Source organism: Panthera pardus, unplaced genomic scaffold (assembly GCF_024362965.1).
Source record: "Panthera pardus isolate Hobbes unplaced genomic scaffold, ASM2436296v1 HiC_scaffold_21, whole genome shotgun sequence".
NCBI classification, from domain to species: domain Eukaryota; kingdom Metazoa; phylum Chordata; class Mammalia; order Carnivora; family Felidae; genus Panthera; species Panthera pardus.
In genome coordinates, this window is record NW_026526777.1 from 3,964,210 (window position 1) to 4,074,021 (window position 109,812).

Sequence of the window (109,812 nt, forward strand, 5' to 3'; positions counted from 1 at the left end):
GATATTCATAAATCAGAAGTCATCCCCCACCTATTCAGAAAAAGCTGTTATCACACATAAAGAAACTTCTACCAAAGTGAAAAGTCTTGCCCCCCAGTCCTTATGATACCCTTCTTCAAGTTCCCAGGATACCCCTTCCTCAGAGACTGAGGTAGCTGAAGGCTGGGTGATGTGTGAGTAAGTGGAAGCTTCTAGTTCCCTTGAGCAGTGGAGCTAGCAGGTACCTCTACCTACCCGGCTGACATGAAGCTCCCAGCTAAGGCACAGAGAGAACGGTTGCTCTCTGAGGGACCCCACCTGCACAAAGGTCCAATCTATCCTCTTTCTTGGGGAGCGCAAGTCAATGTCGGCCCCAGATGATGGCTCACCGCCACCCTGGATGTTCTGGACAGGGGCTGACCATTGAGACCCTGACCTTTCCCTACTCTGAAGCCAGGCACGCTTTCCGCACGCCAAGGGGAGACAGAAAGCAAGCCCAGAAGTGACATAGGCTATATATTTGTGCAGAGTCGTACCGTGGACTTTCTCATTCAGTTTGCCATCTGGAGGACACATAAAGCAACCTTGTCACTATAAATCAGCAGTTCAAGTTCAGAGAGGTGTTCTGCAACCAAGATCTTCTAATTCCCAGGTAGGAAATGGAAATGGCTGGTTAACATCATGTTTGGGGGCTGTCCACAGGCTTCAGTCCTCACTGGTATCGAGCCTCACCTGAGGGGCTGGGGCTACATTGCACCCTGATCAAACATTTGAACAAATCTCAATCCAGTGCCCACTTGGGCACACGTCCCCTCCCCGTTTCCACCCCTAAGCCCTCACCCCCACAATTTCATGAAGCCTTTATTCCTAGCAAACCTCTAGAACGGAGCAAGCCTTGGAACCGGCCATAATGCATGTGCACCGTTGCCCCGACTTTGAACAGTGATAGAGCGACAACCTTCCTACTTCTTATGGTGGACCAGCCACGTTCCAACAGAACGATGAAGGGGACCCCGGGTGACATAATATTCTGGACGTGGGTGAAAAAGGTGACATGGGCCCCTTTGCCAAACTCCCTCCCCACCTCATCCCCCACGCAATAATTTTTCCCCTCAGAGCTTAAAGCAAAAATATCTAGGATGAGCAGGGCTAACAATAAAGAAAGACTCCAGAAGGGTCTGCCCAGGAATTTCTGGTCCACACTGGTATCCTCCGAAGGGCACGTCCGTGGGGCTGTTGGAGGTAGTAAATACCTGAGCTGGTGTTCTTCCAAGAGGACTCAGAAGGGTAAAGCCTTGTGGGCTCTTCCTGCGAGAATTCTAAGTTCCTGTAAAGCACTATCCCACTTCAAATGAAGTTCAGGACTTTCAATTTGCTGCAGACGTGCAGGTGTCCTAAAGGCTCCCGTCAGAGTCCTCCTATCTGCCCTATCATCTCCCACCTCTTGGCATGGTTTGGCGGCACCCTGTGTGGACTGGCCCCCTCACCCCGCGCCAGCTTCCTGGAGCCTGAGTGCAGGGCTGCGTCCGCTGGATGCCCGTGCAGAGCCCCACGTAGGAGAGATACTGACTCCCCACCCCAGCAGAGGGAGGAGAGCTGTGTGGTGTGTCTCAGGTTTCCTGGGTTCAGCTGGGGTGGAGGTCACGTCCAAGCACGGGCGGCTCGCTCTAACTAACAGGCTGGAGCTGCAGTACGCCAGGGGGAGAGAGCCCGCCCAGCCCAGAGTAGAAACCCAAGCTCCCAGCCTTGCTGAATGTGGCCATGAGATGAGGCAGGGCGGGAGAGCAGAAGGGAAAGGAGGACGAGGAGGGCTGAGATGTCCTGATGGCGACGGGGAGTTCCGGAAATAACACCCACACGCCACCCTCAGAGTCTGCCCTGCAGACAGAAAAGGCTACCAACCTTTTCCCCAGGCGCGGGACACCTCGGAGTTTCCCGGACAAGTCCATCTGCCACGGATAATCCGTGTGCTGCTGTGCAGTTTACTCCACGAAGACAGAGCGATGACCACATCTCACCTTGTAGACCAGAAAGTGGGTGAAGAGCTTTAGCACGGAAAGCTCCAGGAATGACAATGATGGTGAATAAATTGTCCTGTGCATGACCCCACCTGCCCCCTGAGCCACCCCAGTCAAGGGGACCCTTACCGTCGAGGACAGCTGGACGCTTCCTCAGGGGCATATGGGTCAGTCTGCCTGTTCGAGTTCTCAGACGAGAAGGAGGGAACCGCAGTGGTCCCCGAACCTGTGCCCTGGCACCCTGGTCCCTGCATGCCAGCGGATGGTCCTAGGAGGCAAAGGATTCAACGGCTGTGTCAGTCGGGCCGAGCAGAGAGAAGCAGCAGACATCTGAGCCTCCGCTAGACAATGAAAATCCGTAAGGGAGGAACAGAGAAAGCATGAAGAGGGAGGGAAGGGAAAAGGAGAGGAGGTCCACGATTCCCAAGGAAAGAGGTTTCCTTTCTCTTCCCCAGAGCCTCCAGGGAGAGATAAATGTAATTATCAACCTAGCGTGACAGCACGCAAAATAAAAGAGGCACCTGCCAGGTGACCATCTCTGCCGGGACTCGAACCCGGAACCTCTGGATTAGAAGTCCAGCGCGCTCGTCCATTGCGCCACAGAGACCTCACCACACACACAGCATCAGCACCAGAACTGAAAAAGCACATACCTTCTGCATCACCAGCCATCTCGGGCATCCTGCTCTCTCGAGCGGTGGGGGGGCAGGGACAGCTGGAAAATCTGGAGTGGAGATCCACCCGCAGGCTCCGTCAAAGCTTTTCCCAGTACCGTGGGTCCTGGGTCCTCGGAGGACTGGAGGACCGGGGCGGCAGTCGTTTTCAGTCCCAGAAGCTCTGATGGGGCAGGATGGAGCTGGAGCCTGGGCCCCTTCCTCTCCATCCCCAGGGAGGAGGCAGGAAAGGCTCTCTATTCTCATGCTAATTAGGCAAAGCTCACCCAGCCCAGCCAGGGAACCAGGGACCAGGTCTACCGCCACCCCTCTCCCTCGCTGTGGTTTCATCCCACCCGGATGCTCTCAGACAGGGGCTGGGCAGAGCTGGGGGATCCAGGGAAGCCCTCCTTTCCCGAGACAAAGGACCTGCTCCCGTAAAGAGACAGTGTGAAGGCGGAGGCAGCACCAGGCGGGGAAGCCGGGCTCCGGGACACGGGTCCAGCTCTCAGCCCTCAGAGCCGCACCCGTCAACCCGTCAAGCCGGGGAAGAGATAGCCAGGGTCTGAGGTGCTATGCCTTCAGCATCTCCCCTGGAATTATGGATGAGGAAGAGACGGAAGTGTGGTGAGTGTGTGTGTATGTGTGTGTGTGACAGAGAGAGAGAGGAGGGTGAGAGTGGCAGCTCCCTGATGAAATACAGATGGTCCTCACACAGCCCTCGGCGATCACCTACCTGCTCCCCTCCCCCACCTTCCCTAGCTCCCAGTCTGCCCTCCTCTCTTCCCAGGACCCCCGGATTTAAAGATTGGGGCTTTCTCAGCTGCTGGGCTTGCCAGAGGCATCCGAGGACAATCAAACGGGCCGGCCCTCCGTAACCACACACAAAGACCTCCACACCCAGCCCAGATCCAGGAAAACAGTTCCTAGTTTTAAAAGCCTCCTTGGGAGGCTACAGTTGCTAATCACTGTTGGTCACAGTGTCCCCCCCACCCCGGGGCTGGTTCTTCTGAATGTCTAATCCAAGTCGTTCCCACCTCAGCTTCTGCCCTTTTTCTCTCGTTTGACTGCCAGACACATTCAGGGGACAGTTGCCCTCCGTGCTCCCAATGGCAATGCAATGATTTAAAGACCGACTCGGTGTTCCCCACCCCACTCCCACTTAAAAGGTTACAATACAAGCAGAGAGCTGACTCCCCCACCTTCCCTCTGTGTGTGCGTCTATTTCCAGCACTCGACACCATCGACTGACTCCCATCACAGTCTAAGGCCATTCTTTCTAACCCGCGAGGCCGGCTGATGGTCAAGTGAAGGACGATGTGACAACACAACGTTCTTGGACGGGAAGATCTCGGAGGGCCCTGAGAACTCTAAGACTCACCCTCCCCTGGCCGTTCAGTTCACACAGCCCCAAGGAGGAGACCTGGGCAAGCATGGGACCAAGGTGAGTCAGCCAGGTCAGGGGGCCAGGAGAAGACCAACACCTGGGAAGAGCCAGCCACCCAACCAAGCTTGCCTTCCCCGCCCCCAGGACCTAGAGGCAGAGAACAGGCCTTTCTTAATACACCTACCCTAGACTACTCCAAGAACATGACACGCAGAACTCAAAGCTGGCCAGCTATCACAATACTTGGGTTGACCAGTGACAAGATGCCAGTCAAAGGGCTAGTCAGGAAGCCTCGGGTGCCTGTAGAGGGAAGCTCAACCTCCCAAGCCAGCCAGGAACCACGCGAATGCAAAACAGGTCCTCAGGACATTTCCCATCAGGCTCCACCAAAGTTCTCTTAGGCACAGACCCACACCCCCCACTCTTCATAAAGATGGCGTCCTATACCCTAATCTGCCCGTCCCGAGCTTTGCCCAAAGGTCCGTTGCCTCTGAAGAGGCCACGTGTTCTCCACACCCTGAATGAACAGTCCCAGCTCCCCAGCACTTTCCAAGGGCCTCATTCATTGCGTGCAATGCTCTTGCTTGGTGCTGGGGATACCACGATGAGGGAAAATAATGGCACGGTCCCGCCCTCAAGGACCCTGTGGGCAAATGGCAGCATAGGAACTATTCTGAAAGATGTACAGGAGAAAAGCCAAAATCCGTCTTATGGCCCACTGAATAAGGTGTCAAGTTTTCCAAGATTCAGCTGCAGTAGCAAACTGCAGCTGACTTGCCCCAAATCCCTGTGGAAATGAACTTCACAGCCTTCCACTTCCCCAGGGTAAGTTGGGGGCAATGATAAGTGCCATGGATAAAGATTAGCTGTGACCTCATAGAGCAAGGTGTCGTCCCCTTCCTGCCTCAGTCCCATGAGTCACAAGTCTTGCCTCTGGTGCCTGAGTTGCCTCCTGCCTCTTGAATAACCTTCCTTTATCTTTCTTTCCCTCGCCCCCACAGCAATCTCCCCATTCTAGCAAAACCCCCTTCCCAGGACCCCTTCTCCTCACAATCTGTATCAACAAAAATCCTCTGGACTGTCCAAGGTTTTTCTCAAATAAGGGACATCTCTGACTTATCTAGCTTCACTTTATCATCCATAAATCAGATAAAGCTTCTTGATAAGTGTGAATAATGTCTCCAAACTGGATTTTTAATTTAAAAATGAGGAGGGAAACCATCCAAGAAAGCCGTGCTTGTAACGAGGCAGGAAAGGTGAAGTTAAGTCATTCCCAATGATTGAGGACAGTACGTCTTCTTTTAACCTAGGTACACCATTTGTGTTTATGCAGACCCTTGAGAACATGAGTCCATTCCTTTTCCAAAAAATGTTTCGCACTGATTTAATTCTCCAAAGATCCATGACTCAAACATTACTCACGCCTCTAACTGAATACCACTCTTTGACCCCACAGACACACCGGTGATGCTCATACATTATTTCATTCATAAAGTGTTGCTGGGATACAATACGATAAACGCCAAAAGAAAAAAGAAAAAAATCTCCCATTGGCCCAGGAACAAATACAATTAAATCCTACACCCTACTGTGGTCTTGCTCACAGCTTCCCTAGGGTGCCTGTACCCATCAGCCTGTATTTTAAATGCTAAGGGATTCAGATGGAATGAGACAGTGAAATAGACGTTTGGACCATACAGCCCTTACCCATGACAGCCTCATCTTGCTGTGCCTGCTCTGTCCCAAACCTATTCCTTCACATCCACGGTGGGCACATCCTCTAAAAGTGGTATGTCCCTACTTCAGCAACCTCCCTATTTTAGCCCCCTTCACCCCTCTGCTAAGCACCTTCCAGGGAGGCCGCAAAGGAGCTCTGAGAAGTCAGAGCTTCCTCTAAGAGGGAAGAAGTGCAATGATCCAGGTAATTAGTGGGCCTGAGAATCAAGCCAAAAGAGGACAAATAAGGGCAAATTCTACCTGAATCATCACATCCTAGATTCCAAGTCTAGCCCAGCACAATGGGTTATTCTCAAGACTCCCCAGGGGGAGACCTGGACCCAGGCTGTCCGGACAATGGACTGTACCTCCAGGGACGAGTCAAGGTCAGAGGAGTCCACACAGAGGTCCACCCTCAAGGGAGTCTGAGGAATGGTGAAGAATCCGGAGATGGAATCCAGGAAACCGTAGAGAATTCTAGACAGTGTGTTCCAAGGATATAAATTCTCTCTTCGGTCAAGAAGCACGAGGAAGCCAGCAGCATTTAATGAACAGACAGGCAGCGGGCCATCAGTTCCCACCAGCTCTTTCTGGGAATTTGGAGGGAGACGTTCTCTCTGCTTCGCCCCAATTTCCCAAAGGTGAGTTACTTCCCGGGGCTACCTACCCCTCGTTCCTCCTCTGCTCTCTCTACGCCTGCGGTTCTGACCCTAAGCTACGATTCTCATGTGTTCAGTACCAACTCCCCGGTCCTGTCTTCTTACGGTGTCTTCTTGCTGTCGCCTCCATTTCTCGTCTTCTTCAGGGCACATCACCCTTAGTCACGTCCTGACTTACATGCCCCTCCCACTCTGTCCGTACCTCTGCACACTCCTGTCCATGCCCTTTCTCCCCACTTGCCGTGTGCACTTGGCACTCTCCAATCTTTCCCCCACTGGGTCTACTCTGTGGCGTGCCCCGTTTCTTGGCCACACCCCCACCTGTTCTCATCTGGGGTCCATCTGTTCCAAACACTACTGTCCACACTCCCCACTCCTGGCCTCCAGCACGCTCAGCCCGCTGCTGCTGTCCCTGTTACCCGCGCCACCAGCCACGAGGCTGTCTGCTCCCCAGGCCTCCGATCTCCTCCAATGTCGCACTTGCTCACTGTGCTCTCGTCGCTTGCTCTGAAGTCTTGACATGTTCCCTCCTTCACCATCAGGCCCTCTCTTCCTTTCCTCTAGATTTCGGGCTCCAGGCTTCTTCCCTTTCCCCCACTGCCCAGATCTCTGCCGCTTCCTAAATCTTCGGTCTACGGTACCTGTTCTTCTGAGTCTCCTTACAGCCCATCCATACGGTGCCAGATTCCTGTCCAGAATGACCTGCTGGTCCTTCTCTCCACCATGACCACATCCAGAAGTCCAAGGAGCTCCATGCCGTCCCACACACCTGTGTCTGCTTTACCTGCCTGGGACTCCGTGCTCCATGCGCTACTGGCTTTAAAACTGGGGGCCCCGATTGGGCTTGTTGATCGCCCGGCACTGAGTGGCCACGGGGACGGGCTGGCAACCAGGTTCCTTAATCTTCAGTTACCACAGTGACGTGGTCCCTAAGAGGGCAGATATTCTAGGCCAGAGGCCAAAGAGTCGGAAGATGGCCCCTTAAAGCATCAATGACTCTGGTCACAGGTCCAGGGGCGGGAGAACATCAGTTATGCCCACTGTTAGGAGTAAAGGGGCTTTCTTGGTCTCTGGCCTCTACCACAGCTCCTCTCCCCGTCCAGCCAGGAAGCAGCCTTGAGGGGAACATCAAGTTCACCTTGTAGAGTAGAGCAACTCCACAGCAGCAAGAGAAGAAAGGTGTTCTGCTACCACACATCAGTTTATACCAAACGTGTGACCGTGAGCGTTTCAATCCCAGGGACCAAACCCGCCCTCGCACAGGGGCCTCTGAGAAATCAGGAGGGTCTGCAGCTCGTCCTTACCCAGCAGCTGGTCACTGCCCACCTGCCACGCAGGACTGGCCCTTCTCAGAGCTGTCCCCACACCGAAGACGGGGTTCAGGGGAAGCATTTTGACTTTGAGTAACCCAGTCAGTTGCCCTCAGGCTCCTCCCAAAGGAAATAGTTGGATTCTCACGGTCCTCCCTCCTGCTGTCTGTCAAGAGTCTAAGAAACAGTATTAGCAAGAGGCATAATGATGATAAAAGAATTTTTTTAAATTATTTATCTCATTTTATCATCAGCACTCTCCTAGATTGTGGAAAGAGTGACGACCGTGATCTTCCTTTTACAAAAGAAAAAACCTTGATCAAGGACAGGCCGTGGCTGGCCCAAAGTCATCAGCCGGGAAGTAGCGGGGGCTGGGCTCTGCCACAGGCAGGCAGGTGTCCCCGGATGGTACCTGCTGAGAGACAGGGCACCCACGACACCGGTCTCGGACCTTCCCCGCAAGTCTCTTCCCTACCCTTACGATGGAGGGGAGGTGCCCCAGGGACAGGACAACAAGGAGGATGGGTGGGGGAAGGGCAGCACCCTAGATGGAGGGCAGCACCTAGTGAGGGTGAGCGAGCCCCCCAGCCCGTGGTCTCCCCCCAGTGGCTCATTCTCTCTTGAGTCACCAAAGGTCAAAGCAGAGGAAACCAACGTCTAGATAAATGAGATGCTTTCCCCAAGGACAGCCAGCTGGTCTTCCACAGCGCTGCACCCAGCCCCAGGCTTGCTGACCTCTACTTCAAGGCTCTCCTTTTGCTACCATGGGGTCACCCCAACGGGGGTTTCTATACAGAGTGTGGGGAAGGGGACGGTATGTTTAGCCTTCAGTCGTCCCCGGAAACGGGACAACCAAAAGGATCAAGGAGCCTCGTCCTGGAATCACTGAGTGCTAAAAATGGAAAAAGACTTTTAAATAATTAAGTTTCATTTTTGACCTTATGCCTTAGCTGAATTTTTACCACGCGATCTTATTACTTTTATAAATTAAAAAAAAAAAACTGGTTTGGAGATTAAATTGATAATGCTAAGTGGGTGAATGTTTGCTCTTTATTTTGTGTATTTCTGTAGTCTATAATTTTTGTCAACCCTCTCCATCTGTAATTACATAGATTAGTAAACTCGTGCCCATAGAAATTAAATTACTTATCCAATATTACAAAAATAGACTAACTGCTGTGGTCCACTTGGAAAAACACAGACTTCAAAGGCAGGATTGAGCAAGGTTTGAGTCCCAGTGTGTCAGCTTACTGCGTGGTGAGGAGCACCTAGATGAACCTCTCTGAGACTCGGATTGCCTGTTTATTTCAAAATGTGCACAAGTAATGCCTGCCTTCGGAGGCCACCGCAAGGAATAGATGAGGGGAGGTGGCGAGAACCCCAGGGAGCCTCACGCCTGCAGTCTCCATTTTCACAGAGACCGGGCCGTAGGCTCAAGGTCTCCCTTCCTCGGCGACTTCAGCCTCGCTTGTGCCGAAATATTCTTGCTCAGGTCCCTAACCGCTTCCTGGTCGTCAGGTCAGGTCAGGAGTGTCGCTTCACCTTTCTGCAGCATTTCGGGCCACACCCATCTGTGTTCTCGAGAATATTCACTTCCCTGCTTCCCAAGGGCTCTCCTCCTCTACCTTGGCTCCTCCTTCTCTGTCCCCTCACCGGGCCCTCCCCCTCCTTCTTAAATACCCGTGGCCCTAAGAGCAGAGGTTATCAGACCGCTGGCCCGACTGTCAGCAGCATTTTTATATTATTAAGTAGAAAAGAAGAGAAATGGCAGGACAGGATAGGGCAGAACAGAACAAGAAAGAACAGCAGAACGTATCAGCCTCTAAGAAGAGCGTGCATCATTTCCGGAATGTTCGTTCCAGTTACTCCTACAGGTGTTTGTGTAGACTCTTGTGTTCTAAGTCACAAGAAAATAAATGAATTGATTTCTTCTGTGGGTTGTGGTTGAAGGCACTGCCCTAAAGTATGCGTGGCCTCTCTTCTCTTCTCCTTTCTCCCCAAATGATCTGAAACAGCACTGGCTGTGATGAGCCAAACATGCCCATTTCCACACCTGCGGCCAGACTGGAATATTCTGCTGCCTAGACATAACACTCCCTACATGACTCACGGGCATTTCGACGGTAAAATGTACAAATCTGAACTTACATTTCCTCGTAAATCCTCTGCTCTTTATGACCTCCTAATTTACTTCATGGTAGCACCATCCACCTACTCGCTTATTAATTAATTTATTCTGCAAATCCACGAATGTGTGCTATAGGCCACGACACGTGCTAGGCACTGGGAACGCAAAGACGCAGAAGACGTCACATCTGTCCTCAATAAGGGCACGGTCAGAGACAGAAAACAAACAGAATCCCAAAACAAAGCTGCCCAACTGTGGAGACACGTCCAGCATGCTACAATACTGGACAACGTGGGCCCGAAGGTCTGAGGAGGTTTGCCCGAGCCACGGACGTAAGCTGCACAAAGTCAGAACAGTTGTTCACCGAAGCAAAAGGAGAGGCGGGGCCAGGGCATGTGTGCGAGCATGTGCATACGTGTGTGCGTGTGTGCACACATGTGTGTTGGGGACCCCGAGGAAGAAAGGAGCACCAAGAAGAGAGGACAGCGTGATAAAGCTACACCTCACCCCTCGTTCCTGTGTGAGAAACTACAAGAAATGCGGAGTCACTGAAGCCCGGAGTCCCAGGCAGGGGGTGACAGCCCGTGGCCGGAAGACCAGATCGGAGAGACCTTCGTACGTCATGTTAAAGGACTTCAATTATAATCCCGCAGAAGCCAGAGGCCGTGAAGGGTTTTAAGGAAGCGAGAACTGTGTTTTGGTGTGCATTTCACATAGATCACTCTGGATGCATGTGGTAGGTTATTTCGAGAGGGCCCAGCCAGGAGGCTTCAAGGTAAGTTATCACAGAGGTCTGCACCCCAGCAAGAGAACTGGCTACACACAGTGAACTGAAGGGAGAAGACGAATTTGAGAGGAAACTATGAGGGAGACAGGCTGGTCATCCAGGGCGGGGTCCGCCATGACGCCTTCGCACAAGTGCACGCTCAGGATTTCAGCAGCGGCTGTGATCAGCCTGTTCCCTCTCTGCAGCCCTGAGATGCACACACCCCCACCCCCACACCCCCACTCCCACCCGCACCCCCGTCTCCATTGCTGCTTCTGGCCCACTGCAGACAGCGCATCCTTCGAAGGCAGGGCTATTCGAGTATTTGATTATTTTTTTATTTCTTTAACATTTATTTAAAGACAGAGAGAGAAACAGAGTGCAAGTAGGGTAGGGGGAGAGAGGGGGACACACAGAATCCGAAGCAGGCTCCAGGCTCCGAGCTGTCAGCACAGATTCCAACGCAGGGCTCGAACTCACAGACTTTGAGATCATGACCTGAGCAGAAGCTGGATGCTTAACTGACTGGGCTGCCCAGGCATCCCTGATTTTTAGTTTAATGTTTATTTATTTTTGAGAGAAAGAGACAGAGACAGAGCGTGAGCAGGGGAGGGGCAGAGAGAGAGGGAGACACAGAATCCGAAGCAGGCTCCAGGCTCTGAGCTGTCAGCACAGAGCCCAACGTGGGGCTTGAACTCACGGACCGTGAGATCATGACCTGAGCCAAAGTCGGAAGCTCAACCGACTGAGCCACCCAGGCACCCTAATGTTTTATTTATTTTTGAGAGAGAGAGGGAGACACAGAACCCGAAGCAGGCTCCAGGCTCCGAGCTGTCAGCACAGAGCCCGACTCGGGGCTCGAACCCACGAACTGCGAGATCATGACCTGAGCCAAAGTCAGTTGCTTAACCCACGGAGCCCCCCAGGCGCCCCCATGTGAGTATGTTAATAACCCCTCAGTTTTCTCTCTGCAAGTGGCCCCTTCCCCTTCCACCCATCTGACACATGGCCGACAGAGCAATGGTGATCTTTCTGGAAGGCAAAATCCCTTGATGATCCTCTGGAGCCCCGAGAAGACCCTGACAGCCATCTACAAGTCTGATTCCTGCCCCTCTTTCCAACCTCATTTATTACCATTCCCCACCCACCTCCAGCCTCATGTTGCACAATGCCAAAATACTTATAGTTCCGTAAAATTAAAAACACAAAAACCCCCAAACTGTTCTGGCTCCACACTGATAAGCCCAGGGATGTGCTGTTTCCTCTTTCTGGAATGCCCTTCCCTTCTCCCCACTCTCACATCTGCCTGGGGAGCCGCCCCTCCTCCTTGAAGAACCAGCCCAGTCACTTCCCTTTCTGTCTTCCCCATCTTCCCCGAGGTCCACCACTGCCCTAGCAGACTGGAGTGCACCCATCATCGCACCGTTCCCGCCCTTGCACACGGGGCTCTTAAAGCACGGAGCGCGAGGGGCTGTGTCCTGCCGGGGCAGGCGGGGTGGGGGGCAGGGGGCGGTGAGGAACTCCAGCCCCTTCTATCTTGTCAGTCTGAGCAGCATCTATCTGGCAGGTCCTAGCAGCTCAATATACGTTTGCTGGGGGAAAATAAACAATTGCTAGAACAGGTCTCTGTCCTCCTGGCCCGGAGACTGTTCCAGAATACCACACTTCTTTCTTTTTATAGTGGAAGAATTAGAAGGGAAGTCTTAGAAGGGGACCTGAGAACTTGAGGCTTTTTCTGCTGCTCTGCCTCCGGGTGGTGTTGAAACAGTCCACTTTCTCCAGGGCTCCAGTCTCTACACGCAGGGTCCTGAATATTCCCCACGAGATGGGTCCCAGAAGCTTAACCTCAACACGGCTTCGGCAAAACTAATCTTCCCCTGTCCCCAAACACTGCACCCCATGAAGACTGTCCTTACTCCGCAACTGCTTTCCGCGGTTCAGCCTTTTCCAGGTCAGTCACTCACACCCCCAGACTGAGAGCAGGCCTTGCCCTTTCCCTCTCTCGTTCCCCACAACCAACACCAACCGCGGCACCTCCTTTCTGTCCCAGTGCCGCCAACCCAGCTCAGAGCTGCTGGATTTCGTTCCTGGATTTCTATTGACATCGTTCCACAGATTTCCTTAGAAGAAGCTTCCCAAATAAATTTTTTACAGTGCTGTTTACTTTCGTCATCTTTGCATCCTGCGTGGGGCTCGAACTCGCGACCCTGGGGTCAAGAGTTGCACACTCTTCTGAGTGAGCCAGCCGGGTGAGCCCCTAAAATCTGCTCACCACAGAAGCACACCCTCACTCTTAAAAAGTGAACTACATCACATAAATAATCATAGCCCCCCTCCCGTATGCCTTAAACCTCACGCCCACTGCCGAAATCATAGTTTTCCAAGCTGCATATGTATCTGAATAATAAAATCACTCATCAGATAGCTACCATGTGCCAGGCTCTAGACGAAGCACTTCAAATAGATTCATTTATTTAAGCCTCACATTACACAACCCTAAGGGAAATGTACTATTTTAATCCGCTCTACTCGCCACACACAGAAAATAAAGTACTGAGAGGTTAAGCACCTTGTCCAAAGTCACACAGCCAGTAGGTAGCAATTCATATCCTTAAACACACATTCACGCGTAGATGAAATGGACCAGAGGCACGTAGGTTGCTGTAGGCTTCTTTCCCGTTACACAAAAGGGGTAACAGCACGCGTATTTTCTTGGTATTTTCACCTAACAATACATCTTGGTTATCTTTCCATGTTGGTATGTATAAATTTACCTCATTCTTTTTAACTGTTATGTGTTATTACAGAGTACGGGCACAGTGTAATTTATTTAACCAATTCACTATTGATGGGTACTTAGGATGTTTGCCATTTTTCACTACTGGAAACGATGGCATGATTCACATCCAGGCACATAAATTACGGCGCTCGTGTGTGACTAGACGTACAGCACAGATTTGTGGAAACGACACCGCCAGTATTTTAATTTTTAATTTTGATACATTCTGCCAAAACATCTCCAAGACAACTGTACCAATTTACATTTTCACTGACAATAAATGAATTTGCCTATTTCCCCAAACACTTGCCAACACTGGATATGATCCATCATTTTAATTTTTAACAATCTGACGGGCCTTTGATACTTTTTTAACAATCTCAGATCTCTTTGTTACTTTAACTTGTATTTCTCCAAATCCAAATGCAGCTGACCATTGTTCAGATGTTTACTGGATGACTGTATTTCTTCGGAAAATTCCTACTCATATCCTTTGCTAATTTTCTATTGGATTGTTTGCTTTTTTATGTGTATTTATTAGATACTTTGCATGTTACCACGTAATACTTTGCTGTATGTATTGTAAATGAAATGTTTCCAGTCTGTCATTTACTTTTAAATTTTGTTCATGGTATCTACAATTAATCTTTTTTTTTTTTAAGAAAAACTAAGCAGTAAAACTTGTCAGTCCTTTCTTTTATGGAGTCTGGGTTCTTCGTCTGGCTTGGGCATGTCTTTGCCACTCCGAGAGTAAACATATTTTTCTTGTGTTTAGCAATGTCCTTCGGTTTGGTTTGTTTATAAAATTCAGTACTTCCATCCAGCTGAAATTTATTTTTGTATACGGTGTGAGGGAGGGCTCGACCTACCCCATCCCAACTTGCAAACAGATAACTGATTATTCTAATACCACTCATTAAAACAACCCAACCCTCAGTCATTGATTAGAAGCATAGTATATGATGTACTGTATGATTCTTCATACACTAAATTCCCACATTAGTTTGTGACCATGCTCCCTCTCCTATTCCATCAGACTATTTGTATATTCCTGGGAAATACTTCAATGTTTTCATTGCTGTAATTTTAAAGTCACTTAGCATAGCTGGAAAACCCTCTCCCCAACCTCCCCAACCTCCCCAACCTCCCGAACCCTATGTGTTTAAAAAAAAATTGTGGTTATTCTTGATTTTTCTTTTCTAAAGGAATGTTAGGATCGATGGGGCAAGTCCCATAAAAATAAAATACTGGGACTTAGCATGGGACTGCGCTGAATTTACAGATGACGAGGGAGAAAAAAATCAACACCTTTGTTGTTTTGAATCTGAGGACTAATCTTTAAATACCGACTCAATCACATAACATCCTGCCACAAAATTTTTCTCACTGACATTGGGAGAAAGATAAGACTCTTCGGTATCTGGTATGCAAGTCCTACCCTCTCAAATCTAGTTTAGAGCCAGCTCACCAAATGCATTTCTCCCTTTGGTCTCACCCACAAAGTTTTTCAAACAGAACAGCGCACTTACTGTATCCTGGACCCTCCGTCCCTCTCGCCAGACAAGCTACGCGATTCGAAGGCGGTAGCCCACGGACCCTTTGTTTTCTTGTCTTCACGCCATAGTCCTGGCGCTCTGGGTCTATCCAAGGTCCCCCATTACCCTGGGCAACGCAAGAGTAGTTGTATTTTCCCTCACTGACTTAAAGAGATCCAAATTTAAGGGCAAAAAAGAGGGGAGATCTATGGTTAAACCCCCTCCGGCAACATACTGCTCTCTCAGCACCCGTGGGTCAGAGAACCTGCCGTCGTGCACGGTGACGAGGCCTTGCTGGCACACAAGCCCTCACCGCGGCCCCCCCAGAGCCTCTTACAGATGGGCCGCGTACTCGAAGGGATGTGGAAAGAACCGAGATAACATCACCCGACCACAGAGGGCTGAGATTAGCCTCGGATGTGCTTGATGCGTGTGTCTGAAACACGGAGGGCAGAGGAGCCACTTGGGGCCCAGACGCCGGGAAGAGGCTGCATTACGGCAAAGCGACCACACCGAGGGAGCAGAGGATCGGGAATGGCCGGGGGTCAGGGTGGCCACACGAGGGCAGCAGAGAGCTGGCGAGACAGCCGCGCGGGGCAAGCGCCATCAAGGAATCCGAAAGGGAAAATCCCGCTCCAGGTAGCACTTTGACTGAATCAGTGGGCACCGACCAAGAATGTACGGTCCAGCCAGGCAGGTGGACAAAGCTCCTCACACGTCTGCTCCGGGGTGAAGGGGGCACAGGGAAAGGTAACTTACGTGTACTGAGTTCTTAGGAGCTTCACACGAATGTCCTCCCCCTTCGCCACAAGCCGGCAGGACAGTCCACGGTAGGTCTAACGCTTAGCAAATGAAAACCCTGGTCTCAGAGAAAGGAGGTGCCCGGCTGGTCCACCCTCAAGCACAGGCGAGCCCGGCTTCCAAACCCGTGCTTCTGCCCTTCCTGCACGGTCTCTTCAATGAGCCAGGGACGGCTCCTAGCACTTGCTTAACTCTCCTAGAGCAGGACACGCAGTCACTCCTGGCCCATCGTAGTCTGTCCCAACACTAGCCGGGGCTCCCAGGAACGGAGTGAGAATATACCCTAAGTGCATCTGCCCCCGTTTCTGGCTCAGCCACAGGAGCAGCAGCAGCAGCAGCCGTGGTCAGCCTGACACATGTCCATATGTGCACCAGGGGACAGCCGCCCACAGGGCATCTGGGGGCAAATCTGGTGTCGCCTGGGGAGGCAACACTGCTCTAACCATAGCAAGCTCTGGATTTCGAGGGCTGACCAAGATATTAGGACCAAAAATGGACCACACGTGACCAGGAATGAGCCAAAGAGACAGTCTGAAACCAAGAACAGCAGAAAAAGCTACAAAACAGCTAGGAATAGCCTCTCGTGTTGAAATCGCAGCCATCAGGCATGGCCTCATTCACCTACGGGGACCTGTTCGGAACCCAAGTATCTAAGGAAAAAGGATCAGAGAAGAGGTTCCAATGAAAAAAGAACTGGCAGGAGGTGAGGAGTGAGGCCACGTTCATAGCTGACACCCAGGAGGTTGAGGGGCGGTTGACGGACGGTCTCCGGGCCTCCAGAGGCTGGTGAAGAGGGAGAGATACCTTTTTCTGCGAACCAGAAGGAAACACTTTAAGTGGCAGAGGGAGATCTCTGGGCCGAAGGAAAAAGTTCTTGATTGCAAAACTCAGAGCGTAAAACCAAAGACTCTCAGCGTGATGAGTGAGACCGTTCTCTTCCATGCGTTTAGTCAAGCGTTTCTTAAGCACCTATTATGTGCCAGACATCGTCAAGTGCGATATCCTTTGGCCGCTGGCAACACAACTTTGCTCCAAACTGACAGAGCCTCCTCCCTGCTTGGAGATTCTGTCCACAGAAGAAGCGGCACGGGGGACAGAGACAAACCAAAGATGCATTATTAAGATGGAAACCGAACACAATAGGTGGTCACGAGGCAGCGGGAAGGCCCCTCTGGGGAGGTAACACGGAGGCTAATGTGTGCAAGCAGGAGCAGTTTCGCACGGCACAGAGAGGCAAGGCTCCAGCTCGGGAGGGGGCGGCCAGCGCAGAGGTCGGGGGGTGTTAGAGATAGATACTCCGGCCGGGGGGAACCGGTGCGGCCAGGAGCCTACAGGGGGTCAGAAAGACAGGACAGGGCCAGGACAGGGGCTTTGTAAACACGGTTAGCGATCACTGCAGAGGAAGAGTCAAGAAGACCACTTATTGAAAAACCCAGGTATTTTCTGCTTTTTACACACCTGCATTCTAACGAGCCACTGACACGTAGGGTTCGCTCAAGAGTCAGCGAGGAGACACGGGCTGTGGCGTGTGGTTTCTCGGGGCCGTCGGGGTCTAGGCACCATCTGGGGACACTCGTTAATAGCAAGGCGGGCAATCTTCGTTGTGAAGTTGCAGACCCAGAATCTCCCGGGCCCCTGCGGTATTTTTCACAGGCGGCTATACGGGCTTGCTGGAATGAGCGGGCACTTGGGAGCCACACCTGCATGAAGATCTCAGCTCTACCTGTTAATGTGTGGCTCAAAGGAGGTTACCACATGCCCCGAGCCTCCTCGTTCTCATCTGTAAACTGGGAATCATAACGACCGACAAGTCGTGCGTGCGAACGAAATGATCTAGCACATGCCAAGTGTTGGACACATAGGAAGCACTCCGTGAACGTCGAGTGAACAAGTGTGTGCATGAATATATGAACTCCATGCATGAATTAAAAGCTAAATATACATGTTCGCTCTTTGCAACACTTGCTCTTTTGAGCCTGCAATGTTCTGTACCACCAGCAGAGAGCCCAGGATCTCAGGGAGCGGAGGTGGGGTCCTGGGCAGATACCGGCCTCCACACTCTGCCTCCTACTTAGCCTTTCTTCTCTCTTCTCTGTTCCACTGGCCTAGCTATTCTGAACCACCACTACCCCCGACTCCTTCCCCCCCTCCCCTCCCCTAAAATATAAAATAACTCACTCGGCTTTTCTTCCCCTCCAGTCGGCCCTGAAGATGACCCCCCCCCCCCAGCTGGTTGCTAGGGAGACGGTCCGAGTAACAGGTGCCACTGAGGTTGGTCTGTTGACCAACCCTTCTCAGTTGGTCCAGGACTTTCCCATCTTGACACTGCAAGTTCCGGAAGGCGCCTCAGTCCCTGGCAGGCCAGGCCAGCTGGTCACCGTACTTACCCCTCCCTCTACACAACCGCAAGCTGCTGTGCTTCAGGGCACTGTCCACACAGCGTACGGACGGCTGGGTCCTACAGTAGTGTCCTGGGTGTTATCTCCAGCCTGCCCACAGCATCAGACAAGCCCACACTCAGCGGGTCCTACTCAATGTCACGGTGCTGTATCTGTGGTGCCCACAAGGGTCAGGCTTCTGAGCCCAACGATGTGCACCCTCCAGTCCATCCATCCACCACTGCCAGAGTTATCGCTCTAAAATGCAAATCTGGCGCTGACATTTCCCCGCTGAAAACCCTCCGATGGCTCCTCGTCTGCAGAATTAGGAACACTCTCTGGCATAAATTCCTTGAACGATCCAGCGACAGAGGGCCGTGCTGCTTCTGGCTTTCCTGCTTTCGCATCCACCGCCCCCTCTTTTGCTAATGCCTCCGTCCTTTTTATACCTGGTCGACTCCTCGCCCTTCCTTAAGGTTTCCCACAGATGTACTCTCTGCCTCTCCTGGGGTTCTGCTGGGCCACATATGGAACGGCACCATAGTATTCATCCCAGGGTGTAGCAAGTATGTGTTTACACGCCGATCTTCCCTACTGGACTCTGAGTTCCTTAAAGGTTAGCTTCATACTTGCTCATCTCAAGAGCCCAGCACCGAACACTGACATTTTGTTATAGCATTTTTTAACATTCACTCCTATCTTATGATTCTAAAAAGCAAACCATTACTGTCAGACTGGTCTTAATTATCGAGTATTTTGCATCCTTGGATACGCTCCTTTCCCTGACTTTTGCATTTTTCCCCACCGTAAAATGAGGCTCAAAAATTGGGTGGAAATTGGACATGGGGTGAAAACATCTACCGATCATTCTATTTGATGATTGAGAAAAATAAAACCTGGGGGTTTACAGATCTTTTTTTTTTATAGACTGCAGCAAAACAGCTGGGTCAAAACACCCGATTTCAACTAGCATTGCGCGTTGGACGTAAAAAACCCAAGAAACTACAAATGAATGAAGCAAGGAAGGATCAGGGAGTTCTCTCCTTGGACATATGGTTTTTTGTGTTCTTATATCCAAGCACCGCTGTCCACCAGGGGTGAGCAGAAATTGACAACACTCTTGTTTCATTTTGTTTGTATTAACAAATAGACCAGAGAGCCACTACTCAGAAATTTTCTAGAACTCCTGTTTGAGGAAGCAACATATTAGTCAACCTGGAAGTCTGACTTCCCAGCCAAGTCCTGTTTTCGTATTACCCGATGTGAACCTCCACTTATCCATAAGACTTGGATCCTAAGACATTCGGCTATTTTCAAAATTAAAAGCTATCCTCCAAGGATGAAAATTTTCCACAACTGAATATACCCAAAAGGATGAGGCAAGCTCTCAAGTCAATTCCAAGAATTACAAAAATGTATCTTGAAGAAGTGGATGGAAATATGTTGCATGCCTATTAGAATCCTTCACCTTCTTTTGGACACATTGTGTCTTCGTGAACACATACAGAACTGCAGGGGATGTGCCGGCGAAATGTGGTTATATACATGTATACACGCCTGGAAAAAAGATGGTTTATCAAGCCTACGTGTTTATCAATACATCACTTCAGCTAAATTCAGTAGAATCAACAGAGGTTCTACTCTTTTCCTGTTTCTACACTAAGCACTGAGAATAACAAGATTCATGAACTATCATCCCTGCCCTCAAAGAGCTCCCAGTTGGCGAAGGAAAACATACTGACAAACCATGGCAACCCACAACGTAACAGTGGGGGTTGGGACGGGACGGGAGGGGGGTGGCTTATATCGCACATACTGATAGCACCTAGCAAGGAGTGATTATCTCTGGCTAGAAAACTTCACAGAGGTGGTGGCACCTAATCAAAGTTTGGATAGATAAACACCAGCACTTAATGAGATGGGCAATCCAGGTATAGGAAATAGTATGTGCAAAGGCACCGAGGCCTGAAACAGCATAGCGTGTTTGGGAAATTACAAGCCATTTAATATTGCTGGGGCACAGAAAAAAAGGACAAGGAGGCTGAGACATTCGTTGCCGAAGCTGCAGATACCCATGTAACCGAAAATATGTATTTTTGTTCGCAGATGATTCTGTGTGTCTACTGTGTCTCTGAAATATATCAATCAGCCCGTCGCTGAAGCAATAGTGGCACACACATTTACGGCGTGATTTTATTTTGGCCTGAATTTATCACAGAAACCGTCCCCGGTTTCGGCTCCTACTTGCCCAGCCCGATTATGCATACCTTGCACTCATCCCCCTCTGTGTGCCAGTTGTCCTGCCCTGTCTCCGCTTGCACTGCCTCCTCCCAGATCCATCCGAGTCCTCCTACTGTCTCTCGGGTCAGCCTCGTCTCTAATACCAAGCAATGCCTCCTCCTTCCTGCAGGGAGGGAGCTCGCATGACCTCTTCTGAAACAAGCCTCCGGGCTAAGTCCAGGAGCTAAGCACAGAGGCTCTGGAGTAAGACAAATCAGGTTCCGAAACCCGGGTCTCTCAGCCAAGTCTCTGTGCTCTTGGGCCAGTCACTTGGCTTCTCCAGGCTTTATCTCCACCTGAGGCTCAGACACGACTGCACTTGTGCGTTCAGGGTAACGCACGCTGCGCAGAACGTTCAGGAACACCAAAAGGAATACTAAATAGAAAGAAGTTCGTGTAGCACCTGGAGCATGGTTGCCCTTTTAACAGTCGCTGTTAATCATAAATTCAAATTGTCTAGTGATTCTCATGCCTAAGTCATATGCATACACAGGGCGATTTCATGGGTAGGTATTGACCTTGACTTTGTCTGTTCTTCTGATATGCTGTGGGAGGCGGGGCTGCTGGACAAATTCAATGCCAACAATGTCCCCGCCGCCTGAGGTTGTGGGGTGGGGGGTGGAATTCAGCAAGTCTGGGAAGGAAAAGGAGGCTTTTCTTTTCAGTGTGTTTCTTTCTATAGTTTGATTATTTTAACTTTATAAATACACTAATGTTTTAAGTGTTGGTGGGGTTTCTGGGCAGGGAGATTTGGACTTTTTGTTGCTTTATTTGGTTTCCATTTTGTATCGCTAAATACAAAAAAACAAAACAAACAAAACAAACAAGAAAAAAACACCTCAACTAATAATCCAAGAAACGCAGTATTTTAGAAGTCATTTGAGAGGTGCCCAGTGGCTCAGTCAGTCAAGTGTCCGACTTCGGCTCAGGTCATGATCTCACAGTTTGTGGGTCTGAGCCCCGCACGGGGCTCTGTGCTGACAGCTCGGAGCCTGGAGCCTGCTTCGGATTCCGTGTCCCCCTCTCTCTGCCCCTCCCCCACTGGCACTCCGTCTCTCTCAAAGATAAACATTTTAAAAAAGTCTTAAAAAGGAAGTGATTCGAGTCTGATTGTTTAGTCGGGATTTTAGGAAAGGGATGATCAGAACGTATTCGTTGGCAGAAAGGGGAATGAGCACAGGTTTTAAGGGCAAGAGGACCTTAAACAGTGGATTTGGACCCATTGTTAACAAATGACATAATCTCGTTACACCTTTGTTTCCTCATGTGTGTGAGGCAGCTAATAATTCCAACCACACGAGGGTATTTCCAGAACTTCGATCAGCTACTGGGCGTGTAAAGGACCCAGTGCAAACTGTGGCAAACGACGGGTTCTCAAACGGTCCCTGTGATCATTATTATTATGTGCGTGTTGCTGTCCTCATCGCTGGGCTCTTAACAGGTTAGAATAAAGATGCAGGTTCAAATTGACAATTAACTTGGGGTTGGTATTGGGATTAATAGTTAGAGTCTGTAATAGATTAGGGTTAGGATTGAAATTAGAACTCAATTAAGGTTAGAAAGAAAACGTACACTGAGGTTATTATTGAGGATGGGGTTAATTAAAACTGGATAATGGAAGCAGAAAACAGTATGAGGAGCACTGGTTTAGCTGGGTGGAAAATTAAGAAGAAAAGCAACGCGGAAACCCACGTGGAGTTTACGGAAAAAGGAAAAGTCATAGCGACAAGGATTCGCCGAGCAGAACCGAGCCCGGTCTTCCGAGGGGCTTCCCACAGGTGCGGTCACCCCCTCTTGGTGAGTACCTAGTATTCACCCCACTCGGCTGAGGCCCCCTCCCATCCCATAGCAGGAGCACGAGCAGCGAGCAGCGTGGGGAAAGGAATGTCTGGGGCCCACGCAGCTGCGGCCAGCCCAGCACGGGTCCAGCCTCACATTCCACACCCCCAGCTCCCCAGGCCGTTGCTGAGTGGACGGGGCATCCAGGAGCCAGAACCCGCCTTCGCTCCACCCTCCTTCCCTGCTTCTTCCCCCCCCCCCCCGGTGTCCGCTGTATCGACCAGCTCTTTAATCCCACAGACAACCCACTCCACACTTTGCGCAAGTCTCTTAGAAGTGCATGTTGTGTGTCACAGCGTCTCCGAGTGGAAAGTCACCTTACGATCACAGTCCAGCATGGATACTTCGACTTTACCTATTTACGTCACGGGGATCGTCCTGGTAGGTCAGTCTTGCTCTGTGAAACTCTGCTCCTAGTGAAGGGGAGCCTGTGAGCTGCGGGGCTGTGCATTGCACAAAGGACATTAAAATGATTGCAGGCAAGGCGTGGTTCCCAACGGAGACATCCACATCTGCGGGAGAAACTACCCTTCCGCTCAGACGCACGGGACTGAACAACTCCTCAATTCGTACATGGCTCGGAAGGACTGACCATGAGTCTCCTCGTTCCTCCGGCCCCCGAGGGCCCTCTCTGCCTCCTCTGTCCAACATGGGTAGCCCCTTTTCTGCACAGCTGTGTGAATGCAGGAAGTCCCTAAACTTCTCCGGGCCTTCCCTTCCTCATCCGTTCACCAAGGGGCATGAAGTAGGTAATCTGGAAGGTCGCTTACAATTCTCACACTCTTTCATTCTACGATTCCAAAAGCCAATGACTGCTTCGTATTCCCAGGGCCTAAAGTGCTGCCACACTGATACCGATGATGCAGAAAAGGGGGAAAGAGCCAGTAGGAAAAGAGGGTTGCATTCTCATTCGCTACCTCTTCATACCGTCTCCAAAACGGCTCTCTTCCTACCCTTGGTCTTTATCCCACGCGGTTACGGTAGAGGGTGGGGCCAGACCAACAGCCGTTAGAGAATTAAGTGAGGACAGGCAGACGGGGATCGCGGTGGAGAACCAGATGGAAAAGACGATTAGTTGGAGGCGCTTGGGAACTAATCCCCTATCCTGCCGTCCCCATCCCGCACCCCTGTCACTCCTGCGACACTAACCTGTCCTCTCTTAAGCCCAGCCAGATGATCTCTAAGGCTTCTCCTAGCCGCAAAGATAATACTCTTTAGCCATCAAGACCCTTTAACCAGGAAAGCCTGATCCTTCCCTCTGAAGCCCCATTCTCTCTGAAAACACAGCCACTCTTTCTTTCTCTCTACGACTCAACTCATGCCAACCTGGTCCCACCACCATCTGAAAGGCCAGGCTCCCTTTCTGGCCTCTCCTCCTCTTGCATTCTGGTCTGCACAGGCTTCAACCACACTACTCTCTCCGTCGTCATCTCACAGAGACTTTTAAGATGTCAGGGAGTCACTGAAATAGGAAAGCAAGCAAGTCAGACAGCCCGTGATAGCCCCAAACTTCTGCAAGTAAGTCTAACTAACTCAGGAAGCACGCAAGAGGCAGGCACAGCTCTTCCCCCAGATCACAGAGAGATTCTAGAAACAGAAAAACAGTGGGGCAGCGTTCTGACCACCTTGAAGGAGCTTCCCAGAGAATATGCACTGGCCTCTCTATCATCGGCTAACATTTATATGGAGCTTTACCAGTTACAAAGCACTTCCCACATCCTTGTCCTTGAATTACTAGGTGACAGACATCTAAGTCCATCACAGAGGGCTGGGAATGCCCATCTGAGAGGAGGAAAGATTACCCAAACATTAAGGATTAGCATGGTGAGGCACAGTGACCAGTGCAGAAAAGGGACTGACATCGGAGTTAGGAGACATGTACTCATGGTCTCACGGGACCAGAAGACGCTTCAGAGATCCTATCGCCCCTTAACCTAACCACCACTGTGTTTCCTACTGATGACTGGCAGTATAGCTTTGGGAGGGTAGTTAATCCACCTTGGACCTCAGCTGCACCTGTACAAGAAGGGGTTGGACCAAATATTTTTACAGAACCCTAATATATCTAAAACTCTTTGATTCGGAGAGTCTAAAATTTAGGAATATCCCCAACGCTAAGGCTGAGCAACGCTGACTTCGAGGGGCCTCTCTCTGAGATGCACCAAGACCCTTCCAGAGACACTCAGGTCACAAAGAATACGGCCAACCCCAGAGACGTGGGACTCTCTTCACCAAGCATGAACCCCCTGCCTCTCCCACCCATTCTATATATTGGCCTCAGGGACAAGAGCCACACTAGCCACTGAGGCATTGCTCCTGAAGGGGGCATCTTCCTGAGGGTCTGCAGATCAGACCATTCACCCAGGAACCTGACTGACTAAAACTTGAGAAGGAAGGGCACGGTCCTCTGAAAGATTAAGAAAAAAGAACAAATATTGGGAGGAAGGGGAGGACAGAGAGGATGAAGCGGGGCGGGGAGGGGGGACCCTCCGGAGTTGCTTTGTAGATGGCTTGGTTGGGCAAGAGTCTGAAGTGAAATCAGGTGTCAGAGGGGGAGTCACTTCCTGGACAGGGGACTGAGGGACTGCTGATCCCCGTGGCCTGGAGGTTTGCAGGAAGAAGCCTTTCAAGGGAAATTGCCCGGGGCCGCACACTGTTGCTGGACAGAGGACTAGGGGCTCTCGGGTCAGACGAACTAGGGACGTGTGTGTGTGTTTGGGAGAACGGTCAGGGTAACTGGCCACCCAAAGGGAGATGTCGCTGGGCACGCTGTTGATAGGGGATCCCCGGTCGCCAAAAGAGGGAGGGCGGGGCGGGAGGATCTCGGGCCGGTGGGCACGCCCTTGCCCGGGCCTGCAGTGGCCGCTCTCGCCAGCTGGCCCAAGGCCCTGCCCGGCTCCCCTCCCTCCGCCCCAAGCCTAAGAGGGGCGCGCGCAGGGTCCCACTGCTGAGCCAGCTCCCTCCCCAGGCTCCCCACCCGCGCCGGGCTGGCGGAGCTCCCGGGGGAGAAGGTGGAAGGCACCACGAGGGCGCGGAGGGGGTGCGGGAGGCGGGGGGAGTGGGGAATGCGGCAGCTTGGCCCCCCCGCGACCGGCCCAGCCCCCCGCCGCCCCCCCTCCACCTCCAACCGAATGGTTCGCTCCGAGCGCCCTATTTAATCCCCGCGACTGCAGCAGCGCCCGGCTCCCTCCCGGTCCCCGCCTCGGCCCCGGGCTCCGAAGCGGCTCGGGGGCGCCCGGTCGGCCAGCGTCGTCGCCCACCGCCTGCCCAGCCCCCCGCCCCCGGGGACCCAGGCTCGCCAGCGCGCGCAGCGGGGAGCCGGCCGGGACGCGCCATGGGGGGCCCCTCCGCCCTGCCCCTGCTACTGCTCCTCGCCAGCTGCGGGGCGCCCGGCGGGGCCAACCTCTCCCAGGACGGTGAGTTGGGGGTGGGGGCGCCGGGGCGGGGGCTCCGATCGCGGCGGGGCGGGGGCGGGGGGGGGGGGGGCGGGGGCCGCCTGTGGGCTTTGTCTGGAAGCGGGGGTTCGGGTCGCCGCCGCCGCCGCCGCCGTTGTAGCCGGGCGGGTCCGTCCGGGCATCCGTGCCGCTGTGCACCTGCCATCCGCCTCGCGTGTGCGTGTGCACCGGGCCCGGGCGGCTCGCGGCCGCCCCGGGTCTGGCCGTGCGGCTGTCCGTGTGCGTGTGTCTGGGTGTGCGCGTCTGTGTTGGTGTCTGCCTGTGCGTTTGTGTGTCAGTATCTGTGTGTATGTCTGTGTCAGTGTGTGTTGGGGGCGGAGTGAGATCTGTCGCCGTTTCGGTCCGGGCGTGTGTCGGGGTTTGTGTATGTCTGGAGGGGCTGGGGAGCCGGTGCAGCCCCCCCCCCCAACTGCTGTATGCAAACATCGCTGCCCCCCCCCCCAGCCCGCCCCCACCCAAGGCGCAGCTCCGAGTGGGCAGGGAAGGGTCCTGGGTGAGGCTGCCGAGGGGGGCGTGGGCAAGGAAGGGGGGGGGGGGCTTCTCCTTGGAGCAAAACAACAACACAGGGCGGGGGGGTGGGGGGGGGGGGGTGCCAGGATGGCAGTGTCCCTAGCGGTGGCAGCAGCTGGGAAAAGAAGCCCAGACAGGAGCGGAGGAGGTGGGGGAAGGTTGGGCAAAAGGAAGCATCAAGATATTTGGGAAGGAGGATGCCCAGAAAACCCAAGGCTGTCCTGGGCTAAGCATGGATTTTCCCAGATTTGGGGTGGGGTAGCTCGCCCAGCCCACTTTGCCCCAGGTGGGAACTCCAGCCTGCTCGGGTTTGTAAGGGTAAGAGACAAGGGAGAGAGTGGGGGGGAGCAGGGAGGCGGGGCCAGGGTGAGGGGACTTGGGGAAGAGCCCCTCCCGCCCAGGACCCGGCTATGTAGGTCAGCGCTGTGGGGGCCCCCTCAGCTTTCTTAAAGGCTGCTGACGGCTCATGGGGTGGCAGGGGACAGTTTGTGGGGAGCCCAGGAAGGGAGCCACGGCTCACAGCCTCAGGTCCCCGGAGGTGGGAGGGCAGGCAGTGGAGGGACTAACGGAATGCATCCTCAGACCAGTCAGAGGAGGGCTGGGCTGCGGTAGGGGGGAGAGGGGACGGGACCTCTGCGGAGCACAGGGATGTGGGGAGAGTGAGGGGGAGGGTGGTGGCTATGCCCGGCCAGATGCCAACGAAAAACAGAAAGAACCGCAGGGGAGGAGAAAGGGGAGGCGGCTCCTGGGCTGTGGACCCAGTGGCCAGCAGGGATGGGCACAGGGCCAGGGCGGGGCGGGGGTGGAGAGGGGAGGGGTTGAAGCCGGGGAGGATGATGTAAAGAATTTCATCTGAAGAAAACAGGCGAGCAGCCTGGGTGCTGGAGGAATCACTCCGTCTCCCCTGACCTCCGCTCTCAGGCCTGTCTGGGTCATGATAAAGGAGCTTCGGCCGGCGTGAGCACCCTGGGGGTCCATTCCCTAGGGCTGGCTGACTCCTTCCACCAGGTACCCATCAACAGCCTGAAGGGAGTCACCACTGAGACAGCAGCCCCTCCTCTGGGCAGAATCCCCCTTCCCCAGAGGACCACACTGAGGACCCTACTGGCTGAGGAGGTGAGGGGGGTGGTCCCAAGGGCCAGCCGGGTGCACGGCAAGGACAGGCTTCCGGGTGTATGTGCCCCAAGAAGGATCCTCTTCTAGGCCTTGACTGCCAGCTGCAGCCCCCGCCTTTTCATCTCGCTAGCTGCGTTCACCATAGACTGTGTGACCCAAACTGCACCTGCTGGGCAGTGGGGACTGACAGCCCCAGGCTGGGACCTAAACAGAAAGGAGTCACCCCAGAAAGCTGGGAGCACTCCAGCTCTGGATGTAAACACTGGAGAACAGAGTAAATCTATATCCTAGCCAAGTCTTTCTTCACCAACCACACGATTTCGTCTTGGCCCTCAATTTGGGGGCCCAGCCCTCACCCAGATGTAAGGTTGAGAGGAAGAGAAATCCTCTGTCCTCGTATTTATAAACACTTCCTAGCAGTGCTTGAGGGGGAAGAGGGGAAGGCACTAACTTTAGAATGGAGAATTTCCAGAGGAGAGGTTGGGAAGTCAGGGATGGGTGGGGAGGGAGGTCTGTTCCCGAGGCACAGTCAGATCGAGCCTCATTTTCCTCGTAGAGCATTATCTGTCTCGATAATGGACATCTGTTTGATGTGCAATGTCTCAGGACTTACTGATGTGGAAGACACACAGCCACACACGATCTTTATCTAAATGAATTCCACCTCTTAGTTTCCAGACCTAAGAAGGGCCTAAGAAGCTCTGATGTGGGAGGTGGGAGTACAGATTTGATGCCCATGGATGGTGGTCTGGATGGCCATTCTGACCAGGGTCACGCCAAAGATGTGCCCAGTGCCCCTGATGTGGCCTGGGTCCCCTGGCAGGGAGCCAGGCAGTACATAGCTTCCCGGATAATGTTTGCCCCAAACAAGGAGATGCGGTGTGAAAGTTTAAGGACAAGATACCCTAATACACTAATGTCTGAGTAGTCAAGGGTGTGTGTGGAGTGGCTCTTTCTATGCAGAAAGAAAACAGACCTCATGTGCGGCTGGGGTATATAGCTCCCTAGGGTACAGCATCAGGTTTTTAGGGTTCCTAAAGCTGAACAGGGACTGAGAGGCTACAGAAGGGCAGCAGACGATCTCTGAACCTGACCGTGCATGCTGTGGCTAGAGGCCCAGGGCCACTTTGGACATTCGGTTTCCCACCTGCTCCTTCCTTCTCACATTCCTCCACTAGCACTGGTAGAGGCTGGCAATTCCAGGTTTGCTGGATACGACACCTGTGAACTTCATGTGTCCTGTGCTGAGCTCTGGTAAGCTCAACATTCAACACTGTGCACAGCCTTCCTTGGGTTCTTCCTTGTCAACTTATTTCCAGCACCCTGTGGGTTGACCTAGCACAGAGCCGATGGGTGGACAGCCTGCTTTGCTTCAGCTCATAGCAATTCAACCTTGTCCCGCACTGCCCCATACATGAATATCTTTCCCTTTCCAATGACCTTCCGTCCACTGCCATCCATTCTTCGGCCCCCTGGCCAGGTGCCCAGCGGAGAGCTCATGCCCAATGTGCCAAGAAGTCCAGCAGGCGTTCACTCTAGAGCTGCCCACGGGTCTGCCTGGCAGGCCTGTACCATCCTGCTTCTTCCTTCTTGCAGCTGTAACCGTTCTGTCCCCATGCTCTTCCTGGTTGCAACTCTAGCCCTCGGGAAGGACAGATGTGCTCTTCCCAGCACAGAGAAGTTGAGGCCTTCAGAGAGACCCCGGTACAGCAGAACTTAGCTAACTCCACGCAGAACCAGTCTGTCTGACCAGGGCCCCAAGCTGTGGCTCACTCACTGGCTACCCAGAGCCACACCCAGAACTCTGCCCTGAGCCTGAGCTCTCTCTGGGGCCAAGCAGCACTACTGTTTTACGGGGTTCCTTCCAGGACAGTGGTTTGCTCACTTTTATTTTTAAAGATGTGAAATTCCTTCATCACACAAGTAAAACAGACCAAAGGAGAATTACTCTTGCTGAAAGACAGAAGACAAACCTGTAGCCCTTTCACCCTTCTCCCTGCACCCGCCCCCCCCCCCCACGAACACTGCCTAAAATCCCTATGCCCTGGGGCTCTGCCACACCCAGCCTGGGGTCCTCCGCTCTAACCTGACAGCAAGGGAGCCAGCTCGCTGGCCTCAGGCTCTCTCTCTCCCTCCCTCTCTCTCTCTCTCTCCTTCCTCTCCCAACTGAGGAAGACTGGAGACCCAAGTCTAATTTCAAGAGTGCCTTGTTGGAGATATTCCCTGCTCAGTTGGAGAGTGACTCACAGTTCTGCAGCCATAAAATTCCACAGATGGCATCTTTTTGGTGTTCTGGTCACTTTGAAACAGCAGACTGGGTAGCTGTGTGATTGCTCTGTAAACCCCTAGATTTGATTTGGGGACTCCTTGCTCATACACCTTGCTTGGAGTCCACATGATATGCAGAACGGGACCAAAGGCTGCCTGTCCTTCCTTAAGTCATATGCTAGGAATAATATCTTCATAGTCATCGCCAGAGAGCCCTGGGGGGCTGTGAGTAGTCACATTCTTTGTTGTTTCCTGCTCCGGTAGACTGCACCCTGGCTCTACAATCTCTGTTTTGTCATCTGCTTCTGAGTAACAGAATATCACCCAAGGACAGTAACCTGGGTTCCAGATTCTCCAGGAAAGCAACTGGTGGCCTGGACTACCTCCTTACTGACTACTGAGTGAAAAATCCCCAGGGCGTTAGAAAGTTTGGGTAATTGTATCTTCGCCTTCCATCCCTCATGTTAAAATTTAGCATTTCCTGATTCACCATTGGCTATAGGCCCATATACTGGAACATTTTGTTTCCTGGATGAAGTCATGTCCTAAAGGTCTATCCATAAACTCTGACAATAGCAATCCCCATGGGAATGCTTATGAGCGATCAAGAGAAACAGACCATCAGAAAAAGAGCCTGGAGAGGCAAGCCATCAGAGAAAGATTCGGGTCTCTAAAAACTCCATCAAATTCACAATAAACACTCCATATGTAACTGTAAAGCAAAAAAAAGAATAAGTCTCAGAGCCAAAGGCCAGCCCCCTCCTCTAGGATCAGCAGTAGTGATGAGTCTTTACAAAGTCAGAACCAGCTGATGTTCAGGGTTCCTATAACCCGAGAAAAACCCAACCCAATCCTGTTATAACTAGCCCTGAGAAACCAAGATTTCCAGAGTCTTGAACACATGAAACCGTTGAGATTTTTGCAAAATAGAGGCTTAGTAAAGCTACATATTCTTCATTGAAGGAACAAGTACTGAAGAGAGAACCATTTGCCCCTTTACCAAAATTCCTCTAAGTGTGAAGAGACTGACCAAATGTCCCAACTAATGTCCCAAAGACAAATGCCTTCTTAAGAGGACTGATCCACCCCTCTTTTCCATGCACGATGAAGACTGGACTATTCACAGCAATTGTGGGTGCTTCAAGGCACACTGACTTTGATACACCTCATACCCCATCTGGTGATAAGCACACTTTGATTTTCTCATGCCCTAGTGTCTCTGAGGAGACACAGATTTTGTGGCACTATTTCCCTAATTAGAAGAGATACTGGTTAAGGCAAATGAAAACCCCCTCCACCACCACTAATACCTACGTAATTGTCGTAATTACTAAGGTACATGTTGACAAACTCAGTCTCGTGGCAGTCTTCACTGTTTATATAATTTTGGGTGTATATGTGACAGGTTCAAACAAAGCACTTAAGGAGGCCTTTTAGAGCAAGTGATGGGTATAGCATGATCCTAACAGTAGTCCTGATGTCTGTTCTTTCAGTTTGACTCCTGGAGAGCTAGTGCCTTAACCCATGATCCCTGTTCCCCTGCTCTTTGCAGAACAAACTGGAGCTTTGAGCTCTCCATGGTGCTAACCCCCCACAAGCCACCCCAGGCCCTTCTTGCTGCTCTCCGTGGTCCTGCTCTCCCTCCACCCATCATGATCTCCACTCTCTAAGGTGCAGCTCCTTCCCTCCCCCACCAGGAGCACACACGTGAACCTGGCTATGATCCCTGACCTGCTCGACTAGAAAGAGGGGAACAAGCCTTGAGATATAGATATGAAAGGTCCTCACAACCATTTATACAGCTGTAGGAAGGGGACAGAACGAGCAAGTAATACTGAGGTTGAGAAGATGTGCTGTTTGAAATGCTCAGGAGACCAGGGCCTACAGTGACCTCAGATGGCCTCCGAAGAACTGGATGTTCCACCATAAATGGAGTCACAAATTAAAAACAGAACTACACATAGTTATGTTTGAGATTGACATGGTATTGCTCATAATCTGGTGTACCACATATACCCTATAAATGTGGAATGCAAAATGAGCCCTACTCAATTTGTTAAGTACGCCCTTCTTAGCCTGATGACCAACACAAACTGTCCTTTCATGGTGCTAATTTTCTCTTTTCCTTCAACCTTAGCAGTAAATATAAAGATAATACACACTCATGGGTTATCTGAGTAGATAACAGAGGACTTTAATATATGAGACACATCGGAAACAAATATCAAAACCCTGACTCACGCCCCCCATCTTTACAACCATCTTGTACAGAACTAAATGGCTTTAAATACAACCATCCTACCCCAGAGTCCAAGTCCTTGGCCGAATCTCAGGAAGCACATCTTTAAACTGGACTCTGCTACTCTTTTCGGGTATCTGCCAATAAGCTGATGACGTCAAATGCGGCAAGGAGCCGAGAATGCTCAGCCCCTGCCAGTCTGAGACTAGATAGCCTGTAACATCAGAACTACACACGCTGATCTTCCCCTAAATGTTGATTTCCCCGTATCAATTTCTTAGTCATAGTTCGTATAAGAGTTAACACTTGTGAATGACCTCCAGCAGAATCCAGTTGGGGGGCAGGCTTCCAAGATGAATCTCCAGGGCCCTTCTTCCATTTCCTCCTGTGAAACAAGGAGAAACTTCATTCCTCAAGGACAGGTAATGGAAGTGATTTATCTCCATGAGCGAGCCTTCAGGAAGACAGACTTTGGGTTACAGTAACAGCTGGAGTATCTCCTATCTACTCTTCTCCCTGAGCCCCCTGTTCTCATGAACAGCAGACGTGTTTCAGAAAGGATTCTAACGCAGGTCTTCCAACATTTTGTTTCAAAATGCGTATCATTCTTCTACGTGAGCTCTTACCTCTGGGATTCCTTAACCCTCTCATCTCTCTGTCTCCTGGAGATCTCCAGGAGAATGATAAGAAGCTAAATAATACAAGGAACTAAAACGTAGTCTTCTCTAAGGGTTTATTTTCCCTTACCCCAGCTAGACCTGCACTAATTGTGTATTGATTGCTAATTATAAGCACCTTTGGCTCATCTACTTCCAGTTCAGGGTCAGAAGGGTCAGAAGCATCACCTTGCCCTAGGGAAAAAAAGAAAAAGAAATGAAGGCTGCTATCTCAGCCATTCATCTCCAAGCTAACCACTACCTAGCTCTGTACTTCCTTCATGTAATCCCGGATATTAGCAAGGCAGGCTGGAGAACGAGTACTTCCAATGCCAGATTTCCTTGTGAATATGCAGATCCTAGCTTCCTACATTTATTTGTCTTCTTCTGTTGCCCAGATTCTTTGCTTCCAATCCTGACTCTAGAATTCCAGCCAAACCCTCAGACAGGGTACAAAAGCTCCAGAGGGTGAACAGGTTTCTTGAGTCTCTGACTTAAATACCTGAGACTTCTTAGAAACCCAGCAAGACTCTAATAAATACATCGGTGACAAGTAACCTGAGACTTAGCATGGCCTAGATCAACCTCTGAAGAGCCCAGGGCCAAGTTCTCCTGTTATTATGAAACGATGGGCCAGTTTGGCCATCTGCTCCTAATCATTTGTCCTTCGGCAAATGCAAAAATGACAGGACAATTGTACTCATTCTTACTCTTACTCTAATTCCTCAAGATGATGAAATCTTTCCAAAGATGTATTATATGTTTTCTCCTCTCATCCCTATCCTATCATCTCAAACAAATATAAAAACCACCACCACTAAGCCCCTGGGCCTCACATATTCTCATTTATCCTCCACGGCTGCTTCATGCCAACTCTCTTCTGGTTTCCAAGCCCTGGAGTCCAGTGTCAGTGACAGATGGCCTGAGCCTCAGCCCTGGGGAGAAAAGGATTCTGTCCCTCTCCTGGGGAGTCTGAGCAGAAGAGGGAGCTTGAATTCTGCTTTGGGGAGAATCTCTGAGTTTAAGCCATATGGTTTTCTGGAAGTCAGGGGTTCTGACTAATAATGGGCTTGTGAAAAGGGCTCTGTATCTGGGTCATAAGAAAGGCTGTGTATTTGTGTCAGAAAAAAAAAATAAAAACAGATATGAATAGTGAAAGCTGTAGCCTGTCATGTGTGTTGAGGGGCACAGGCTGAATGAGAAAGAGGGTAACTAGGTTGGGATGTATACACATCTTGGAGAACAAAGTTGAGTACATACCCTCGTCAGAGAGAAGATACTCAGTGAAGGCTTAAGAAAAGAACAGGAGATCGGTGGGTCCCCATTCTGGGGACTGTGAGGTCTGCAGACTCAGAAGAACGTGTCTGTTTCACAGAAGTGTTAGAATCCCCCAGGAAGGCACAAAGTAAGGCTAATCGGACAATGTGCCACCCTCTGGAAAATACATTTTTTAGGTGAGAAACGGGAAAGGGAAGAGACTAAATCTGTTAGGATGAGGGAGGGGGCTGGAGCGGTGTAGGCGTGTGGTGCAGAGCATGGTTTTCTTTATGTCACGCTCCTCACCGCTGCCCTGAACCTGCCATCCACACCTCGACTCTGATCACCCCGTGAAGGGAAACGGTAAAAACAAGTCCGTAAAACCAGATCCAGCAGAGATGAATCCTTTCTTGCCTGACTTCTAACAAATTAAACTTTTTCACAGCATTGTTTCCCCCCACACACACCAAGCCATCAGCCTGAAATATCTAAAGTAGGACATAACGAGCAAAGCAGATAAGTTGAGCCTGTTGAGAAAGGGGGTCCATCCACGCCCTTGAGCAGGCACGGAGGGTCTGCGGCCGGGACTGCGGTCTCTCCTCCCCAGGGCGCCCACTCTGTTTCTCCCCCACGCCCCTGCCCTACTTTGCCCCTTCCCAGTTTACGGGAAAGCCCCTTACCTTCCCGTAAACATATTTTCCCATGAGCTAGACAGGATTCTGCCTTCACTTACCCCACACTGCCTCTGTTACATTTCCTTTCCCAAGCATTTTCTAAGATGGGAGAATGTTTCCCAGTTCTACGCCAGCAAGGTAAATTTAGGGAAGGAGCGTGAAGTGTCTGCGCTTGGTTCAGGGGGGACGTGTAAGAGTTCAGACCAAGTCCGGCTTCCTGACTGCTGCATTAGCATGCAGACCCCGGGTCGCACCTGTCCTGATGTCTGTGTGTGTGAGCGGGAATGAGGAGGTGGGGTCAAAGGGCGCTCCGAAAACGGCTCAGAGCTACCATCCACGGGAATGATGTCATGCCCCGCCTTCCGAGCTGCACAGACCCCGGCCCCCTGCACAGACCCCGGCCACTCTCCCCCGAGCTCTTCCTGAGACATCCTCTTTGCTCTGCCCCATCCCCTCCCAGCCTCTTAGTGCAGAACACTAGACGCTTGTCCAGAGAACACAGCCTAGTCCCGGAAGGACGAGAGCTAAGGCTGGGAAGGGGCTCTTTGGGGATCAGATCCCCTTCCTCTCTGTCTCCCAACTGCAGTTCTTGCTACAACACAGTATTGGCTACAGAGGGGCTTGTTTTGGTTGGGGGCCAGCCCAGGGCTCCCTCCCAGTGCTAATGCACCGAGAACACTGACTCAATAGCAAATCAAAGCAACAGCTGTCCCCACCTCCTTCTCTGCCACCCACTTCTCAGTCTCCGCTCCTCGGAATCTTAACTAAGCCTCTGAGGGGCCCCCTCAGCCTACCACAAGCCCACTTCTGCCTCCAGATTATTCTCTCTCCTCAGCTCCAGAATAGGACACGCTCCTCTGCTTTCTCCTCTCTTGGAGCCGGTTCCCTCCGCACGGTCAGCTCAGCATCCCGCAGCCGGCCCCACCAGATGCCAGCACACGCATGCGCACACAGCCTGTCCTCAGTCAGCCTTTTTAACAGCTCCGGGCATGGCAGTGCCTTCTGCCCCTTGCTGTCCTCTTTTGTGAGAGCCGGAAGCGGCCAGTCAGGCCCTGAGTCTGTGAAGACGCCCTTCTTCACAGCTGCAGGAGCCCCCACCCCACCTCACTCCTCCTCTAACCTGCCTGGTACTTAGGAGCATTTCCCTCCCTTGAGGTCTGGGGTCCTGGGGCACCTCACTGCAATACACAGAGCCCTGGGGAGCGGGGGGTGCGGGGTATATGTCACTGAAAGTAAAATCATACTAGCTGACAACTTAACCTCTGAATTCATTGGCCCACAAGGCTGCTATCAAATGACAGGAACCACGGGAGATGGGCTTCTAACCACGGCTCCCAGACACTGCCTGTGTGACCTTGCACGAGTTCCATAACCTCTCTGAGCCGTGGTTTTCCTTCTTTATTTCTTTTTAAGTTTATTTATTTATTTTGAGAGAGAGAGGGTGGGGGAAGAGCAGAGAGAGGAGGACAGAGAGAAAGAATCCCAAGCAGGCTCCCCGCTGTCAGGGCAGATTTCAACGTGGGGCTGGGTCTCACATACCGTGAGATCATGACCTGAGCCGAAATCAAGAGTCAGACGCTCAACCCATTGAAGTGTCCCTGATTTTTCTTCTTTAAAATGAGATTTGCGGGGCACCTGGGTGGCTCAGTCAGTTAAGTATCTGACTTCAGCTCAGATCATGATCTCACAGTTCGTGGGTTCAAGCCCCACATCGGGCTCTCTGCTGTCAGTGTCGAGCTCTCTTGGGATCTTCTGTCTCCTTCTCTTTGCCCCTCCCTTGCTTTCTCTCCCTCCCTCTCTCTCTTTCTCTCTCTGAAAAATAAATAGACATTTAAAAAATGAGATTTGCCCTGGATGCTACCTCGCATTCTTATCGGCTATAAAAGTCTATGCTTCTAAGAATGATAGAGGGGAAATATTTGGGGGAAAATTAGGCATAACAGAAGGAGGAGAGGAATAACTGAAGTGTGGCAGTAGGGAATCAGAAGGGATATCAGTTCCGTCCTCCGTCTGATGGAATCAAAAAGATCTTAGGATTACCCACCTCTGGCCATTAGGGGTCAGTAGAAAATGACCAGACATGCAAATTGATGGCTGGGTTTTCGGAAATAGACAAAATATATTTATTCATGACATATCGAAGCTCGCTACTTTTTTTCTAACATTCGGATACAGCAAAACATTTGGAATAACTAAATTTGTTTGGGGTGGGGTTTTGTTTGTTTCTTTTGGGGGGCTTTTTTGGTTTTAGTGAAAAGAGGGTTAACACACAGATAAGCTTTTTGTTTTAACCCCACCCTTACGCCCACCGCAGGCCAGCTAGCCAACTAACCCAAAGATTCCCTCCTCCTCATTCAGCCTGGAAAAGCTTAGCCACACACCATTCCAAGCCCAGGAAACAAAAGCCTTTCATTTTCAACGACCTGGTTAGGAATGAACCAAAAGGCATCTATCTGCCAACATTCAGCAATAAACCTACTGGAGCCTGGATCAGCCCCTTCCAAGCCCGAATCTCTTGGATTATCCAATAGTGCAGGATTCCTGGTTCTGTATGTCTGAACCTCGTGGCCACGCTTCACCAAGCCACGGGGCAAATCAGCCCGACAGGCCCCACTTCTAGTGAAGGCTCTGTTCCCCACCTCTAGTTACCATCTATTTTCACACAGATCCCGCGTGCCTCCCGGGACAGTAAAGCAAAGCTGAGAGAATAGTGCCTTCCAGGCCCGGGAGGCTGCCAGGAGCCAGAGGGAACGGAGATAAACAAGGCTCCAGGAGGAAAAGCCAGACAGCAACAGAAAGTACGGAGGGAGGCAACAAGGAGAGAGGTCCCAGGGGCCCAGCCAGAGAGAGGGTGGAGGGAAGGCCTAGGTGAGGGAGGCCGCGGGTCGCTGCAGCGGGGCCGAGCTCTGAAGCTCTGAAGCAAGCCTGAGCTCCAGCACATGTGAGCTGAGCTGGGACACCCCTCAGGAGATCCTGCAGCCTGTGAGGGGCCAGAGGCCCCTCCCCAAGGAGCAACAGAACGAGCAGGAAATACACCTGGAAAGACAGACAGTCCCAATTGACAGAGTAACTCCCACCGCTTGCGGCCCCAGCTTCTGCCCGACTGCGCCGTGGCACGCTCGTGGCACACTCGGGGCACACTCGGGGCAGGACAGTTAGAAAGGGGTGGAAGGCAGAAGCGAGAGAGCAGAATCCCCAGCAGCCGCGAGAGCAACTCGCGAGTCGAGTAAAAGTTAAGAACGAAAAGAGTGCCTTGTCTGATCAGGGTATCGTGTTCCAAAGTGACGCTCCCCAGATCTTGGAGTGAGCACCTAAGTCAGGGCTCCGCCGGGATTGGCCCACCGTCCTCCCAGTGCAGAATCAGACGCTCACAGTTAAGGAAAACGTGGCTCTGGGCAAAGAGAAAAGCTCCAGGGGCCGAGTTCCGTGATTTGGCCACGCCCGTTCTCTTCTGCGTGTGAACCAAATGTACACAGGGATTCACCACGTAGCTCAGGTCAGGGACGAATGAGAGCAAGATCACCCGGCCCGGGGGGGAGGAGGGGGCGGTGGGGGGCAGCGAAGGGTGTAGGAAAACGATCCTAAAAGTGGGTCCCCTCAGTATTTTGGGCCACAGCCCCCAGCGTGTTTTTCCCTTGGAGATAACACTCCTCCACCCACCTGTCATGGTAGTCGTGAGGAATAACAAGTAGGCTGGGACGCAGAGTATTTTTAACTCTGGAGTTACAGAAATGCTGAGTCACCATCACCATCATCATCACCATCACCATCATCAACTCCTACTCGGGGAGCTGGCTTTCTCTCATCAGGGAAGTGGAGCTCTGGACCCAGGCACCAGCAAGGCCAGCAGCGGTCACACGAGAGAGCTCCGTCCCTGTCCCAGCACCCCGCACGTGCACCTGTGACCATGTCACAGGCCAAAGGGCAATGCACCGTAGGTTCCCACAGCAGACGTGCAGGGGAGACATGAACCAAGCAATCAGGGGGTAGCTACGCTGGCACCTTTTCAAAGACTTCCCTCCCAGCATCACTTAGAGTGGAGACACGCTACGTTCTCATTCATTCGTGTCGCTCGTCTATTTATTCAACAAATATTTCTTGAGCACTTACTATATGCGAGGCATGTGCTATGAGCACAACACGAGTCACGGGTGTTTTCAAGGGCATATCAGTAAGTCTCCAACAGCCGCCTCGGCGGCTCTTAATGGGAACAATCAATCAGAAGGACATGGAGGGGGGGATGAAAGGGCTACTTTGTCCTTTAAAATACCACGAGTCCTAAAGATACTGGAACGCTTGGGTAAATAAACCAAGAATTAAGGAACCCCCAAGGCAACTGAGGGCAAACAAGACACTCTTTTTGTCTTCAGCCCAGACATCAGACTGCTAGGAAAACGTGAGGGGATTCCGTTAGCTTTAACTAAACACATCTGCTGCTGGGTTAACTGAGAAGTCCCCCGTTGTAAGGCTCTTAGGGGTGAATGAAGGATCCCCCAGAGGTATAGATGAAGACACGTGAAGAAACCCGATTAACAATGACATTCAGTGGGCACAAATCATCCTATCACCACACAAGCGTCCGTGCCCATCTCGCTACACTTATTCTGCTCGATCGCAGGCGAGCAGTGTGAATACTGCTTAGGTGACCCGCCCCTGGCCAGCGATGGCAGAAAGGAACCTTGACCCCATAACTCCTGCACCACCAGGACCACACACGCGAAATGCACGCTTCTGCAGAGGGCGGTGGTGCAGCAAAGCTGTGCAGAGAGTCTGGGCTTTGCAGTCGGAGGGGTCTAAGGTGGACAGCCATCCCATCCCCACGCTCTCCGGCTCCATCATATGGACGAGTTACTGAACTTTTCGAGTCTTAGTCAACTCATCCTTCACATGTGCATAATAACACCTGTTAAAAGGGTTGTTCTGGATAATGAATATAGAGCCCTAACTTGGATCTTGAAACACACAAGGTGATCAGTAAATATCGATTCGCACCAGAGCACAACATTAAAGTTTTCTAGGGCTTCAGCCTCTGGATGATCCACCCTCTTCCTTGTCCTGTTTCTTCCTATCCTGTTTGGTTTTTCTGTTTCCTCTCCACTGGCAGATGCTGAGCCTAGTTCTTACAATAGAAGATGCCAATCACCTCTGATTCATTTAGTAACGATGTATTTATTAAGCACCTTCTATGTGCAGCATGCTGCATTAGGGGCAGTTCTGAGCGCAGAGACGAACGGATGTCAACCCTACCTGCAGAATCTTTATCACTTAAGAGGGAAGCCAAACTTGGAGCACAACACAGAGTGATGCATAATTTAAGACGAGTACATAAAGTGTTGTAAGTCAGAGGAACCAGAAAGTGTTTCCATCTGGGACAATCAGGGAAGACTTCTCAAAGGAGATGCCACACAGAGTAGGTTTTAAGCACGGGAAGAGCTTAACGCAAGGAAGGGTGGGGAGCATTAGCAGCAGGGCTATGGCAAGAAAGGAATGTAGGCAGGAAAGCCAAGGGTTTCTAGAAAGACCTCAGAATGGCATCATGTCTGGGATACGGGTGGGGTAAAGGAAAGACAAAGCTGAAGGGCATGGTCACATCAGACTGTCCAGGATCTTGAAGGCCAGGCTAACACATCTGGATGCGACCTGCAGACAACGGGAAGGCTTGTAAGCAGGAAAACAATAAGGCACATTTGGCTGGAATTCTCCTCACTGCTTTTCCCTGCGAGGAGCCTGGGCGCCCCTCACTGGTGGCTCTGCGGTCCAGGGTCTGCATTTCCTTCCAATGACCCTGCCTGAGCAGAACGTTCGCAAATTCCACTGCAAAGGCCATGCCACCCTTTCAGAGCGCTCCAGAGTTCTGCCTTCCAGTCGGGAGTCCATTGGAGGAATTTATGCTGATGTCATAAATGGCCGGCACAGTCTGAACCCAGAGGCCCAAGACTTGCGCAGCCCAGGTCGTAACTTCTGCCAGTGACCCATGTTTCTGTTAATAGCATTGCAATCGCTCGTCCACCGCCGGGAGAGTGGCCATTCAGAATTTATCATTACAGGTGTACAATCTTATAAACCCAGTGAGAAAACTTTCAGGCATACCACCCGATAGGTTTCAAGAGGAGACGTGAGATCATAAGTCCCTTTCAGAATTAGAGGGAGAAATATCATCCCAGCAGGGAAAGAAAAGAAAAAAGAAAAAAGAAAAGAAAAGAAAAGACAAAACACCTAAAACAGCTCTCTCTTCATCAAGTTCTTAAAACACGCTACAAACCAGACTGGAGTGAATTCCACGGACATCTGGATGATAGATGCCATTTATCGGAGACTATTCCTTTTAGTGATCAGTCCCCTCACCTGAACAATGGAGTCTGCTCTGAATGCCCCACCTGACCACTTCAGGTGTTCATCCTATACAGGGGAGAAGATGCCGGCAAAATGTAGGAGGAGGGGAGAGATGAGAAAAATATATGCAGGGAGAAAAGCAACTGAGGAGAAGGCAGCCAGAGAGTACAGACGAAAGAAGGAATGCGGAGTGGGGACTGAGTCCACACTGTGGGCAGCCCCTCCTCTGCCTGAGGGGGAACAGCGGAGCACAGCCCCAGGAGTGACAGATGAGCCACCAGGCCAGAGCCCATCGAAGGCGCTGAGAGGCCTAAGGTCACTAAGAGCTGAAGACACAAAGGTGAATAAGGTCGGTGGGTCGGTGGGTCGGGCCCCAGCTGTTAACCAGCTGGAAGTTTAGACCAGGTTTAGCCTGATAGGTAAACAAGTGACGGCAACACAATGGGTGGAAATGCCACACGAAGAAAAGAGAGCTGTTGAAAAGGCTTTGAGAGCCCCAAGGGAGGCAGAGCATTCTTGAGGGGTGTGCTGATCCAGTCCCCGGATCCCTCAAGACCTCCTCTCTACGAAGCGATTCTGTCGAGTTGCCTGGGCCTCAGGGTTGTTTTGACATTAAATGAACTCGGGGCTGAAGACCCATCCTGCAGACTGAAGGTCCTGTGCCAAAGTAGGAGATGCCTATGCGCCCCCCGCCCCCCCCCCCCCCCCCCCCCCCGCCGCCCCTGCCACCGTTCACGTGCGCAGAGGCCTGGCTAGCGCTTCCTTTGTGCCCAGAGAACCGGTCCTGGGGGGCTGAGCACTGAGCGCTCCCCGGCTTCTCCCAATCCACTCCACCATCCCAAGCTTTAGTGCAGCCAGTCTGGCTCTCCACCGTGTGTCCACGCGCCCCCAAACACGCAACCTGGAAAATAAAGAGGCAACACTCACCAGCGTCAGGGTGCCTGCAGCCTCGATGTCCACGCAAGGCGGCGGAGTCGCTGCTGCTTCTCAGGGCCCCTGAGCGGCCACCTCTCCTTCGGGCACCCTCAGCCTTCTAGCCTCTCTTCACCAGCACTTCGCGCGCCCCCTTTGCTGCCTGCTTCTCGCTAAGGGTCCCCGGTTTCCTGTCTTCTGTACTTCCCCCTCCCAATCCTGAACGCTTCCCCTGCTGGAGGAGAGTCTTTTCTCAAATCTCCTGGAGGATGTGTGTGGCGGTGGGGGAGGCCGGCGGTGACCCTCTGAAGCTCTCTCTCGGGGTCCTAGCCCAGTTTCTCCCCCTAGCCTCCCCTTCCCTCCCCTCCCCTCCCCTCCTCCTCCTCCCGCCCCAGTCCCTTCTCCCCTTTCCTTCGGACCTCGCAGTTCCCCACCTCGTCCTGTCCCCTTTCTTCAGGCCTCTTTCTCGGGCTGGGCCCCCACCCCCGCCCCGCATCCCCGGGCTGCGGTGCCCCGTCTGGTGGCCGGGCGCCCGCGCCGCCCGAGAAGTTCCCGCGACTCCCGGCCCGGGACGCGCCGCCGCTCCCGACTCTGCTCGGCAGCCGATGACGTCACCGCGCTTTGCGTCCCTGATTGGCTGCTTGTGGCTTGTGGCGGGAGACTCGGGCCGGTTCGCGTGGCGGGTTCCTTTGTCCCTCCGCCTCTTCAGGCGGCGCCGGGGACGCAGGCCCCGCGGGCTCTGTGCAGCGCTCGTGCGGCGGGTCCAAGGGCCGCCGGCCGGGAAGAGAGGCGGTGACTCGGGCCCTGGGGTTTGTGCCGGGGCGGGCAGGGAGCAGGGTCCGGGAGACCCAGCGGGCAGGGGGCGGGGCGGGAGGAACACCGCGAGGGGCGCCCCTGATACCGCAGGTGGCGGCCTCCAGCCCAGCGCGGCCCCGTCTGCACTGGGAGGGGCCTCAGCTGGAAAGTAACCGAGCTTTGGGCTTGGGATCCGGCATTTCATTTCCAGTCTGCGTCCTTCGGCTCGTGTGACCTTGGGCAAATCACTGCCCTCTGCGTCCGCGCTGCGTTACAGGAATGATAAGACCAGCGGGTGTGTTTCACAGGTTTATTAAAAGGATGAAGGGTGAAAGTATTTCCTGATTATTAAACCTGCTGTTATTTTAGTACATGACATGGTGTAGCAGAAAGAATCCTGGCTAAGGAAGGAACAGACTTTCATTTGCTGGCATGGCCCTCACCGAGTGACTTTTCACCGCTGTAGGCTCCATTGCCCTCACCTGCAGAGTGGGAGAACCGGACCAGAGGATCTTTCAGATCTCCTTGGGCTCTGACATTATATGGCTGACTGGTGACCCTTAGCACCCTCCTTGCAAGTGCCCCGCCTCCCGGAGGAAGACCTCACTGGCTTCCTCAGAAGGGATCCCGGGAGAGCCCGCTTTCCAGAGGGGCCTGTCCTCTCCCCGCCCCCAGCAACCAAAGTGTCCCGAGGGCAGCAGCCAGTATGTAGGGCTCATCCTTGATGGAGATTCTCTCCCCAGGCTACTGGCAGGAGCAGGATTTGGAGCTGGGAACTCTGGCTCCACTCGGCGAGGCAATCAGCTCCACAGTCTGGAGCAGCCCTGACCTGCTGGCCAGTCAAGGTGAGAATCCAGGCCCCTCGTGACGATGTCCCTCGGTTCCCCCCACCACATCCTCACATCATCTCCCACTCATGCTGCCTCTGCCCTCTGTCCCCACTCCCCTCATTACGGCACAGCGCCTTCTCCCCTCCATCTGACATTTTAGCTCTAGTTCCACACCACCGACCCCTCTCGCGCCTACGCCTCTTCCCTGACTCCAGTACAGAGACCTCTGCATCTCTACACCTTTTTCCAGAAATAAAATGACGCCAGGAGGCGTGTATTACTCAGGACAAACAGGTTCTGGAAGACACAACTGAGGTAGAATTCTTCAAAGGGACCCAGGGAGAACAGGATTACACGTCAACACTTGGTATATGGCTGGCAGTAAATGAAAGGTCTCCCAGCCCTTTTCGTTCAGATATTTCAGGGATAAATCACGTCCCAGTTTACTCCGCCAGCTCCGTCTCTGGCTCACTAATCTTAAAAATCGTAGTTTTAAGATTCAAGTTAGGTGGTTACCGGAGGAGCATTCCAACGGAAAGGCCACCTGCACTGAGAGAGTCAGACCGAGTTCCAGTCCCACCTGGAATCACTGATTCTAGAACGATCGTAGGCAATCACCCCACCTCCATTGCCTCATTGTCTACATCCGTAAAATGAGGGAATCGGATTCCGTGATCCCGTAAGATCCCCCTCAGTCCCGCTATGATTCCAAACACGAAAACCAGCGGCCAGACTTTGTGCTCCCGTGTGTAGACAGCCCCCCCTGGAGCAGGATTCCTGTTGTCAACCCCAGCACAGGCCACCTGGACTCCTCAGGGGCCCCTTCTCTGCGAGGAGCATTCATTATGCATTTCTTGGAAATGGAGCTCCGGTAGCCAAAAAAGAAAGGAATACCAGACAGGGCAGGGGTAAGGTCAGCGCCGTAGGGAACATGGGGATTGTTTAAAATTACTCAGTTAGGGATTGGAGAAAGTAAGTCTCTTGGCCTCCTAGTCAGAGAAGAATGGTGCTGGTTCACTAGGTGAGTGCCACAGAGGAGATGCTACAGAGGCTTGGGAATCAGAGCTGGAAGGCGTTGTTTATTTTAGTTCTGTGGGGGTCACTGCCATGGGGGGTCACAGAAAGTCCCGGAGACGAGGGAATCGACCCTGGGAGCAGAATCCACGCCGAGGGAAATACGGAACCACGGTGGGTGGAGGAGGAAGCGAGTGTCACGCGGGAAGGGGGCCCGGCTAAGCCAACTGGAAGGCACATTTGGGAGTCAAATGGCCCATCCATCCGATACCTTATTCGTCCTTTCTGTTGTTGTTTAATTTGACTAGAGAGGGGTGAGAAAGCGTTGCCATCGCACGGAAGGGAAAATCTTAATCCTTTACTCTTTAAAATAACACGGGGTGGGGGGTGATTCGGGTTTGTGTGTTGAGAGGCGGGTTGTCCTGATCCTGGAAGAAATGTGAGTTACCGATGCAAGGAAGCTACCGTGGGAGGAGTGGCAAAGTCTGTGCCAAAATGTTTCGGTTCTTCTGTTTTGTCGAATCTTTCTTGTTACTTCTTGCACAGTTTTCTCAGCTCCCTCTTATGTCAACGAATGGGGGACCCGAGGCTGGCTTGGCCCCTCCTCACTTTTAGTTTCGGGGTTATTCGTCCCAAGCGCCTCTCCTGTCCTCGCTCTCACCTGCAGCCGGAGGCAGGAAGGGAGAGCCTGGAAGGCAGGTGCGTGTGCGTGCTTTCAAAGTGCCGTCTCTCAGGAAAGAGACGCGCACAGTGCTATGTGTAGATTTGGGCGCCTCTATTCCTCTAAATGCCGTGGCCCTGTCCGTTCACTCAGCAAACATCCGACAGGTGACTGTTTCTCTGTGGATTGCAAGCAAGAGGAAATAAGGTCTGTCTCCCCTTCCCCGCCACCTCTGTTCCTTCCCCCCCGCCCCAAAACGACGCCTTCAGAGAACGCAGACGCCTGGGCCTTGGACGGTCTGGGTTAGAGGAGGTGGTACTTTGGCCCAGAAGTGGGTGGCGGGGCAGGGCTTCCCCACGAGGCTAACCCTCTGGTGCTCCTGCAGATAGCCAGCCCTGGACGTCCGATGAGACAGTGGTGGCTGGTGGCACCGTCGTGCTCAAGTGCCAAGTAAAGGATCATGAGGACTCATCCCTGCAGTGGTCTAACCCGGCCCAGCAGACTCTCTACTTTGGGGAGAAGAGAGGTAGTGTCCCAAGTTTCCTGTCTCCGGGGAAGGCGGGGTGGGGGAGGAGGGGGGGGGAGGGGTACTGTGGGCTGGGGCAGGTGCACCTGCGGTCCGGAGGCTGAGCACCAGGAAAGCACACTGGGCTCTTCAACTGACTCCAGAGAAATCTCGGCGTCCCAGCTCTGACCTGAGCCGTGCACGGTCCTACAGGGTCCCGGCGTGCCTACACCCCAGAGGAGCCCTAAGATTTAGCCTGTGTCAGTGTTGCCCCCACGGACTTGACGAGGAAGCCCACAAGATCCAAGTCTACTGTTCTGAGCGTCCCTGAGGCCGCTGTCCCCGGCGGCTCAGCAAAGTGGCTGGGACAAAAAGGCGGCTCCGTCTCTGGAGCCGTGTCCCCTGCCCTCGACCACACTAGACCCCTTCTCCCCGAGACGCTAGCCTGGGACTGGGAGGTGAGCATGACAGGTGCCGGTGAAAGCCCCGCCCCCCTTTCTGCCAATTTCCCCAGCCCTTCGTGACAATCGGATCCAGCTGGTCAGATCTACTCCGCACGAGCTCAGCATCAGCATCAGCAACGTGGCGCTGGCGGATGAGGGCGAGTACACCTGCTCCATCTTTACCATGCCCGTGAGGACCGCCAAGTCCCTCGTCACCGTGCTCGGTGAGGCTCCCCACCCCAGGGGCTCCGCAGCACGCTGCCTGGCAAACCCAGCTCCTAGGTGAGCCCCTGAGGCAGCCAGGGGCCAGGCCAGGTCTCCAAGCATCGGGGAGAAGTTCAGTCCGTGCTTCCTTTGCCACGGAAGGAAATGCAAAGCGCTCTGGGTTCTATCTAACCCTTTTTCCTCTACTTACTGTTTGCTCTGGGGGAAACCCCTTACCCTCTCTGAGCCTGAATCTCCTAACCTACGACAGACAGATGCTAACATCCATTCCACGTGCCTCCCAAGACCGGAGGAGGGAAACAGGGGAAGTGCTTGCTGCGCGTGACTATAATGTCCAAGTAACCGCAGCTGCTTACGTGCTCTTCTCCGGGTCCTATATTTCCATCTCCTTCTCTCCCCCCTGGAGCTTCCCACCAATTCTTTAGCCACCCAGCCGCGCGGTGGAGTGTCAGGTCACGCATCGGACCTTCCCTACTGGTCCTTAGGGAGGAGGTCAAAGACAAAGATGATTTCTCTAGTCTTCTACCCACTCTAAACCAAAGCAGGACCCAGGTATCCTGACCCTCAGAGAGGCCATCTCTGCAGGGAGAGCTGAGGTCACCTGAGGGGGCCTCTCCTTCCTATCTTGGCCATCCCCCCCCCCTCCCGCTCCATGGCAGGAATCCCGCAGAAGCCCATAATCTCTGGCTATAAGTCATCATTACGGGAAAAAGAAACAACCACCCTAAACTGTCAGTCTTCTGGAAGCAAGCCTGCAGCCCAGCTGACCTGGAGGAAAGGTGACCAAGAGCTCCATGGTAAGACCCCCCTGCTTTGGGGTTCAGGAGGAGGTGGCCGGGTGGGGGAGGAAGAGAGGCGGGCGTGTCTCCGTGTCTGTGTATGTGCACGTCCTCAGAAGGAGAAGGACAGATATTCCGTGCACACTCGTGTGTGTGTGTGTGTGTGTGTGTTAGGGCTACGTTCTCCCTGTGTGTCCATAACCATTTCACAACTCTCTAAGTGTGTCTAAGTTGAGACTCACCATCCGTACGTCTGCCGTGGGGCCCACACTGTATCTGTGCGTTAGGGCTCACTCTGCGTGCGCGTGTGCGTGTCTGTTCTGCACTCCAGGGGAACCAACCCGCGTCCAGGAGGATCCCAACGGTAAAACCTTCACCGTGAGCAGCTCAGTGACCTTCCAGGTTTCCCGGGACGATGACGGGGCCGACATCGTATGCTCTGTGAACCATGAATCTCTAAAGGGGGCTGACAGATCCACCTCTCAGCGCATCGAGGTTCTATGTATGTTGTGGGCTTGTGGGTGGAGCGGGGTCAGGTGTGAGCTGGGGGCGGGGAAAGGAAAGTGAGGTGGGCACAGGTAAGTGAGGAGGTGACAGCACGAGGTGACAGCACGAGGCCAAGGGCGGGCAAGCTGTCCCGTAAAGGGCCCAAGAGCAAACATGTTAGGCTCTGGGGGCCGCGCGGTCTTAACTAATTCACTCTGCCGTTGCTGCAGGAAAACAGCCGTAAATGGTATGTAAACAAATTAGCGTGGGTGTGTTCCAATAAAACTTTATTTACAAAAACACGGAGCTGGCAGGATTTGGCCCAAAGGGCAAGTTTGCCAAGCCCCGATCTAGGCCAGGCGTATGCAGCCAGATTGTAAACTGTGGTGTACGTGTGACAAGTCAGGAGTCAGAAGATGCAGGTTCTAGTCTGCCCTCCCCCACTTACAGGTCATGGGGGTTGAGGAAATAGCCTTACCCCATTGAGCTTGACTCTTTATTTGTAACATGAGAAAATGAACATGGCGGTCACTGAGGCCCCTTCTGAGACCAACATACTGTGATTTCCCAGATTTTCCTGGCGGTCCTTCCCGTCTGCCCCAGCTGTGGTGTTCTTGGGATTCACAGTCACTACCCTGAGCCTTTCCAAGGGTCCCCGTCTCTCTGTGGAATCTGCCTTGAGTACGGACGGGGCACATCCACCCTCACCTCAGGAGATTTGGAACTTTTCCGAGTGGGAGGAACTAAGATGAAAGAAAGTACAAAAGCAGAAGATAGTTACTCTTGTCCTAGGCATTTCTTGTCCTAACTTATCTAGAGGCGGGCCATTTTCCTAAAATAATCCCAGTGCTTCATCTTTTTTATGGAAGATCCAGGACCGACATCGGTGCTCTTCAAACTAATTGCTAGACCCATTGCTGAAGCCCATTGCTGAACGTGAGGCAGGTTTGGGGTGACGTCACTTCCGTTGGGCAGACTCGCAAGCTGGAGGCAGCTGGCCCGGATCCCAGCTGTGGTGCCACCAGTGACTAGCTGTGTGTCTTTCACCAAAGCTCGCCACCTCTCAGTGGCTTTTCCCCTTACTTCACGGAATTAACGTGAGGATCGAGGGGAAAATATATGAAAGAACTTTGTGAACTTCTATATCGCTGTAAGGTGCCTCTCTGCTCATTAGTTATGAGCGTGGGGACCCCTGGCCTTGGGGTCGTTTCCCCCAGGCCCTGGTCTCTGTCCAGGGCTCCGAGGGCCCTCCCCTGTCTGAACCCCAAAGACTTCTCTATTAGGTAGCAGACCATCTGGCCTCTAGGCCCAACTGCGATCAGCAGTCAGTCAACAAATGCTATACCCCAGGCACTGTGCTAGACTTTTCTGTGGTTGTGGGACCCTGGAACCCCCATTCTCTCATCTGGCCTGATTCTTTTTGTCCTGTTTGATCTGATGGAAACACGTCCATTAACTGGGTGTTAAGATTGGCTCTGTCCTCAGGGGAAGCTTGGCCTCTTTATCTGTTGTTCTAAACCAGCATCTGGTTGCATTGTTCTGTGAGGCCATCTGGACCTAGCATGCTAGCAGCCCGATGGTGCCAGTGGCAGATGCCATTATTCCGTCACAGAGCCCATCTATATCGTGTCAGTGCCTTTTTGCAGCCAAAATATGACCCCTGTCTCTTGTTGTTGCAAAGCTCTTCCTTCACTTTTGGGCTGACCACTAAAAATGATGCTCTGTGTGCAAGTGTCACTCCCGGCTTAAACTCCCGTGCAGAGCAGAGAGGATTGAGCGATTGTGAGCTCAATAAATGATCAAGTTCAAGTTCACTGGTTCTGTCAGAAATGTGGATTACGTCCCATTTATGTGCTGGGCACAGGTGCACCCGTGAACCCTCCTCAGCTCCCTGTTAGGATGCCCCTTCGGGTCCCACCAAGCACAGACCTTCAGAAATCCTACCTCTATGAGTTTGCAGTGCGAATCTCACACACGTTCAGTAGCGACAGTGGACTTGGCTTGCAAGAGGCAAAGGGCGGAGGCCCCGTCCCTGGTCCCGTAGGCGCCTGAGGGGTAAAGCCTGTAATACACGGCTTGGTGACGGTGACATGGCGGCCCTCTCCTGGACGCTGGGACAGTTTTGCCCTGACATCACTTCCTTCTCCACAGACACACCAACGGCGAAGATTAGGCCAGACCCTCCGCATCCCCGCGAGGGCCAGAAGCTGTTGCTTCACTGTGAGGGTCGCGGAAATCCCGTGTAAGAAGATCCACTTTCTTCCTGCCCCTGCCACCCCTCTGTACCTCAGACTGTGATCTGCCCTTAGAGCGTCCCCGTCTCCCTCCTACCGTTGCTCCCCTGTCCAGCACCATCCATCCTCTGACTGTTTCTCTTACAAAGCAGCAGAAAAGGTCACCCCCTGGCTGTCCCCGAGGTCCCCAGGGGCACCAAGCCACAGTCAGACACAAGTTAGAAAATCTCCTTCATCCTCAAATCGAACCCTCCCTCCGAGCAGCTCGTGTCTGTGGCTCCTGTAACTCCTTGAGCCTTCGTCAAACTGTCCTTGACTTCCTTTGCCCAGTTATTGTTTTTGTTCCCCTTCTGTCCCCCCGGCCTGCTCTCCCCCTAACACGTGTGATTTCTCTGCCTCCACAGCCCCCAGCAGTACCTGTGGGAGAAGGAAGGCAGTGTGCCCCCGCTAAAGATGACCCAGGAGAGTGCCCTGATCTTCCCCTTCCTCAACAAGAGCGACAGCGGGACCTACGGCTGCACGGCCACCAGCAACATGGGCAGCTACAAGGCCTACTACACGCTCAACGTGAACGGTGAGCCCCCCTCCGTCCACCCCGCACTCTGCCTCTCCATCTCCTGAGAGCGCCCCTCGCCATGCACGGGGCCAAGTGAGTGGACAGGAGCCCGCCATGGGAGGGCCTGGGCCTCGGCCTCTGGGTCCACTCTGGAATGTGTAATACGGGACGATCAACACAATAGTGGGCTCTGGTCTGCCTCTGGTTAGCACTGGCGGCCCACATGATGCCGTCATTGCACCCCTGCACTCCCCCTCCCCGCACCCCTACACCCACTCTGGCAGAGGCCCCAGAGTCTCTCCGGGGCAGCTGTGGGGGTTTCCCTGTCCAGTGGGCTGCCTCTCCCGTGACCAGGATGGGAGGCGTGCCGCTGCACTCCTTCCTGCCTTCCTTGGCCACAGCAGAGTGGGTCGAGGCAGAACACAGAGATCTGCTTGTACTCGGCTGAGGCACAGGGCATTTCCTCTGACGCCCTGTCTTCCCGAGACGCTAGTGACGCTTCTTCTCTGAAGTTCTCCCCGAAGGTGTGACCACAAAACCCAGCTTCAGGAGGAGTGACAGGCTAGCATGGAGGTCCCTTTACTGGAGAGTTGGCAGAAGTCTGGAAGAACCCGATGGCAGTGGGGTCCCGCCAGAAAACCTCACAAGCCTTTCCTGAGAATAGGGGAGATCCGCTGTCGGGGGAACAGCAGGGACTCCCTTATTGGAAATGCCCGTTAAATCAGCGAGGTGATGGCAGTTGAGGCTCCCATAGATAAGAGACCTGAGACCTTGGGACGAGGATGTTTGTGTAGATGGGGTGATTCTGGCTCCACGGGCAGACCTCAGCATGTGGGAGCTGCCTCCGCACGACAGAGCTCTTGTAGGATGCCAGCAGCAAGGCTGAGGTCCAGTGTTGGCCCCCAGAGCTCCCGCGGCCAACTCTGATGGCACTGGCAGTGAGAGAAAGTTCTGGCGCCCCTGTGGTTGGTCTCCTGCCGGTCCCACCCCCACCAGCGGTCGGTCTGACATGACTGCTTCGGTGCTGACACCTGGTGGTAGGAGGGGGTCCTGCATTTTCCTCCAGGAGGATCCTAAGCAGTCCTGACGCCACCAGCCTGGAAGGAAGAAATGGAGTTCTACCTAGAGACAGGGATCCGTAACTGATGGCCGTGGGAAGCTGTGTTTTTCTAAGAGATTTCCACTTCCATAGCCCCTGGAACAATGATCCAGGATTATTTTTTTTTTTAATGTGGACCGTATCACCTACTGCTTGGGAGAAAGACGGGGGTAACCTCCCTCCTTTTCTTCCGCTTTAACACCCTCACACCCACCCCATCATGTCATGAATTCCCAAGGCCCATCCTCTCCCTCCCTCCCAAGCAGAGCAGAAAAAAAACACCAAAAAACCAGAGCGTAAATGTGTTCTTTTCAAATTAGGCGTAGACAGGCAAGGAACCAAAAAGCTGCCCAGTCAAGCCTAAGGAGACAGGGTAGGAAAGACAAAATATATAAGGAGTCAGTGAGGCCTCAAGACTCCAGCAGAGTCTGTGGGAAAACAGTGGCTCTCCCATGGGTGGAGGAGTTATATCTACGGCTAATGCAATTTTGGACACATCCAGCCTATGCCCTGGGCCTGGGCGCCGTCTCCTCAGATATTTGGGACTTGGACTAAGCTGGTGCTGTCCTTGGCATGCCTGTGGCCCAGGCTGTGCTCTGAGGATCTGTCCCCTGTAAATGCTGCAGTGGAGGGCGGTTTCTCTAATCTGATGGCGGAGACATGGGCCACCGTGGGAGGAAAGCACCGGGGCCATCCATGAAGGAAGTCTCTTTGCCTTTCCCATAAGCCTCTGGATGCTGGGATGTCCCAGATCTCCCAGATGAGACACGCTGCAGGACTGGGATGTAGCTGGAACCCTGAACTTCTCCCTCTGCAAAGAGGGAGCACTGGTTATTACACAGCATCGCCTTCTGTAAGGTGCTGCCAGAGTTCCCAATTCTTGGCTTTGTCCACCAGACAGACCTCCTCGATCTGGTCTCAGGGCAATAGGTGAACAGACTGGGAAGCCCCCCGACAGAAGCCAGGTCTGGACATCAAGCAGGCAGGAGGGAAAGAGGGCATGATGACAGGGAAGGAATACTCTGATACCCGCTGAAAGTCGAAGCAAGAGAGAGAACAAGAAATGATGGAAATCTTAAAGCTACTTGGACCAAAGCTTCGGTGCCACGGACACAATTTAAAGGGTTGAGTGTGAGCAGATTCATCAGCTTATTCGTGAAGACATAATCTGTTTTATAATTACTGCGTTCCAGACAAGGGTACAAAATAAGGCTTATCCCCTCTGCCGTGTGACGCGCTCCATTCTCCTGATGTCGGCCCGCGTCCTGTGCTGTGTACGATACCCATGGCCGGAGATGCTCTAAGACAAGGGCTCTTCCCAGGTCTGACTGTGTGCGTCCCCTCCCTGCAGACCCCAGCCCAGTGCCCTCGTCGTCCAGCACCTACCACGCCATCATTGGTGGGATCGTGGCTTTCATCGTCTTCCTGCTTCTCATCCTGCTTATCTTCCTGGGCCACTACTTGATCCGGCACAAAGGTCAGAGGCAGCAGGGGGCTGGGGGGCAGGTGGGGAGGCAGCCGGGGGGCTGGGGGCAGGCCTTTGGAGACTCAGTGGCCCCTTGGAGTGTGAGAGGAAGAAAGGAGGCAGCCAGCCCTGCGATGACTGAGCGCCACGAACCCCGCAGTAGAGCCCGATCCCTCGGTGATCTTCCCACTCAGCCAGCTGCTGCTCCCACGCCGCTCTGCCTCCAGGGTCTCCTGCTTGAAGGCAGAGACCAGCCCGAACTGCCTCTCTGTCCCATCCTGTCCTGCACTTTCTTGCCTTCTCATCTACCTGTCCTCTGATTCCCTGGCCCTTTGTCCCCACACCATCTCTTCCCGCCTCCCCTTATCCGTGCCCGCAGACCCTCCTCTCAGGCGCTCCCCGCTGCAACTGCTTTAGCCAGCAGCCCAGTGCTTGGGCGGACCCGGATCTCGGCTGCCTGCTGAGGGGTTGAGCTGCAGTTTCCCTGTCCCCATCTAGGGTGTGTGTGTGCACACACGTGTCCTCACAGGTACACACATACACATGCACATATACACATACAGGTACACATTCCACATGCAGGTGCACACACACATATACACACAGGTACACACATACACATGCACACAGGATGTGCACACATACATGCTTATGCACACATGTGCGCGCGCGCACATGCGCACACACACACATGCGCACATACACATACAGGTACACGTTCCACATGAAGGTGCACACACACATATACACAGGTACACACATACACATGCACACAGGATGTGCACACATACATGATTGTGCACACATGCAGACACACACATACAGGTACACGTTCCACATGCAGATGCACGCACACACATACACACAGGTACACACACACATGCACACAGGATGTGCACATATACATGATTATGCACACATGTGCAGACACATGCACACATACACATACAGGTACGCATTCCACATGCAGGTACACACACGCATATACACACAGGTACACACATACACATGCACACAGGATGTGCACACATACATGATTGTGCACACATGCAGACACACACATACAGGTACACGTTCCACATGCTGGTGCACACACACACATATACACACAGGTACACACACATGCACACAGGATGTGCACACATACATGATTATGCACACATGCAGACACACACATACAGGTACACGTTCCACATGCAGGTGCACACACACATGCACACAGGATGTGCACACATACATGCTTATGCACACATGTGCATACACACACATGCACACATACACATACAGGTACATATTCCACACGCAGGTGCACACACATGCACACATACACACAGGTACACAATACACATGCGGGTGCACACACACACATGTACACATACACATACACAGGCACGCACGTGTACATACATGCATACTCATATACACAGGTGCATGCACGCTTGAGCACACATGTGCAGACAGGCATGCACATGCATACACGCATACACACGTGCACACATATACTCGCGTGCACACGCATGCATGCAGGCACACATACACACGCACCTATACACACACGTACTCACATGCGCGCACACGCATGTGTACATACGTACACGTACATGCACTAACACGCACGCTTTTTTGCCTGTATTATAAATGAGATTCTAATTAAGGTTAGCATTCGTTAATTCGTGGGGGCGTGGTCAGGTGATGGATGTTGACAGCAAGATGCAAACTGGGTCGGGCGGGGAAGAAGGCTCTAGGAGCAGGTGCGGTGGGTGGGCGAGGCCGGGGCAGGGGGCTTCAGAGGTGTGGAAACTGCCTCTCCCCAGGAACCTACCTGACACACGAGGCCAAAGGCTCGGATGACGCCCCAGATGCAGACACAGCCATCATCAACGCAGAAGGCGGGCAGTCGGGCGGGGATGACAAGAAGGAGTATTTCATCTAGAGGCGCCCAGCCACCTCCTACGCCCCCAGGGGCCCCGCGGGGACTGCCGGGGCCACCGCCAACCTGGACTTGTACAGAGCGACCCCAGGGCCGCCCCTCCCGCTTGCTCCCCGGCCCCCCCACCCCCCTGTACAGAATGTCTGCTTTGGGTGCGGTTTTGTACTCGGTTTGGAATGGGGAGGGAGGAGGGCGGGGGGGAGGGAGGGTTGCCCTCAGCCCTTTCCGTGGCTTCTCTGCGTTTGGGTTATTATTATTTTTATAACAATCCCAAATCAAATCCGTCTCCAGGCTGGAGGGGCAGGGGCCCCGGGGTGAGGAAAGCTAAAGCCCCTGGAGTGTTAGGAGGAGGGCGAAGGCGCAGGGGTCAGGACAGGGCTCTGAGCCGGGCTGGTGGGGGGGCGGGTGCCCTCTCCAGCCCCGCGTCCTCCACCTGGCTTTCTCCGGGGAGGGGATGGGGAGGTGGTGGGCGGAAGCCGCAGGGGCCCTCCCTCTGCTGGCCGGCCGCACACCTCGAGCTGGGGACAGGGAAGCAGGCGCCGCCCCCCGTCGTCACCCCCCTCCCCCACCACCGTCACCCCCCTCCCCCACCACCGCGGGAGAGGGGCGAGCGGGGGGGTCCCGAGGAGGCGTGACCTGCAGGTGGCAGGCAGCCAGGCAGGGACCCGGGGCCTCGACACGGGGAGGATGCAGGCCCCCGCGAGGAGGCGTGGGTCCTGGCAGAGGACCTCGCAGAGGCAGAGGAAGGATCGCAGAGATGGCGGTGGACCCCTGGGCCCCCTCCACGGCCAGGGAAGCCGGGCCCCTCGGGGGCGGCGCAGAGGAAGGCTGTCCCCTCCCGGCTCCGGCAGCTGTGGGAGCGGCGCTGCTCCGGGCCCCTCGCTCTGACCCGAGCCCCGAGCCCCGACTGTCGCTCGGCAACCACTCCTCCATGGCATCGCTCGGCAACCACTCCTCCCCGTCTTGTGCCGCCTGCACCCCTTCCCGTTCCCTCAGCAGCCAGGCAGACATAACAACAAAAATACTAAAAGGAGCTTCACTGCACTGAGCTGTTTCCTGCCCAGACGAGGGGAGTAATGTGAACTCTGCGGGTGTGTGGTTGTCGTGTCTGTGCTTGTGTCTGTGTGTGCACGTGTGTGTGTGTGTGTGTGTGTGGTGCGCGCGCGCATGTGAAAGAAAGAGAGAGGGCCCCGGGGCAGGTGGGCAGGTGGGAGGCGGCAGGACGCGCGAAGGAAGGGCTTCGGGGGCAGGGGAGCCCTGGTCGGGCTGTGTCCCTCGCCTGGGCTGCCGCTGCACCCCCGCACGTCCCAGGCCACCCTCGGCGCCCGCCCGTCGCGGAGAGAACAGTCCCAGAATGTGTTTTGCTCAGCTGTCCGTCTCGTCTCTCCCTCAGACACAGAGCATCCAAACCCTGCCTCGATTTCCCTTCTCAGAGCCATGGAGTCAGTGCCACAGCCTCTGCTATGCAGCCCGCAGGCCTGTCCCCGGCACTGACCCTGGAATGACCACGGTCACTTCTCTCCCCGCCCCGTGCGTAGTCGCTACCCTGCTCAGCGGGCGCTGGGGCTGAAGCCCGTCTCCTTCCCATCTCCACCCCTGCCTTCGATTTTCTGTCTTCCTCTGTTGCCGTGGAGATGAGGTTGCTCGCCCTCCCTGTCCTGCTGGGGGCGCCCTGCCTCAGAGCCAGAGCCCCTTGGCCCCGCTCCCCGCTCCAGCACGTCCTCCCTGAGGCCTGCCCACACCCCCCTCAGTTCAGGTAACGCCCTCGCGAATCTTCCAGCCGCTGGTCAGGGCCCTCGGGCACCACAGCCACCCCCGCCTGAGCCAGGGCGCCCCCGACCTCACAGCAGCAAGGCGGCCCGGTGCCCCAGGCCCGTGGGCTCCCCGTCTCCCAGCACCCGCTTTTGGGAAAATGACCTTTCCTCTTTGAGCTGAACCACTCTGTCCATATTACACAGAAGCCATATTTGTACGGGGGGGCGGGGGGAGGGGCCGTCGTGCTGTGTGTGTCTGTCTGTGGGGTGGGGGGACGGGAGCAGGGAGGGGATCGTGTATCTTTATAATCTTTCTAACTCTCCTGTGCTGATCTCAGAGGGGCCACCCTCAATATATCTGGATTATCCGTGTCGTCCGGCTGCCTCCTTCTTCCTGCCCTTGCCCCCGTGGGGATATGTGCGTGTAAGGGCTTCTGCCGGTGTCCCCTGCACCTGCCGGGCCGCTCGCCCGAGGGCGTCTCTGATGGAAACAACAGAACTCTCCAAGGGAGAGAAGGGTGTTCACCCCCCTTGGGCTGGGTCCGTGCCTTCCAGAGTGTGCGGGGTGGGGCCCTGGACTGCTCCCCGCTGCCCTCTGCCCGGCGGTGCTGGAGGAGATGGAATCGGAGGCACCGTCAACCCCACTGCAGGGGAGACCCCCCTCGGAGGCACCGTCAACCCCACTGCAGGAGAGACCCCCCTCGGAGGCACCGTCAACCCCACTGCAGGGGAGACCCCCCCCAGCCCCCGCCAGAGCCACTGTCCAACCCGCTCACGTTGAACCTGAACTGAGCTGGCACCCTGGGGGGAACGGGGACCATCTGTGTGAGGGACCCCCCCCCGTGTGTCTTTGCTTCCCCCCTCTGGCTGCACGCACCCCAATATAGATGAGAAAGAGCTACCCGGTGAAACCGAGTAAAAACATCCCATGCTTTCTTGGAATGAAATAGTGTCACCTAACGGGCCCCTATCTCATCCTTCTGACTCCGATGCTCCGTGACTCCCCCCTCCCAACGTCCGGGCCCTCTCCCCACCCAAGAGAGAGTAAAATGCAGGGGTGGGGAACGAAAGAGCAGAGACCGTGAGAAGCGGCGGAGGGGAAGGGGCCGCGGAAGAACAGAGGCGTTGGCTCAGGGGGACGCGTCCGCGGGGCGAATGCTTTCCCTCTGCCGGCCCGAGAGCCGTCGAAGCCCCCAGCCCTGTGAGGAACTTCACATTTGGTAGGACGCCAGCCCCGTGTAGCAGCTCCAGAGGCGTTCCGGCCCCCGACAGAAGTATGGACAGAGATTACCCCATAGGCAGCATTTTAAAATCTGCTGTCCCATCCTCCGCCAGGGGCTGCTCTGACTCGTCACACTGTGTGTGGTGCTTGCATGGCGAATGCATTCACCACGCCCACCGGTGGCCAGACAGACACCCCGTCACTCCCCGAAGCAGCTTCATTGTGCAGCCTGGGCAACTGCCCCCCGGCCCTTCCCCTACTCACACCGGACCGGCCAGACGCCTGCCTGACGCCCAGCCCTCAGATCCGCGCGCATGGCACACAGCACGCAGCCACCCACACAGACAGGTGCACGGGCCCCTCAGGCCGCGAACGCCCCCAGGATCCAACCCCAGGCCCCACTGACACCGCCCCCCCCCCCCAAACATGTCGCCTGGATCCAGTTCAAGGGGATGGAGAAGCAGCGAGAGTCATCGACTGTCCTTTCCCTCCACTTTCCCAGCACGCCTCTTATCGCTGTTTTGCGCGTAACCCCTGGCCCTCTCTTCCTTCCTTGTGCGTGAAGGATCCGTCCTGGCTGGAAAGCCCCCTGGCTTCTCAGCCTCCCTTTCCACCTGTGGGAAAATACCCGCTATCTGGTCGCCACCTTTTTCCTTTCCCGAGTGCAGGTCCCACTGGCGGAATCCAGCCTCAAAACAGGAAGTCCTGGGCTGGTGCCCCCCGCGGGCCTGAGGCCGAGACAGGCAATGGGCGTGGGGCAAAGGCTTCCTGACTTTCCCGCTCCCCCCCGCCGCCTGGCCCACGGCCCCTGCCCAGAACTGATGGCCTTCATTAGTCCCTGGCACTTATCTTGGAGCCACAGTCACCGACAGGACGTCCCCGGCCCTTGCCTCTGCCTGCTCTGAGCTCAGCGGCACCATGGGGAACTGTCTGCAGCACCGGGTGAGTGTGGGGCCGGGCCCGCGGCCCCCCACCTCTTGGCCCGTGGTCTTTCTGTCTGCCCCTCGGTGGTCTTCATACGCTTTCCTTCTCTCCTCATCTCTCGCCCTCCCTCTTCTTCCTTTTTCTCCCTCTCACTCTGGTCTCCTGGCCCCCCCTCCCCACCATCATCGTCCTCACTTCCAGCCGGAGGTCGCCGGGCGCCCCGGCCCCTGACATCGTCCGACTCTTACGGTGCTCTCCGGTCCCTCCCCTGCCCCTCCCTCCCAGGCTCCGGGGCTCCTGTGCCGGCCTCTCCCACTGTCCCCCTGCTTCCACTCCACCTGTCCCCCTCTCCCTGCCCTCATTCCCCCGGACTCTTCAGTGGGGTAAGCCGATGATCTGATTGTCCCCTTTTGGGGATGCCCTCCAGGTGGCGGGATGAGGATGCTACAAAGTTCACCTTGGAGAGAAGATATTTGGGATGAGTTTAATGACTCCTATGACATGAACTACAACTACAGCATTGTGGAAGCCGCCGCCCCCTGCCGCTCCTGCCCCCTGCTCGACGACTCCTCTCTGCCCTTCTTCGTCCTCGCCAGCGTCCTGGGCATCCTTGCGGGGGGAGCCGTGCTCTTTGCGCTTCTCAGGCCTCTCTCCATTGGCGGGTCTGCCCTGAGCGGCCGGTCCTCGTACAGCTGGCCGTGGGCAGCACCCTCTTCAGTATCGTGGTGCCCATCCTGGCCCCGGGCCTCAACGGGATCCAGAGCACGGCCCTGTGCCGCCTGGCACACTTGTTCTGGTACGGCTCAGCCTTTGCCCAGGCTCTGCTGATTGGGTGCCACGCCTGCCTGGGCCCCAAACTGGATGTGGGCCACGTCGCGGGCATCACCCTGTGGCTCACTGTGGGACTCTGGGGAGCGGCTCTTCTCCTGGGGCTGCCCGTCACGCTGGCCAGTGACACTTCCCGTGGACTCTGCTCCCTGAGCTTCAACAAGAGCCCCAGGTTTCTGCCGCTTTTGCACGTGGTGGCCAGCTTTACCGCCTTCACCTTGTTGCCACTGGGCTTGTTAGGTACCAAGGCGCTGACGAAAGCGTGGGGCAGGTGGCCAGGTCCCTGCGTTAGTGTCCTGTGGGTCTGGTTTGTTTTCTGGTGGCCTCACGGGCTGGCTCTGGGGTTGGACTTCCTTGTGAGGTCCAAGTCCTTGGTACTGTCGACGTGTCTGGCCCAGCAGGCTCTGGACCTGCTCCTGCACCTGGCAGAGGCCCTGGCGATACTCCACTGTGTGGCCACGCCCCTGCTCCTGGCCTGTTCTACCACCAGACCACCCGCACGCCCCTGCCCTCCCTGCCTCTCTCGGCAAGACGGCCTTCTCATCTGGACCCCCCGGGAGGCAAGTCCCAGCTCCCTTCGCACCTGTCAACCTGAATTAAAGTCTACGCTACTGTTACCGAGCTGCTGGTTTCTCGTTTTATCCGGGGACGCAGAGGAGAGGAAGGAGAATGGAGAGGGAGAGGGAGAGAGGGAGGGATTTCACACCAGACTTCCCGGCCAGCGTCTGTTTCTCTAGCTGGCCTGGGGAGAAAGTGTACAAACACCCTCAGGGCGCACAGATGTTCTCTCTAGAGGCTACCGCTATCTCAAAGGCAAGGAGAAGAGGCACCAGAGAATGAGGGGAGCCGCTGCCCCTGAAAAACTCGAAGAGATGGCTTAGCAGATGAGGAAGGAAGAGAAACTGTTGCGGAAAAGCAGGGATAGAGACCATGGGCCCCAGAGAGAGAAAAACAGAGAAGAGTGAAAACGAGCCAAGAACGGGACTCCCCACCCTGGCTGGCTCGTCCCGCCTTCCTCTCTGCCTTCTATCCGACACCTGTTGGCTTTGCTTAGAGATCAGGGTGGTGGGCAAGGAGGAGAGAAGCATCCTGGGGGACCTCACTTAGTCCGGGAACATTCATTCGAGAGAATTCCCAAAGCCACTTCCCAGGAATCATCTCTCTGAAGTTTATTTCTCGGCAGGACCCTAATCCCCGTGCGTGCGCGCGCATGCATGTGTGTGTGTGTGTGTGTGTGCTCACGTGGGTGTGCATCTGTCTCTATCTGTAGGGACCCATCCATGCTGGGTGCAGGCATGAGATACGACTCGTCCGCGTGCGGCTCGCCTGCCCGTCAGTGTCCGCACCACACACACCTGTGTGCCAGCTCTGACCTCTCTGAGACCCTTCCTTCCACTTTGTCCCCTTCTCCGTCCTGGTTTTCAGGACGTGGAATCAGGATTTATGACTCAGTCCTTGCCCAAATGAGTTTTCTTTCCCCCGGCTTCTGTGCTGAGTCTTTTCTGTGTGGGATGCGTAGCGGGAACGAAACATCAAGAAGTCCAGAAGGTTGAGACACTTCAAAGGGAGGGGCCTGATCTGACTCATCTTCTGCTTAGAATCCCCCAAATTTCCCTTTCAAACCCCGGCTCCTGAAATGAACCTTTCTCGCCCCACAAATCTTTCCCTCCACCTTCTACATCACACCCCGCTGCCCTGGGAGCCTCTCCCCCAGATACCACCCCCCCCCCCCCCCCGCCACTCCCTGGCTGCATGATCCTGACCCTGGGGGCTTTTTCCTCCAAGTTTGGGCCATGGTCGGAAGGCCACTGGATAAGCAGAAGAACAACTTCTGCCACCAACAAATTCACCCTCTACCCAAGATGCCACACACAAAAACGAGTTTCTCCCTCCAAGCCAATTCAAAGCTGGGGAAACTTGAGAGGGTACCTTCCCCACCTGTCTGAATCCGGGTACCGCCTCTCCGCTTCCTAAAGATGCAGGCTAACCCGGTTTTCCCCTACACCGTTTCTGCTGGACTCTCCGGGCTCGGAGATAAATAGGAGAGTGCAGGAGAGGAGCAGGCGGGAGCTAGAACAGCCCAGGCAGGCGGCAGACAGGCTCCGGAATTTTCCTGGTGGGTGCGTGACAAAGCCTCGAAATCCGCCCGCCCCCCACCCCACAACCTCCTGTCTCCTAGCAACCCCCAGGATAGCTGCGGATTGGTACATCCTAAATGGAAAGGCGGGACTTAGGGCCGGTGGAGCCGCGGGAGGCCCGTTCTGAGACAGAAAGGAGAGAGGAGAAAAATGCAGGAAAACCAGAGAATTTACAAACCTAAATTATAATAAGGCCTCCAACCACCGGTCGTGAAGACGTCACAGGCTTTTCTCTCTTACCCCCTTTGAAGCGGCTCCTGGGGACCCGCCAGCCCTGCCTTCTCCCCATCTTCCTGGACATCACCCAGCCCCTCGCGGGGCCCTGGATGCCAGGCTGACCTAGTTGAGAGGCAGGGGAGGGTGTTTGCCTTCGCTGAGCCTTCCAGGGTAATCTGATGCACGTGGAGGCTGTCTTTAAGCCCCCGGGGCTGTGCCCTCCAGCCCCGGCCGGGCCTCTAGACAGAAACCGCTCCCGCTGGGTCTGGCTGGAGAGAAACCCAGACAGGCCCCCCCTATCACATCTCTCACCAAGCAAAGGCGGAGGCAGAAGCCGGTGGCTGATAAGAGGTCTGGGAGGTTGGAGCGGCCTCCCCACACTTATCTCCGGCCCATCCCACCCCAGTCCCTCTGGGCGGCCCTTCCGGTACCGTGTACTGCCCTGGGATACGCCTTCCGTGAGCCTGATCCTGACCTTGGCCATTTCTTCAAGGCTCTCCTGGAGTCCTGCCACCCCAGGCCATTGGACCCACCTCATGCTGCCAACCGCCCCCAAACTGGTCTGAATGTGGCATCTTTTCAGCGACCCCTCAAGCATCCAGATCCTGTTTCCTTAGAACCCTTCAGAATTTAATCTTAGGGTTGGCAGGAACATGAGCTGTGTATGAGTTACTGGGCCCCTGGGCTAAAGGAACAATCCTCTCAGAAATACGAGAGCAGGAGGCAAGCTCTGGGAGCAGGCCAGGCCCTGGGGAGGATCCCTCCGCACTGCCTCAGGAAAGAACACTGAGGAACACTGAGGCCCACGGTTCATACATTCCGGGCTGGGGCCCCTCCCAGAAGATGCAGGAAACAGATACCTGACCTCACACCCTTTTTCCCAACCCCGAACCCCACAGCCCCATCATCATCATCGCCTTCCCCCAGGGGCGGCCCTCGGAGGAATTCTGATGGAAGACTTCCCTGGGATCTCAAACCCAATTCCTCGCCAGCTCTAATTGCCAGGGATTTGCATGAAAACCATCGCATGCTATCTAATTATTCTGACAACAGCAGCCGCCGTCTGGGCACAAGGAGAATCTCAGCTTTAATTAACAACAATGCACCTTGCAGACCAATGTGACTGTTCAGGTTAATTAACAAGTCCAAGTCCTTCCAAATGGAACACGCGCATCTTTGGGGTGATTTGGGGGGGAGGGCTGTGGGGCACGCAGGGGGCGGGGCCGGCTGAGAAAGGAGCTCCCCGCAAAAGTGGGCGTCGCCTCTGGGGCCCGGGGCCTACGTGGACAGAGGGGATCCCCAGGACACAGAGCCCCTTGCAAAACTGGTTTAGGGGAAGTGGGGGCACAGTTGTAGGGGATTTCAGCCGTCTGTGTGGAACACTTAGATTTCGGAGACCTCAGACACGTTTGTATAAACGAGAGGAAGAAGTCCTCACAATTCTTAAGCATGTCTCACTGGCCGCCCAGGTGTTTGGGAACTGGGTTTTGTAGCATGAGAGCCCCAACTGTCCCAACGCCGACGTGTCTCTCCACGTTTCTTTGTTTTTGTTTGTACCGTATTTGGGGGGCACTTAATGTTGCCTACTACTCCCGAAGATTCCCAGAGAACGTTCTGAGCCCTGCAAACTGCGTCTTTCTGAAGGGCCCGAGGCTTGTCTTCTCCCTCGAAGTCGGGTGTTACTAGTGTTTGGGGAAGAGGGAATCATAGGTCTCTTGGGAAATCTGATGAAAGTTACCAAATCTCTCTTTGGGACAACAGAATATTACATCCACAGTTTGTCATGGAGTCCTTCCTCACTGCCCTTGGAGTTTAACTCTGGCCTTTCACACGAGCACGACTTCTGTGATGGATTGTGGCTTCACCTCGCCCTTGCTCCCCAAGCTTGAGGCCCAGTGACCTAAAGAATGTGCTGTTCCTTGGATGGGCAAATCCCATTTCTATTCTGGGCTTTGCACAGGACATCCCTTCTGCCTGGACTGTTCCCTGTGCACTTTATGGGACTGGTCCCTTCTCATCCCTGGGGTCTCGACGCAAATATCTCCTCTTCCCAGGCTGACTTTTCCTGACATGCAGTGTGATGTAGCCCCACCGCCACCCCCACGCACCCAATTATTCTCCACCGATTCGCCAGGAGGTTTCCAGTGTGTATGCATCATACACTGCCATGTCCCTTTTCTTCATTTGTTTGCTACCACTTTACTGCTGATCTGCACCCCCCCCCCCCCCACCCTCACCACCACAGAAAAGCAAGTATCAAGAGTACAGGAGCTTTTTCTCTGTTGTGACTGGAACATAGAGCTCAGCAAATGTGTGCTAAATATGTGAATGAATTAATTTCATATGAATCAAGTGTGGACTCCCACCCTGGAGGGTTTCCAAGCTCCTAGGAAAGAGGAGCAAGTAAACAGCCCCAGAGCCCCCAGCTCCTCTCCAGAAGCCCCCCAGGGTACCTCTCTGGGCCTCCAAGGGCTACACACGGCCAGGGTTGGGGGCTGAAGAGACTGGGGGACTGTCGCACAAGATTTCTGGCCTGGGAACCTGTTTTCTCTGTCAACTTTGGGCCAGGGGCAGCCAGGGGACTCACCACAGTCCCTGAACCTCAGGTTGGAGTGATGCTTGTTTTCCTTCGGGACAGTGCAGCTTTGGACAGCAGGGGCGAGCCAGGAGGACTGTCATCCTTCATATTTACCTAAGGAAAAGGGAGTCCCCAGAGAGGCCCCCAAGTTCAAGGAGACTGTCTTCCACCGGCTCAGAATCAAATTTGGAGCCTGGCCACCTCTTCAGATTTGATCACACTCAGGGAGGGAACCCACACTTTTTGTGGGCCTCAGAGACATTTTGGCCTTCCTGCCATTTGTTCCTTATCATTCCTTCTCCTCAGCTTCAGTTCCAGCCCAGCTCCCCCCACCCCCATTCCCTTCCTGACCTCTGAACTCTGGTTCCTTCTCTCACCTCCGATAGCCCCACCCCCACCCACTGTGGCAATTCATTTTCTTGAAACTCTGGGCATTTAGTCAGGTTAACCCTTTAAGGCACTTAGGGGTGTGTAACTCATTTCATTTCAAAGATGTATTTTTTTTTCAACGTTTTATTTATTTTTGAGAGAGAGAGAGAGAGAGAGTGTGGGCAGAGGAGGGGCAGAGAATGAGGGAGACACAGAATCCAAAGCAGGCTCCAGGCTCCAAGCTGTCAGCACAGAGCCTGACACGGGGCTTGAACCCACTAACCATGAGGTCATGACCTGAGCCGAAGCTGGACGCTTAACCGACTGAGCCACCCAGGCGCCCCTAAAGGATGTATCATTGAGTGCCTACTAAGTTCAGGACCCTGGGACAGGTACCAGCAGACATAGAAATGACTCACACAACTCTAGACATCCACATCTCCCTGGACCCATCTGGTCCCTTCCTGTCCCCTTCCTTCCTTGGTTCTCAGGATTTCCCAGCCCTCTCCTTAATAATCTTAATGGACACACAGAAACCCCACGAGACCTTGGTCACCTTGATTGCTCAGTCCAGGCTTCTATTTCACAACTAAAGACCCTTAACAAATCCCAAAGCCCCTCATCAGCGCGTGGTCCTGCCTCACTGTCACGGCCAGGAATGCTCTTCATGTACAGATGCAGAGAAGATACAAGAATGAAGGGCATTTTCCCCTTATATGCCCGGGGGGTTGGGGGGGGGGCGGTGGATTGTGGAAGGGCAATTACCCAGAGGGGAGGGAACGGGTATGGAGCGGCGGGGGAAGAGAGTGTTTTACAAATCAGTTGCCCTTTCCTGTCAGTGACCTGACGAAGGGGTGAGGAAGAGTGGAAGGTCTGTGCTTGCAGCCCGGAGGCTCCAAAGGCCTTCTCGTGTGCCTCCTCCCTGCATCCACTCCTTCGCTCTCCGGGATGGAGCCGCACACCCCACGTTCCTGACTGACTGACAGAGGGAGATCCCTGGCAGTGTCGGGAGCGCAAGTGGGTCGGAGGGGAGGCCACCGGGATAGCAAAAACTGCAGAGATTAAACACAAGGTAATAGAAATTAAGGCAAAACTGCCTTTTAAAAAAATTACTTGCACAAAAACAGGATGTAAGAGACCTGACTCAACAGAAGTTCTTATATATTTAAAAAAAAAAACAAAAAACAAAAAAAACCTTGCAGGTTTCCTTGGCCACAGGCTTGAGATGATTCAATAGTGTGTGTGGCGGCCAAAAAGCGAATGAGACTCAAGCTGCACTGAGAACCGCAACGTTCAGGACAAGGCAGGGCACCCCAACGTGCCTTCCTGCCCTGCCCAGGCCAGCTTTGCCATGGAGGGCTCAGCTCTGGGGGCCACGCTAACAAATCAGAGCTCTTTAAAGGGGCGTGGGGACGCCTGGGTGGCTCAGCGCATCAAGCGTCCGACTCTTGGTTTCAGCCCGGGTCGTGATCTCGCACTTGGTGGGTTCAAGTGCCGCGTCGGGCTCTGTGCTGGTGGGCTCACTGGTGGTGAGCCTGCTTGGGATCCTCTCTCTCTTCCTCTCTCTCGAAATAAATAAATAAATAAATAAACTTAAAAAAATAAAGGGGAGTGGATAAAATGACAGCAATGTGGAGACAAGGCTACTTCTCCACGGAGGGGCTGAAGGAGCAGGGGAGGTGGGTGGGACCCCCAACTCTGGGAAAATGTCGAAAACACACAGCTACCTTCACGTAACCGGATGGCTGTCCTGCGAAAGGAGCTTGAGGTCAGAGTGCAACTGCAGATGTAGAACTGGGAACACCGGACGGGGAGAAGTAACCCAGACTGCTTTTGACTGAATGTTAAGAAAGGTTTTCCACAAGCGATGACAGCTTACAGGGGTCGGCTGTGGCATTCCTGTTATTGTAAATAATGCACGCGCACACACACACACACACACAGAACTCTGCACCGCTCTGTGCTCTTGTGTTACAGGGGTGAACATATCCGAGCTCCGCTTTGCCCTTGTGGGGTCTGGAGACAAATGGGAGAGGTAGAGATTATGCACCTACACACACACAGATACATCGTGCATGCTGTTCAGTGCTGTTACAGGAAGACAGAGCCGCTACCCTGTGAGAATAAGAGGACAGATCTGATTTGAGTTATGAGCTCACAGTTCCAGAAAGGATTCGGGCTGAGGCCGAACAGGAACGAATCCTCAGACATAGCGGAGGGGTGTCCCATGCACTGGGACAGAGCCAGAACCAGTGCAGCAGCTTTCCTCCAAATGGACAGGGCAACAGGGCTGTCTGGGGAGAGGCGTTCAGTAGTCCTTGACTCGATTCGAGATATTCTGAACCAGAATATTTGGTAGCAGAAGACTCTGTGAGAATCCGTGATGATAGGTTAAATGAGAGAGCTAGACCAGAATCCCTCTTCTTTGATGCCGGTGGCTGTGTTCCCCCCTGGTGATGATTTTAATCTCTATGCTTGGATCCTTGAATTAAAGTCCCCTGGCTCAGAGCTGGGATACTTTGGTCTCTTGCAAACCTGGTCTGTAGAACAATGAAGGGATTCTTAACCAGATATGTGCCTGACCTGAATCTTTCCAAGCGGTGGGTACCATTCCAAGCACTGATTGCTGCAAAAAAAAAAAAACAAAAACAAAAAACAAAAAAAAAAAAAACCCAAAAGCAAAAAAAAAACCTGTAGCTGGTGCCTGGGGTCCCTCTAGTGGTCAGAAGTTGTCACTTCGGCTCCCCTTTCTGTCTAGATCCTGATTTGGCCCTGAATTCTTAGATGGTATCTGCTCTATAAGGTCGAAGGGGCACTTTGAAAGGAAAGCAGAGAAGTTGAAATACAGATTTTAGAAAGCTCTTCCCTAGAATTGGCACTAAGAAATAGAGCTAAGAACAAAGTAGAACTTAGAACTAAGGAAATGCTTACCAATTACTTGCCCCCTGCCCCTTGTTGCCATGTTTGGATGGTCTTTTTTTTTTTTTTTTTTTTTTTATTAAGTTTATTCAGGGGCACCTGGGTGGCTCAGTCGGTTAAGCCTCCAACTTCGGCTCAGGTCATGATCTCACAGTTCATGAGTTCCAGCCCCGCGTCAGCTCTGTGCTGACAGCTCAGAGCCTGGAGCCTGCTTTGGATTGTGTCTCCCTCTCTCTCTGCCCCTCTCCTGCTCGCATGCTCTCTCTCTCTCAATCTCTCTCTCTCTCTCTCAAAAATAAACATTTAAAAAAATTAAGAAAATAAAATAAAGTCTTATTTATTTATTTTGAGAGAGAGAGAGCACAGGCAGAAGAGGGACAAAGATGGAGAGAGAGAATCCCAAGCAGGCTCCACACTGTCAGCGCAGAGCCCGATGCCCAGTTTGAACTCCACGAACCGTGAGATCATGACCTGAGCTGAAGTCAAGAGCCAGACGCTTAATAGACTGAGCCACCCAGATGCTCCTGGATGATCTTAATTTAGGTACCTCCTGGTAACCAGAGTAGACAGCTCCACAGGACGCCCAGCCATCGGCCAGGGATTCCAAGGTCGTCTCTGTTCCCTGAGGAAGTACACGGGGTATGTGTATGAGGACTGGGAGTTTGGACAGAGCACTGGATGGAGCTGGGACAGCTGGGTCGTGGCGTTCTGAGCTCAGCCACTCGGCTTTCTGAGCCTCCGTGTTCCCACTTGAGAAGAAGCAGGTAAGGGCGCCAGTCCTGCCTGGCTCACAGATCTGACTTCAAGATTCAACGAACTGACAGATGCGGAAGCTGTAAAATGAGCCACGGCGAGGAGAAGAGCGCCACGATTAGCATTAAAGGAGAGTCCGTCCCCGCAGGCAGCTGGCAAAGTGTCCACGCCTTCTGGGCCGTCCACTCCCCCCACGTGTAAATTCCGGCAAAGGCAGTGATGCGCCAGCTCCCCGGACGGGCGTCCTCCCTCCAGCTCCGTTCCTGTGTCTCCACTCAGCCCTGGGACCCAAAGGCTAACAGAATGTGCCAGAGACAGAGTAACAGGGAGCTCCAAGGAAGCGCTCCTTTAAAAGAGGCTGGCCCGGGGAGGGTGATAACGGGGGCTGGTGCAGGCATTTTGCTGGCATTTGAACTGGCTTTGGCTGCAGTACAGGATTATTTAGGGCAGAGCCTAAAATGTTCTTGGACTGCCAAAGAGCACCGATGCCTCCGCCATGCTGTTTGTTGTACTGAACCTCGCCCCAGGGACCCTAAAACGACCATATTCCAGCTCTTTTCACAGGGCCACCTAGGGTGTTGGTCCCTCGGAAGACGGCGTCCCTCGGAGGCTCCTTGTGGTGGGAGGCGGAGTGGTGGGGAGAACTTGTCTGCTCGGCAGGCAGGCACTGAGCTTCCCCCAGCCGTTTGGGGACAAATTAACGTCACATAGTCTACACCCTTGCCACTCAAAATATGGGCTACGGATCACAGTACTGGGATGCCCTGGGAGCTCACAGGAAATACAGACTCTCAGGCCCCACCCCAGACCTGCTGCTCCATCAGAAACAGCACTTTAGGGGAGCCTGGGTGGCTCAGTCAGTTGAGCATCCGACTTCGGCTCAGGTCATGATCTCACAATCTGTGGGTTCGAGCCCCGCGTCGGGCTCTGTGCTGACAGCTCAGAGCCTGGAGCCTGTTTCAGATTCTGTGTCTCCCTCTCTCTCTGCCCCTCCCCTGTTCATACTCTCTCTTTGTCTCAAAAATAAATAAATGTTAAAAAAAAAATTAAAAAAAAAAGAAACAGCACTTTGTTTTAATATATTTTTTCAATGTTTATTTATTTTTGAGAGAGAGAGAGAGAGACAGAGCACGAGCAGGGGAGGGGCAGAGAGAGAGGGAGACACAGAATCAGAAGAAGGTTCCAGGCTCTGAGCTGTCAGCACAGAGCCCGACGCGGGGCTCAAACCCACGGACCGTGAGATCGTGACCTGAGCTGGAGTCAGACGCTTAACTGACTGAGCCACCCAGGAGCCCCATGCACTTTATTTTTTTAAAGCTTATTTATTTATTTTAAGAGTGAGAAGAGGAGGGGCAGAGAGGGGGGGAGAGAGAATCCCAAGCAGGTTCCCACGCTGTCAGCGCAGAGCCCGATGTGGGGCTTGGACTCACAAACAGCGAGATCATGACCTGAGCCGCAATCAAGAGTTGGACGCTTACCCGACTGAGCCCCCCAGGTGCCCCCAGGAACTGCACTTTAACAGGATCCCAGGAATTCACTTGAGCACTGAAGTCTGAGAGGCACTGCACAGTCTGGTGGACACCCACCCCGGCGGTCACCCAGGGCCTCCAGCAGCACCCCGCCCCCAGCAGATGAAGCCTGGCTCCCTGAACCTTTCCCTTCTCCAGTCTCCTTGCCTTCCAGACTCTACTTCAACATTCAGGGCTCACCATGCATTGGGGCGGGGTGGGGGGGGTTCCCATGCTTTAGATAAACTGAGAAAACCAAGAACACCACATTCCCGTTCCTTCCCTGGTCCCCTCAGCCCCAGGGGCATAGACCTTCCTCCAGTCTTCTCCCCCAGGGCACAAGCCTGAGGGCAGGGTGATGGGGAACACAACCTTTCTCCCTTTCTGTCCTTCTCTTGCTCGGGCGGAGCGGGGTCCCTAGGAAGGCGGCCGTGGGAAACGGTCAGGAGGTCAGGTGAGAGGCGAACGCAGGACCAGGCACGACTGAGTGTCCAGGGCTTGCCCCGAGCCACAGGAAGGAAACGCATCTCTCCCTCTAGGTAGCAAAGAGATCTCGGAGCAGCACAGGGTACAAGGGTCTCACGCTGTGCACGACACACACGAGGCAGGCGGGCACACTCACGTGCGTGCGTGTGTGTGCACAGCCACACGCAGCGTCCAGCTTCTAGACCCTGTGTCTGGGCCCCGGGTCCTTTACGCAGAGGCCATGGCGCCTTCTTCCCAAGGGCCAGGCCTTGGCTGCGTTTGGCGGCCCAGACCCAACCCCGGCAGCCTGTCTCAGGGCCGCAGGAGGCGACCCCGCCCTGTGGTCCGAGTGCGGGTGGGGGCTGCGGGAAGGCCTGGTAGCCCACTCTCTGCTACCCATCCCCCCCCTCCACAGATTCCTGAAATGCCTGCCATTAGACATCTGCCTCTCGTTGGCAAACATTGCCCTCACCCTGTGTTCCTCTTTTAATACAGAATTCCTCTAAGAGGGGCCATGAATTAAATAACAGACCGTAAGTGCAAGTTCATTTATCAGAGATATTGCTGCAAGGACATCAAGGGTCATAGAAGACAATCAGGCAGCTGAGGAGGAACAAGGAATCAAGTGGGAAAAGGAGCAGAGACGGGAGGGCGGGGGCGGGGGGGGGGGCGGGGGGAGGGCAAGCCAGCCTTTCCCTGCCTCTCTGTGCCGAGGAGTAGTTCTGGCTCACAGCGCAGGCTGTTGGCTGGGATGGCACAGATTCACTTCTCTGGGGCGAGAGGGGGAGCCAGCATTTCCAGCCTCCCGACGGGCCCCTCAGGCTCCAGCCTGGCTCACCCCGAGACAACGCCACCTGCAGCCAGAAAGATTCCGAAAACGTGCCGGTCTGTCCACACCCATCCTCTGAGAGTCACTGGCTTCCCATCATCCCAGAGTAGCATGGCGCATAGGCGCTCCCTACCTTCCCCTGAACCTGCCTCTCCGGCCGTGCCGATCCCGCTCAGTTCCAGACACGATGCGCGACAAGATGTTCCCCAAAGCAAGCCGCCTTCTGTCAGGCCTCCGTCCCTTTGCCTGGGGCGGCTCCGCTGGGCTAGGATGTTCTCAGCACCTGCCCTTCGTCTGGCCGAGGCTTACTTGTTCTCCCAGACTTGGCTCGGGTGTCCCCTCAGCTGCAGGCGTCCCCTGTGTCTCTACCGGGCCGGGTTGCTGAGTTAGAAACACCTGCTCTGTGCCCTTAAAGCATCTTGGGCACAATAGTCGTCGCCCTTGTTATTCTACCTCTGTCCTTGCGTGTCTGGGCTAGATGTCTTCAGGAGCCCAGGGCTTCCTTATCTTTCGGTTGCTAGAACCTAGCCCAGAGCTGGGCACAGAGTTTGCATTTGAAACGTCTGTTGGGTCTATTAACGCACGTATGCAGGACAGAGGTCGAGTACCAAAAGGGAAAAGACGGGGCCCTGTAATCAGAAACGAGGCACTTTGTCCAAGTATGAATTGCTAGGATCCAGCAAAATCTAAGACTTGAACCCAGGCCTGTGTTCCAGAATGACTTCGAAGTGTGCTCTCCCCTCCCTGGCATCCAGCTGGCGGTGAGTCATAGCCGCTCAGCCTTGTGGCTATATTTTCCATCAGAGATTCCAGACATTCAGATCTGAGCTTCTGGGCGGGACCTAGAAGCGAATCGGGCTCGGCCCTCTTGTTTCCCAGCTGGTGGCTGAGCCTCAGGGATGTGGGGGCTTCCCCGGTCCTTGGGTCCTTGTGACCCTCCAGGAATGTGACGGGACCATCGTGTTACCGCCTCACAGACTGGGCTGGGGATGAGGAAGGGGACAGGGAACACAGAGCCCACCTGGTCCAGGTCAGATCCAGCTGACTCAAAGCAACAGATATTTGTTGCACATGAGGCTGCCCCCCAAACTGCAGCTACGGGGCGGGGGGGGGAAGGTGGTCGGCAGCACGAAGATGTTTCTCCAGCCACCCCCTCAGCCCGCAGGGAGAACTGGACAGAATCCAACTCTTGGAGCCCACTGCCTTCTGGCCTCGCCGCAGGGGCCACATCCAGATGGAGAAAGTAGTTAGGAGGGTCGCACATTTACATACATTTGCATGTGTTTGCATAGCCACACAAGAACATGCGGTTCATTCGCAGGCAATTTTCAAGTAGATGTGATTACTGTCACCTTCAGGTTGTCACGGAGACACTTTGCTCTTCTCTCCTGCCTTCTCACCCTCAGCCCACAGGCCCCGAGCCCCGACTCTGCACGCGTGTGTGCGAGTGTCCTGTGGTGTGCAGGGCAGTGTGGCAGCAGCCAGGGGTGGGTGGCGAGAGAGGGGAGGTGAGGGCAGCTCCTGAGCCTCCGGGCCGGCCCCCGCGGGCTGCGTCGTCACGTCTGCGGGGCTCACACCAAGTGACAACCTCGCCGCGGGGACGCTCGGCCCCTGTTGCTGTAGCAGCGCAATACTTCAGCCCCCTGGGCACACAGGACAGTGGCCAGGGATGTGCACTGTGTGCGCAGAAGCTGGGAAGTCAAGCCCAGGGGGTCAGTCCCCCAGAATCTTGCCCTCCCACTTTCTCAGAACTGGTTTTTCCTGTTGTTTGGCTCACGTTACACTACTCCCCCCCTCCCCCACCACTTTTAATGGTGCCAAGGCTCCAAGAGACCCGGGGGTGGGGTGGGGTGGGGGAGCCCATTTGGTCTTTCAGGCTGTAAAACCGTTGGCAGGCCTGGCTGGGTGGATGGAGAACACAGGAAAGAAAGGGCAGGCTGGGTCCTCGCTGTGCTCCCTGGCACCGAGAGGAGTCTGAGAAGCAATAAAACATCAGGACTTCTCTTCTTTGGGTTGTTAAGTCAGAGAAAAGACCGAGTTTGCTGCTGAATCTGAAGACTCGGCATGTAAATTAAACGCAAGTACTGTTCTACCAATCCCACAGATGCATCACTCTCCCGTGCAAATTTGCCGATCAACCGATCGACAAATATCTTCCGGGTGTCTTCTGTTAAGTCCCGAGCTCACTGGCCGACCCAGAGCGGGGGTTCGATGAATACTTGCTGATTCTGTTGATCGCCATGGACGCACCACACTAATGGCTTCCATGGGACTCAGAAATCAATGACGTGCAGACCCTGCCGTCCAGGAACTTGGGGTCTACGGAAACACTTGGGGTATCGTGTGAGTATTTAATAATGGAAGGGGTCCAGTACAGTCGCTGACAGTACAGTTCCTGAAGGCAGAGACCAAAGCTGGATTCCCAGTGGCGTGACCTGGGACAAGCCCCAGAGCGTCTCCAAGTCTCCATTTCCCCTGAAAGCCGACTAGCGAGTACCTGTCACAGAGGGTTATTTGGAGGAGTAGACTGGTTGGCATGTAAAGGACTTAACGTATCGCTTGGCACCGAGTGCACTTTCTAGACGTTTGATGAAACAGAAGAAAGGCGTAATTAGGTGCCGACAAAAGCAATTTGCAGTTGGGCCATTTTTAGAATTAGAAAGAACCTTAAAAACCCCCGAAGCCAGTGTTTCCCAAATAACGGTCTATGGATTCTTGCCAGTTGGTGACACAATTTTTACCAGTCTGTGGTAAAGCGTAAAAGCAAAAGGCAACGTCGTAGCGGACGGTCTTCCGTTGGCGTTGTTTTCTTCTATCCGTGGGCTGATGCCGGGCAGAGGGTAGGGTTGTTCCTCCCACATCAGCCCTCCATGTACTATCATTGTTGCTGTTAGCGTTCTCTTCAGGGTGTGTAAATCCGAAAGCCGTTGCCTATCAGACCAGCCTGGAAGCAGGAGGGTGACGGCACACGACGGTGCCTCCGCTGCACCTGAACATTCCCAGCGTCAGGCGCTGCGTCTGCTGGGACGTCCCGGCCCTGAGCAGAGCCACCAGGACACGTCCGCCTCCTCGTCCGCACCACCGCCCTTCCGATGGTTGAAACAGCAGAGCCCACGGTTCAACTCCGTTCCGGGTCTGGAAGCATGCTGGGTTCTTCCTCCAAACTTCTGTTGGAGAAGCTAGGAGCATCTACTGAGGAACGATGTCATGGGGACAGAGGAAGGTGACCCGTGTGGGGGCGTGAAGTGCCACGTGAATGGCAGTAGCTACAGGGGGGCCTGGCGGCCATCGGGAGACCTTCACAAGGCGTCCACTGAAGACTGGGTCATCCATCAGCTTTTACCCTTCTGGACGTGGGTGGAATAATGGTGGTGAACGCTTCCTGCAAAATTTCATACCCAGAACGTAGCCTGAGGTAACCAACCACGTGGAGTAAAGCGAGACAACAGCAGCACAGGGCAGTCTTCGGGATCTTGCCTTCTGTGTTCTGTGACTGTCCATCTTTGCGCCTCCCGAGGGGGGCACTTTTAGGCTGTAACCACAGCACGAGTGGGTCTGGTTTCCTTTCTGGTCAACTAACATCCCCAGAATCCTAGGACAGCTATTCTTTTGGAGGAACTGGAAGCTTTTCTTTTTCCCCCTTTTTACTCTGGCTTCAATGTTATGGCACGGTTTCATCTACCTTCTCCAACTTAAAAATCTTTTGCTTTGCAGAAAACGGCAACAAAATAAGCATGTAACAGGACTGCCTTTCCTCTGATGTCTGTTCCCACTGTATCACCTCCATTAAGACCATTTTTTTTTCTTTTTTACCCCATTACGTGGAATATCCCCTTTCAAAGCCATACGAAATTACTCCTTTGCCAAAGACCTACGCATCTGGTCCGTTTGCCTGCCCACAGCGTCCTGAGAAATGCTGTGAAGCAGAAGCGGCAAGAGTGAACCCTTGCTCGGGTTGTCATCCCAACTCTGCTCCGTCTTGGTGTTTGACCTTGGGCCAGGGACTTAACCACTTTGTTCCTTAGATTCCTCATCTGTGAAAACAAGATAAAAGTGACACCTACTTCATCCATCAGGTGCTTCTGAGGAATCGGTGACTTAATACACGTAAAGTGCTGAGAACAGCACACAGGAAATCCTCAACAAATATTGGGCATTAATGTTCTTCCTGCCCTTACAGACCATGTGAACTTGTGGACTTGTTAGGCGTCAGGCTTTCCTTCTTACATCTTTTGTGCAGGTCTGTGTTCAATCTGAGCTCATCAAAGAGCTCTTTATGAGGCCCCGTGGGTTTTGTTAGCTGCCTTCTCCCTTTTTTATCAGGATGACTCATGACTATTTTATTTGAATTTCATGCCTTAGGAGTGCCCATCCCATTAATACGAACGGAGCTCCATTACTATTTTGCATCACAGGTCACAAGATCATAATCCTTTGCTCTGAACTTTTAGAAATCTGCTCTCCTGGTGTCTGGGGCACACTGATCTGAATATTTTAATTAATTTATTCATCCATTGCCTGTTTCCCAAAACGAATTGAGGTGGTTGCCATATTTTACTGTAAGAGGCCATCCTTCCACTTATTATTAGTTTTTGGAAATGCCAGTCACTTTCTTCCCAGTTTCCTGTAACAGGCACATCATTATCCACGTCTTCCTTACTGGTCATAATTAAGTCCTGAGTACCCGTTCCCCCTCGTTGCTTTTTCTACCTAAAGAGAGATGGAATTATCAGCAGGGCAAGGCAAGGATTCATCAGATGTTCTGCATGAGACTTTCAGCAGATGTCCTGCTCGTCGAAGTCCCCCATCACCCCTAGATCTTGCCTCTCTGCCAAATTTTTGCCATTCGGAGAAAAGGGATTAGAGCGATATCTATATGCCAATTGCACATGCACCTGCCTCTCTCCTCTGTGAGAATGGAAGCTCCCGACAGGCTCCCTTTTCTTAACCAAACTCCATGCATTCTTTACACACAGCTAGACTTATTTATTTATTTTGTTAAATCGATTCTTTTCTAGACCTTAGGATTTTGCCTCGACGTGGAGCTGCTTTGAAAGGAGCATCTGTTAAACACCCCTTTGGTGTCTGACCCTGCTCTGTGCGTCAGAGTACTTCCCGCCCCTCCACAGCGTGGACCCCATCTGGAACCCTGGAGAGAACGCAAAACACCTGGGCTCCCGCTGGACTTACATAAGCCCGACTCACTGACGCTGGGTCATCACAGATGGCCGTTCAGCTGATCCGAGCTATTAGTTGGTGGTCAGCTAGATATATTTCTGTGTGTCCCCCATCTGCGGAGGAATTCTTGGCGTGTCATCTACCCCTCCTATCGGGAAGGGTCATTATTTAGAGTAGCGATGATTCTGAACGTTAAACGGGGTGGAAGATCGTTGAGGGCAGGGGCCCAGCGCTCTCCTGAATCCCAGGTATCAGACGAGGTCAGTAGACTGCAGTAACACAACAACAATCATTCACTGAACGTCTGCCATGTGTCGGGTGCTGTTGTTGGGGCAAAGAACACCGAAGTGAACGAGGCACAGCCCCTGCTCTCAAAAACTCATAGGCACATTAACAGGCCCTGCAATACAGCGTGGTGAGTGCAGGCACGGGGCTGTTGCTCTGCCAACCACAGGGCACAGAGGAGAGGTGCCCCCCCCCCCGGTGGGGGTTGGGGAGGGGGAGGCTGCTAGTCAGCGGCGCTTCTGGTCAGTGGTGACGCAGAACGAAGTCTTCAAGCTCAGCGAAATGCCCTGTTGTAGATAAGTGTCGTCAACTCCTGTTTAACTAGAGAGCTAGCACTGTGGCACAAAACTCACCGCGTCTTCCCCTCATTGGGAAGATGATCAATCTTTGGGTTTGAAGGCTGGACAGGAGAAATTGCCCAGGAGCTGTGGGTGGCCCAGACCATAACCTCCTTAATAGGCTTTTAGGCAAATGTATGGGCCCTGACGGGCCAACGGCCCTCTGCGTAAGGAGCGTGGAATCAGTCCTGGAGACGTGGAAAAGGCAGGAGGGCCTGAGGGAGACATGAGAGAGAGAGAAGTGCCAGGGCCCCGAGTCCCTGAGAAAGCAGTTTATAGATCCGGGATACGGGGCCAGGAGAGGCCAGGGCTGGGGGACAAAAGTGCAGGCTGCCTAGAAGTAGCACCTATGCTAGAGAACAATTCCAGCAGGGCCTGCTCGGGTCAATCCTCCCGAAGGTCGGTGAGCCAGACCGCATCTGGAACCTCGACCATTCTTGTCATCTGGGGACGCAGAGTCACTGCATGCAATCTGGCCTCTGCCCCTGGCATGCCATCACAATATTTCGGTCAATGCAATGGATTCAGCAATATTGCAGTCTCTAATTTGACTCACCCAGCAAATGCCTCTGGTCACCTAAAAAAGTCACGGAAGGATTGCTTTCACTTTTCTTCTATGACCACCCCTGGGGTAAGGAGCTCAAGACCCTGTACTTGGGATGGACTGAAGGAACCTGGAGGCAGAGCAAAGTGGACCTCTGTTACCAAGGGCAGACAGGCACTGGCCAGGTGAGGGCGAGCTGCTCTGGGCCGAGGGGGGCATGCAGGACCTCGCGGTCTGAGCACAGTGTGGCCAGCAGGTGTGCACTGCATTGGCACAAGGTGACAGGCAGGAGACGGGAGGAAGGGAGGAGTCAGATCACGGAGAAGTTTGCAGCGCGACGTTAGGGAGCGTGCATTTTATCCGGGAGGTGACGCAGACTCGTGGGAAGATTTTAGGCAGAAAAAAAAAAAAATGAGATGATCTGGATTGTTTTTCAGAAGCTGTCGATAAATCACTTTGGAGGTTGTACAGGAAGCTGCTACATCGGCCAGATGAGGAAGACACAGCCTGAACTGGGAACGTGATGGTGGGGGCGGGGAGGAGGAGCCGGATCTGAGGACCACCTATGCGGTGAGACCAGCAGGACGTGATCAGAGCAGGGGGCAGCGGAGGAGGTGAGGCGCTCAAGGAGGATGCCTGGGTCTGCGCTTGCATGAAAAGGCACGTTCACAGAGTCCAGCATGAGACGGGCGTGCGACCAGTGTTTCTGTAAACACAGTTCACGGTCACGACGGCTGCCTTTTCTCTCATTAGTACCCTTACGACAATGCACACTTCATAGGGGGTCAAGAGATTCAGATTCCAGGCTCAGGTCACTTCCTGCCATCTTGAAAAAGTCACACTGTGTCTAATCACGTTAGACCAGATAAATTCTGAAGTCCTTTTCATCTTTGACTTTTCTGGCAAAATACTTTGGCTGAATAATGGGACCAGACCACAATTTATGACAATGTCTCCATAGGTAAATGAACTCCAAGTTTCAAACAACTAACTTAAAATGCATTTTTGGAAGAGCCCTCTAATTCAAGGACTGTCGGTACTCTTCTATCAACTCTCTTTCCCCCCTCAGGTATAATTTCTTCAAGAATACAGGTCTTGCCTGTCCAAAAATTTTTTAAAGACTATAACATATGTTCTGGATCCCTTAAAATATCTGGGACGGTGCCGGGGACATTTTCACCACTCAGAATTGACTTGAGCTGAATTAAGTGTTGTCTCTGTGCAGGGGCCTGATTCTGACCTTAAATATTTCAACACTTCAGGTATGCATCCGTGGATCCATCCATCCATCCATCCATCCATCCAAGCAGCAAATGTTTTACAGTACGTGATGAGGTATGAAGAGAGTAAGACAGTTTACTCAAGGAGCGAACAGTGTAGCTGAGCAGGTTGGACTTGTATGTAGGACTCAGCACTCTGTGTTGGGGGGGTGGTTCACGTTGCCTACTGAAGAGTACAGCTGAAGTGACGTGGCCTCTCTCAAATAAGAGGACAGCGTAAGGGCGGCTGTCTTTGGAGCTACGACCCTGGTTTGTACCCCCCATGACCATAGAGCTCACTAGTGCTGCTTACGGGTTCTTAAGCTGAGAACTTCAAGATAGCTGATAGGATACTGGGGTGTGCTGTCTGGCCGGGGGACAGATTCTGATGGCGTGAAGTTCGTCCAACCTGCCGATGGCCAAAGCCCAGCCCTTGGTTTCACAGGGGAAGCCCGGTGTGCAGAGAGATGGCCCCTGGAAACGAAAATCCTCACCAGCAGACACTCTGGCTTGGGTGATGTCTGGCAATTAGTCTGACTTGTCTTTTCCTCTAGTTCCTGCATCTGAAGGGTCACCGGGAACGTCTGTTTGGTCTCGTGACGATCAATGGACGTGACGATCATGATCAACATGGTAGCTGGCGGTCCCCGAATGCTTAGCACGTGCCGTGTGGCTGTCCGAAGCACTTCAATGTATTAATCCGTTTAATCCTCACAAAGTAGGTAGTCTTGTATTCCCTTTTGCTTGGGGGACACCACAGAGGCACCGCTAACTGTCCCAAGATCATGCGTCAAGGAAGCGGTGAAGCTATCAAATCCAGGCAGTGTGGCTCCCGAGCCCACACCTTTTGATCATTATGCCGTATCGGTGTCTCTTCCAGTACACTATGCAAACAGTAAATGAAATTTATTGTGAGCCATAATATTGTTCTCATGAAGCAGGCGAATCAGTCCAGACTAAAGCAAATAGATGGAGTAGCAACACAGCTGAACAGGAAGAGCTACCCATGGCATGAATCTTAGGAATTAGAACGAATCCTTTCATACCAGCTTTGTAGTGGGTTGCTCTGCTCAGGAGATAACGGTACAAACGATATTAATTTATTCAAACTCTTAACACTTGAAAGTCACATAGGGATGATCTAGCCCAGCCTTTTCACTGAGTATTGAAAGCTAGGTCCAGGGGCGCCTGGGTGGCTCAGTCGGTTAAGGGTCCGACTTCAGCTCAGGATCATGATCTCACAGTTCGTGCGTTCGAGCCCCGCGTCGGGCTCTGTTGCTGACAGCTGAGAGCCTGGAGCCTGCTTTGGATTCTGTGTCTCCCTCTCTCTCTCTCTGCCCCTTGCCCCTGCCTCTCTCTCTCAGAAATAAATTTAAAAAAAACATTAAAAAAATTAAGATAGGTCCAGAATTTAAGTGGCTTGACTAATGTCACACAGTCGGCCAAGCAGAGAACACAAAACCATCTGGTGATTGTAGAATTTAGAAGTAAAAGAGTGAGATGCTCGTCAGAACTAACGCTACAAAGTTTCTGCCGATTGGTGAACTGATACCGTCTTGTCAAGCTGTACGTCTCAGTAATTGAATAAGCGAACTGCTTCTCTAAGCCGATGCTGGAGGCACACATTCTTCGTGCGCAACGCTTCTCGGAGGAGATAACTTGGTAGAGCCTGATTGCTCTCTTTGTATTAGATCACTTGCCTCATGACATAGACAGTCTATGAATTCATCTTCTTTGACAGTGATGGCATTTCAAGGTGGCTACCTCCTCTAAGTGTATGAGAAGAAACTTCATCCACTGTGGGTGGGTTGCTGTTTTCCTGTTACCGCCATTCAATGCATTTGTCTTTTTTCTTGGACTGGGGAAGTTGAGCCCCTTCCGAGCTTTGGCTCTGAGTGGGCTTCACTCTGGGAACCAGGGAGACTCTGCTGACCAGTTTCTAAGGTTCTCCAACTTAGGTTTCTGGTAAGTGACTGAAGCCAGTCTGATAAACTAAGCCGTGTTCCCAGCTGATAACCGCTTTCTGTGTAATTCAGTTGTGCGTCTGTTGAGTGACGACAGACACTCCCACGAAAGGACTTCAGGGTTCTAGGACAGCACCCCAGTAGTTGGGGGGGGGGCATGGGGAATGGGTTGTAAAATAAAAAATAAATGAAAACTAATAACAAAAATGTAAGTGAAATGAAATGCTTTATGAAATGCTTTGCCTGTGGATTCTGAATGGGATTTCCTTAAATGTTCTTTGAGAGAATCAGATAAAGATCAGATGATTTTTTTTCTGAGTTTATTTTCTCTTTTTTTAGGGTGTCTTTAAACGCAACCTGGAGATAAGACTGGATTACATAAGGGCCCGAGCTTTATATATATTATATTCTATTTCCTCAAGGAGTTTGAGTTTGGGAGGAAGGAGGACTTTATCTTTGTGTGTGCCAGGGCAAACATAGTCCTAAATCTTTCTTGCAGAAGCCAAAAATTAAGTTTTGAAGGGATTTTTAAAATTTTTTTTCACGTTTATTTACTTATTTTGAGAGAGAGAGAGAGAGAGGGAGAGAGAGAGAGAGGAGAGAGAAACCCAAGCAGGATCTGCACTGACAACATGGGGCTCGATCTCAGGAACCGTGCGATCATGACCTGAGCCGAAATCAAGAGCCAGATGCTTAACCGACTGAGCCACCCAGGCACCCTTAAGAAGCAATGTTTTCGTTAATTAATCCATCAGTGAATCAACTCTTTGTACAAGTAATGATTGCACACTTAAAGACCCCACGCTCTGAAAAGGGTTTGTTGGGAAGCAGACAGAGCCCCTTTTCTGCCCCAGGGGCCGTCCTGCTCCCTGCCAGGAACCCCGCAGAGCAGGGGAGAGCTCTGGTTCCTCACCAGAGCGGCTGGGCTGTGGGGCTTTTCCACCCAGAAAGCAGAATCAAGGGCACGAAACAATGTTCTCAGCTCAGTGGCCGGGCTCGGGCACCCAGCTACGATGTAGTCAGGACATGACCCTCTGGCTGCTGGTCAGTGCCCACGAGTTCGGGATGTTGGTGCAGAAACAGGTGGCGTCCATCTGGGCTGGAGAGAGCACATGATCTTCCGTGAACATGTGATCAAGCAGGTGCCCAGGGCAGCCCCAAACAGCAGGCTCCGTGGCCACTTTTGCCACTGAGTCCCTTTCCACCGCTGTCACACAAGGGGAAAGGAATGGCCTCTCCAAAGATCACGCCCCAGACCCCGCATCCTTCCCCCTCCACTCCTGCTCCGCCCTTCCCCCACAGCTGTTTTCAGAGGACAAGGACGCTTTGCCACCATGTGCAAAGCTCTCAGGGTACAAACTCTCTCTGGGTGAATAATTATAAGCACAGTTTTATTACTTCAGTTCAGCATTTGCTGACACATAAAGCTGGTCTCTGCTGTCATCTTCAGCCCGCTTTCTGGTGTTAACTTTGTTCTCCCTCCCACCTGCCCCCAGCCCCAAATCCAGAGCTGTTTTCTTTGCTTCCCCGGGTCACAGAGGAGATGGTGTCTTTCCTCTCTTGTCTTCAGGCCCACACCTCATTCTGAAGCCAAAGTCATCACCTTAACTGTTAGATTCCAACCTGGTGAGTCCATCAATTCTACCCCCATATTTCCCTGGAAACGCGGATAAATGGCACGTTAAAAAAGCTGAAGCTATCTGGCAAGCACAATAGCGGTCAACCCCTGATGGGATGAGAGAGATAACCATGCAAAAGGGAGGTGGCCGTCAGTCACCTACCAAACTGGTACATAGGGAGAGGTTAGGGACAGGAACAGCAAGGGGCTGGAGCCTCCTAACGAATTCATTTAAGAACACTGAGTATCTCTATATTAATAACACTAGCAACAGGCATTTTTGAGGGCCTTACTATGTGCTAGTCATTATGCTAAACACTTTCCATGGATTATCTAATTTGATTGAAAAATACTAAGAGTTGGGGCACCCGTGGGCTCAGTTGGTTGAGGGTCTGACTTCGGCTCGGGTCATGATCTTGTGGTCTGTGAGTTCGAGCCCCGCGTCGGGCTCTCTGCAGACAGCTCGGAGCCTGGAGCCTGCTTCGGATTCTGTGTCTCCCTCTCTCTCTGCCCCTCTCCTGCTCATGCTCTGTCTCTCTCTCTCTTTCCAAAATAAATAAACATTGGGGTGCCTGGGTAGCTCAGTCGGTTGAGCGACCGACCTCGGCTCAGGTCATGATCTCAGGGTCTGTGAGTTTGAGCCACGAGTAGGGCTCTGTGCTGACAGCTCGGAGCCTGGAGCTTGCTTTGGATTCTGTGTCTCCCTCTCTCTCTCTGCCCCTCCCTCACTTGTGCTCTGTCTCTCTGTCTCTCAAAAATGAATAGATGTAAAAAAATAAATTAAAAAAATAAACACTAAAAAATTTTTAAAATGCTAAGTGGCAGGAAAGGCAAATATGCGAACTGTTCATTATTTTTTTAACGTTTATTTTCGAGAAAGAGTATGGGCGGGGGAGGGGAAAAGAGAGAGGGAGACAGGGGATCCAAAATGGGCTCTGCGATGACAACAGTGAGCATGATGCAGGGTTCGAACTCATGAACTGCAAGACTGTGACCTGAGCGTAAGCCAGATGCTCAACTGAGCCACTCAAGTACCCCGCAAACTATTCATTAAACCAGCTAGGAAAACATCACTGATCTCCTTGAGAGGAGTGGGGAGACGTGGGGAACAGGGTCATGGAACCATGAGGAGAAGGGCCACTGAGAAATCACTGGATCTAAGGCATCCAAACAAATAATGTTTTTGGGTTTTGTTTTAATTTTTGTTTGGAGACTGAGCGAGGGGAGTGTGGAAGGGGTGGGTTTTGGAGTCAGTGTTTCCAGGCTCCAAATCTTGTCTTGGCTGCCCACTAGCTGTGTGATCTTAGACAAGATGCTCAAACCTTGTGAATAGATGTTTCCATGCTTGTAACCGTGAGAATAACACACATCTCATAGAACTTAATTAAACAGTGGAAGGTCTGATAAATGCTTCCATATATGGGGGGGGGGGGGGAGAGTAAGTCATTGTTAGCTCCATTCACTCTTTTGTTCAACATCACAAACATCTGAATGGGGAAGTCACATCGGAAACGCTATAGTGAAGTACGTGAAGAACAAAATCAGAAGCCAGATGGAAGGAAGGTTGTATATTATTTTGAACACGTTGGTTAGAAATGCAAACATTTAACCTGGGTTAGATAAGAAAAAAAGACAAGAGGGGCACCTGGGTGGCTCAGTCGGTTAAGCGGCCGACTTCGGCTCAGGTCATGATCTCGCGGTCTGTGAGTTCAAGCCCCGCGTCAGGCTCTGTGCTGACAGCTCAGAGCCTGGAGCCTGTTTCAGATTCTGTGTCTCCCTCTCGCTGACCCTCCCCCGTTCATGCTCTGTCTCTCTCTGTCTCAAAAATAAATAAAATGTTAAAAAAAAAATAAAAAAAATAAAAGAAAAAAAGACAAGAGTAAAAGAATGTACTTGATCATATAACTCCAGTAGGTGAGGCTGGGTCCAGGGGCGCAAATGACGTCACCGGTTGTCTTTCTCTTAATCTCTTGACTCTTCATCTTCTGGGTTGGTTTATTCTCGGGTAGGCATTCTCCAGTTGCAGCAAAAACATCTGATGGCGTCTCCAGGCTTACATGGTCCTTAGTGCTTACAATTTTGAAGTAGAGAAATCTCAGAGACCATGTTGACCTCTGAAAAACCCTGTCCCTGCTGGGATCTCATACCCATCTCTGAACTAATCCTCATGTCTGGGGTATAAAAGGCAACTGTGATGGACCAACGTGGATCACACGTCCAGCATGGTTGTGGGATCCCATCTCTCCCAAGACCATCCTGAGCAGATAACCCAGGTTTGCTGATTAGAAAATTCCATCTCCTTGAACACAGCCCAGAGCTGGGGAGGTACAGAGGCTGGAAAAGCAGACTTTTATTACCCAAGCAGAAGAAAACGAAAAAGGGAAAAGAATTACAACCAACGTACACACTGGATAAGGGACTGAAATTCAAGGTGTATAAGGCTGTTGATGTTACAGCTGACAGTGGAGGTAAAGTCAAACGGAGACTACGGCTGCTCGTCTCCTGGTAAAGATGCTCAACTAAATATAAAAGACAACTGCCAGGGTCAGTAACACTTTGATTCTGGCGAAGGGATCCTGCCCAAGGTCCCATGTTTTAGAGGGACTCATATCATGAACACGGCCAAGAGCGAATTTATTAAACAACATACCTGTGCTTCTTCCCTGGGGATCCAGTGTCCAACAACGGCCAAAGGACGGATAATCCCAACATCTGCTCTTGTAACTAACACCTTTTACTCCCCCGGAGAAGCACTTCTCCACATCTCTTGTCCTTTGTCCTCAAAATAAAAAGCGATTGTGTCTAAATACCACTAAGTCGGTAGGTTGCGGGGCTGAGCAATGAATACTTGCAGCGTGAAAAGAGGTTTGAATGGTGGCAGCTCTTAGGACAGAACAAAACAAATTAACTTGTCACGTTAGTGCTCTCCGATAACACGAATGCCACGAGTTCTTGTATAAAAGATGATCATTTCCCCGTAGTGCCAATTGTCCATTTTCTTGCTTCTCTTTGCATTTCAATTTGCAGCTTCCACAGAGACTCACTAACCAGCACAGGTGATGCGTGGCACATGAAAGGTGTTTTGCAATGTTCAATGGTCCACATTACTCTGAAGTTGAGACCTTTGCAGCCACCACGATATTCAAAAAGCACGGCACCGATTCTTGACATTGGCAAGTGAACAGACATTGACTGCTTTGACATCTTTGTTTTTATAAACATACTCAATATGATTCTAATAAAGTTTCAAATATTGACTAAACTTTCAGCTTGAAATGATTTTTAGTTTTATATTTATTAATTATGATTCACATTTGCCTTTTAACACACAGAAATTTTTTTTGAGTGACCAAGCAAACAGTTGTAACTTTTTAAAAAATATAATTTATTGTCAAGTTGGCTAACATATGCTGTATACTGTGTGCTCTTGGTTTTGGGGGGTAGATTCCCACACAGAAATATTTTAGAAGGAAAATAACTTTCTTGAAAACAGAAATTATTTTGTTTGTAAAATCTTTTACATTTACTTTAATTTGAATTTCTAATGAGCATATGTTCAAATTTTATACAGTCTTAAGGAATACATTTTTAAAATTCTTAGGTCAATAAGTCAAGAATATGATAGAAGAAATTAAGAAATTTGCAAGTGTCTGTCAATGGATAAAGAATATGTTGATGTTTGTGCACACACACACACACACACACACACACACACAGAATATTATTCAGCCATAAGAAGAAGGGAATCCTGCCATTTTCAACAACATGGATGAACCTTGAGGTTCAGTGAAATAAGTCACATAGAGAAAGACAAATGCTGTATGATATCACCTATATGTGGAATATTAAAAAAAAAAAAACACCTCAGAAAACAGCTTATTGGTTGCCAGGGGCTGGGGGTGGGGGAAATGGGGAGATATTGGTCCAAGAGTACAAACTTCTAGTTATAATGTTATTCACATTATTAGTTCTGGGGATCTAATGTACAGCATGGTGATTATAGCTAATAATACTGTATTCTATATTTAAAAGTCGCTAATAGAGTAGATCTTAAGTGTTCTCACCACAAAAAAAGAAATGGTAATTATGTGACGGTTGGAGCTGGTTGCTAAAGCTAGGCTGGTGATCATTTTGCAACATGCCAATGCATCAAATCAACATGGTGCACACCTGAAATTTACACAATGTTATATGTCAATTATATCTCAACAAAGCTAGAGGAAAGGGGGAAATTCGAGCTCATAAATAAAAAAGAAAAAGCTGAAAAAAAAGATACTGAACTATTTAGAACCGTAGCCAATGAAGGTGAACACATTTCTGACAGGTGTGACCAACATAAGATTTGTGATTTTGACATTACGTTTCCTAATGAAAGATTGAGTTATTTATGAAAAAACATACATGAGTAAGAGAACTATTTTCATCCAATCTGCAACTTGAACAGGTGAAATGAAAGGCCCACAACTTTATACCCCTTACTAAGTGAAAATCAAATTACTGATAAAAACAATGATAATGAAAAAGAGAATTACTCAAACCTAACAATTTGGAAACATCAAATGTAATTTTGACCTGCCCATCTGAAGAGGAAGGAAATTACATTAATGACATTGGCAAATTTCAGAGCTGAGGAAAAGACTAAACCTCTTGCACTTTATTGGGTGAAGATTTTAGAAGATGGCCATTGCATTATTTTGACCTGCTGGGAATATTTTGAGCAAAACAAAATCCAATTCGAATTCATGTACCTATGATATAATTTTAGGCAGAAATTCAGAAGATTTCCTTGGTGACATACAAATTGCATAGTGTGAATTTGTCGCTGTAAGACATGCACCCAACTGTGCCAAAAGAAATGACATTCTTCGGAACAAATCCAAGATTACATGCAATATTTTCCGGATCTATCAAAAATGAAAGATTTTGACAAAATGCCTAACAAACTGATCTTAAAACCGCCGTGGGACACATGATGGAAATGTTACTAATCATTGTAAAAATAATTACATTCAGGTTAAAGTGAGGACCTGGAAGAATGAAGGGAAACAAAAGAAGATCCTGAAATAAATAGTAAATCCCAAAGTGATATTCCAACAACGTAAAAAAAAAATAGAAAAAGAAAATAAAAGCGTTTCCATAACTCTGACGGAAAAGATATATAAAAAATTCTGCTATTAGTTTCTACAGAGACAATTTTAAGTCCATTAGTGATAATGGTATAGTTTCAACTAAACAGAAATAACTACATATTGCCATTTTTGTTTTTTTAAATAATATTCCAGCACTGACATTTTTGAAAGAACTAAGGACTGTATGGACCTAGCTATTGTTTTAAAGGTTAGCAAAAAAGAAAAAAAATATGGTGTAAGTGATAGTAATTTATATGATAAAATCTAAACATTTGGTAACATACTCTGCAGTAATTTATTATATTTGACCTCATTACAATGTTCAAGCATAATATATAAAATTTATAGTTCATTTCCAGTGAAATACTGCTTTACACATTTTCTTGTCGGTTCCAGCTGCAAATTTTCTACAGGTCAAAATTAATAAAAAGTATCTATGAACACAACAGCTCAAGAAAAATGATCTAATTTGACATTGCTTTGAACAAGACAAATATTATATGAAAATATTGATAAAAGAACATAATTGATGACTTTTCTGAACTAAGGGCAAGACAACGTTTCCTGAAATAAACATATATTTTATTAATTCTGTGTCTTTTTCATTTCTTACCCAGTCTTATACATATTTTTAGTTTTAACAGTATGAATATATGCTTGTGTAGGTAAAAGTTTAGAATATTTTGGGGCACCTGGGGGGCTCAGCTGGTTGAGTGACCGACTCTTGGTTTCAGCTCTGGTCATGATCTCAGGGTTGTGCCATCGAGCCCCGAGATGGGCTCCACACCGGGTATGGAGTCTGCCTGCGATTCTCTCTCTCTCTCTCCTGCCCTTTCCCTGCTCACATGCACACCTGCTCTGTCTCTCTTTCTCTCTCAATTAAAAAAAAAAAAATAGAACATTTTATTTACCATTTTTTCCACTTGATTTATAAGAGATCTATTTAGATTATGTGGACTCCCTCTGTACCTTTCCACAGCTCGCTCACATGTTAGGGTCAGTCATGGATAGGATAATGAAGTTTTTAAACGGGGTCATCCTTGTTTTTAAAAAGTTTTCCCAGCCCCTGATTCATAATTTATGGAAGGTGCGATGCCTGCCCCATCATTGCTGTGAATTCACGGAGGTTTTTGTTCTCATATTTACCTCTGGTCCCCAGTGCGTTGGTTGCGTCTACAGGTGGCTTCCTGTCTACAGCATCCTGCGTCATTCGTGTGCTCACCTTCGTGCGGAATCCCCTTTACTTCCACTCACAGCTCCTCACATACGATGTGTATCAGGCTTTACTGAGAAGCTGGGGACGATGGGGGAGGGCTCTGGTTCACAGAAGTCACCGCACAGATGTGCACCTACACGCAGATGCTGGTCATCCCTGCCCTGAATGTGTCAGCCGTGCCCCCACGGAAAAGAGCGCTCAGGTTTGCGCATTTGTGTGGGTTTCCTGGCTTCTCAGCAACTATTGACTCCCTCTCCCTCCCATCTTCCCGTCTTTTCCTCAGCCACTTCTCCCATATCCACATTGCCTCCTAGGAACTCTGAATTATTTTCCTACAGAATGCAGAACAAAGCTCTCTCTAATATTCACTCTCAAAGTTAGTTCCGGGCGCATATTTCTTGCATCAAAACCCATTAAGGTGCTTGGCAAAGGGGCCGTCTATGACATCGGGGGCACAAAAGACCAGCAGTCCCTGGGATTATTTTTAACAAAATCCATCACCCTCCCAAAGGCAGCTGTTGTTTAAAATAGCAGTACTCTTTCTTTTCCCTTCCTCTCTTTTTTTTTCTTTTTTAGTTCACCAGAAATAATTTCATAATAGCTCAAGAATATACGCCTGTAACCCATCAGGACATAAACACAACAGCATGGGTGCTACTGGTGGGTGTTGTATTCATTCAGAATCACACAGTAATTAGACTGATAGCACAGCGTTATTTTGAGTGAAACCTCCTTGCGGAGAAGAATGAACAAGGTGAAAATCAGATCCAAGATTGTGGATCTGAAAGTCAGCTTTCAAGGATCAGTCCTAATGAGGAATCACCCCAGAATGAGGGCCACTCACTTAAGTGTAGGGATGTCCTGGTCTGGAGAGAGCCATGTGACTCTCGTGTCCTCCCAGGGAGCTGCTAGAGGTTAGAACTTGGGACAGTGGGAAGCTAACTACCTCGGTTTACCAAGTGGTTCTCCATGAAGGAACACCTGCCTGCTGGTGGACAAGAGCATTAGATCTTCCCCGCTCATCCGTACTATCTTTAGAAAAGGCAAGAATTAACTACTTTGGCTTCCATCCTCAACAAGACTCTTACCCGGTCTCCTATTAAAATCCTCCCTTGCTCTTGGTTCCTTGTTTCGATGGATCAAGCAATCCTTGTCCTGATTGCTTCCCACCCTCAAGAACTAGAAGTCAGGGGCTACTCGGCAGAGATGAGGAGGCACAGAATGGCACTGTCTTGTGGGCCTCCGACTCCCCACCCTGAGCGAGCTGCCCGGCCCCCAGAAATGGTGTGCTGAGGCAAACATGACATCGAAAGGCTGGCCAGTCCCCTCTGAGGCTTCATGCAGGAAGTCCTGGGCCTCACCATTCTACTTCCTAAATATTTCTCCCTCCCTTCTGCTCACGTCTGTCTCATCACACCCATCGTCTCTTCCTCAGATGATGGGAAAAGCTCAGTAACTAGTCTCTTTGTGTCAAGCCTGGCCCGGCTTTTTCCAACAGTTAACAGAATGGTATTTCCAAAATGCCATTTGGATTGTGTCATTTTTGTGGCTGAAAGTCGCCAGTGTCTTCCCTCCAGGGGCATTTAGGATAAAGAGTTCACACTTATTGACACGATGAAAGTGTCCTAATAATCTGGCCCTGCGTATCTTTAGGACACTATCTTTTTATATTCCCACCGCATCCTGCCCTGCTCCCCATCCCATCCTCCACTCTGCAGTCATTCTAAACAGCTTTCTGTCTCCCAAACACCCCGGTATTTCCCCAGGTCTTCGTGCACAGTGCCCCCTTTGCCTGTAATAAGGACTCACCACAATCACCCAGCTGGTAAATCACCTCTGCATTTCCTTCTCCCTTTGGGTGGCACTTGCTACAAGAAGGTCTTCTTGACCCCCTCGACTGGAGAAATGCTCCTTCTACGAGCCCCCATGATATGCCCAGGGTCCCCATCACAGCACTCATGGCGCTACAATGACCAGTCTACTTGACCTCTCTGGGCTGTATGTTCTGTGCACAGGAACTGTATGTTTCTTCTCCTTATTATATCCAAAGCCTTGCAGGGTTCCTGGCACACAGAGAGGGCCGAGAGGGTCTTCCTTAAATCAGTCAATCGGTGACACGTATGGACAGAGTAGGAGAAGGGGCCGTCAACCAGAACGTGGGCAGAGAGGGGGAAGCAGAGGTACAGGGCTTGTCCCCACATGGGTGACTGCTCTTGGGTCACTGCCCCTGCTCTGAAATGAACTCATTTCTGGTAATGAGCGATGTGCCAGTCACTTGTGGGGTCTGCCTGTTGGGCTGTTTTGTCCTCTCCTTCTTACCCTCCCATCTATCCTGACAATAAGCCTCTATTAACTGTAGGGACCTGCACATATTTCTGTTCTGGAAGTCTGAAGAAGCCTCACCACCAGCAGAATCGAAGAGAAGTAAGCAACCCCCATGCTGCCCTAAACACTTAATTCAGTATTTCTCATATGCCTAATATACACTTATGGCAGGTACACCTAGGAGTATAACAGTTGCATAAAAGATTATTCCTCCCATAAAAGAGCTGAAGAGGCCGTTCATTGTCCAAAATCAAGCATCACTAAGTAGTATGGAGTTAAGTGCAAATCAATATAAAAAGACAAGAAACAAAGGAATTTAAACTCAGATGAAGGTGAGTTCAGTGTGAGATGAAGGCTTCACAGAGAGCTTCAAGGAAGAGGTGATATTAAGAGAAAACTCCAGCATGATGGTGCTACTTGTAGAGATCTAATATTTCCATCTGGAGTTCAGCCTGAGAATAAGCCAGGGGGTGCCCTTAAGAACAAAATCCAGCCTTTAAAATTAGGTTAGATGCTTCTCCATTCCGACACGAAGAACTTGGAAGTCACTCCCATTCGTGCAACTACAAGAAAGACGAGAGAGACACAACATCAACACATTTTCACGGATGCCTCAAGAAACTCAAGTTGCGGAGTGAAGCGTCCTTGCCACACTGGGGACACGGGTAAATCCAGAGAGCCACGGACACATCTGCTGGAGGGGCTGCTGGAGCCATAAACTGGAACACTTAAAAGATGGCTCTCATGAACTGCTGTAGGCTGAGTGTGGAGTGTCCTGAGAGTGACAAACTCCTGGGGGATGTTGTCTTCAGGGGCCCCCCGTGCCTTCCTGAGTCTTGCCTCGGGATGCCCCCCAGGGCTCTCACGGCGAGGAGACACGAAGGAACCACAGGACTCTGGTAGGGGTGTGGGAAGCGTAGCTGTAGTGAAGTACAATGTGAGTATTCTCCCTAAAAAGACCTCCTCTCGTGGGGCAAGTGTTTACCGAGAGCCTTATCCCACCTGGGAAAGAACATTTCTGTCACTCTGGCCCATTTACCATGGCTCTCTCGCCCAGGAGTGGGGAGGGAGGGTAAGATACACTCGCGAAGGTCACGTCCCATGGACACAGGCCCATTAAAGGACTGAGAATTAATTATAAAATTATAGAATTACCCCTGCCCCTACCACATCAACAGGGCTCCCGCATAATGACCGTGGTTCACAATTAAGAGTTGTAAGATTTAAACTCTCCCTAAGGAGAGAATCCCTAAGTCAATAGACAAGACAAAAACAAGGACACCAGAGGAATTTGAAGTCTCTGGTCCCTGCAGATACAGCAAATATTAAACACAGGCCAACTCCTAGCCAGGTTAATACAAAGCCTCACCTTAAATGCACATTGGCCCCAGTTTTTATTCTAACACAGAGTGTCCAAATTTCAGTGAAAATTACAAAGGACGCAATAAAGCAAGAAAAAAAGCACAATCTGAAAAGACAAAGAATGAAGAGAGAGACACCAGACCGGAACTGTGGACAACTTACAAAAAGTATAATATATGGGTAATTGGAATATGAGAAGAAGAAGGATAAAGAGACAGGGCAGAAGAAATATTTGAAATAAGAATGGAGAGAATTTTTCAAAATTCATGAAAGACAGCAAACCACTGATTCATTAGGTTCAGTGAACCCCAAACAAAATAAATATCAGAAAGTCTACAACCACGTGTATCATCTGAACTCCAGAAAATCAAAGACAAAGACAAAATCTTGAAAAAAAAAAAAAATAGAGAAGGGGAAAAAAGCGCCTTATCTTTAGAGGAGCACTGATCAAAATTAAAGCAGACTACTCATCAGAAACCATGCAAGCAAGAACAAAGTAGAAGTGAAATATTTAAAGCTTTGAAAGAAAAAAGCTACCTACCTAGAATTTTGCATTCAGAAAATTCTCTTCATAGATGAAGGAGAAATACTTTTTTCAAACAAATGAAAACGGAAGGAATTCATTACCAAGAGCTTGGCCTTGCCAGTCATTTTAAGAGATGTTTTTCGGGCATAAGAAAAATGGTATAGGTCAGGATTGGGATCTGCACCAAGAAAGGATGAGTATCAGAGAGGGAATAAAGAAAGCTAAAATAAAATCTTTTATTTTATTATTTTTAAAGTATCTAAAAAATAACTATTTAAAGTAATAATAGTCACAATGTATTGGGTGATTATGGTATACGGAAAACTGAAATAAATGACTCAGAATCATAAGAGATGGGAAGGGGGAGTATACTCAATCATAGGGTACCGTACCACACGTGAAGCAAATAATGTTATTTGCTCACGGACTTCGATGAGGTAAAAGTGTATATTGCAAACTCCATTAGCAAACTCTATTTTTAATAGATATACTAAGAGGAGAGATAAAATAGAACCACACAAAATGCTGTTGAAACCAGAAAAGCTAGACATACAGGGGAAAAAACAGAAACAAAACAAATGCAGTGAGTGGAAAACAGACACAAACATTGTAGATGCAAACTTAACTTTATCATTAATCACTTTAATTGTGAATGGTCTAAATACACCAATGAAAAGACAGAGATTGTCTTTCAATATTGGTAAGATATCAGTTCTTCCCACCTTACTCTACAGATTGATCTCAATCCCAGTCAAAATTCCAGCAGGGCGTTTTGTAGCAGACTGACTTTTGACAAAGGAGCAAAGGCAAATCAAAAGAGAAAGGATAGTCTTTTCAACAAATGGTGCTGGGAATACTGGGCGTCCATAATGACAAAATGAACCTAAGCCAAGACCTTACATCTTTCATCAAAAGTTATTCAAAGTGTATCATGACCTAAATGTAAAATGCAAAACTAGAAAACTTCTAAAAGAAAACATAGGAGAAAACCAACAAGACCCTGGGTTTGGTGATGAGTTTACAGATACAATACCCAAAGCATGACCATTGAAAGAAACAATTGATAAATTGGACTTCATTAACATTAAAAACTGATCTTTGAGAGGCTTTATTACAGGAATAGAGGGAAGAGTCACCGACTGGGAGAAAATATTTGTGAAGAACATGTCTGATAAAAGAATTGTATGCAAAATACACAAAGAATCCTTAAAACTCAAAAATAATTGAAAAAACAACAACACAATTACAAAATGGACAAAAATATCTGAACATATCCTTCACCAAAGGAGGTGGAACATAACTCCCCAGTTGTTAAGTATGGGCTATGCATGGTGACATCCCTCTGAAGGTTAGCATTATAGCACAATGGGTCAAAGGGGAACCTTGCAGTGGAGAAACCTGACGAACGCTCCCTCATCCACGTGGTCAAGGTCAACACCAACAGTAATAGTGTGTACCCTTGATATAATGTGACGAGAAGGGGACTTTTCCTTGGTGGTCTTCCTCTCCAAAACTCACAACCTTAGTCTAAGCATCAGACAAATCCAAATTTAGAGACAGACATGTATTTGTGAAATACATGACCCATAGTCCTCGCAACTGTCAAGGTCATCAAAAACAAGAATCTGAGAACATGTCATAGCCAAAAGGAACCTAAGGAGACATGACATCTAATTACCATGAGGTGTCCTGTATGGGATCCTGGAAAAGAAAAAGGACAGTAGGTAAAATCCAAGGAAATCTGAATGAATATGGCCTTTGTTAATCACAGTGGATCACTATCGGTTCATCAGTTGTGACAAATGTACCATACCAAAGTAGGGTGCTCATAATAGGAGAAACTGGTTTCAGGGTATACGGAAACCCTTTGCACTGTCTTTCCAATTTTTCTGTAAATGTAAAACTGCCCCCAAAATTTTTAATTACTGAAAAAAAAAAGAAAGAAAAAGCAGAAGAACCAGAGTGGCTTTGAGGTTGGGAGTTTATTAGGGTGAAATTTACCATAGTGTTAATTCCATAGGATTAGCTTCATGGTGTGCCTATCACTGGGAAATTTCCGGCTGGCACCAGGGCTCGGGGCCTGGCATTCTTGTGGAGAAGTGGGAACATTAAAAGTCTAAGCAGCCAAACCTGCAGATAAGATCAAGCCATTTGAGGCCCATCTTAGACAAGTCTCTCTGGAAATACCTATGCTATTGAAAAATCTCACAATTAATATTATGGCCCTCGTTTTCTCAGAAATCTCTGCATGGAGCCCTTTAAGTTTGGCTGGTGTCTCTCAATTGTGCTGAGAAAGGTATGGGGAGAGTCATGGCCGGAAAATAATGGTGTCAGCCAACCTTGTCCAGCTCCCTGTACATCCCAATCCAAGAAGAAACCCTCCCCTGATCCTTTATGTTTGGAATCAGATCCAGCCAACCTCAACTCCTCAATGAAGTTCTGGATTTCTTAGTCCTATTTTTCCCGGTTCGCTGCCCTCTAAAGCTCTTGCTAGAATATTCCAACAAGGTAATTATATCAGTTTTCTAAATCTGTTGTAATAAATTACCACAATCTTGGTGGCTTAAAACAACAGAGAGTCTGAAATCAACGTGTCTGCAATGCCACGTTCCACAGAAGGCTCTGGCTTCTGGTGGCTCTGGGTATTCCTTGATTTGTGGCTGCATAAATCTCACTTTTGTCCTCATATGGCCTTCTGCTTCTATGCCTATGACTTCTCCTTTCCTGTCTCTTGTAAGGACACTTGTCATTAGATTTAGAGCCTGCCTTAATGTAGGATAAATCTCATTCTGAGATCCTTACCTTAATTATATCTGCAAAAACCTTTATTCCAAATAAGGCACATTCTGAAGTTCGGGGTGGACATATTTTTTTGGGTGAACACCATTCAGCCCTCTAGTTCTGGCTCTGACATAGTATCCAAAGGTTGTGCCTGGTGAAGACCAATACATTGTTTCCTGTATCTTAAATGTCCTACAAAAATTGTTGCTTTACCTTCTGTAAGGTAGTATAGGTTAACCACATGCCAACTTTTGTTGCTTTTGCTTGAATTACTTCAATTAACTTTGGTAGCACTTGTTCTGAAGCCTTTGAATTTCAGAAGTCTTTTTTTTTTTTTTTTAATGAGAATGTGAGTTATTTAGGAAACACAATTCATGTGGCAAAAAAACCCAAAACCTTGAAAAAATATGCAGGTCTAGCAGTAAATAATAAAAAGGGCTCCTTCCAAAGGTAATAAACTTAAGGTCCTAATCTGATAAGCATGCTATCTGTATTACATGACCAGCACTTAATGCCTGACTATTTATAAGCATGCTGTCTATAGTATACTCTTCTGATAAGCATTAATTAACGTATTCTTCTTATAAGCATGCTACCGATATTATATTCTTCTGGTAATTCTTCTGATAAGCATGCTATATTATACTGCCAACACTTAGTATCTAACTCTTTTGATCAATACAAACAAAGAGAAGGGAACTCCCACTAAAATAAAACCAGTCAACTCACACAATTGAAACTGCTCTATCTTAACAGCACTGGAAAATGTTTGTTTCATCAACACTTCCTGTGGGTTTTGTTCTAACAGATAGGAAGCCATCAGTGGTGTGTATGCCAGCCTCCACCAACCTCATTTTGAAGAGCTCCTGATCTCTACCCCCTCAAAAGCCAATAAACGCATCTGGAATGGAAAAAGAAAATGGTGGGAGTTTCTGGACAATCGAGAGAAGTAGTTATCTCTGAAGTTTGGGATGACTCTGCCAGTAGGAGTTAGTGGCAACAGGCATCACTGATTGGGACTTAATTAGGGTGAAGAATCAGGAAGAAAGACTCTGAAGAATGACTATCCTGTCTGGATAGAGGGGAAAGTCATACTAAGGAGAATTCCTTAGGGGAAGGGAAAAAAGGCAATACGTTGTGAATGACCCTGGAAACCCAGGGTATTAGGTGTAGTCATAGCTATCATCAAAAGCATTCGCTGATGACTGAGGGAATAGGCCACCTGCCCAAAGCAAGATGAAACCAAACTGGGCATCTCGTAAGAAAGAGAACTTGGAAGATTCAGTCCTAAAACACTGATCTGCGTTTGAGAGACAGTGGTTTGAACGGCTGGTGTGTAAAGAAATTAAAAAGTGACCCGTTAGCCCAGAGTCACGGAGAAGTCACTGCGGAGGTGGCCCGTGAACCCACAGCTGTGAGTACGGCATGCCCTCCACTGCCCATTCTGTTTCTTCATTCTGCAGGTCTGCTTCTGTCTTTCTCAAGGGGACAACCAATTGGAGGCACACACGGATTAAGGCTTACAATCTCCCCCTCCCACTAATGGCCACTGGTCCTCCCCAAAGCCCCGGTACCCAGGAGAGGTAATCTCAAGATTTACTAGACGTATTAGTAAGTCAAATGTTTGCCAGCTCGTCCACATACACAGTTATCCCAGACGTCTGGGCCAATCTGGCCTTTGACATGCACATATAATTGCTTAAAATCGACTCAAGCCTACCATTCTACGTCTGATGGGAAGTCCAACACCCTGTTTTAATTTCTGCAAATTCACCAGGGTTCTTATTTTTAGGCTTGCTCTTAACTCTAGTTTCTTGATTCCATTTCTGCCTTGCCCTTCCTTCCTCTAGCTCCTGTCTTTTCTTGATCCCGTACCAACACAGAAAAGGAATCCAGCCCATTTCTCTAATTTGCCACAAACGCGCAAGTCTGCCAGATACTTGTTCCTCTAGCAGAAGAAGAACTAACAGAAGGAGAGGATGGAGAACCATTCCATTATATATATATAGCACCACATGGCAAACTGTGTCAGTGTTGATATCTGATCATTCTCTTGAAATTCTTCAGCAATCCCCTCTCCTCGTCACGGTACCCCTGCACACTGCTTGATAGGTCACCGTCTAGGGCACCTTGCTCAGCCTGTCTCCACCTTCTCCATTCTCTTCTATTTCCAGAGGGCCACCCACATTCAGGGCATAAGAAATGCACAGCAGCTTTGAATCTCTTTGCTTATGTGTCCCTCAGCAAGCCATCTCCTGGGGCGTCCAAGAGAAGAGAAAGTGGGAACTCGACCTTGTGATGCAAATGGTCTAAAGAGGCATTTTGTTATTGAATAGAAGCTGTGCTCCAGAGACAAGGGAAAAGTTGTATGTCACACCACGAAATTCTGAAATTCTGATGCAAGAGGCCGAGATGAGATCGTAAAACCAAGATTTTTCCTGTGGAGTGAAACAGATGGCCAGAACTTGACCCCGGTTCTGTGAATAGGCATGTAACTAGGGGAGGGTTCAGGCTCTGAATCCATGAAAATGAATGTTTATTTTCTGTGCAAATGAGGGCGAAGCTTAAGTTTCATTAGCTTCTCAGTAAATCCACCCTTGAGTCTAAACAGAACCTTAATGCCATGAGCTCTTTTCTGTTCATCTGGAGCTCAGGCAGGTACACAAACATGATCATAATAGAAATCAGACTTCTCCCACACTGGCCTGACATAAGGCACCCAGGTGCCCGGTTACACATATAGAAAACCATTGTGTATGCAACCTTGACATTCATGAATGAAAAATAAAAATTAAAAACTGACATATTGAAATACTAGTTAATAGACTTAGTGCAAGCTTCCTCACACTGACCTTGCTTTGAAAAGCCTTGTTTAGTGAACAATCTTCTAGAAAAATAATAAGTTACGTGAATAGCGTTTTCTTAAAAAATATAATAATCCATAATTATTCAGCTAGACACTAAGCTAAATGCTTCTTTCATGCATTACTACATTTAATTTTTACAATAGCTCTTTAAGTATGTATTATTTTTATTCTCCATTTTTCAGATGAGAATAGTGAAGTTGATAGAATTTTTATTTGTTCAAGACATAGAGACCAGCTGAATACTCAAAAAAGGGGGGGCCTGTCATGGCAGAGGTCAAATGCTGACCCTTGACTCATAGGAAAGTCCTTTGAATCATAGGAAACTAAGTTTCTCCCTGAGAAACCCACTTCATCTCTAATACTGTGTGTGTGTGTGCGCGCAAGCATGTGTATGAGAGAGAGTGTGTGTTCTTTAGGTTGGAAATAAATCTGTTTCCTACAGACTTTGCTCAATCAAATGGGCTGTAAAGAGCAAGGCTAGTCTGTTCCAGTGTTACCCCTAAGCTTTTTCTCCCATGGGCAATCCTTTCTCAGTGCTTAGTAAACTCCCGTCTAGAATGTCAGCTACATGAGCAATACCTTGTTCTCTGCTGTATGTCCAGTGCCCAGAATAGTGTTTTACTCTGAAGGGCAAGATGGAAAAAGGGCACGTGATGAACACATCACTTCTGTGGTGTTCCTGGTGAAATGTAAAAACAGAACAGCATAAAATTTATAGATTATTGTATCAATGTTAATTTCCTGATTTTGAGAATTGTTGTGTGACAATTCTTAACTTTTTCTTATTATTGGACAGCCAAAGGAGAAATATTAATTAATTAAGTGATAGTTAAATGAATCTCTCCCTCATAAGGTACATTAAATACTAAGAAATATGATTTTGTTGGGTAGGGCTGATCTTTGGATAGCCACAGGTCATTCATAATATCTAAAAACTTTTTGCCCATATAATCAGTTTTGCCCCCTTGAGGGTGGTGTTACCCCTACTAAGAATGTATGATATAAGAGAATATCCTTGCTTTTAGGAAATTCACACTAAAGTATTTAGGGGTAAAGGAGCATCATGTCTGCAACTAACTCTCAGCAGCTCAAAAAAAAAGTAGATAAAAAATACACATGTATATCTATGCACACATTCATGTGTGTGTGTGTGTGTGTGTGTGTGTGTACAGAAGAGCTAGAAAGCAAAAATGGTAAAATATTAACATTTGGTAAATCCCAGTGGAAAGTATATGGGGCATAAGGACAAAAGTGGAGCCCAATGAAATAGACCAGAGAGCCCAGTTGATTTTCAATAAGGGTACAAGGTCATTCAAAGGGGAAAGGACACTCTTTTCAGCACATGGTGCTGGGAAAACTGGATATGCACATGCAAAAGAGTGAAGATGAACCCTTACTATACACCACATGCAAAAATTTTGACCTGGTCCCTGGTCAAAATGAATTAAAGACCTAATGCAAAAGCTCAAACAATAAAACTTAGAAGGGGCACCTGGGTGGGTGGCTTAGTTGGTTAAGTGTCTGACTCTTGATCTCAGCTCAGGTCTTGATCTCAGGGTCATAAATTCAGTCCCCATGTTGGGCTCCATGCTAGGTGTAAAGTCTACTTAAAAAAAAACTCTTAGAAGACATAGGAAAAATCTTTGTGACATTGGATTTGGCAATGACTGCCTGGATATGCATCAAAGCACAGGCAACAGAAGACAAAATAGATAAATTGAACTTCATCAAAATTAAAAACTTTTGGGCATCAAAAACACTATCAAAAAAGTGAAAAGTCAACCCACATAATGGGAGAAAATATTTACAAATCATGTATCTGATTGGGGATTGGTATTGTGAATATATAAAGAACTCCTACAACTAAAAAAAAAAAGGCAATTCAAAACTGGGTGAAGAATTTGAAGTCATTTCTCCAAAAAAGATAAACAAATGGCCAATATAAGTACACGAAAAGATGTTCAACATCACTGGCTAACCATCAGGGAGATGAAAATCAAAACCATCATGAGATACCAGCTCACACCCATTAGGAGGGTCACTAAAATTAAAAAAAAAAAAAAGGAAAATAACAAGGGTTGGCAAGGACGTGGAGAAATTGGAGCCCTTGTTTACTGCTGATAGGAATGTGAAATATTGCAGGGACTGTGGAAAACAGTTCAGTGGCTCCTCACAAAGTTAAACACGGATCAAGCAATTCCACTCCTAAGTATATACTCAAAAGATTACAAACGGGGACCCTCACAGATACTTGTACACCGATGGTCATAACATAGTCAATAACCAAAAGGTGGAAATAACCCAAATGTCCATCAACAGAGGCATGGATAAACAAAAGGTGGCATGTACGTACAATGTTACTTATCCTTAAAAAGAAACGAAATTCTGATCCACACTACAACATGGATAAACCTTTAAAACGCTGCACCAAGTGTAGTAAGTCAGACACAAAAGGACACATATTAAATGATTCCACTTATACGAGGTACCTAGAATAGGCAATTTTACAGAGATAGAAAGCAAAGAGAGGTTACCAGGGGCTGGGAAAGAGGGGGAAATAGAGAGTTAGTGTTTAAGGGGGGACAGAGTTCCTGCTTGGAATGAGGAAAAGACTCTGGAAATACACAGTGATGACGGTTACACAACATTGTGAATGTACATAATACTCCTGATGTACACTCAAAAATGGCAAAAATGGTAAGTTTTCTACTAGGTATATTTTACCACCATATTTTTAAGTACATGGAAACTTTTTTTTTGGTATGATTCCTGAAACTTTTCTGTGGGTCCAAAATTATGCCCAAATACAAAGTTATAAGAATAAAAAGGAAAACTCAGAACCTGCCAGTTTAGGATGCCGTCATCACAACAGGTGGTACATATCTCCTCTGAGAAGAGCATGTAGACCTGTAAAACTAATCCCAGATCCCCCCATCAAAGGGTAGCTGTATGAAATCTGCACCCTAAGGAATCCAGCTCCTGGCCCAGGTGACCTTTCTCTCCATCCAATTGAGTATCTTTTTCTCACTTGGGGCTTCTCCTCTACTTAGGAGTTTCACGGTGCCAGAGGCTGACTCCAGATGGCGCAAATGGACTGAGGCCAGAAGGGCTTAGAGCAGCCTGACAACACCCTCTCCTTGTCCAATTGATAGATTATGCCCCCCCAATTTTATGTGCATATACAAGAGCTTATTGCCTTGGGCTAGGTGCTGCGTCACAACAGGCTTTAGCCACAGGTGAGGTTGGTGTGTAGGATTTCTCTAGAATCGGGACATGGAAGCAATGTCTGTAGATAAGAGACAAGATAAAAATTATCCTACCAACTTCACGCTGACTTACGTTTACATGTTCTAGCTGCACATAGAGCTTACTGGAATTTACACAGGAGTTCCAAATATAAGTTATATTATTTGTATGTGAGAGATATTAAAGAGCTCATGGGGTAAGTTGTTTCTGCTAAGTCAATCGGCTGCTTCCATCAACTCAGTTCTGATGGGGGCGGGGTGGGGGGGGGGTAGAAAACAAACAAAAAAATAAGTTGATGTATTGAGAGTCGTGAATGAAAGCTGTGCTGCCCTGTCTGTCCCTTTCTCTCTTACCTGGTCCCTGGGCCTCAACATCCCCCTCAGAATGAGAGAATTTTCCATGTAGGATTTGGATTTGGCTGATGATAAACAAATGTGGTGTTAAATATTTCTTTGGGACGATGTCTTGATTTTCCTGAGTCTCTATCATACCTCCTCTTTGAGTAAGAAATAGAAAACTTGTATTGGTTGATGAAAAACACCTCCTTTGTGTCACACCCTTTCCAACCTCTAGTCACCTGGAGGGCCATACCTCCACTGGTTCAATGTCACTACAGCTGTCACCTCAGATGCTGAGATCCAAATCCTACGGACTTCCCTCCTTATAGGATGGAGATGGGAGTTTAGCCATTGTATATTCATCTCCCTCCCTGCCTCCCTCCCTTTCTCCCTCCCTCCCTTCTTTGTTCCTTCCTTCCTTGGTAGGAGGATATAAGGAATAAAAGCCTCTGGACAAGTATAACTGACAATACACATTCACCTGTAATTTACTGTTACCTTTCAAACAAAGCACATCCAGAAAAACTTGCTTTTCCTTTCCCCAAGATGAGATCATCATCATAAGATTTTAAGGATATTCTTTCCTTATCTCCCAAGACCAGAGCGTCACAAATGGAATTTTCAGACTATCCTAATTCTTCTTCTACATTACCAATCGTTTCTCTATAGAGTTTGTGCCCTAGTCAGAACTCACATGTGAAGAGAAACCAGAACATGTGCCTGCTTTGGGAAACTTACTATGGGAGACAAGAGCTTTTATTTTTGCAGCTACTAATATTTTTACAACATTTTAAATATCTGACCTCATAATTACTCTCATCCAATCATTATACCAATTCTATGAGGTAGCTTGGCTGTCTTTAATTTCTATTTTATAATGAGGAAACTGAGGCACAAGGAGTATATAACTGAAGAGCACACAGAAAGAAGGGGGGGGCTGGATCTCTGAACAATGCTGGGGCTCTTTCCATGGTGGCTCTTTTCACGTGGAAGTAACATAACCCAGGCCATGAGGACAGTCCAGCTAGATACTCGGGCAGCATTTTCTCTTCTGGGGGAAGAAATGTTGGAGGAGGTCTTCAGGAAGAGGTGACGCCACTTGATCTGTGAGCAGGACTCAGGAAATCAGAGGCTCCTTGTGTCCCGAATGCTCTGCTTCCTGTTTGCACAGTGGGCGCTGTTCCAAGGGCACAGCCTGGACACAGATGTGGTGTTGAGAGCATATAGGCAGCACATGGGGCTGAGCCCAGTTAAGCATTCTCTGTACACTTTTCAGACTCTGGGAGGCAGGTGCAGGGATCTACTCATCTTGCTTCTGTCCGCCCTGGACAAGCCTCTCAGATGAGCTCCCTCATTCCCCTGCTTTAGGAAAACTGCCTGCCTCTTTCTTCAGTCACTCCCGCCCTTTGCGTACAGGAAACTGGTTTGTGAACCCACAAGACCGTTTCTCATTCTCTTGAACCAAAAGGAACAGTGTTCCCGTCCAGCCGGCCACACCAACTCTCCTTTCTCTGGCCCTGGTGCTCAGAAAACCACTTCTCCCATTTTCCACCACCTCTTCTTGGCTCCACGTACATGTCTCTCTCCCCCATCGACCAACAAACAAACAAGAGCAAAAAACTTCTAATGTCTCCCTGTTTTTCTAGCTTGGGAGCTTCCACCCAGGACTGGGTACCTACCTGAATGTGCCTCCCTCCCCTGGGAATACTCAGGGCCAAGGGGACCCTCCAGAGCTGCAGGGGTCTGAGCAAGGGGGAGATGCACACCACCCAGCCTCTGACCCTCTCCCTCCAACAACAGTCTTTTTTCTTTCTTTTTTTTTTAGCTTCTCTTTTGCTGTTTTCTCCTGAGTGTGTCAGACAAGGAGACAGGCTCTCTGTCTTCATGAGGGTACAGCCTCTGACATTTACTGTCAGTGTCTCCAGGTCTTGGTTCAATATGGAAATATGAAGGACTGGTACTTACCAGACGACTGACATCATTCACCAGGGTGTGTGTGTGTGTGTGTGTGGGTGGGTGCTTTGAAACGGAAGCCAGCAGGGAGGCCTTCTATTTCTTGGCCTCGTTCCTTTAAAATGGAGCCCGCTGGAGACCTCTGAGGGGGAAAGCAGATGAGCAGGGCCGGAGGTTATTGGAGCTCAGAAATGCCTGCTCATGGCTCAACCACTCTGAGAGCTTATCACTGCAAGATGAGCTGGTGTTTTTGACCGTTATCCCATTTTACGTAGTTGTTTTTTGTTTCCTTGCTTGTGTATTTGTTTCATTTCCATCCACAGTAAGTCATGGGTGAAAGTTACGGTTCATAAGGAACGCTCATGTTGAAATAGAACATGCTAGTGAGGAACATAAAAACGATCACTCAGGATTCACCTGAAGACTCTTTAAAAATAAAAGACAAGAACTGTGAAAAGTTTAAACTTACAAAGAAGTGGAGAAAAGTTACAAAATTACAGATCAAGTGTCATGTGTTCTCTATGCCATATTGGTCATAATTGTTCCCTATCTCTTTAAAAAAATTCTTTTTCAGGTTTATTTATTTATTTTGAGAGAGAGTGCTTGAGCAGGATGAGGGCAGAGAGAGATAAGGGAGAGAGAGAATCCCAACAGTGCAGAGCCCAATGCCGGGCTCGAACTCATGAGCCACGAGATCACGAACTGAGCTGAAATCAAGAGTCGAACACTTAACCGACTGAGCTACCCAGGCACCCCTTTCCTGTCTCTTTTTTTAAGGTTATAGCATTAATGGATATAATCAGGAACTCACCCATCCTTCCCTTCCTTCCTGTGTGCTGTGCCTGTTATTCCTTTGCCTGTTTATACATTAGCACATATGTCTATATTTACAACTATATGGTATTATTCTAAATATACATCTGTATTCTAGTTTTGAAATTTATCCATATTGATCACCAAAAGGATCCTAATCTAATAAATATTCTATAGAACATCAAGATGTCTTCAGCAATTAAGTAAATCTTTGGAAAGTAAGTACTTGGAAACTAAGCATGAATATTATTAAAAAAAACAAAACAAAACAGCGTGTGGGGTTTTCTTAGACTCTAACCCTCAGAGCCATAAATCAAAACCATCAAAGGAATTGTGTGTTTCTGATCTAGCAAAAAGTAGTTAAATTTCAATCTTCATTTTAATGCATCTATTTTTATCCCTTAATGAAATAAGTATATAAAATGTCATTACAAATCTGTCCATAAATCATGTTCTTTCTCACATAATTATTTTAAAGTTAATTCAATAATATGGAGCACTTATTAAATGTGGACAAGTCAAATTTTTCTTTTTAGATATATATTAGATACATATCTAACATATATATAATAAAGACTTTCAGGGGTACTTGGGTGGCTCAACTGATTGAGCATCCAACTCTTGATTTCACCCCAGGTCATGATTTCACAGTTCTAGGGGATTGGGCCCTGCATCGGGCTCTAGGCTGAGTGTGAAGCCTGCTTAAAATTCTCTCCCTCTCTCTCTCAGCTCCTCCCCCACTCCCGCTCTCGCCCCCCCAAACATAAATAAATAAACTTAAAAAAAATAAAGACTTTAAAGGATTAACTTACAATGTAACCTTTAGTTGTAATATATTGATCTAAAGTAACATGTTTTACGGAAAATATTTTATATTACGCAAAAATATGCTGTGAAAAATGATTTTAAAAACTACTCAGGGAATTATTGATATTATATGTTACTACGAATGGAGTTTTAGAATTAAAAGAGAGAGACATCACAATTGATTTAGGCCAATCTAAAATTATACAAATAAGACAAAGATCTTAAAATGTGTTAATTCCCATCATCCCATTTGTGACTCAGATGATACTATCGTCTAAAACCCAGCTGACTTGCTGTTAATCACTAGTTGAGATTTCAGAAAAATAAACTCCCTAAACCTCCAAACCCATGGACTCATGTACCAAATAAATGATTATTGTTTCATAGAGTTTGGGGTGGTTTATTGCACGGCATGGTTAAGTCGAGGTGAACGGTCACGTTGCCACAGTAGCCACAGTGGCTCTTGTTGTTCACGACCAGGAGCCCTAACTCAGGCAACTTCCTGGACTTCTCATGACCCTGGATACACCCGGATTCCTCCATTCTGTAAGCAGTTGTACGGCTCTCATTATGAATTAATCAGAGGGATAGATGTTGGAGACGAAGCCGTGGGGGAAGCCACAGCCCCAGATGTTCTTGAACTTTCAAGTCTTACTTATAGTGTGTGATCAACAAAAAAGGGGGAACTGATACAGCAGCACACGAAAAGTTTTTACTGGAGACAGAGGAACAAACACTAGGATGAAACGCTTATAAATAGGTTGGTGAATCACAGATTCCGGTCAACACAGCTAGCTTGTTCCCAGTGTCAAAGCCTACTCCCTGTCCTCTTGAGATGGGCTCAATCCATCCATCTTCACAGATACCTTCTTTGAGCTCCTAATTTCCCTAGCGGATGTCTTGATTCCAGGGGAAGGGCTTCATTCTAACACCCAACACCCAACATCCAGGACTTCCTTTGTCGACAACCTGGCAACTTCCTCAAGACCGGAGAACTGGATCTCCACTCTGCCACGGGCCAGAGTCTCCATCTCACACCGTTTCGAAATCCACAACCACTTGAACCACTGACTGTCCTTGGTCTGCTGGTGACACTCCAGCCCTAAGCCTGGAAGGGAACGGTTCCTCCAGCAGCTCCGCAACGATGCTCGGCTTACAGAACAAACAATCCAGTGCCACAATTCCTTACACACATCAGGCAACAGAATGTCCCTTTAGGAGGGTGTAGCTTCTCTTTCCTTGGAGGCATGAACAGGACAGCTCGGCGGGAAGGAGAACGGTTAAAAGAGAAAGGAAGGACTGTACGACTGAAACGACATAGCGAAGTAAACACATTTATTTCTGATCATATCCCGGTTCAGGTAATTAAACCAATAAAAACGCTGTCCTCTGTTGCTGGAACAAAGGCGGTGTCCCTAAACATATAACCTAGGGAGCCAGACGGGTGGGGGGCATTGCTCCTGAGACCCAAGGAGAGCTCGGTGGAGAAGCTTCCTGTGGGTGCCTTGCTCCTCACCAGGAGGAGACGTGACACAGTCAGGCAGGTGGTAAGCCTTGTTGGGAAGACATTTCCTGACATCCCCAGGGGGACAGGAGCATGGCACCTTGTGGTGTTGCCATTGCTGCTGCTCTTTTAAGGAAAATGCGAATGAAGGATGACTTAGAAGTTACCCACCGCTGCAGGCCAAGCACCTCAAAACCCCCCAGCTTTGAACACAAGCCCTTCGTATCTCACGCTTTCTGTGGGTCAAAAATCAGGGAGGATCTTCACCTCAGGCTTGACCAGGAAAAGACCCTGTGTCCACGCTGGCCCACGTGGTCATTGTCAGGGTCCATTCTGTTGGGTTGGGGGCCTCTGATCCTCACCGGCTACTTCACTCCTCACCACGTGGGCCTTTCTACACCACATGGCGCCTGCTTCCCCAACAGGGAGCGACCAGCGCAGAGGGGGAAAGGGCCTAGCGTGGAAGTCAGTCTTCCTGCAGTCCGATCTTAGAAACCATACACCTCAGTTGGGCTGTATTCCCCTCAGTACAAGTGAGTTAACCCACAATCAAGGAGAGGAGAGTTATTTTGGGACATAGTTTTAAAACCACCACAGATGCTGGGGAGTAAGGATGTGCCTGGCATAAGGAAGGCCCAGGATAGAGAAAGGAGAGTGGGGTGCTTACTGGGTGGGAACACCATTACCTCTGACCTGAGGGGACAAAAAGGGACGGGCAGCTTTTACTAGAAAAAGAGAAGTTACTGTGGGGTTGGGGCGTTCCGTCTGTGATCCTTCTCAATCCTTCAGTCTGGGTCACAGGGCAGGGAGGAAGGAATACAAAACCTTATAGGGAGCTTTGTGAGGTCACTGAACCCTGATCCTCAGTTTTTCCACCTATGAAATAGGGATTAAAAATTATATGAGTCTAGAAAGAGTCGGTTTGAAGGTTGGGTGAGGCCAGTTAAAAGCAAAATGGACTTTGTGACGGGCAAACGTTACAGAAAGTTAGTTTCCGTTAGCGGCAAAAACAACGCGTTAAATGTTCTGGCACCCTTTGTTTTTTTTTCCTATTCCTATTTCCTATTTCCTATTTCCTATTTCCTATTCCTATTCCTGTCTATTCCTGCCTCATCTTCTCAAGTTCGAGACGCTCACCCTCTCTATCATGTCACTACTGCTGATCAGATATTCAAAACACCACTCTTGGGCGAACCATGCTATTTTGCCCCAGGTTCGTACATTAGCAAGGTCACAAATCACACACAGGGGATAATTAGATCACAGGGACTATGTCATTCCCCTAATTCCTGCTGTACTGAGTGAAGGGCTCGCTCGCTCTCTCCCTTCCTTCCCTCTCCCCACCCCCCCCCCCCACTCCCGACAGGTGCTCTCCTTCTCTCTCTCAATATTAAAGTCTATAATCTCCCCCTAGCTCCCTCTCCCTAAATTCTCTCTTCCTATTCTTTGTCTAGGGTGAGAATTTTAAGAAACCTTTGTATCTAAGGAAACAAGAGTACATGCTGTTTTCCCATTTCCTACTATACAGCAAAACTCACTCACTTCAGGACTTCATAGAGCTTCTAGACTGTGCCTCCCTTGATTAAGTTAGCCGTTATTCTCTAATTTATTCCCAGGCCATAATATTTGCTAAATTTGCTTTCCTAAGCAAGAGAGAAAAACAGTTGATTTTATGATGATTAAGCCCTCTTCTCTCAGGAGGCTTAAGTGGAAATAAGTCTATGGTAAGTAATCCCGGGATCGTGACGTTGCAGCCATGGGGGACACGCGGTGGGAAGCTGGTCCTGGACCCAAGAGCTGCACAAGGGGAGTGCAGAGGAGGGGGTCTCGGGGCGTGCACACTGTTCCTCTCATCAGATGTGCTCTGGCTCAGAGCACGGGTCCAGCACAGCCGAGCCGTGGCTCCGGAAGAGCCATTGCGATGCCCTCACTGCAGACACAAGTGTCCCGTGGGAGACGTCGCAGAGTGTGATCGGTGGTGGGGGATGTGGGGTGCTCTGGGCTGTTATCAGTTACCCTGGATGAGTCAGCCGGGTTTCCTGTTCCACGACTGGTGTTTGCTGGCTGTACACGGATGAGATCTGCCGAGAAGATGGAAACGGGGGTTGATGTAGGACACTTCCTCTTCTAGCAGGACAGCTGTGCCGAAACCTGCGCCTTCACACAACATGTGCTTCTATAGTGACTGAGCTTGAGCTGGTCCCCTCATGCCCGATTCCATGTCTGTGCCAGCGAGGAGTCTGCTCCGGGATGGCTGAACTCTGGATGGGGAGTAGGAGGACGGGTGTGAGAAGGGGGGTTCTGTGTCTTTACAGAGGCAAAGAACATTCTGGAGCAAGAGAAGGATTCCTTTGAGGGATGTTCTGACACAAAACAATCCTTCGTTGGGGAGAGAAGGGATGGATCCTTGGGATCAAGCTTTCTCCCTAAAGGAGTTGGGAGCCTGGTGTTACTGCCCTGACCTGGTAGGCGCTGACTTCTAAAGATAATGGCTATGCTGCGGTGACTAAGCCCAAGGTGTGGGCCTCAGCTTCACTCTGTTCAGACATGATTTGTGTTGGGTGAGAATTAGTCACACATTCTCTT

The 109,812-nt window shown here is 50.6% G+C and overlaps 2 protein-coding genes, 1 long non-coding RNA gene and 1 other non-coding gene across 6 annotated transcripts; 3 read left to right on the top strand and 1 right to left on the bottom strand.

The window, feature by feature from the left end:
* Positions 1–2,530: 2,530 nt before the first annotated feature.
* On the bottom strand, positions 2,531–2,604 carry TRNAR-UCU (transfer RNA arginine (anticodon UCU)). Its single transcript has one exon. It is a non-coding gene; the product is annotated as a tRNA-Arg (tRNA).
* A 308-nt stretch (positions 2,605–2,912) lies between these two features.
* LOC109257236 (uncharacterized) lies at positions 2,913–8,758 on the top strand. Of its 2 annotated transcripts, none has more exons than XR_008424521.1 (4): positions 2,913–3,277; positions 3,882–4,094; positions 5,494–6,394; positions 6,977–8,758. It is a non-coding gene; the product is annotated as an uncharacterized LOC109257236 (long non-coding RNA). The 2 variants fall into 2 exon arrangements; XR_008424522.1 differs by having other exon boundaries at positions 2,925–3,277; positions 6,034–6,394.
* Positions 8,759–25,402: 16,644 nt separating this feature from the next.
* On the top strand, positions 25,403–54,954 carry CADM3 (cell adhesion molecule 3). Of its 2 annotated transcripts, XM_053908894.1 has the most exons (10): positions 25,403–25,644; positions 43,187–43,288; positions 45,334–45,474; positions 45,968–46,120; positions 46,781–46,918; positions 47,232–47,402; positions 49,538–49,628; positions 50,025–50,194; positions 52,627–52,752; positions 54,555–54,954. In XM_053908894.1, exons 1-10 carry the CDS (start codon positions 25,563–25,565, stop codon positions 54,671–54,673), a joined length of 1,293 nt encoding a protein of 430 aa, XP_053764869.1. In that variant the 5' UTR covers positions 25,403–25,562; the 3' UTR covers positions 54,674–54,954. The 2 variants fall into 2 exon arrangements, with proteins under 2 accessions (XP_053764869.1, XP_053764870.1); XM_053908895.1 differs by lacking the exon at positions 43,187–43,288 and having other exon boundaries at positions 25,404–25,644.
* A 4,017-nt stretch (positions 54,955–58,971) lies between these two features.
* On the top strand, positions 58,972–60,019 carry ACKR1 (atypical chemokine receptor 1 (Duffy blood group)). Its single transcript, XM_019433205.2, is given in 4 exon segments — positions 58,972–59,031; positions 59,033–59,219; positions 59,222–59,869; positions 59,872–60,019. Coding segments are annotated over 4 exon segments (1,002 nt in total). The 5' UTR covers positions 58,972–58,986; the 3' UTR covers positions 59,994–60,019.
* Positions 60,020–109,812: the final 49,793 nt, after the last annotated feature.

What these genes read in the sequence shown, in the direction of transcription:
- CADM3 (XM_053908894.1), top strand. Translation starts at nt 25,563, where the DNA reads ATGGGGGGCCCCTCCGCCCTGCCCCTGCTACTGCTCCTCGCCAGCTGC. An exon ending in TCAGCGCATCGAGGTTCTAT is followed by an intron (nt 47,403 to 49,537) that starts GTATGTTGTGGG and finishes CCTTCTCCACAG; the next exon opens with ACACACCAACGGCGAAGATT. An exon ending in GAGGGTCGCGGAAATCCCGT is followed by an intron (nt 49,629 to 50,024) that starts GTAAGAAGATCC and finishes CTGCCTCCACAG; the next exon opens with CCCCCAGCAGTACCTGTGGG.